This window comes from Anolis carolinensis, chromosome 2 (genome assembly GCF_035594765.1).
Source record: "Anolis carolinensis isolate JA03-04 chromosome 2, rAnoCar3.1.pri, whole genome shotgun sequence".
Classification (NCBI taxonomy): domain Eukaryota; kingdom Metazoa; phylum Chordata; class Lepidosauria; order Squamata; family Dactyloidae; genus Anolis; species Anolis carolinensis.
In genome coordinates, this window is record NC_085842.1 from 23978262 (window position 1) to 24122440 (window position 144179).

General features: G+C 42.0%; 6 protein-coding genes and 1 long non-coding RNA gene across 13 annotated transcripts in view; 4 read left to right on the forward strand and 3 right to left on the reverse strand.

Annotated features, from left to right (window-relative positions):
* The first annotated feature begins 1943 nt into the window (after positions 1-1943).
* On the forward strand, positions 1944-14356 carry LOC100562277 (zinc finger protein RFP). Its single transcript, XM_003218028.4, has 7 exons — positions 1944-3879; positions 4752-4847; positions 8122-8352; positions 9661-9683; positions 10018-10136; positions 12113-12145; positions 12700-14356. Exons 1-7 carry the CDS (start codon positions 3472-3474, stop codon positions 13218-13220), a joined length of 1431 nt encoding a protein of 476 aa, XP_003218076.1. The 5' UTR covers positions 1944-3471; the 3' UTR covers positions 13221-14356.
* Positions 14357-20653: 6297 nt separating this feature from the next.
* On the forward strand, positions 20654-25219 carry LOC103278078 (zinc finger protein 514). Of its 2 annotated transcripts, none has more exons than XM_062973666.1 (2): positions 20654-21194; positions 23742-25219. In XM_062973666.1, exon 2 carries the CDS (start codon positions 23848-23850, stop codon positions 24472-24474), a length of 627 nt encoding a protein of 208 aa, XP_062829736.1. In that variant the 5' UTR covers positions 20654-21194; positions 23742-23847; the 3' UTR covers positions 24475-25219. The 2 variants fall into 2 exon arrangements, with proteins under 2 accessions (XP_062829736.1, XP_008103962.1); XM_008105755.3 differs by having other exon boundaries at positions 23762-25218.
* Positions 25220-35065: 9846 nt separating this feature from the next.
* Positions 35066-54426, reverse strand: LOC134297053 (zinc finger and SCAN domain-containing protein 2-like). The gene is made up of 4 exons (XM_062973595.1): positions 49285-54426; positions 41468-42185; positions 40039-40132; positions 35066-39480 (listed from the first exon to the last, which is right to left on the reverse strand). The coding sequence occupies exons 2-4, from the start codon at positions 42116-42118 to the stop codon at positions 38084-38086; spliced, it is 2142 nt and encodes a 713-aa protein (XP_062829665.1). The 5' UTR covers positions 42119-42185; positions 49285-54426; the 3' UTR covers positions 35066-38083.
* Positions 54427-54562: 136 nt separating this feature from the next.
* LOC100562478 (jerky protein homolog-like) lies at positions 54563-68229 on the reverse strand. 2 transcript variants are annotated; one of them, XM_016991822.2, is made up of 7 exons: positions 68066-68229; positions 63763-63840; positions 63064-63153; positions 61244-61318; positions 60236-60310; positions 55954-57723; positions 54563-54687 (listed from the first exon to the last, which is right to left on the reverse strand). In XM_016991822.2, exons 1-6 carry the CDS (start codon positions 68085-68087, stop codon positions 55991-55993), a joined length of 2073 nt encoding a protein of 690 aa, XP_016847311.2. In that variant the 5' UTR covers positions 68088-68229; the 3' UTR covers positions 54563-54687; positions 55954-55990. The 2 variants fall into 2 exon arrangements, with proteins under 2 accessions (XP_016847311.2, XP_008103963.2); XM_008105756.3 differs by lacking the exon at positions 54563-54687 and having other exon boundaries at positions 54927-57723; positions 63763-63856; positions 68066-68219.
* Positions 68230-73722: 5493 nt separating this feature from the next.
* LOC100562673 (zinc finger protein 721) lies at positions 73723-114510 on the reverse strand. The gene is made up of 10 exons (XM_062973679.1): positions 114355-114510; positions 106761-106870; positions 106382-106483; positions 105049-105141; positions 104131-104241; positions 103448-103540; positions 102423-102478; positions 100238-100361; positions 96540-98869; positions 73723-75224 (listed from the first exon to the last, which is right to left on the reverse strand). Exons 2-10 carry the CDS (start codon positions 106795-106797, stop codon positions 74262-74264), a joined length of 3909 nt encoding a protein of 1302 aa, XP_062829749.1. The 5' UTR covers positions 106798-106870; positions 114355-114510; the 3' UTR covers positions 73723-74261.
* Positions 75212-88892, forward strand: LOC134297071 (uncharacterized). Its single transcript, XR_010003795.1, has 3 exons — positions 75212-75984; positions 87310-87516; positions 87989-88892. It is a non-coding gene; the product is annotated as an uncharacterized LOC134297071 (long non-coding RNA).
* A 25602-nt stretch (positions 114511-140112) lies between the features above and the next one.
* LOC100563312 (zinc finger protein 260) overlaps positions 140113-144179 on the forward strand; it is a 13153-nt gene continuing 9086 nt past the window's right edge. For 2 of the 5 annotated variants that reach the window (XM_062973587.1, XM_062973590.1), the window contains exons 1-2: positions 140138-140249; positions 141157-141204. The gene's annotated coding sequence lies outside the window, so the exon portion shown is untranslated. Of the gene's footprint in view, positions 140250-141156; positions 141205-144179 lie in introns of all 5 variants that reach the window. The other 3 variants (XM_062973589.1, XM_062973591.1, XM_062973588.1) reach the window with 2 other exon arrangements.

A 144179-nucleotide genomic window follows, 5' to 3' on the forward strand; every position in this document is an offset into this window, starting at 1 on the left:
ATTGTTTATTCTTTGGATTTCTCCCGTTTTCAGAGTGTTGTTCTTTATTTATTGTCCTGATTTTAGAGTTTTTTTTAATACCGGGGGCTATCTGGGTTATCTAAGTCCACACTGCCCTATATCCCTATTCAATGTTTGGTGCTAAATTCGCAAATACAGTAGAGTCTCGCTTATCCAACGTAAACGGGCCGGCAGAACGTTGGATAAGCGAATATCTTGGATAATAAGGAGAGATTAAGGAAAAGCCTATTAAACATCAAATTAGGTTATGATTGTACAAATTAAGCACCAAAACATCATGTTATACAACAAATTTGACAGAAAACGTAGTTCAATACTCAGTAAAGCTATGTAGTAATTACTGTATTTACGAATTTAGCACCAAAATATCATGATGTATTGAAAACATTGACTACAAAAATGCGTTGGATAATCCAGAACATTGGATAAGCGAGTGTTGGATAAGTGAGACTCTACTGTAGTAATTCCCACATAACATTGCCATGTATTGAACTGCTTTTTCTGTTGATTTGTTGTAAAACATGATGTTTTGGTGCTTATTTTGTAAAATCTTAATGTAATTTGATGTTTAATAGGCTTTTTCTTAATCCTTCATTATCCAACATTTTCGCTTATCCAATGCTTTTATTTTTCAGTGATTGGTTTTGGGTGGGGGGGGCGCCAAAATTCTGTTCGCCTACACTTGAAAAATACCTAGGGCCGGCCCTCTGAATACCTTGGGGCTTACTTCTGTCCACCACATAATGTGTTTATGAAACCATTGGAACAGATTGTATGAAATGCAGTCTCGCTTATCCAACATAAACGGGCCGGCAGAATGTTGGATAAGCGAATATGTTGGATAATAAGGAGGCATTAAGGAAAAGCCTATTAAACATCAAATTACGTTATGATTTTACAAATTAAGCACCAAAACATCATGTTATACAACAAATTTGACAGAAAAAGTAGTTCAATAGGCAGTAATGTTGTGTTGTAATTACTGTATTTATGAATTTAGCACCAAAATATCACAATATATTGAAAACATTGACTACAAAAATGCGTTGGATAATCCAGAACGTTGGATAAGCGAGACTCTACTGTAATAGTACCACACTATTTTGCTCACTTGCAATACTGTGTCCAGTTGTGTATTCCTGCATGGGAGAATAGAATTGGACTACATGGCTCTTGGGGTCTTTTCCATGATTCTATGGTCTTGTCTCATGTCTTTTTGTCTGAGCATTCACAGAAAGGCCTAAGCCTACATGAGAGAGCATGAAACAAGAGCCTAATCCTACCGATAGCACTGTATGTTGCATGTTTGATGTCTCCAAAAGTGTCCTCCTACTTGAGGAAAACAGAGAGAGGCAATTAAGGGCGAATCAGCAAGAAGAAACAACCTGACAAGGAGGACAGATAACTGCTGCTTGTGAGAGGACTGCTAGTGAAAGGAAAACTGATAACTGAAATTCCTTTCTCAGGGCCCTTCCACACAGCCATATAACCCAGAATATCAAGGCAGAGAATCCCGCAATATCTGCTTTGAACTGGGTTACCTGAGTCCACACTGCCATGTATTACAGTTTCAAAGCAGATAATGTGGGATTTTATTCACTGTGTGGAAGGGACTTCAGGGCCCTCCAACACTGACATATAACCCAGATTACCAAAGCAGATAATCCACATTATCTGCTTTGAACTTGATTATATGAATCTACACTGCCATATAATAAAATTCAAAGCAGATAATCTGGATTGTCTACAGCAGTGTAGACAGGCCCTCAGAGAGAGGTGTTCTCTGCAGGGATTTCTGTTCCCCCAGAATGACTCTATGGCAGTGGTTCTCAACTTGTGGATCCCCAAGTGTTTTGGCCTTCAACTCCTAGAAATCCCAAACAGTTGACCAGCAGTTAGGAGTTTTGGGAATTGAAGGCCAAAACATCTGGGGACCCTCAGGTTGAGAACCACTGCTCTTTAACCAACTTCTTCAAGTGGCTTACAATGGAGTCACACTGGAAGACTTGAAGACTCCTAGAGAGAACATCTTCATCCATGGGACATAACTCTGTGTGGGCTGCACTACGTGTCTTGGGCGCAGGATCTCAGCCCTCTTGCGTTGTTTCCTCCTGGATTTCTGAAAGTGACCGTGTTGTACTTAGTCTCTCTCTTTTCTTTCTCTCTCCAGTCTCCTTGTAATCTGGACTTCAGTCAATAAATAATGCAACATATATAAAAGTTTTGCTTGTCACGAGGCCTCAATTTGTTTCTGACCTATGGTGAGCCTTCCATGGGGTTTTTCTTGGCAAGGTTTGTTCAGAAGAGGTTTGCCGTTGCCTTTATCTGAGGCTGACCTGCCCAACGTCACCCTGAGACATGAGAGAAACCTCCTACAGGATGGCAAACATCAAACATCCAGGCAGCGTCCTGGGCAGCGTCCTTGCAAACAGCCAATTCTCTCACACCAGAAGCGACTTGCAGTTTTTCAATTCGCTCCTGAGACCAAAAAAAAAAAAACCCACTAACTCTCCTGGCTGAGTCAGGATTGAAAGCCTGGTCTCCAGGCTCACAGTCTGACTTTCAAACCACATTTAACCTCCAGAGAGTTGTTTAGGCCTCAACTTGAGGGGCGCAATCACATGTGTCAAGAGTGGCAGGCCTCCTGTATAAACTACAGAAATCAATAGAAATCACTTTTTAAGGATAAGAGGCTAAACCTCTTATCAGAACTCATTTGGGTATGCTGTGTGTTTTCTTAATTTCAAAAGAAGACCAATTTGGTGTTGTGTGCCTTCAAATCATTTCTGACCTATAAGAACCCTACCACAGGATTTTCTTGGCAGGACACATTCATGGGTTTTTGCCACCTCCTCCTTCAAAGGCTGAAAAGTGGGACTTTGTCATTGAAGTCTGCCTTTGTGCCTGACCCATTGGGACCCCAAGGAGGGCCTACAGCTGGGTCTTCGGGGCAGGATTTGTGTAAATGTCAGGAACTGGAGACTTTGGAATAGGAATTCACTCACAGCCTGAAAAGCTGGAAACAAACTCTATTTCTAAGTAAAGCAGATTCACCAGAAAGTCAGTTCTAACTCTGTGGAAAACACCCCAAGTTATGCCCTCAGCAGCCCTGCTATTCTCTTCTTCTCTCTATTGTTTACAAGTTTTCAAGGTCTCTACAACTTACCAGAATAACAATGTTTTGACTAGAATTCTTTCCCAACCTTGATATACCAGGCGGAGGCAATTAACAGGCCCTGGTGAAATATCTTTATGATGGCATGGGGACCTCTTGGCACATTCTTTGAGATTCAAGAGCAGGTTTCCCAAAGGCTGAGGCACTGGAAGAGCTCAGATGTTGCAGAGCCAAAGGTTGGACAGAGGCAGAGTCATCGGCTGCTTTCCAGAAAGATAAAGTCTGAGAACTGAAAGTTAAGGCATTGTCTTCGCAGTGAAGCATCATCAATAGCCATGGCCTCTGGAGGCTCTATGAAGAAGTTCTGTGAGGAACTGTCCTGTCCCGTCTGCTTGGAGTATTTCAAGGAGCCTGTGATGATCATCTCCTGTGGGCACCATTTCTGCCAATCCTGCCTGGATCAATGCTGGGAGGGGAAAGAGGCCTCCTGCCCCCAATGCAGGGAGAAAGTGCAGCAACGGGGCATCAAGCGGAATTGGCAGCTGGCGAACCTGGTGGAAATAGCCAAGGAACTGGGGAGCCAGAAGGCGGAAGAGAAGGGGAGAGTCTGCCAGAGGCACCAGGAGCCCCTCAAGCTCTTCTGCAAGCACCACGAAGCCCCCATCTGTGTGGTGTGCGACAGGTCAAAGGAGCACGAAAACCACAACGTGATCCCTCTGGACGAGGCATCAAAGGAGTACAAGGTAAGAGGGGGTAAAATAGGAACTCCTAACAAGGCGTTGTGGTGTAACTACACCCTACAATATAGGTCTGTGGTTAGCAGTTCAGTGCCAGACTGAGGATACTGGCAATTGTAACCCAAAAGCACTTGTGGCTCTGAGGTTTGGTAAAGGTTAAAAGACATCATATTAACATCAGGCATTATATCCACAATCCTTGTGTCTCAGTTCACACCCCAGTATCCTGACTAAACAGAACAAACTGCAGTCTTCCAGATGTTACTGTACCACAACTCCCATTGGCACTTGTCATGGTGTCTTATGATGAGGAAGACAGGAGTTGTATTCTAGCATCAGGACAGCCACAGAAAAACACATGGAGAGCCAGATATGGCCTGTGGGTCTTGAGTTTAACACATGTGCCTTAAGGAGATGAGTTAAAGAATCCAGTCTCCTTTCTTCCAGCTCCAATGTGGATACAAAGCAGAGCAGAGGGTATGTCCTGGTGCTAAATACATAGACATCTCTGCCTCCTCGAGAGTCTTTGTACATTGAATCATCGAATGACTAAAGGTGTGCCAATTTTATCAAGCCTGACTTGTAATAGGTTTGCTGGAAATTTGCATGCAGCCCTTTCATCTTGTCTGGAGCTGAGTCCAGAAACAATGAAGAAGTTGCACCTTTATCTCCCACCTGGAGATGGGGCACAAAAATGGGATAATCCGGCCCAAGTCTTGATATCTGGCAATTCTGTTTCAGACACTGATTTTCATTCATTTCCACTGAGACTTCTTTATTGGGCACTTCAGATTACTAGGCATTGTATAATGCTCTTTATTAGAAAACTGTGAGCCTTTAACAAAAGAAGCGAGCAAGAACTTTGTCTACCTTTTCAGGATCGGATTGGGAATTTTCTGGAGTCTCTGAAGAAGGAGAGAGAGAAAATACTGGCCTTCAAAGCAGACGCAGCGCGGGAAAGCCAGGATGTGCTTGTAAGTGGCATTCCTACTAGAAAATGAGAAAGTAGGACCTCTTTGACTGTGACTCTGGAGAAGCAGGGAAGGAAATGCTTTGTCAAAAATATCTACCATTTATAAAATCCTAATAACCTACAGACAATAGCCTGATCCAAGCCTATTCCAGTGGCGGGCCCTTGCGAGTCTTCATAAGACGCTTTCTGTATTGGATATTGACATTTTCTATCATATATATATATATATATATATATATATATATATATATATATATATATATATAGCTGTGCCCGGCCACGCGTTGCTGTGGCTTAGTCTGGTGGTGTTGGTCAGTCTACATTAGGTTGTATTTATGCTGTGACTTCCACCCTTCTTTATACTCACATTAGTAGTAGTATTTGAAGTCTGTTACCTTCTTCAATTTTTGTGTTGATTGATAATTGCTTGAGATCCCTGTTGTCTTTGGTTTGTTGTTAATCGTGATGTCTGATTCTGGTGAGTGCGGTTTATATCTTATTGTGGTACAATAGTCTTTTTTTGTTTTGCCTGTGTAGGTGTTTATTATTGTTGTTGTTGTTGTGGTCATGAAGGCTGGATAAGTTAGATGCTACTGTATTGTTTTTTGGAGGCCCAGTGTAGCACTAACTGGCCTCTCAGCCTCAGTGCCTGGCTGCTTCTTGCCTGTGATGGTGTTGATTCTTATTGTTATTGTTGTCATTGTTATTATTGTAATTGTTTTTTTGGAGGCCAAGTGTGAATGTAGGGATTGGGGAGGTGGATGAGCACTGAATGGCCTTGTAGACTCAGTGCATGGCTGATTCTTGCCTGTGTAGGTGTTTATTATTAGTGGGTGAGTGGATGGATAGATGAGTGGATGGATAGAGTGGGTGGTCTCCTTGTTTCCTTTATTCCTATGCTGTTCCCTTTCTCTGCTCCGATCCTGAGCTCTCTGATAAGAACACACTGGTCAGAAAGGAGGGTAAATATAACCGGATCAATGGTCTTTCTCTCCCTTTTGCTCTTGGCCTTCCGGGCAGAGAGAAGGGCTCTTATCCTTGGCGTTCCTTCGCTTCCCTTCCTCCTTCCTTCGTTCTATCCGTTCTATCCGTCCCAGCCTTTCCTGCCTGCAGAGCCATGGAACTGGTCAGTAGGTTGGATGGCGGGGAAAGGGAGAAGGAAGAGGTCTCTAATTGAAATGCATGGACTCCATGCCATGGGGTGCTGGGATTTGTAGTTTGCATCCAGTCCAACCCCTTTCTTTCTTTTTGTCATGGAGGAAGAACCCACCCAAACCTCTCAGACAGATGGCCATCTGGTTTAGTTGTGTTGTTATAGTCACGATGCATTGTTGTGAGTTTTATGGGTCCGGATTGTGGTTTTGTGGTGTGGTTGTGTTGTTACAACCAGGAAGCATTGTGTTGTCAAGTTTTGTATTTCTGGGGCGTTTAGTTGTGTGCCAAGTTTCGTATTTCTGGGGCGTTTAGTTGTGGTGTTATAGTCACGATGCATTGTGAGTTTTGTGGGCCTGGATTGTGTTTTGTGGTGTGATAGTGTTGTTACAACCAGGAGGGAAGGCTTTTGCATTGTGTCGCCAAGTTTCGTATTTCTGGGGCATTTGGTTGTGGTGTTATAGTCACGATGCATTGTTGTGAGTTTTGTGGGTCTGGATTGTGTTTTGTGGTGTGATAGTGTTGTTACAACCGGGAGGGAAGGCTTTTGCATTGTGTCGCCAAGTTTCGTATTTCTGGGGCGTTTGGTTGTGGTGTTATAGTCACGATGCATTGTTGTGAGTTTTGTGGGTCTGGATTGTGTTTTGTGGTGTGATAGTGTTGTTACAACCGGGAGGGAAGGCTTTTGCATTGTGTCGCCAAGTTTCGTATTTCTGGGGCATTTGGTTGTGGTGTTATAGTCACGATGCATTGTTGTGAGTTTTGTGGGTCTGGATTGTGTTTTGTGGTGTGATAGTGTTGTTACAACCGGGAGGGAAGGCTTTTGCATTGTGTCGCCAAGTTTCGTATTTCTGGGGCGTTTGGTTGTGGTGTTATAGTCACGATGCATTGTTGTGAGTTTTGTGGGTCTGGATTGTGTTTTGTGGTGTGATAGTGTTGTTACAACCGGGAGGGAAGGCTTTTGCATTGTGTCGCCAAGTTTCGTATTTCTGGGGCGTTTGGTTGTGTTGTTATAGTCACGATGCGTTGTTGTGAGTTTTGTGGGTCCAGTGTGGTTTTGTGGTGTGATTGTGTTGTTACAACTGGGAGGCAAGGCTTTTGCATTGTGTTGCCAAGTTTTGTATTTCTAGGGCATTCTAGTTGTGTTGTTATAGTCATGAAGTGTTGTTGTGAGTTTTGTGGGTCCGGATTGTGGTTTTGTGGTGTGGTTGTGTTGTTGTAACCGGGAGGCAAGGCTTTTGCATTGTATTGCCAAGTTTCGTATTTCTGGGATGTTTGGTTTTGTTGTTATAGTCACTGCCCCCACAACTTTATCCTTTTATATATATAGATATATATAATCTTTATTAGGATTTTATTACAGTAGCTAAAAGCATATGATTCTAAAATCATGAAAGATTAAAAAGACAAAAGAGGACAAAGATAATTAAATAGGCACAGAAAAGAATAGAAACTAGGACTAGGCGGGTGGGAGAAAGAAAGGGAAGAAGGTGTACAGAGTTAATAAGGATAGAAAGTAGGATAGTTAGATATGTGACATTAAAAGTGGGGAGAATATTTTTATTTTTATTTTATTTGGTGTTGACTTCCTGAGACTTTTCTCTGAGGTGTGTATCCTTTTCCATCTTCCATTGGTGTCTCTTGATTTTTCCTCTCCTGTCATCTTCCGATATCTCTGATTTCTGGGATCTTGTCTTCTTCTTCATCAGCAAAAGCTCTGACTTTGTACTCCTGGCCCTGTATTTGTGGCCTGGCCGAGAAAAAGGTGTAGTCTTTAGCTCCTTCGTTTTTAATTCTCCAGCTGTCCTGCAAATTCAGATCATTCAACATTCTTATCAATGATTTTGGAAGATTTCCCATTTTGTTTATTTTAGTTTTCTCCGTACTGTTTGTTTCTTTTGATCTGTCCATTTCACTATTTACCACCCCATTAAAGTCCCCTAGTGTGATCAGATGGTCATACTCCTGATCACTTATCTGGATATTCAATTTTTCTACGAAGGATGACTTAGCATTTTCTATCTGAAGGGACACAAGTTGCTTTTCAAGGGAATATGAAGAATTCAGCCCAAAGGCAGTTTCTTTCTGCCCCTCACCCCTGTTTCTCCTTTCCTTTACTATAGGAGAGAGCTCAGAGAGAGAAGGATAAGGCTGTGGCTGCATTTAGACTCATGCACCAGTTTCTGGAAGAACAAGAGACAAATTTTCTGGCAAAAATAGAAGAGGTGGAGAGAGAGATTTCAGCCAAAGGAGAAGAACATCTGGCCAGACTCTCCAAAGAACTCTCCTCTCTCTCGAAACTCATCCAAGAGATGGAGGAGAAGCATCATCAGCCGGCAAGTGAACTCCTCCAGGTAGGAAGACAGTAACACCTCAGCTTTCTCATGGTTCAGTGTACACAAAGGTGGGATTGTCCAGGCAAGAAGTCCATAATCCAGGAACAGAGTGAATATGACAGTCCAAGATCCATGAATTAGAAATTAGTCTATGTGGGAGGATTGTGTTGAACGCAGAACTGAAGTCTGCAAAAAGCATCCTCACATAGTTCCCCCGTCACTTCAGATAGGTCAGAGCAGCATGGAGTGTGATGGCTATGGTGTCCTCTGTCAATCTGTTGCCCATCTATATGCAAACTGATGTTTGTCCAATGTGTTTGGAAGGCAAGAAATGATAGGCCTCCCAACCAGATTTTCAAGGCACTTCATGATGATGGAAGTGAGGGGCACTGGTCTGTAGTCCTGAAAATTACCAGTAGGGGACTAGTAATTGAGAAGCTAGAAGCCAACCATCTTCTTTCCATATATATATATATACACACACACACACATACACATACACACACACACAATAGAGTCTCACTTATCCAAGCCTCGCTTATCCAAGCTTCTGGATTATCCAAGCCATTTTTGTAGTCAATGTTTTCAATATATCGTGATATTTTGGTGCTAAATTTGTAAATACAGTAATTACAACATAACATTACTGCGTATTGAACTACTTTTTCTTTCAAATTTGTGGTATAACATGATGTTTTGGTGCTTAATTTGTAAAATCATAACCTAATTTGATGTTTAATAGGCTTTTCCTTAACCCCTCCTTATTATCTAAGATATTCACTTATCCAAGCTTCTGCCGGCCCATTTAGCTTGGATAAGTGAGACTCTACTGTATATATATATATATATATATATATAGAGAGAGAGAGAGAGAGAGTTATATATGCCTTTTTGAAATGCAAGAATTCCTCAATTGCAATAAAATAAAATGAAAAATGCAGGAATAGCCGTGGTGATGAAAGGCAGGTTGTCAAGGGTGGTTTGACGTATGGTCACTGGACCATGAACAGTGCAATTGAAAACATCTGCAGTGTCAACCTGGCATGTATCTGCTATCTGCTATCAATGATAACATGACTGTAGTGGAATATGTGGCCCATGCCATACAGTATTTAGGTGGCTTTACCAAAAGGCTTTTGCAAAATCATGGCACTGAAGTGGATGCCCCATTATGTAAATCCATTTCTCTTTGTGGAGGGAGGGCGGTTTCACCCGACTAGCTTTACTTCAGCCATTTCAATTAGCTGGAAACCCTCCATTTTTGGAATGTGCACCTAGTCTCCATGCAAATGCTTGTCCTGAATTCTTTTTTTCCCTCATTTACAGGACATCAGAAGTTTCTTACAGGGGTAAGTTAATCTCCCATAAACACTTGGATTTACATATGAAGCCCACCCTCTCCTCAGGTAGAAATTGGTGTCTGGGGTTCAGTGGTGGAGTTGGACCTGATGGCCCATGAGACCCCATCCAACTCTGTTATCTTGTGGGTACATCTCTACACCATGGAATTATAGCAGTTTAACTGTAATGGCTCAGAGCTATGGAATCCTAGGAGTTGTAGTTGGGTAAGGCATCAGCACTCATTGGCATTGTTATGGCATTAAGCCATAACAGTGAAAGTGGTGTCAAACAGCATTAATTCTTTAGAAGATGCACCCTGTGATATTTTTCTATTTCCTGCAGTTATAAGAAAAAGGGGAAATTTGGGACCCCTGTGGCTTTTTCTCCTGCCCTAAAATGGAAGATCTGTGACATCTGTGATATAAATCCCTTTCTGGAGGGTGTCATGAAGCAATTAAGAGGTAAGGCTGATTGTCTGCAAGGTTTTTCAGTGAGATGTGACATTGGTCTGAAAGGGGAAATGAAATGCTTCAAGGCATTGGGAAATTTAAGGTCAAGAAACAGCCCTTTTTATTTTAAACTTGAAACAGAACCATATTATCTAATCCAGTGGTTCCCAAACTTATTTGGCCTAACGCCCCCTTTCCAGAAAAAAATATTACTCAGAGCCCCGTGGAAATTATTTTTTTTAATTTTTAATAGCTATTAAACATAAAGATATATGTATTAATGTTTCTACCTTTTCCCTAAAATATAGTAAAAAATGTGTAAATTAGAAACATTGAAGTTTGAAATTATGAAACTATTTTTTGAACTCAGAATAGAAAGGTCATACAAAAAAATGCACCTGTGTCCATCACCGGTGGTAGTGCCCAATTTGGGAATGACTGGTCTAATCTGTTCTATTGTTTTTTTAAAAAAATTATTTCACATGTGAATTTCATCTGTGAATCAAACTTAAATATAAATATAGAATTCCCTAGCCAATCCTAAACCTGTTCATTTACTTCATCAAATAAATATATACACAGATACTTACAACACACACACACACACACACACCAGATATAACATGTGATTTCTGGCTGGTGTACTAATAAAATCAGTATTAATGTATTATTTTATTGTTTTGAGTTGTATTAAACAGATTAAAATACTTTAAATACGTCAACAAGGGGAAAACAGTTTAAGAAATTTAAACCATCTGAAGCCATGTGTTTTAAGAAATTGACACATTTTATTTTGTCCCAAATAAAACCAATGTCAGCATAATAATCGGAGAGGCATACGTATATAGGGAGAGGGGCTCCTTCAAGATCCCAAGCCCTTGAAGGACACCAAGGACCCATCTACACTGAGATACAAAATCCAGATTATCTTGAGTCCAGTGCTTCTCAGGCCCTCTGGTGCAGGGAGCCAGTGGTATTCCTTTTCTAATGTGACCTGAAGAGAAGACTATTGACCAACCAACACCTGAGAGAACCTTATTGTGTGTTAAGATTCATTCCTTTGTGACCACCGGAGCCAGACCATTCAGCCCATTTATCCAGTGTGACTCTGTGGCCCACCTTTATCAGACATTGGCCACAGTGTCACACTGGAGGCCTAGAGATCCCTAGAGAGGTGTTCTCTGTAGGAAATTCTAGGTCCTCTAGTGTGACTTTGCTCTCATCTACACTGACCATTTAGTACAGTTTGAAACGAGCTTCCAACCACAGTGGCTAAACAAGAAATCCCTCTAAAGTGTGCGAAATAAAGCTCTCCATGTGCATTTGAATAATCACCATCCGGGTCTCAAACTGGTTCCAGGATTTCCTGTGTAATCTCCAATTTCCCGACATCAAGTTTGAAACTGACTTACAGCAAGTGGTCAGGATGGATGTCTGCTGTAGGATCACTCTTTTGAGGTAGCTGACCATCGAGTCATACCGGAAAGCTAGATGATTCCTAGAGAGAACATTGTCAACAGTTCATGAATAATGGCATCTATTGGTCTGAGAGTTGACTGGCATTTCTATATAGCAGCCTTCATTATTCATACATTGAGACATATCTAAGGGATGAAGGAGACAGAGGTCTCTTTCCCGCAATCCGTCCTTTGTCTCCTTCCAGTGTGAACTAGAGAAGAGTGGCCCCTTCCGCTCAGTCACCTTTGTCCATGCATGAAATGTTTCTGCTGATCTACTGCTATGGAGACTGCACATTGCAGCACAGGATGCATTGACTGTATTCCATGCCTGGTCATACATTGTGTGACAATGCAGTGATGCACATTGGACAACCAATGCCACCATTCCCAAATGAGGCATAACTGGGTGCAGGTGAAGTTACGCTTCATCTCTTGCGTGAAGGATCTCGGCATTCTTGCGTCGTTTCCTCTTGATTTCTTAGAGTCACCATGTCCTGCTCAGTCTCTCTCTTTCCTTTCTCTCTTTAGACTCTCTGGAATCTGGACTTCAGCAGCAAAAAGGTAAACAAGAAAAGTTTACTTCAGAAGGGGTTTGCCATGGCCTTCTCTCTGAGCCTGAGAGAGCAGGAGTTTTAAACCACATTAATTCAACAGTGTAGATGCATTCTTAGATGAGCTTAATGGCACCCGTGGGTTTTATGGCTGAACTGAGAATCGATCCCAGGTTTCCAGAATCACAATCCAGAGCTCAAATCACCAAACATTCCAATGTTAATCTTAAGAAAGAGGGGGACATAACGTTGAACTTTTTTGATTTCAGGGGATGGGAGGATTTCCCTGTCATTTTATAAGAATGTAAGATGGAAGTTGAACTCTCTAGCAATTTACATCTGTCTGTCCATCTTTTCCCGTCCTTCCTTCCTTCCTTCCTTCCTTCCTTCCTTCCTTCTTTCCTTCCTTTCTCCCTCCCTCCCTCCCTCCCTCCCTCCCACCCTCCCTCCCTCCCTCCCTCCGTCTTTCTTTCTTTCTTTCTTTCTTTCTTTCTTTCTTTCTTTCTTTCTTTCTTTCTTTCTTTCTTTCTTTCTCCATCCCTGATCTGTTTCCACCACCAACAGTACGTGTGACTCTGGATCCAGACACAGCCCATCCTCAGCTCATCCTTTCTGAAGATCGCAGGCGTGTGACATTGGGAGAGAAAAGGCAATATCTTCCTGACAATCCTGAACGATTCAATCGACGCCTTTTTGTGCTGGGCCAGGAGGGATTCAGAGGAGGCAGGCATTTTTGGGAAGTCCTCGTGAAGGATGGGAAAGCATGGTCTGTGGGAGTTGCCAGAAAGTCTGTGCAGAGAAAGGGCTTCATTCCCGACGGCCCTGATGCTGGGATCTGGGAAGTGGAAAAGGGTTTATTGGAATACAGGTTCTACTCCAACAATGGGGTGATCCGACGTCTGATTCTGAGCGAGGAGCCCAAGAGGGTCCGAGTGACACTGAACTGCGAAGGGGGTCGGGTGGCCTTTTACGATGCAGACTCAGCAGCCCTGATCTATGAATTCCCTCCAGCCTCTTTCTCGAGAGAGACCCTCGTCCCATTCTTTTCTGTGTGCTTTGTAGGCCAACTGGAGCTCTCTTCCTAAGGATGGAGAGCAATGTCCAAAACTCACATCATCTGAGACACAGCTCTGCCTCCATAGCCTGTAACTGAAATCTGAAGGATCCACATTGGAAGAAATCGTCTGGCTGCTTCTCTGAGGTAACCAAGTCAAGCTGAAGACACTTTCAGCTTTTGTTGACCATTTCTGCTACCTAGGCAGCCACTTTTCCACAAAAGTCAATGTTGATGCTGAAATACACCATCTGTGCACTGAGTGCATTTTTTTTTTAAATAAAGCAGAAAGGGTTTGAAGATCAGGACATTCATGGGGATACCAAGATGCTTGTGTCTAAATCTATTGCCCTTCCAACTCTATTGTGTGCCTGTGAAAAACATGGACCATCTAGAGATGTCATTCTTGACATCTGGAATAATTCCAGCAGCTTTGCCTTGAAATTTGATTCCATTGACAGAGATGGATAAACACTTTTATATTGAAAGACAAATATGTCCAGAACCTCTAGAGCAATTGGATAGTGAAGGATGGTTTCTAATCTGTATTTACTTATCCTGGAGTGACAATGGGGAGTCAATTAAAAGGATAAGGTGCAATCAAAAGAATGGTAAATCTATGCATTATGTATGTTTATCTAATGGTTAACATTCATATTCAAGAATATGGCTATGTGATGCCTTTTTCTGTGTATCTGCAACAGATTAATCAATTGTAAATAAAATGATTAAATGTTTAAATAATTTTAAAAAACGCCTGCAAATTTCTTGGGAAGAAAACTGGTGGAAGAGCCTCAGTGTTCTGGGAGACACAAAGACCACCAGCACCCAAGCCATGATCCTCCTCCATCCACTTTGCTGGACTGGCCACCTGGTCTGAATGCCTGGTCACTGTCCCCCAAAGGAGTTATTTGACTCTCGGCTCAAGAATGGATAACAGAATGTCAGTAGACAGTGAGGGAGATATAAAGATGGGATTCAAGCTAACTTTCAATAATGTGGAAGAAACATAAAGAACTGGCCTTCCAGCATTGGAACTGGAGTTCAGCTGTTACCAACAGTTCTTTGGATTTTGAAAAGGCGCAAATAGTGGGCGAATGCGGAAAATGTGCCAAGAGGAAGGTGGTTCCTGGGGTGGATTTACAGTGATTTCCTTCCTTTCTAGCACTGGGGAACTTCAGTACATATGAAGAGGGTCTCGGTGTCTTAGCAGATCACAAGGTGAATATGAATCAAGTGTTCTTCAAAAGCTAAAACAAGCCAACTCAATTCTAGGTTGCGTCAATAGCAGCATAGTATCTAAATTGAGGGAAGTAATAGTACCACACTATTTTGCTCACTTGCAATACTGTGTCCAGTTGTATATTCCTACATGGGAGAACGGGGTTGGACTGGGTGGCCGTTGGGGTCTCTTCCATGATGCCATGGTCTTGTCTCATGCCTTTCTGTCTGAGCATTCACAGAAAGGCCCAAGCCTGCATGAGAGCTGATGAAACAAGAACCTAGTCCTACCGATAGCACTGTATGTTGCATGTTTTATTTATTTTATTTTATTTACAGCATTTATATTCCGCCCTTCTCACCCCGAAGGGGACTCAGGGCGGATCACATTGCACACATAAAGGCAAACATTCAATGCCATGACATAGAACAGAGACAGAGACAAGACGCAGGCTGGCCTCGAACTCATGACCTCTTGGTCAGAGTGATTTGTTGATTTGTTGCAGCTGGCTTGCTTTCCAGCCTGTGCCACAGATGTCTCAAAAAGTGTCCTCCTACTTGAGGAAAACAGAGAGAGGCAATTAAGGGCAAATCAGCAAGAAGAAACAACCTGACTATGAGGACAGATAACTGCTGCTTGTGAGAGGACTGCTAGTGAAAGGAAAACGGATAAAGATGAAATTCCTTTCTCAGGGCCCTTCCACACAGACATATAACCCAGAATATCAAGGCAGAGAATCCAAAAATATTTGCTTTGAACTGGGTTATCTGGGTCAACACTGTCATATATTCCAGTTCAAGCAGATAATGTGGGATTTTATTTAGCTGTGTCGAAGGGGCTTCAGGGCCCTCCAACACTGACATATAACCCAGATTACTAAATCAGATAATCCAGATTACCAAAGCAGATAATCCACATTATCTGCTTTGAACTTGATTATATGAATCTACACTGCCATATAATCCAATTCAAAGCAGATAATCTGGATTGTTTATAGCAGTGTAGAAAGGGCCTCAGAGAGAGGTGTTCTCTGCAGGGATTTCTGTTCCCCCAGAATGACTCTATGGTGGTGGTTCTCAACCTGTGGTCCCCAAGTGTTTTGGCCTTCATCTCCCAGAAATCCCAGCCAGTTGACCAGCAGTTAGGAGTTTTGGGAATTGAAGGCCAAAACATCTGGGGACCCTCAGGTTGAGAACCACTGCTCTATAACCAACTTCTTCGAGTGGCTTACAATGGAGTCACACTGGAAGACTTGAAGACACCTAGAGAGAACATCTTAATCCATGGGACATTGTGTGGGCTACACTACGTTTCCTGGGCGCAGGATCTCAGCCCTCTTGTGTTGTTTCCTCCTGGATTTCTGAAAGTGACCGTGTTGTACTTAGTCTCTCTCTTTCCTTTCTCTCTTCAGTCTCCTTGTAATCTGGACTTCAGTCAATAAATAATGCAACATATATAAAAGTTTTGCTTGTCCCGAGGACTCGATTTGTTTCTGACCTATGGTGAGCCTTCCATGGGGTTTTTCTTGGCAAGGTTTGTTCAGAAGAGGTTTGCTGTTGCCTTCCTCTGAGGCTGAGAGAGTGTGACCTGCCCAACGTCACCCTGGGACATGAGAGAAGCCTCCTACAGAATGGCAAACATCAAACATCCAGGCGTCCCCTGGGCAGCATCCTTGCAAACAGCCAATTATCTCACACCAGAAGCGACTTGCAGTTTCTCAATTGGCTCCTGAGACCAAAAAAAAACCCCCACTAACTTTCCTGGCTGAGTCAGGATTGAAAGCCTGGTCTCCAGGGTCACAGTCCAACTTTCAAACCACGTTTAAGCTCCAGAGAATTGTTTAAGCCTCAATTTGAGGGGCACAATCACATGTCAAGAGTGGCAGGCCTCCTGTATAAACTACGGAAATCAGTAGAAATCACTTTTTAAGGATAAGAGGCAAAACCTCTTAGCAGAACTCATTTGTTATTCTGTGGAAAACACCCCAATTTATGCCCTCAGCAGCCCTAGTATTCTCTTCTTCTCTCTATTGTTTACAAGTTCTCAAGGTCTCTACAACTTATCAGAATGACAATGTTTTGACTAGAATCCTTTCCAAGTCTTGATATACCAGGCGGAGGCAATTAACAGGCCCTGGTGAAATATCTTTATGATGGCATGGGGACCTCTTGGCACTTTCTTTGAGATTCAAGAGTGGGCCATGACAGCAAAAGAGGTTTGCCATTGCCTTCTTCTGAGGCTGAGAGAGTATGACTTGAAATGGCCATGTAAAGGAGTGCACACAATTTAAATGATCAGATTGTGGCTATGATGACCGTGGCGCCAGCTTTCAAATTGATTTGAACCCGCAGCTGAGAGTTCCGCAGATCCATCACCAAAGGAACGGAGCGGGACCGCAGCAGACTATTGTTAAAAGATTTTTTTTCTTCACTTTCCCCTTCCCTGAACTATGTAACAAATCCCCCAATAAAAGTAGCATTCATTTTTAACAGTAACACTCTCTACCTGGTTATTTTGTGTCTTTCCCTGACTCCTTCTGTGCACGAAATCTTCTCTCTCTCTCTCTAACCCGTCCGACCTTCAAACCCTGGCGGAGGCTTCCCCGCCATAGGTTAATACGGCGGACGATACAAATTGGCTCATATCTTTATCAAAATTACCCCTAGCACGCTCTTATTTTAGTTCTAAACCTTTCTAAGGCTCCTGACCCAAGGACCACCAGCGGAACCAAAATCTGTCCAGTTCTCGGCACCTCATCAGCTGACTGTCAAACGGAACCGGCTGCTCTTTTCAAGCCAGACCGCTCTCTTCCAGCCTTATCCCGGACTTTCCTCTCCCCGCGACCCGCGGGATGGTTTTTAAGAGATCACTGGTCCCTTTCTACAAACTGTGGATGTGGGATCGCTCTCCCGCTGGGGAGACATAGTTCTCCAAGGACCTTCACCCTCTCTACAGCTGCCAGGAGGGTGCCTGGACGGGCGCCCTCCACGTTTCATTCACACCTTCATAATTTTATGAATGAGAAGGACACTCTTCCCCAGACCTACCCCTGAACTTATGAAATCCTATATTTCCAAAGACTGCAACCCACATGTACCTCTTCCCCATGCTATTTCTATGAATTCCTTCCACCACAGATGAACTCTTTTCCCAATGTATCCGTGAATTTTCATATTCTATGTACCTGGACACCCTCATGAATCACTGTTGTATGAATTTCTAATCGTTGGGCTAACTTCATGAATTGTAAAATCATGCTGCTAAAACTCCACTTTTATGAATTTCCATACTGGGTTCCCCAGATGTTGTGAACTTCGTTCTTATCAGATGTTTTCAATTGTTTATATCATTCATGATTCCCCTTTATGCAATGTAACCCACCTTTATGGATTCTCCCTTATTTCCTTGTAATCTATCTATCTGCCTATATGTATTTGTACTCTTTGGGATCCCCGGAAAATATGTATTTTTCCCAGCAGGGTTTATATTCCAACTTTATTTTATTTATCATTTTATTTCATATAATTGTCAAGTCATGAAATCAAATAGGAAATATTTTGAACTCAACCTGAACCCCAGAACCTATCCCATTTCCTATGACCCAGGCTTCCCTTCCCAAAAACAAAAGGATAATCCGCCACCGCTTAACCCAATCAAATTCAGATTGCATGGACAATATAGGGCTTGAGTCGCCGAATTCGGAGTATTGACCTAAAGGTGATTCGCCCCCAAGGCAAACATTGTCATATCTCCTCCAAAGGGAAATCCAGGACACCTCAGGAAGGCGCCCTGCAGAGCCTGTCAATTGTGGCCCATCACCACCCATCTCTACTTCCACCCCTGACACCCCAAGGCATATCTAAAATCTGTATACGTGACAGAAACTCGGACATCCTTGATTGCTGTCATTAATCCCTTTAGAAATCGGCCGGGCAGGAATTAATCCGATCTTTCCTGCTCAGTCACTTCATTGTTTCAATAACTCCCGCCTTCTCCTTCCTGATTGGCTCGAGTGGGGACAAAAAGCAGCTCCCTATTGGGCCAACAGAGCAAGGCGGGAAACGAAAGCCCGCCTCGTTCAACCTCCTAGCCAACCAGCGATCAGATGGGCGGGGGAGTGGGGCGGGAAATTCAAAGGGCTGTCAGACTGAAACTTTGTATAAATATGGCTTTATTTTGATTATGTGGTACCCTAGTAGACTGAATGATCACTACTAGAGTCCTTTTCAGCTGAATCACTCAATAAAGACTCCTTGGCGGATTTTCCTTCAACTTTGGCGGACCTTCTTCATTTCGGCTTCAGGTTGTATTGCGGCTCATATTTTCCTATTGGCTCCGCCAAGGTCCGTTCTCTCAGGACCGGATCGGGTCTCTCCTTAAGGGCCCGATCCCCTAAAGCGCGGTCGACAACAGCTATAAACCCCCAAAGCTCCATAAACCGGCTCCCATTATACAAGGAAAGATGCAATCTCACAAATGTAGACTAAAACCAAGGCCAGCCAGCTCCCCATATTTGATAGTGATGAGAAAGATACATAATATCTGTTTCTCAAGAGATTTCCTATTCAAATCCTTCTTGCCATTCTCTTGGGAAGTTTTGCCAAAACTCCACATAAACATATACACACCATACAACCACAGCTGTGGAATCAGAAGTGGTAGAAATGTACTGCATCTGACTCTAGTTTCAAAACAGAAAAAGTTATATTATTAAATGCCTAATTCATTGCATGCAACCAGCTTTCCCTTTGCTTGAGTTCGGGGTGCAGGGCCCTTTGAATGTAGGAAAGCTGCAAATAAAAAAAGTTATTTTGCAAGCCGAGAGAATACCTTCCTAGTAATCTCTAGGGCCCCTTCCACACAGCTGAATAAAATCCCATATTTTCTGCTTTGAACTGGAATATATGACAGTGTGGACTCAGATAACCCAGTTCAAAGAAGATATTGTGGGATTTTCTGCCTTGATATTCAAGGTTATATGACTGTGTGGAAGGGCTCTAGGTTTCCTGCAGAACTTTATGGTCAACGTCAGCTGTGGGACTGAAAGATTCTTACAAAGGTCTTATCTCTGGCATTCTTAAGTGCTCCAGTGTGGCTTTTTGTGCAGAACACAGTGGAAATTCACACAGAATTGCACTGGAGGACCTGGGGATTCTGTGTGACTTTCCAAACTAATTTTAGTTTTCATTAAAACAAATGCATTGTGCAGTAAAAGGGTCAAACTGGAGATGCATCCTATGGAGCAGATCTTGTAAATTCAGCCTTAATCTATCCATCCACCTGTAGTGCAGTCTCCCTATTTTAAAACAAATCGACAGGAAAACAGTACAATACACAGTAACATTATGTAGTAACTAGCTTTGCCCGGCCACGCGTTGCTGTGGCTTATGGGAATCCTTTGTTGGCCAGGTGGAATAGCAGCGAATAGCCTTGCATTCTCAAAGCCTGGCTGTTTTCTGGAGTAGCTGGAGCCTTTTGTTGTATGAACGTAGAGGCAGATAATCTGTATTTTATAAGCAGTGTGGAAGAGGCCTAAGTGAGGCCTAACTCTGCCTGTCCCCTGGGCTGAGTGGATTGCTAGGAGACCAAGTGGGCGGAGCTTAGCCTTCTAACTGGCAGCAATTGGAATAAAAACAATTATTCCTCTCCCTCTAATTAGGACTTTATTTTTCTTTTCTTTTTGTTGTATGAACGTAGAGGCATGGATGAGGGGTTGTGCTGCCAAGTTTAGTGTTTCTGGGATGTGTAGTTTTGTTGTTTTGTCCTAGGCCAAAATTTCATTACCCTTTTATATATATAGATAACTGTATTTACATATTTAGCACCAAAACATCTCAATGTATTGAAAACATTTGACTACAAAAACATTGACAACTAAAAGGCGGACTGCGTTGGATAATACAGAACATTGGATAAGTGAAGGTTGGATAAGCGAGACTCTACTGTATACCTGGAGTTTATACGTGAAATAAAGAAAATTATTCCCTTATGTCTCTGCACCAAGATGCATAATTTCATTCCCAAACTTCTGCATTCCTTAATTCATTTCCCGCCCCGCCCCCCTTTCTCTTGCAAGCAGTAAAAGCCAGAGGTTTTGAACTGTGTGTGTGTTTTTAAAAACACATATATGATTTCCAAATCCTTGACTAAGTCATCCATGCTCTCCAGCAAAGGATTAGTAGGGTCTGGAAGTGCCAGCCTTTTGGCTCGGCTTCAGTCACATCACATGATAGGAAGCGGAAAACAAAAGGGGGAAAGCCTCTTTCAAAAGAACACAAGAATAAGACAAAACTGAGCCAGACTGATTGAAATGCTATTGCGCCTCTACTAAAAAAAAAAGGTTTAGGCATTTCATTGTTTGGGTGTGCAATGTGCATGCATGCATGAGTGCACCCAGATCTGTTAACTCGGATTATTGCAGCTTTAAACAACTGCAGAATTAATTGCAGGTTGATATTAGTCTTTAACTCAGTGCTATGGGGATAATGGGAGTTGCAGTTTAATTTTGCTTTGGCAAAATGTAGACCTTGTCAAACTACAACTCTCATGCTTCCAAAGCATTGCAGTTCAAGTAGAATCAGACTGCATTGATTTTGTAATGTAAATGCAACCTGATTTGTTCTCTGCTGCAAGCACTATATCCTCGAGGGAGAAAAAAAACACATCTCTGCACTGAAATGCCTGCTGGAGCCTTGGGAACTCTACTCCACTTGAAAGACTGGAGAAAATATCAGCCTGTGTTGGATGTTGGGATGCACAAAAGATCCTAGGATGGTTAAAGAGGTAAGAAAGGAGATGGAGGGAGCATCTCTACACTGCAGAATGAATGAGGTTTCATCTCACTTTAACTGCCTTGGCTCAATCCATAGATTTACAATGTCCTTTGCATTGGAGAGATTAGGAGTGCATCTACAGTACAAAATTAGTGCAATTCGACAGCACTTTAATTGCCAAGGAGTCCAGCTAATGAGAAACTCCTAACTCTTCTGGGTTGCTGTTCGTTTTCTGGGCTGTATGGCCATGTTCCAGAAGCATTCTCTCCTGACGTTTCGCCCACATCTATGGCAGGCATCCCCAGAGGTTGTGAGGTCTGTTGGAAACTAAGCAAGGGAGGTTTATATATCTGTGGAAGGTCCAGAGTGAGAGAAAGCACTCTTGTCTGTTGGAGGCAAGTGTGAATGTTGTAATTAATCACCTTGATTAGCATTGAATGGCCCTGCAACTCAAGGCCTGCCTAATTCCTGCCTGGGGGGATCCTTTGTTGGGAGGTGTTAGCTGGCCCTGATTGTTTCATGTCTGGAATCCCTCTGTTTTCAGAGTGTTCTTTATTTATTGTCCTGGTTTTAGCATTCTTTTAATACTGGTAGCCAGCTCTAACTCTTCTGATTTGATAGCATTGAGTCATGGCAATGAAAGTGGAATCAAACTGCATTAATTATGCAATGTAGATTCATCCCAGGACGGGGATATCTACAGTTCTGTTGCCATTTTCTAATTTTTCCTTAACTATTGCCTTCTTCTTGTTTATGTTTCCCTGTAGATTTCTAGTCAGCAACTCTTGAGTTTTATTGTACAGAAGGAATGGGGAAATATATCTCTATGTTCATCTTATCACTGCTTTGGTCTCAATCAAGAGATAAAGCCTAAATAATAATAATAATAATAATAATAATAATAATAATAATAATAGTGTTCGACTTGTGATTTTGCAAAACGAAATCCAGCTTATCTATCTTGTTTGCTGTGTCATGCAATAAAATAATAATAGGTAATAATAATAATATAATACAAAAAGGTTATGTAAAAAAAGGTAAAGTAAAGTAAAGGTAAAGGTTTCCTCTGAGGTTAAGTCCAGTCATATCTGACTCTGGGGGTTGTTGCTCATCTCCATTTCTAAGCCGAAGAGCCGGCGTTGTCCGTAGACACCTCCAAGGTCATGTAGCCAGCATGACTGCATGGAGCGCCGTTAGATAATGACAACTTAAATGGACAGTTACTTTTAAATGGAGTATTATATTCCCATCTGTTGGGATATGATTCTTTAATATTATGCCACACAGATAGGGTACCAGTTTCCATGATTCTATGTCAATATAAGCTGAGCATTCTTTATTCAGAACTCTGGAATCTGAAATACCCCAAAATCTGAAATCGTGTACATGAATGTCTGAGATAAGGACATCCTTCCTTTCCGGTTCAATATGCACTTCGTTTTTTGCACAGAATTATTTAAAATAGTGTATAAAATTAACTTTTGACTATTATTATTATTATTTTATTCATTTGTATCTCACTTTTCTCCCATGGGTGGGATTCAAAGCGGCGTACAAAGGTTTAAAACACACAAATACATAAATACATAAAATACATATTCAACGAAAGCATTATAAGCCAATTTAAGGGAAATAACCCAATTTGACTATACAATATACAGCAAATTAATAACTTACAACCAATAACATTAAAAAAAACTCCCTAATCTCATAAGACTATGTATGAAGCATAACTCAATTCTGCATTTATACTTGTGTTATTATAGATTTTGTATTACAAAATCTATAATAATAATCTGAAATCACAAACTCTTCTGGTCCCTAGCATTTTGGGTAAGGGAAACTCAGCCTCTATTTCATATTAATCAATAATAGTGCATTGTGTATAGACCTAAAGTGCCTAGATCAGGAGAAAGGCAGGATAACAATAAAGTTAATAAAGAGAGTAAATTATATACTGTATTTATTAGTATTAGCCACTTTGGATCTCTTTTTATAGAAGTGATAATAATGTAAATAAATAAAAGACAGTTCTTGCAATTGTATCCTTGAATGACAGAGGAAAAAAATTCCAATGCCCCACATTCATAACAATCCCATTCAGAATATTTCAATTATCAAGATTTATTGCATCTGGTGGTTGACCTGCTGTGCTAAAGCCCGGCATTTAGCACCCGGCCTGTGCTAAAGACCTTAGCCGTCTCTGCCAGAGGCTGGTGCCTCACCAAACTACAAATCCCATGATTCCACAACATTAAGTCACTGCGGTTAAGCTGGTGTCAAACTGCATTAGTCCTACAGTGTAGATGCACCATTTGCAGACCATTTTGGGATGCTTTGAATTGGGATACTCGATTTGTATTTTAAAAGTAAAGTGTCTCTTTAAGCGAGGACCACAGGTGTATTGTGTAAAGGAAAGAAGAGGGGAAATTGGAACTGAAACTGTGTTATTGCTTAAAATTAGTTATTGAAAAAGGCTGAAGAAATCCACAACAATTTGCCTGTAGCTTGTTTTTTGCAGTACATCTGCTGTTTTCTTCAAACAATCTGTGTAAAGATTTTAACTATTTGTTCCAGGAGACAATACAAACAGACAGCTTCATGCAGGAGACGATTTCTGTTACCTCTCCATCTACAACAACCTTGACAACAAACTAAGCAGAATGAATTGTGAAAGAACGAACCCGGCCGAGAAACGGTACAAATGCTCCGACTGTGGGAAAAGTTTTAAGAAACGATCAGCGCTTCTCACGCACGACCGAACCCACACGGGCGAAAAGCCGTATAAATGTGCCGACTGCGGGAACAGTTTCAGCAACAAATCCAGCCTCACTCGGCACAAGCGGAAACACACTGGTGAAAAGCCCTTTTGCTGTTTCAACTGTGGGAAAAGGTTCAGCCAGAGCTCCAGCTTGATCCGGCACATGAGAAACCACACGGGTCTACGGCCATATATTTGTTCAGACTGCGGCAAGAGCTTCAAGCAGAGCTCCAGCCTTCTCGTTCACGGCAGGACCCATACCGGAGAGACTCCGTATAGCTGCTCGGTCTGTTCGAAACGCTTCTCTCAGAGCTCAAACCTGGTGAAGCATGAGAGGATCCACACTGGGGAAAAGCCCTACCGGTGCCCGGATTGTGGGAACACCTTCAGTAACAAATCCAGCCTGACCCGACATAGAAGAAACCACACTGGCCAGAAACCCTACAAATGCTCTCACTGCGGCAAAAGGTTCAAGCAGAGTTCTGGCCTCCTAAAACACGAGAGGACACATGCGCGGCAGGACCTCTGAAAATATTCGGATTCTGGCCATTGCTTTGAGCCTGACCACACATGAGTCAACCCATATGGGAGAGTCAGTGTAAATTCCTCAGTAGGAAAAGAAAAGACTGTCTTTCAAACCGGATAGAACAGTGATTCTCAACCTGTGGGTCCCCAGGTGTTTTGACCTACAACTCCCAGAAATCCCAGCCAGTTCACCAGCTGTTAGAATTTCTGGGAGTTAAAGGCCAAAACATCTGGGGACCCACAGATTGAGAACCACTAGGATAGAAGGAATTGGGGTGAAGCTATGTTTGTGAGCGAGGAAGACCTGCACAGCTCACAACTACCGTATATATTTATGTATAAGTCAACCTCATGTATAAGTCGAAGGCAGGTTTGGAGGCAAAATTTAAGGATTTTGATATGATCCATGGATAAATTGAGGGTCATTCCGCAAAGAGGAAAAAGCACCAATGCCATTTCAGGGGGCCACATTGACCAACCAGAGATTAGAAAAGGCCAAAAGTTGTGCCAAAGTCGAGAGTAGAGAGGGGATAGCTACTTATTTTAGGTTTTCCCAAGATGGACTGAACTTCTTCTTTTGCCACTCTTCTCAGAGAAGATGGTTTCTTTTTCAATCAAATTTAGCCCCCTTCTACACTGCCATATAATCCAGATTTTCAAAGCATATAATCCACACAGGGCCGGCCCCACTCATGCGGCAGCTGACGCCGCCGCCTCGGGCGCAGGCCCGGGGGGGCGCCGTCAGGCTGGGCGGGAGGCGGGGCACCGCCCTGACGGTGCCCCGCCTCCCGCCCAGTGCGCCCTGGCCCGTCTGGCCTGCTAGAAAAGGCCAGACGGGCGAGCGGGAGTAGCGTGGGAGGCGGGGCCAGCTCTGACGCCGCTCCCCCCCCCCCCCGCCCAGCGTGCCTTGGCCCTGCCTCCCACGCAGCGTGGGAGGCGGGGCCAAGGCACGCTGGGCGGGGGGGGGGGAGCGGCGTCAGAGCTGGCCCCGCCTCCCACGCTACTCCCGCTCGCCCGTCTGGCCTTTTGTAGCAGGCCAGACTCAGCGGAGGTTTCTCCAGGCCGCGATTGCGGCCTGGAGGAACCTCCGCTGAGTCTGGCCTGCTACACAAGGCCAGACGGGCGAGCGGGAGTAACGTGGGAGGCGGGGCCAGCTCTGACGCCGCCCCCCCGCCCAGCGTGCCCTGGCCCCGCCTCCCACGTTGCGTGGGAGGCAGGGCCAAGGCACGCTGGGCGGGGGGGGGGGGGAGCGGCGTCAGAGCTGGCCCCGCCTCCCACGTTACCCCCGCTCGCCCGTCTGGCCTTTTGTAGCAGGCCAGACTCAGCGGAGGTTCCTCCAGGCCGCAATCGCGGCCTGGAGAAACCTCCGCTGAGTCTGGCCTGCTACAAAAGGCCAGACGGGCGAGCGGGGGTAGCGTGGGAGGCGGGGCCAACTCTGGCCCCGCCCCCCCGCCCAGCGTGCCCTGGCCCCGCCTCCCACGCTGCGTGGGAGGCGGGGCCAGGGCACGGGGGGCGGGGCCAACTCTGGCCCCGCCCCCTCACTATTCGCCCTGGCCCCGCCTCCCACGCAGCGTGGGAGGCGGGGCCAGGGCACGCTGGGCGGGGCCAGGGCGCCGGTGGCGGGGGCGCTTTTCAGCACCCCCGCTTTACATCAAAAAATATCTCCGGCCGGCCCTGAATCCACATTATTTGCTTTGAACTGGATTATATAAATCTACATTTCCATATAATCTAGTTCAAAGCAGATAATCTGGATTTTCTATGGCAGTGTAGAAGGCACCTTAAAGTACAGTACTCATGTTGACCCGTGGATAACTCAGTCCTCATTTTTGGGGTTGATTTTTTTAAACTAAAATTTCTAGACTTATACATGAGTATAAAGGAAGGGCATGTGACTTGCTGTGTTGCAGATGATAACAATGGGAGGTTTTATTGAACAGGTATTTTGCCATGTTTGATGCAGTGGACAATACTTTCTGGTGGAGATGGATTTTTTTTAAAATACTGGAATTGCCCAAGAGCACTACAAATTAAAATTAAGGGACACCAATCCTGTGACAAGGAGGGGTCATAAGATTTTGCAGAAGTACAATTGCAGAACCACAAATTAGCAAATAATGCAATTGTGCAAATCTAGGAGAGATATGATATTGAGGGTGTTCAATGCAGCACTTATCCATTTTCAGTATGCAATTATGCAACAGTAGTGGGATAGCAGGTCCATGCGATAAAATCCTTAATCGGCCAAAGGTTATTTTGCCAGACTTTGTCCTCTCAGAATACTTTACACTGTAGAATTAATGCACTGCAGATGCATCACCGAGGAGCCCCGGTGGCGAAGTGTGTTAAAGCACTGAGCTGCTGAACTTGCAGACTGAAAGGTCCCAGGTTCAAATCCCGGGAGCGGAGTGAGCGCCCGCTGTTAGCTCCAGCTTCTGCCAACCTGGCAGTTCGAAAACATGCCAATGTGAGTAGATCAATAGTGGGAAGGTAACGGCGCTCCATGCAGTCATACCAGCCACATGACCTTGGAGGTGCCTACGGACAATGCCGGCTCTTCGGCTTAGAAATGGAGATGAGCACCAACCCCAGAGTCAGACATGACTGGACTTAACGTCAGGGGAAACCTTTACCTTTACCTTTTAGATGCATCATCAAACTACAATTCCCAGGATTCCATAGCATTGAGCCATGGCAATTAAAGTGGTGTTGCATTGCATTCATTCTACAGTAGAGATGTCCTCCCGAGTGAGCTGAATAAAGGTGAATAATGTTATCCTTCTTTACTAGCCCTCTTCCTTACCTGGTGGAAAACCTGCTCATCTTTAGAGACCAGATAGTATGTCAACTAAAGGCAAGGCTGCAATAGAGAGAACTGATCGGTGCCCTCGTTTTATTATATGCTTAGTTTTGTCTTGATTAGGAATATTAATGATCCTTCACTCTCTTCATACGTTGAACATCTTTGTCAGTGCAATCATTTCCCAGTAATAGCAATGGAAGGGCTTAAATGAATGCATATAGGCATTTTTGAAATATTGGTTTCAAGTGGCAGTTGTATACATGCTTACTTCCTACTGTGTGGATTTACGTGCATTTACACTGTAGAATTAAGTGCAGTTTGACACTATTTTCACTGCTATGCCTCAATGCTATAGAACAGGCATGGGCAAATTACGGCTCTCCAGGTGTTTTGGACTCCAACTCCCACAATTCCTAACAGCCTACCGGCTGTTAGGAATTGTGGGAGTTAGAGTCCAAAACACCTGGAGGGGCAAAGTTTGCCCATGCCTGCTATAAAATCATGGGAGTTGTAGTCTTTCAAGGTCTCTAACTCTCTTTACCAAAGAATGCTGGTGCATCACTAATCTCCAACTCCCATTATTCCATAACATTAAGCCATGGCAGTTAAAGTGGTGTCAAACTGCATTAATTCTACTGTGTAAATGCACTCTTGTTCCTGAGTATGTGAGCATACATAGAACTTGACTGCTCAAGTTAGTTTCTTAATGTATTGTGCCCTATTCTACTTCTAGTTCTAATATAATTTTTGAATTTAAAAGTTGTTTTTTTTCCTGAGTGATTTCATCATTTATTTGTGTGTCAAGTGCTCCAGTGATTTGATTATTTACCTTGGTGTGGGAATTCTGGTTCAGGTATAGTCTTGCTATGTGCAAGCTTTGGTTACACATCTGTAGGATAGAAATACCCCAGCCTACCTTTCAGGGTTGTTATGAGGTTGAATATAAATAAATACTGCACATTTCAATTGTGTATTTTTATTATCATCCATTCGGTTCAATATGTGGTGCTCAGGCTGGTTATTATGTCAGTTTTAGAATTAATAGAAATACAGTAGAGTCTCGCTTATCCAACGTTCTGGATTATCCAAGGCATTTTTGTAGTCAATGTTTTCAATAAATCGTGATATTTTGGTGCTAAACGTAAATACAGTAATTGCTACATAGCATTACTGCATATTGAACTACTTTTTCTGTCAAATATGTTGTATAACACGATGTTTTGGTGCTTAATTTGTAAAACCATAACCTAATTTGATGTTTAATAGGCTTCTCCTTAAGCCCTCCTTATTATCCAACATATTCGCTTATCCAACGTTCTGCTGGCCCGTTTATGTTGGATAAGTGAGACTCTACTGTATACCACTCTGTGCCATCTGCAGGAACGGAGGACCCCATTTCTTGGGATTTGAATTGTTGGAAGTCCTATGGTTCATCTACATTGTAAAACAAATATAGTTTTACACCACTTTTAACTGCCATGGTTCATTGCATTGGAATCCTGGAAATTGTGGTTTGGTAAGGCACCAGTATGGGCAGAGAAAAAACTTGTGCAACTACACCTTCCATGATCCCATATCACTTAGCCCTGGTAGTTTAAAGTGGTGTCAAACTGTATTGATTCTACAGTGTAGACACATTCCCAATTTGACTTTCTTGAGCTTCCACACATCACCATGGGCTTTCCTATGACAAAATAACCAGGAAAGCTGGCAGATATATTTTAATATAAATAATTGAAATGGAAACAAATCTTGCAAAAGTGATTGATGGGGTTATTGTACATATCCCATCCCACAATATCAGATAATACAGTAGAGTCTCACTTATCCAAGCTAAACGGGCCGGCAGAAGCTTGGAAAAGCGAATATCTTGGATAATAAGGAGAGATTCAGGAAAAGCCTATTAAACATCAAATTAGGTTATGATTGTCAAGGACAGAACACCACAAGATAAGATATAACAAAGTTTATTGGAGTTACAGAACCAAAAATGCCCGTAAAAGACAAGGGCTAGGCAAACACTGGCCTTAAAAGTAAAAAGACACAAGAAAAACGCTCAAAAGATAAACCGGATTAAACCGGAGTTTAATCCGGGTTAAACCAAAATAGCTTACTTCAGCCTGGGACTTAAACAAACAAAAGCTGGTGAACAAAAGATTCAAAGGAATGCAAAAAACTGGCAGCAGATGCTTCTCTGCTGCCAAAAGCTATGTCTGAGTAACTAAGAGGTTACTCCTCCACACAGCAAGCAATTTCCCGATACAAACACAGCATTCAAGGGCAGAAGCGGTCAGCGAAGTTCCAATCCGGTCCGAAGGTCGTAAGGCAGGTACAGACGTTTGTAGTTCACCAGGTCCAACGATAATCACAGGAAGGAGAGTCCGAGGCCGTAGTCAGTCAGTCCGTAAGTCCAGAGTAAACAGATGGCGTCCGTCAAGAAGACGACGGAGGTCCAAGGTAGTCAGCAAACGAATCACACCCGTCTTCAGGAATTTCCCACACAGAGCCCAAGCGTTCGTCCAGATTATCTTGCCCAACGCAATTAGCCATTGCTTCCAAACCCCATTTTATGCCAGTTTACAACTCCTCATCACTATCAGCTGTTACCCTAATTCCAGGCGTTTCCTCATCACTTTCCTCATCAGAACTGAAACACCTTTGACTACGCCCCACAGCATCCCCAGCTGTGGATCCCGTCCCATCCCTCCAGCTTGTCCACGGGTCTAATCCTGAAGGTCCCCAATCGCCTTCCATACTATCATTGCCAGTGGCACCCAAATCCTCCCTCACACGAGTCCATTCCATGTCATCCTCCTCTGAGCTAACCATCTCTTCCTCCATTCTCTCAGTAAAACCCTCAAAGGAATCCTCGTCAGATGGTTCTGCAAAGATATCCCGCAGCCGCTTCCTTTCTCGCTCCTCGAGAGTATCTGACTCCCGAGGAGTCTTACGACCACGTCTCCCAGTAGCGGAGCCATAAGGCTCAACCATAACAATGATTTTACAAATTAAGCACCAAAACATCATGTTATACAACAAATTTGACAGAAAAAGTAGTTCAATACGCAATAATGCTATGTAGTAATTACTGTATTTACGAATTTAGCACCAAAATATCACAATATATTGAAAACATTGACTACAAAAATGCGTTGGATAATCCAGAACGTTGGATAAGCGAGTGTTGGATAAGTGAGACTGTCACAGACAGAACGCCACCAAATAGAGTTCAACACAGTTTATTAAAGTTACAGAACTAAAAAATGCCCGTAAGAAACAAAGGACTAGGCAAACACTTGCCTTCAATGTGAAAAGTAACAGAAAAGACTCCGCTAGTCTAAAAAAACGGTTCAAAAGATAAACCGGATTAAACAGAAGTTTAATCCGGGTTAAATCAAAAATGCTTACTTCAGCCTGGCAATTTAAACAAACAAAAGTTGGTAAACAGAGACTCAATATAACACAAATAACTAGCAGCAGATTCCTCTCTGCTACTCAAAAGCTACAATTGAGCAACTCAGGCTGTTACTCCTCCGTGCAACGAGCGAAATCCGGGTCCAGGCACATCAATCAGGGTAACAACGGTCAGCAGGGTCCCAATCCGGTCCGAGGTCGAAAGCCAGGTGCAGACGTCTTAAGTTCCACAAGTTCCACCGATAGCCACAGAAGGGATAGTCCGAGGTCGTAGTCAGTCAGTCACTCCAGCGTCAATCCAGAGTAGGCAATTAATGTCCGTCAAAAAGACGACGGAGGTCCAAGCTATTAAGATTAAGCACAAGTTGCACAGAAAAGGCCCACACAGTTCCTCCCGCCGTCTATGCCCAGTGTCCTTAGTAACTTACGTATTCAGCAACGAATCACACCCGTCTTCAGGAAGTTCCCCAACAAGAGCCCAAGCGTTCATCCAGATTACCTTGCCCAACGCAATTAGCCATTGATTCTAAACCCCATTTTATGCCAGTTTACAACTCCTCATCGCTATCAGCTGTTACCCTAATTCCAGGTGCCTCATCATCATCATCCTCATCAGAGCTAAAACACCTTTGACTACGCCCCACAGCATCCCCAGCTGTGGATCCCGCTCCATCCCTCCAGCCCGTCCATGGGTCCGATCCTGCAACCCGCCAGTCGCCTCCCATGCTATTATTGCCGGTGACACCCAAATCCTCCCTCACACGAGTCCATTCCATGTCATCCTCCTCTGAGCTAACCATCTCTTCCTCCATTCCCTCGGTAAAACCCTCAAAGGAGTCTTCGTCTGTTGGTTCTGCAAATAAGTCCCGGAGCCGTTTCCTTTCGCGCTCCTCAAAAGAGTCTGACTCTCGAGGAGTCTTACGACCTCGTCTCCTAGTATCGGAGCCAGAAGGCTCAACCATAACAGAGACTCTACTGTAAAAATAATTGAAATGGAAACAAATCTTGAAAAGGTGATTGATGGGGTTATTGTAAAAATCCCATCCCACAATACCAGATAATATTAGGCTCTTGATCAGTGCCGCCTCAATTGTTTACTCCAGGTTTTCCCAACTTGGTTCACTCCAAATATCCTGGACTACATCTCTCATTATCCACACCAGCATGCCAGTGAGGATAATAGGATTTACAGTCTAAAACATCAAATCCATTCCAAGTTCAGGGCAAATGGTCTGAACCAGTTGAAGGTGTTTTCTCCAGCACCTTGAGCACTGAGTCTTTTTCAGTTTTTTTGGTTAGCAACATTTCAACTTCAGTGAAAAGGATGTGTGATTTCCAGATATGACTGGACTGAAATGCCTACTATTTATCACCACTTTGCTCGCAAAGACCGATAGGAGTTGCAGTCCATCAATACACAGGTCACAAATAACCACAGCCTTCTGATGGTCGAAAACAACAAAACCAAGTTGCTGGATAAACCAAAAATATTAGACTGATCACTAGGTTGTTAAAGCAGTATTTACATCAGGCATGGACAAACTTTGGCCCTCCAGGTGTTTTGGACTTCAACTTCCACAATTCCTAACAGCCTACCGGCTGTTAGGAATCGTGAAAGTTGAAGTCCAAAACACCTGGAAGGCCGAAGTTTGCCCATGCCTGATCTACACTGTAGAATTCATGCCTTTTGATACCACTTTAGCTGCCATTATTCAATGCCATGGAATCTTAAGAAACTTTAGTTTGATGAGGCAGCAGTAATCTGGCAGAGAAGGCTAAAGGATCTGTAAAATTTAATCTCCCATGAGTGCATAGCATTAAAATGCGATCAAACCGCACTAGTTTTACAAGATAGATGTACTCTAATAAAGGCTTTTGATTGGTGGAAATCAGCCAGTCGAGGCTGTTTTTCATGGCATTGAACTAATAAGGATCATAAGCTCATTGCTGCTCATTGCAGATATTGCAAGAGGCAGAGAGACAAGAATTAATTTGAAAGCTGTCAAACCCAGCTGTAAAGCTATGCATAATGAGATCAAGAGACCAGCTTACCTCCAATGCAAGTCTGGTACAAATAGATAAAACAGATGACTAATCCCATGCTACTCCATTTGATACTTGTTTGTGCAGAAGTCAGCCTTCCACAAACTGACTCTTCCTAAATAGTTGATGAATAATGGAAATTGTAAGGTAAAGGTAAAGATTTTCCCCTGACATTAAATCAGACTCTGGGGGTTGGTGCTCATCTCCATTTCTAACCTGAAGAGCCAGCGTTGTCCATAGACACCTCCAAGGTTATGTGGCCGGCATGACTGCATGGAGCACTGTTATCTTCCTGCCGGAGCGGTACCTATTGATCTATTCACATTTGCTTGTTTTCGACCTCTAGGTTGGCAGAAGCTAGGGCTAACAGTGGGAGCTCACTCCGTTCCCCAGATTCGAACCTGCAACCCTTTGGTCAGCAAGTTCAGCAGCTCAGCAGTTTAATCCACTGCACCACCGGGGGCTCCTTAATGGGAATTATAATCTAACACATATAAGCAGACACCACGTTGAGAAATCCTGGTGTTAAGTATTATTCTGAACAACCACCACTAAAAAGCAGAGCTGAATAACAGATCCAGAAATTAAACAGATACTGATTTTTCTAACATAATGAAATGGGAGGAAGTTACCCAGTTGCATTTATGATCATGAATCTTCTAAATTACCCAGGAACATGTCTGGAAGACTATCCTGATGAATTTTTTCTTAAATTTATAGAACCATAGAATCCTAGAGTTGCAAGAGACCCCCAAGGGCCATTCAGTCCAACCCCATTCTGCCATGCAGGAATACCCAATCAAAGCACCCCTGACTGATGGCCATCCAACCTCTGCTTAAAAACTTCCAGAGAAACTTTATGACTTATGACTGGCATTTTTCCCAATTCTTTCTAGCTAAGGTTCTTAGGCTAAACTGGGTAGAACCAAGAAGAGTTGTAGTAAGTTGTAGTAAGAAGAGTTGTAGAAAGTGAAGACCTGGCTATGCGAGCAAGTGTTCAAAGAATAAGTTTTGTTGGCTTCGACTCGGTCTGGACTAAGGTTTATGTACAAGGTTCTGTGGATGAATGGCTCAAGTATTCTGTATTGTTTTAAATATGTATTTAACTGCTTATGTTTTTATTCTTTTGTATTGCTGTGTATTGGCATCTAATTTTGCCAGTTTTGTAAGCCGCCCTGAGTCCCTTCGGGTGAGAAGGGCAGGATAGAAATGATGGAAATAAATAAATAGTCCAACAACATCTCAACAGCTTCATATTCCTTATCATGTATGTTTTATCATCATCATCATCATTTAATTACTTATTAATCGCCCTCCATCCACGATGCTCTAGGCGATTTACAAGATAAAATTGTAAAGGATAAAAATATATACATACAAATATTGATAAAATTAACATAGATTAAAAGCTCTAGTAAAGAGCCAGGTCTTGAGTACTAGGGTAAAAGGCCCTAACTCATGCATGGCTCTCATCTAGGGCAGCAAGGCATTCCATAAGGCAGGGGCAGAAACAGAAAAAGCTCTGCGTCTGGTCCTTTCCAAGTGCACTTCTCTAGGACCCGGTACATAAAGTAAGTCTCGTTGGGATGGTCGTTGCGACCTCCGATGATGGGAGAAGGAGAGACGGCCCCCAAGGTATGATGGGCCCTGGCCGTAAATAGTTTTAAAGGTCAGAACTAGCATCTTATATAGACCACGGTAATCAGTTGGAAGCCAATGCAGATGCTGCAGCACTGGTGTTATATGGCATTTCATGGGTGTTCTTCTGAGTAGCCTGGCTGCCGCATTCTGAACAATACGGAGCTTTCGGGTCGTGAACATCGGAAGGCCAACATACAGGGCGTTGCAATAGTCCAGCCTAGACGTGACCGTGGCATGGATGACTGTTGCCAGAGCCTCATCAGATAGATAGGGTGCCAGTTGCCTCGCTTGTCGTAGGTGGAAAAAGGCCTGTTTGCTGGCAGCAGCGACCTGAGCTTCCATTGTCAGCTGCAAATCCAAAACGACACCCAGGCTCTTAACGGTAGGCGAAGGAGATAGGGCAGCACCATTGAAGGTGGGTAGCAAATGGGTCAGACCAGTCGAGCGGCCATGCCAGAGAATCTCAGTCTTCGCCGGGTTCACCTTCAGTCTACTAGCACGTAGCCAGTTCGACAGAGCCTCCAGACATAAGGTGAAATTGTCTGGTATTGACATTGCTCCAGGCTCCAAGCGCAGAAGGAATTGGGTGTCGTCCGCATATTGATAGCAGTCTAGGCCGAAACTTATCATGCCTTTAGACCATTGATATTTTTTGGACTATGAAGAAGCACCCCAATAAACAAAATGCTAAAACTCATCAGAAAGAAAGCTTTTAATGAGTTCCCTTTAATTCCATTAACAATATTGCACCAGAGCCAAAATCAGGGGTGGATTGGCACTGTAAAATGAATGCAGTCTGATAACCACTTTAACTGCAACTCCTCAATGCTATGGAATCCTGAGAGTTGTAGTTTTACACAATCTTTAGCCCAGTGGTTCTCAACCTGTGGGTCCCCAGATGTTTTGGCCTTCAGCTCCCAGAAATCATAACAGCTGATAAACTGGTAGGCCAAAACACCTGGGGACCCACAAGTTCAGAACCACTGCTTTTAGCCTTTTATGACAAGGAAATCTGGTGACTCATCAAACTACAAATCCTAAATCTCACAGCATTGATCTATGGCAGTTAAAATGGTATTAAACTGTATTCATTGGACAGGGCAGATAACCCCCTTTTTCCCCATCCCCCTGCGAAATTAAATTGCCTTTAGATCATCACCTACTGATTAAAGATAGCCTCTCATTAATAAACATTGGCTTCGAGTAATAACAAACATATACTGATTGACTGCATTTTTATAAAAGCCAATTAAAGTTGTCTAACTCTTGGTTTCCTGTCACAATTTATTTGATTTCTGCTACTCCAGGGGAAGTACAAAGAGCTACTGGAATGTTGTATGTCTTTCGGGCTGTGTGGCCATGTTCCAGAAGTATTCTCTCCTGACGTTTCAGCCACATCTATGGCAGGCATCCTCAGAGGTTGTGAGGCATGGAGAAACTAGGCAAGGAAGGTAAATATATATCTGTGGAGAGTCCAGGGTGTGATAAGAGTCCTTTGTCAGCTGGAAGCCAGCGTTAATGTTGCAATTAATCACCCTAATTAGCATTGGAAAGGTTTGTCTCTTGCCTGGAGGGCATCCTTTGTTCAGAGTCATTAGCTGTCCTTGGTGCTCCTCTGTCCTTCGACAACACATAGCTACTGGAATTTTACTTCAACATACTGGGAGTCCCATTCCTTTAAATTTCAACCAGTGTAATCTACTTCAAAGAGCATCCACACAGAGTCCTGGAAGATATCCCACACAGATATATGGGTCACACTGTAATTTTGAAGGCATAAACACTAAAGGTTGCAACAAAATTCTCCTACACAAAGTGCTCCTGGTACCAAGATAGTTCCACTCTTTTCATTCCACTTTTTCACCCCCAAAAGCAGTACAGATACCGCCCCAACTGATCATATCTAGTTCTTGCCGTGTTCCTGTTTCCTATACATTTTTTTAAACTTCTGAAAATCTTTCCCCACACTGACAGAGTACCTCCCTCTTCTGCACAAATAATGTCACTTGAACAAACAAAGCAACAGTGTTCTTATCTGAGAATTTGCAACATAATGGGAGACATATCCTATCATTCAATTCTGCCTTCTCCCAATCTGTCATCTGTGCGAGTTCTCTTCCTTATAGAATTTCCCAGGTTGAAGAAAGGTTTGTTGTCGGTGTGTGCCTTCAAACCATTCCCAATTTAAGATGACCATAAAGCTATCATGGGTTTTCTGGGACTGAGAGCATGTGATTCATCCCAGGTTTAGATAGAAAATGTGTGGTTAGCTAGAAATGTATTGGCAGGGATTTGACTGTGGAAAATACAGTTCTGATGGACACGTGGTCACACACCTGTAGAATGATTAAATAGGTAGTGATGTATTATCTAAGGGACATACTGAAAAGCTGTGTCATGACCACGTGACATTCATGACAAACAGTTGCATCATTTATTTATCCCTAGCTGATGATGGGACAACAAATGGGTATAAAAGAAAGCAGGAAATGCTTACTCTATTGCCATGAACTCTTGCCGATATCTCTTGCTTGTGTGTGTTTTTTACTGTGTCTGTTGCCTACGCCGTGAGTATATTGCTGTATATTGCTCACTGACTGCAAATCAGGGGATCCTGATCTGAGTGTGTATATCTGTATATAGCGCAACGTGTCAAAATGAAAAGCCTCCTGAGTTTGGATTAAGACTAAATCAATGAGTTTTTCTAAACAGTGAGCAGAACAAGCTGCAGTTATACTCTGCAGATAAGTACTCTGTTGTATTTGTTTCTACTTGCCTTTGAATACTGCAAGTTGCTTCTGGTGTGAGAGAATCAGCTGTCTACAAAGACGTTGCCCAGGGGACGTCCGGATGTGTTCCTATCCTGCGGGGAGGCTTCTCTAGTGGATTTTTAAATACATTATACCTGTATTCTCAATTTGCTTCTGACACAATAAATAAATGTTTTCCTCTGAGACATTCAGTCCAGTGTCCAGAATTTCCTGGGAAGGCATGATTGGGAAACTATAAATCATGCAGCTATCCCACCTAAACAGGTTACCCAACAGATTTCCATAGCTGAGCGGTGAATTGAAGCCTGGACTCGATTTGTGGTACAAGGCTCAAACCACCCTGCCATGCTGGTTCTCTGAACAAAATTGCAATAATGTTGTCAAAGGCTTTCATGGCCAGAATCACAGGGTTGTTGTGTGTTTTTCCTGGCTGTATGGCCATGTTCCAGAAGTATTCTCTCCTGATGTTTCACCCACATCTATGGCAGGCATCCTCAGAGGATGGAAGGTACATGCCTCACAACCTCTGAGGATGCCTGCCATAGATGTGGGCGAAACGTCAGGAGAGAATACTTCTGTAACATAGGCATACAGCCTGGAAAACACACAACCCCAAAATTACAAGACTCTCAATGGAAGCAAGTTTTAGTCTTGGGTGGATTCTTCTACACGATGGGAAAACATCCTCTGATGACCCTATGAGATATGGGGTGCATCTACACTGGAGAATGAATGCAGTTCAGCACTACTTTAACTGCCATAACTCCTTGTTATGGAAACCTAGGAGTTGTCGTTTAGTGAGACACTAGCATTCTTTGGCAGAGAAGGCTAAAGAGAAAGTAAAACTAAAAACCACAGAATCCCATAGAATTCGGCTATGGTGTTAAAGTGGTATCAAACAGCAATCATTCTCCAATGTAGATACACCTTGGTTTCATTTCTTATGCGTGTTCTACCACATTCAGAGCTGTTTGAACTCTGGCTGAATCCTTTCCCACCGTTGGGCTCTGACCGTGGGTCCTCTCGTGTTTAAAAAGGGACGCCTTATGGCTGAACCGTTTCCCACAATGTAAACACTCGAAGGGTTTCTCTCCCGTGTGGCTTCTCTGATGATTAATAAGGTTCGACCGCTGGCTGAAGCTTTTCCCACACTCTAAACATTCATAAGGCTTCTCCCCCGTATGAGTTCTCTGGTGGCCGATGAGGAATTCTCTCCGGCTGAAGCTTTTACCACAGTCCAGGCATTCGTAGGGCTTCTCGCCAGTGTGAATCCGCTTGTGGATCCGAAGCACCGAATGGCAACTAAAGTTCTTGCCACAGCTGGAGCACTTATAGGGCTTTTCCCCTCTGTGGGTTCTCTCGTGAGACGTGAGACTCGAGCTATTGCTAAAGGATTTGCCGCAATCCACGCAGCTGTAGGGTTTCTCTCCAGTGTGGATTCTCTGGTGATTCAGAAGGTTTGAACTCTGGCTGAAATGCTTCCCGCAATCCAGACATTTATAAGGCTTTTCTCCAGTGTGAAGTCGCTGGTGGCGAACAAGGCTCGACCTAAAGCTGAAGGTTTTGCCACAGTCTGTGCACATATACGGTTTCTCTCCCGTTTGAATATCAGAGGATCCTTTTTCACTCTCAGCATGGGTAGATGGTTTCTCTTTTTTGTGCTCCATTTTTGGACTTCCAAGCACAGAACTAGAAATAAAACTTTTGCCACAGTTGGGACAGATATAAAGGCTGTCTCCAGTAAGATTTCTACTCTGGCTGAAAAGGTGACCACAGTCAGAACATGTATATGGTTTCTCTCCTGTTGGAAATGTAATCGGATTATTTGGTTGAGTTTTTGGATCCAAACTCGTATATGGTTTCTCTCCTGTTGGAAATGTAAGCGGATTATTTAGTTGACTTTTTGGATCCAAACTGGTCCCAAAATCCATATATGGCACCTCTCCTATTGTGATGTTATCCCTGACATCCTTATACTGGTGTGGCTTGTTTTCATTTTCTGTTTTCTGACACTTAAGAAGGTTGTGGGTTTGTATCAAGCTTTTCACACAGTCAGTGCTGTTCCTAATATTATCTCTATGTGATGTGTCTTGGAAGGTGTTTTTGTGTAAAATTGTATCACCATCATTTTCCCAAGAATGTATTTCTCCTTCTCCTTCGTCTGGGACACTCCCTTTGGTCCTCTGCGTCTCTTGCTGACTTTTTGGTATGTTTGCCATTTGAGGAAAAGTGAAAATATCCCAGTTGGTTTCATCAAAAGAAACCTGAGCAAGTTCCATCTGCTTAAAAGCATCTGGCTTGGAAGGCTTGTTTTCATTCTCAATCACTTGGTCACCACCTGAAGGAAAAAGAATTATAACATGAGCTTCGCCCTTTTGTGGAGACAGAAATAAAACACATAGGATCATAGAATGACAGAATCAAGGTTTGGAAGAGATCCCTAGAGCCATCCAATCTATCCTTCAATCTATCCACCTTCTGCCATATAGGAAGACTCAATCAAAGCACTCCTGGCAGATGGCCATACAGTCTTTGTTTAAAAACCTCCAAAGAAGGAAACACTCCCAGGCAGTCTGTTCCACCATTGCAAAGTACCATCAAGAAGCTTTTTCTAATATTTCCCTGTAGTTTGAATTTGTGGCTCCAAGTTTCTGGAGCAATAGAAACAACCTTGACCTTTCCTCAATATGACATCAATTATGTAAATATGTCGATCATGTCCCCTCCTCTTAATCTTCGTTTCTCTATACAGAAGTCACTTTATAATCAGGCATGGGCAAACTTCGGCCCTGCAGTTGGCTGTTAGGAATTGTGGGAGTTCAAGTCCAAAGCACCTGGAGGGCCAAAGTTTGCCCATGCTTGCTATAGAGCCAGTAAGGGCCTAACACAACCTTACCTTGGATATGGATCTTCCCAACACCTTTTGGCTCTGTCTCCAGGAAGGGCTCCGTTTTGGGGGGAAAGTCTTCACTCTGGAACAGCTCTGCCCTCTGAAAAACAATCCATGGCAATTAAGAGTAATTGAAATGATCAAATTATTAATCAGCCTGTAAAACCCACAACATTTTACCTTTTTAAAAGCAGATTATTCTGTGGAAGCATCTGTATGCATGTATACAGTTTATTACTGTATACTGGTGGCACAGTGTGTTAAAGCGCTGAGCTGCTGAACTTGCAGACCGAAAGGTCCCAGGTTCAAATCCCAGGAGCGGAATAAGCGCTCACTGTTAGCCCCAGCTCCTGCCAACCTAGCAGTTTGAAAACATGCAAATGTGAGTAGATCAATAGGTACCACTCCGGCGGGAAGGTAATGGCGCTCCATGCAGTCATGCCGGCCACATGACCTTGGAGATGTCTATGGACAACGCCGGCTCTTCGGCTTAGAAATGGAGATGAGCACCAACCCTCAGAGTCGGTCACGACTGGACTTAACGTCAGGGGAAACCTTTACCTTTACTATATAATTCAGTTAATGGATATGGCTCATTACTTTGTGCTGAGTTTAATACATTCATTATTCAGAGCCTTCCTTTTTCCTCTTTTTAACCTAGAGACTATATATAGTCATGCTATAAAATACTGACAATGACATCCTTATTGAGTACTGTTTGGTAAACCTATGGCAAAATAAACCTGTTGAAGCAGCCTCTGACGAATTTTCCAATGGGTTCTAGACATTTTTCCAATTCAAAACTTTCCAAAATACACTCACCACTAGACAGGAGGCAGACTTCTAATGTAATCCCTCTATATCAAGAGTGGGGTGCATATGTTACCCTATATAGTCATGTATATGTCTAAAAAGTTTAGTCAAAACATAAATACCAAAAACCTGGGTTAACTCTTTGATAAAAAATAAAGGTTTCCCTCTGACATTAAGTCTAGTCGTGTTCGACTCTGAGGGTTGGTGCTCATCTCCATTTCTAAGCCAAAGAGCTGACATTGTCTGTTGACACCTCCAAAATCAGGTGGCCAGCATGACTGCATGGAGCACCGTTACCTTCCTGTTTGAGTGGTACCTATTGATCTACTCACATTTGCATGTTTTGAAATGCTAGGTTGGCAGAAGCTGGGGATAAAAGCAGGAGCTCACACTGCTCCCCAGATTTGAACCTCTGACCTTTAGGTCAGCAAGTTCAGCAGCTCAGAGGTTTAATCCGCTGTGCCATCGGGGACTCCAAACTCTTTGATAACTCTTATTTTAAAGAGGAACCACAACCTTCTTTGAATAGAGTGATGAATAGCAAGTGTTTAGTCCCTCCCGAAAGAACCTAAAAGAAGCATCAGCCCTGTCTACTCTTTCATGCAAGACAACATTCATTCACCTGTTGTTCCCGTATTTCCACCTCCTCTTTCCAAAGCAAGAAGTCTTCTGCTAGGGCCACAGCTTCGGCACAAGTCCTCGGCTCGTCCTCCCTCACCCAGTTCTGCATTCCCACTGGAAGGATCGCCATAAACTGCTCCAGAACCACCAGCTCCAAAACCTCCTCCTTCGTGTGACTCTCCGGCTTCAGCCATTGATGGCAAAGGTCTTGGAGGTGCCCAAATACCCCCCGCGGCCCAATGGCCTCCTCATAGCCAAACGTCCTGAAACGCTGGCTCAGCTTCTCCAAGCCATTTCTGTCTTTATTTTCGACTGCTTCTCTCTCTTTCCTAGAAGAACTCAGCTTTGCAGAGGCCTTCTGGACTTTTCCCAGGAGTATCTGGGACTTTGATGGTCCCCTGGAATCATGTCTGTGGTTGGCATTGGTAGCCACATCCTTCAATAGTGCTGAGAAAAATGTTCTATTATCCTCATTTTCATATCCAGGCAGCTGGGATTTGTTTATATCTGAACCACTTGTGGCCTGAAAATCCTGGCAGTGAGCATCCTGGTGCAGTTCCTCATCTGCCTCCTGTTTTATTTGGGATGGATCAACGCCAGGAAGAAATCTCACAAGTGGCTCCACTTTGCGGTCTCGTCTCTGTTCTTCCATTTTCTCCCCCAGAACTTGCTGGGCTGTGTTCTGTGCCTCTATTTTTATCTTGCCGGAAAATTTTGACCTGGAAGTAGAAAAAAGCACAAAAGAAATGGTTGGTCAAGTTGTGTTGGCCCTTGACTTAGGAGACCTCACTAGCATCTCTTTACAATGAACAGAAAAGGAGTTATACAATTTAAAGCCCTGTCTTTCCATAACACCTTAAACATTTTGGGCTTAGAATGAATAGCTATGGTAGGGGATCAAAGTTAGCTCTTCACATTTTCTGGGATTCCATAAAAGTGGGAAACCATAATGATATACAGTATATACAGTAGAGTCTCACTTATCCAACACTCGCTTATCCAACATTCTGGATTATCCAACGCATTTTTGTAGTCAATGTTTTCAATACATTGTGATATTTTGGTGCTAAATTAGTAAATACACTAATTACTACATAGCATTGCTGCGTATTGAACTACTTTTTCTGTCAAATTTGTTGTATAACATGATGTTTTGGTGCTTAATTTGTAAAATCATAACCTAATCTGCTGTTTAATAGGCTTTTCCTTAACCTCTCCTTATTATCCAACATATTTGCTTATCCAACATTCTGCCGGCCCGTTTATGTTGGATAAGTGAGACTTTACTGTAGTTATAAATATTGGTCTGTCTAATGGGGCCACGGTGGCACAGTGGGCTATCATGCAGTCATGCTGGCCACATGACCTAGGTGGTGTTTATGGACAATGCTGGCTCTTCGGCTTAGAAATGGAGATGACCACCACCCCATAGAGTCGGACTCGACTAGACTTAATGTCAAGGGTAAACCTCTATGTTTACTGTCTCTCTGTCTGTCTGTCTGTTTGTAACACAAAGGCTGTTGCTGTGTAAAGTGGCCCTCTGTGAAGAAAGATGAAAAGTGTATATGGGGGAAAGAAGGAAGACAAGACTCACAAAAAAGCCATGTTGCCATGTGAGACTTTGGAAAGAAGAAAGGAAAAAAAGGAAAGGAAGGGCAGGAAGGAAGAAAGAGAAGGAAGAAATAGTATGAGGGGAGGGGAGCAAAGAAAGAGAAGAGATGCCACAGGGTTCCGTCCAGCGTTTTTATTAATGACTTTGATGAAGGGTTAGAAGGCACGATCATCAAGTTTGCAGACGACACCAAACTGGGAGGGATAGCCAACACTCCAGAAGACAGGAGCAGAATTCAAAACGATCTTAACAGACTAGAGAGATGGGCCGAAACTAACAAAATGAAGTTCAACAAGGACAAATGCAAGATACTCCACTTAGGCAGAAAAAATGAAATACAAAGATACAGAATGGTGGTGGTGGTGGTGGTGGGGGGGGGTCCTGTGAAAAAGCAGTATGTGAGAAAAAGATCTTGGAGTCCTCGTGGGCAACAAGTTAAACATGACCTAACAATGTGATGTGGCAGAAAAAGCCAATGGGATTCTTCCCTGCATAAACAGGAGTCTAGTGTCCAGATCCAGGGAAGTCATTCTACCCCTCTATTCCGTCTTGGAATACCTGGAATCACACTGTGTCCCATTCTGGGCACTGCAATTGAAGGGAGATGTTGACAAGCTGGAATGTGTCCAGGAGGATGACTAAAAAGATCAAGGGTTTGGAGAACAAGCTTAAAGAGCTGGGCATGTTTAGCCTGCAGAAAAGAAGGCTGAGAGGAGACATGATGGTCATGTATAAATAAGTAAAGAAAAGTCAGCAAGTGTGTTTTCTGCTGCCCTGGAGACTAGGACCTGGGACAATGGCTTCAAACTACAGGAAAGGAGATTCCACCTGAACATTAGGAAGAACTTCCTCACTGTGAGGGCTGTTAAGCAGTGGAACTCTCTCCCCCGGACTGTGGTGGAGGCTCCTTCTTTGGAGGCTTTTAAGCAGAGGCTGGAGGGCTATCTCTCTGGGGTGTTCTGAATGCGATTCTCCTGCTTCTTAGCAGAATGGAGTTGGACTGGATGGCCCATGAGGTCTCTTCCAACTATGATTCTATGAAGGAAAACAGGGAAGAAAGAAAAAGAAGTGAGGAAAGGAAAGAAGTGAAAGGAAGGGAAGGGAGGGGGAAAGTGTGTGATGAAAAAGAAAGAAAGGAAGGAAGGAAGATGGTAGGGAGAAGGTATATGAAGGAAATGGAAGAAGAAAAGAAAGATCCACAAACAGAGCCATGGTTGCGAGACTGCTGTCAATGAGACATTCTGACTAAGCCTCTTAGAGCTGGAGAAGAGAGAAATCAGGCAAGCAGCCGCCCCTCTGACATCTAAGCAATGCCAGGTAATCTATATATATAAAAGGGCAATGAAATTTCGGCCTAGGACAAAACAACAAAACCACACATCCCAGAAACACTAAACTTGGCAGCACAACCCCTCATCCATGCCTCTACGTTCATACAACAAAAAGAAAAGAAAAATAAAGTCCTAATTAGAGGGAGAGGAATAATTGTTTTTATCCAATTGCTGCCAGTTAAAAGGCTAAGCTTTGCCCACTTGGTCTCCTAGCAACCCACTCAGCCCAGGGGACAGGCAGAGTTAGGCCTCACTTAGGCCTCTTCCACACTGCCTATAAAATACAGATTATCAGATTTGAACTGGATTATATGGCAGTGTAGACTCAAGGCCCTTCCACACAGCTATATAACCCATTTATAATCTTATATTATCTGCTTTGAACTGGATTATCTTGACTCCACACTGCCATATAATCCACTTCAGTGTGCAGTCAGACACAACTGGACTTAATGTCAGGAGAAAACCTTTACCCTTTACTTTAACTACCACCAATTCCTCAATACTTTATTTCCCATACCACCATACTTCACCACAGCAAGGCGTGGCCGGGCACAGCTAGTATATACTATATTTTCAACTTGAGAAAAAGTGGAATATATGCATATATTTTTCATGGCTTTTGTGTGTGTGTGTGTGTGTGTGTGTATTCTCTCAGCCTAGAACGCACAGAACAATGCTTTAATTTATTATTTTTATTTATTTCTATGCTATCTTTTTCCCAGAGTGGGACCCAAGACTGCTTCCAAAAACAATAAATCCCACTGAACGTAAGACCACTTACTTAGCGTCTCTCTTTCATAGAAACGGCATCTGGACAAGCTAAGAGGAAACAAAGAACATGGTTGTTTTGGGTAAGCTTGGGACATAAGCCAGGCCAAAAGCTTATTTGCCTGATGTGTGCAGCTTTATTTTTTTAACAGAAGGAAACTAACAGAGATGGGGGGAAACCGGTCAAGTCCCTTTCCACTGATGGCAAGTAGCATGAAAGCAAACCAACCAGCCAAGCCAGTTTGTTTCCTTGGTAAACTGGCAACCTTCCTTGCCTTTGCTTGTTTCCTTAAACCAGGAGCTGTATTTTGGTCTTAGTCAAAGAAAAGAGTGAAAGGGGCTTTTAAATGGAATTCTTGCAAAATTTAATTTGCCCCCTTCTTTAAAAATATGTTTGGCGACACACATATGCACAAGCAGTTCCTAACTATCTCTGTTTTTTCTTGTAATAATGATCACATAACACTCACAAAGTTCCTTAATCACAATTGTTGTTGCTGTGTGCCTTCAGGTCACTTCTGATCTATGATAACCCGGCCTAAGGCAATCCTATCACATGGTTTTCTTGGCACAATTTGTACAGAGCGGATTTCCCTTTGTCTTCCTCTGAGGCTGAGAGAGTGTGACTCACGCAATGTCACCCAATAAGTTTCCATGACCAAGTGGGGAATTAAACCCAAGTCCGGGCTGTGGCGCAGGCAGGAGAGCAAGCCAGCTGCAATTAACTGCAATGAATCACTCTGACCAGGAGGTCATGAGTTCGAGGCCGCTCGGAGCCTATGTTTGTTTATCTTTGTTCTATGTTAAAAGGCATTGAATGTTTGCCTATATGTGTAATGTGATCCACCCTGAGTCCCCTTCGGGGTGAGAAGGTCGGAATATAAATGCTGTAAATAAAAAAATAAATAAGTCTCCAGAGTCTTAGTCCAATGCTCAGACCACTACGCCAAACTGGTCAACACTACGAAAGCATGCAATAAATATATTTTGTCCCAGTCTCCGAGAACTTTAGAATAAATTCCCCATTCTCCCTTTAAATGTGCACAACAACCCTGCAAGGCAGGCTTAGCTGCAAAATGTGAATAGCTCTTTAGCTGAATATATAACAACACTGGCAACAACATTGCCACACCTCCACATTTCAAATTCTGACATGTGTGGGGTTGTTTATTCACAGATTTGATAAAATAAAATCTCTCTAGGACTCTTTAGGTTATCCAATACAATTCTATATTCAGTTTCCAGCAGACGTTGACCATAAACTCCTGCTGGAAGATTTAAGAATTCATAGAAAGGTATTCTCCCAGGTAAAAATAATAAAGCACAGCAGACAAAAAACCAGTACAAGAAAACCACACTACAAACTAGAGCTGACAGCTGGCACAACAAAACATTGCATGGAAAGTTCCTTGACAAAATTGAAAGAAAAGCTGACAAGGAGAAGACCTGGCTCTGGCTCACGAATGGGACCCTGAAGAAGGAGACAGAAGGCCTGATCCTTGCAGCCCAGGAGCAAGCCATCAGGACAAATGCAATTAAGGCCAAGATCGAAAAACCAGCTGATGACCCAAAATACAGACTGTGCAAGGAAACTGACGAAACCATTGATCATCTCCTCAGCTGCTATAAGAAAATCGCACAGACAGACTACAAACAGAGGCACAACTATGTGGCCCAAATGATTCATTGGAACTTATGCCTCAAGTACCACCTTCCAGCAGAAAAGAACTGGTGGGATCACAAACCTGCAAAAGTATTGGAAAATGAGCATGCAAAGATACTGTGGGACTTCCGAATCCAGACTGACAAAGTTCTGGAACACAACACACCAGACATCACAGTTGTGGAAAAGAAAAAGGTTTGGATCATTGATGTTGCCATCCCAGGTGACAGTCGCATTGACGAAAAACAACAGGAAAAGCTCAGGACCTCAAGATTGAACTTCAAAGACTCTGGCAGAAACCAGTGCAGGTGGCACATTGGGTGCCGTTCCAAAAGATCTCAGCCGGCATTTGGAAACAATAGACATTGACAAAATCACGATCTGCCAACTGCAAAAGGCCACCCTGCTGGGATCTGCACGCATCATCCGAAAATACATCACACAGTCCTAGACACTTGGGAAGTGTTCGACTTGTGATTTTGTGATACGAAATCCAGCATGTCTATCTTGTTTGCTGTGTCATACAATAAAATAATAATAATAATAAATATACTACATTTTTCTCTGGTGACTTATAGCAGTTAAAACAAAGTTTTAATAAAATCCATAAGGCTGAGAGCTGAAATTAGAATCTGAAAGCATACAATCCGAAACTTTAGCTTATTAAAGACACTGGTTCTAATATGAATTCCAAATTTTGTTCATAGTCCTATACACATCTACTTAGAAATAAGGCCCATTAGGTTCAGTGGGACTTGCTACCAAGCTAAACCTGTATCAAAATGCAGCCTCTCGGTGAATCTACAGTGTTGGATTAATGCAGTTTAACAGCTATAGAATCTAGGAAGTTGGGAGTTTGGCAAGGCACCAAAACTCTCTGGCAGAGATGGCTGAATATCCCTGAAAACTATAACTTTCATAAGTCCATAGGAGTCATGACGGCTCAAGTGCCGCAAAACTGCATTAATTTTACAATGCAGATGCACCTTAAAAAGGTAAAGGTTTTCCTCTGACATTAAGTTTAGTCATGTCCAACTCTGGGGGTTGGTGCTCATTTCCATTTCTAAGCCGAAGAGCCAGCGTTTTCCATAGACATCTCCAAGGTCATGACTGCATAAATGCACCCTACATGTCCTCAATTTCAATGCTGTGGCCATTGGAGGACACCAGCTCTAATAGAACTGCAATATTATTAATAGCCAGATACATAAAAAGGTAAAGGTTTTCCCTGGCATTAAGTCTAGTCATGTCCGACTCTGGTGCTCATCTGCATTTCTAAGCCGAAGAGTCAGTGTTGTCCATAGGCACCTCCTAGGCCAAATGGCCAGCATGACTACATGGAGCGCCGTTATCTTCCCACAGAAGCGGTACCTATTGATCTACTCACATTTGCATGTTTTCAAACTGCTAGGTTGGCAGAAGCTGGGGCTAATAGTGGGAGCTCACTCCTCTCACCGGATTCGAACCGCCAACCTTTCAGTCAGCAAGTTCAGTAACTCAGCGGTTTAATCCGCTTGTCTACCAGGGGCTCCAGCCAGATACATATCAACTTGGAAATAAGGTCCATTAGGATTAGTGGGACTCACTACCAAGCTAAGCCTGTACAGGAACGAAGGATTAAAAATACAGTTCTGTAAGTGTAAATGTACCTGGGAGTAAGCCCAATGGATGAGATCCAGCATGATGTAGTGGTTTCTGCCGAATTCAAATCCCCACTTGGCCATGGAAATGCAGTGGGTGACCTTGGGTGAGCCACACTCTCTCAGCCACAGAAGAAAGCAGTGGTAAGCCTCTCCTGAACAAATCCTGCCAAGAGGGGGTTGTCTTAGGTTGGAAACGACTTGAAGGTACACATCGGCAACGATGTAGGACAGGCATGGTCAAACTTTGGCCCTCCAGGTGTTTTGGACTGTTAGGAATCGTGGGAGTTGGAGTCTAAAACACCTGCAGGGCTAAAGTTGGCCCATGCCTGACGTAGGAGCTTTGTGGTTGTCTTTCTGGGCGCCCAACAAGGCTGCAAGGTAGGCAAGGCTGATCCAAAAGGAAGTCAAAAACAATAAAACCCAATGGAAACTCAAGGAGGATTTCCTTCCAAGTAGCAAGCTAGAAAAAGATACAACTTGAGGATCTTCTGAGCAAAGCAAGCAGGTGGTAAGAAAGGAAGGAAAGAAGGAAGACAGAAAGTGTCATTTGTCTCTCCTCCTGCTGTCACCTCTCCAAGCTCCAGTCCAGCCATAAGGAGACTCCAAAGCAAACCCCATGGATTGCAAAGCCTTACCTTTTAAAAGAGGGAAGGAAAAGGGATATTTTCCTGGACTGAGGGGGGAAATAGGAGGGCTTCCTCCTGGCACCTCCTTCCAGGGATTTCCTGCCACTCTTTGCTCTTCGCCTCCTTCTTAAAGAAGGGCCCACCTCTTTCCTTGCCTCTTGTTTGCACTCACCTGCTTGCAAAACGTCTCCAAGGCTGGGCTACAATTCAAGCAGCTTCCTGGAAGAGTTGCTCCCTTTTTCTCAATCTCCTCCCTTGTTATTTTGGGAGGGGAGGTGGGTGGGATTTGGTGGCCAGCAAGAGCCACTTCCTAGACAATCCAGGTTTGAGGAGAGGAGGGGGTTTCAGAGGAGAGAGTCCTACGGTACCTGTCAATCACCAGGGAGAATAACTTTCCCATCTCCCAAGTTCCAGCAGGGAAATTCTTCTAGCCTTGCAAAGCTTTTCAGGATTTTAATTCCACGAGTTTTTAAAATATTACATGTATACATCAGCTTATTTCCCATTACTTTATATTATGTTGTAAATTTGACCTGGATTTATTGTCTGCATGGCTTCGTAAGCAGTGGTGTAAGTGATTTGAGCCTTGGACTAAGGGTGCATCTACACTGTCGAATTAATCCAGTTTGGAACTACCTTTAACTGTCATGGCTCAGTGCTACAGAATCCTGGGAGATATAGTTTGGTGAGGCACCAGCACTCAAAACAACATAGATGCAACCAATGATCCCATAGCATTGAGCCACTGCAGTTAAAACTGGTATCAAACTGCATTAGGTCTGCCATGTTTAAATATTTTGAAAGGATGTCACATTGAGAAGGTGACAAGCTTATTTTGGAGACTAGCACAAGTTTAAATTGCACGAATAGAAATTCCATCTTGATAGTATGAGCTGGTTGATAGTGGACTACAGTGCCTTGGAGTGTGGCGGAGTCTCCTCTTGAGGGTTTTAAACAGGCTGGATGGCCATCTGTCAGGGCTGCTTTGTGTTTTCCTGCATGGCAGAGGATTGAATTGGACTGCCCTTATGGTCTCTTCCAACGCTGACTCTATATAAGCCCCAGGGCCTGAAAAGCAATTCCAGTCAGCTGGTTTCTACCCAGCAAAATTCAGCCTTAAGACTCAGGAGTTGCCAACTTTCCAATCGGCTCCTGTTCCTCTGCATTTTTATTGTTTTGAATGTGCATCTAGGAGCAAATGGGTTCCTATATCATTCCTGACACTTGAAAAGTAGCCCCTGCTGGTTGATTTCTGCCCATCAAAATCATTCTCAGAACTATGGGATTGCCAACTCGCCAATCAGCTCTTGCTCCTTTGCATTTCACTTTGCTTTGAATGAACAGCGAAGAGCAAATGAGTTCCTGTATAAGTTCCAGAGCCTGACAAGCAGCCCCAGCTAGCTGGTTCCTTCCCATCAGCCAGACTTAAAGATATGGGGCTGCCAACTTTTCAATCAGTTCATGCTCCTCTGCAGTTTGTATTGCTTTGAACGCTCATTAAGACCAAACAATTTCCTGTATAAGTTTTGAGACTTGCAAAGCAGCCCTAGGTGGCTGGTTTCAGCCCAACTAACCTCTGTTAAGGCCTAAGAGTAACCTGAACCTAATCCTATGCAGTTGGTCATCTAGGGCCCCGTCTACACTGCCATATAATTCAGTACAAAGCAGATAGTCCGGATTTTGTATGGCAGTGTAGAAAGGGCTTGGGTGTTTTTCTGCAATAAACCAAGTGCTTATGGACAGACATCTATATCCATGAATAAACAAACACCATGTGTGAGTAACAAAAACGCAAAATCTTAAAGTATAGGTTATGGAGTGACAAGTTCAGTATTACCAAGGAACAAAGATATAAGAAAGGATACTACTTAAACCCAAGATGAATAGATAACCATATGAATAATTTTTGGAATGTTGTATGTTACAGGATAATCACCTTTATCTGGACTTTCAAAATTCTCCAAAACTTAAAATTGTCTCATGGGTGACTGACACACTTTGTCTCATGTACAAAATTACAGCATTAAAAATATTGTGCATACCATGACCTTTAGGCTATGCATACAATGACATGTATATAAAACATAAAAGGGCCCAGCTCCAAAATATCTCTGTATGTAGGTATTAGCAAAGACAAGTGTTCCAAAAACTAGGGAAAAAAACTTCAAAACACTTCTGGTCCCAAACATTTCGGATAAGAGATACTCAACCTTCACTGGGAACTATAGACATGGGCAATAATAATAATAATAATAATAATAATAATAATAATAATAATAATAATAATAATAATAATAATAATATTTTTATATCTCGCCCCATCTCCCCAAAGGGACTCGGGGCGGCTTACATGGGGCCAAGCCCAGGCAATGTTAGTAGTAATATGTTTAGTGTCCGTGTTCAACCCACTATCAGTGGACTTGGATTTAGTGGATATATACCAATATTGACATTTATTTTTCCAATTTCCCTTTAAATTTATTTTGTTCCGAGATGGATAACAGAGCCCAAGAGAGAGAGAAATCTTGGTGTCTTGGTTTTAATGCCTCTTCCTGGGGTTATTTGGGGCACTGATTCAGAAAACTGTATTGGCTAGACCAGCTCTAGTTTCTTAAGTCATGGTTTTCTATGGGCAAGGAGATGGCAACTGGTATTGGAAGTGTTCTCTATTTCAAAAACTAGAGCGGATAGGGGAAGACTGGTGCCATTTTTGGAATCAGCAGGTCAAATATACCCAGAAGCAAGGCTAAGGTTTGAGGCTCCAAAATATATGTTGGCCAGTGTTCTGCAGGGTTGGTGTTTAACCTAAGGAACCACCTTTGGTGGAACTGTGAAATGGGAAGTTGTTATTATTATTATTATTATTATTATTATTATTATTATTATTATTATTATTTACAGTATTTATATTCCGCCCTTCTCACACCGAAGGGGACTCAGGGCAGATCACATTATGTACATATAGGGCAAACATTCAATGCCTATAAACACATCGAACCGAGACAGAGACAACAGACAGACAGACGCAGAGGCAATTTAACTGGCCACAGGGGGGAGCAGCTGCTTCATCATCCACTCTGATGGCATTTCCTCACTTCCTTATTCCAATGTTGTAAATTAATTAAACTTGCCTCCCCACTTTTATAAGTGGTACCTTATTTCCTACTTGATAGATGTAACTATCTTTCGGGTTGCTAGGTCAGCAACGAGCAGGGGCTATATTTTATTTTTAATTGATGGGTGCTCACCCCGCCACGGGCTGGCCTTGAACTCATGACCTCACGGTCAGAGTGATATATTGCAGCAACTGTTTACCAGCCTGCGCCACAGCCCGGCCCCAAACAGATTTCCAATTTAATTTACAAATTTACAAATAGATTGCCATTTTTCAACTATATATTTCTAAAGCAATTTAATTAAAACTTCTAAAACCTTAATGTGACTATTAAAAATAGAATTAGAAGAAAAGGCTAAGCACATGGCTGAATAATAGAAAAGTAGAAGATTCTAATAACAACAACAATCACCCTATTCTGCCCCCACGCTATCTTAATTATTTGGAAGGTGAACTGGCTGTGCAGGGGACAGATTAGAGACTATATAGTTGAATCAAACAAGAATTTATTGACTGACAAGAATTTTAGATTTTCTCTCCTCCTGATTCTCATTGCAAAGTCTTTATGAGGAGAGGTAAAGTCTTTGAGGGATAAACACGGTTATGGCTGAACTAAGGGTCTTGAATCTTCTTTCACCTGCTCTTAACCTAGAGACATTTTGTCAGATAATAGGACAGCAGATATTGCCCAAATCAGCTATGACATAAGTCTATGTGATTCCGAAACTTTGTCTTCCAGATGTTTTGGACTTCAGCTCTCAAAATTCCTAACTGTAGGCAAGCTGGCTGGGGCTTTTGGGAGTTATGTCCAAAACAACTGGTGGACAAAAGTATGGAAACCACTGACTTTGGGTATATACCTACACTGTAGAATTACATTAGCCAACACACAATTTGGTGCCTCAAATATTAGATCTGTTTCTGGGTATACTCGAACTGCTGGTTCCAAAAATGGTCCCTTATCAGCTCTAGTTTTCAAGATGCAGAATATGTACTACTCTTCATTCTGTTCATCTTTAAATTATTATCTTTTAAGCAAGAATGACACATGTTTTCTAGTCATTTTTCTAATATAACTTCCTACTAACATTTATTTACATTTTTTTAAAAGTTGCACTTCTTTTCCTAAAAGGCAGTCTCGGGCAATATATGGGGTTTCAAAAGCATTATACACACAATGTCAATTCACAGTGAGTTTCGACAGTCCCAAACTGGAGTTTCATGCACAAACACGGGTATCATTCATCCAGCTTCTCTCCTCTGTGAGTTCTCTCATGAGCAATGAGGGTTGAGCTCTGATTGAACCTGTTCCGGCAGTGAGAACATCGATAGGGCTTCTCCCCTGTATGGATTCTCTCGTGTCGAATCAAATGTGCTTTATGGCTGAAACTTCTGCCGCAGACCAAGCACGTATGGGGTTTCTCACCTGTGTGGGTTCTTTTGTGTCTGTCCAGGTTTGATTTCCTGCTGAAGTTTTGCCCGCAGGTGCGCAGGTATGCTGTTTAGCCCCTGAATGGCACCTCGTGTGGCCAATGAGGTCTGTCCGGTGCTTGAAACTTTCCCCAAAATCCGAGCACTTGTATGGTTTTATCTCCTGTATGGATTTTCTCATGTTGAAGCAGGTGTGTTTTATGGCAGAAGCCCTTCCCACAAATGGAGCAGAGATGGGGCTTCTCTCCTGTGTGACTTCTTTCATGTCTAGAAAGGTTGGACCTCCCGCTGAAGCTTTTGCCGCAGATGGAACAAGCATAGGTCTTGTCTCCAGTGTGGCTTCTCTCATGCATTATATAATCCGATTTGTGATTAAAGCCCTTCCCACAAACCGGGCACTCGTAGGGTTTCTCGCCTGTGTGGATTCTCTCGTGGGTAGCAAGTCTGGTGCTTTGATTGAAGTTCTTCTCACAGTGGGAGCATTTATAGGGATTCTCTTCAGTATGGATCTTCCAGTGTCTGATCATGTGTGCTTTGTGACTAAAGCTCCGACCGCACACCAAACAGCTGTACGGTTTCTCTCCGGTGTGGCTCCTCGGATGTCTACTGAGGTTGGACTGTCTGCTGAAACTTTCCCCACAAAACAAGCAGGCATGGGTCTTATCGCCCATGTGGGTCCTCCAGTGGGCAAAAAGATTGAACCCTTTCCCACAAAGCGAGCATTTGTGTGGTTTTTCTCCCGTGTGCATCCTCTTGTATGCAAGGAGGTACGATCTCACAGGAAAGTTTCTCCCACAGTGGGAACATGCATATAGTTTCTCTTCTGTGTGAGTCCTCTCCAAACGAAGATTTTGCCATAACTAGAGCTTTTGTATGGCTTCTTGCCAACTCTTTTACCTATGTGGCTTCCATTTTGTCTGGCTCTTTCCAAACACTGGAAAATGCTTCTTTGTGCTACAGCTCTATTGATTTCCATTAGCTTAGTGCCGCCTGGTAGAAAATCTTTTTCATCTTTCACATTAACACTGCCTGTTGGAAGCAACAGAAAAATCAAGGAATTATGCATAATTCTGCACAAAAATAGGCATACCAGTGACGCAAAACAAAAGGAAAGGCAACCATAAAAAACTTGGGTATTAAAGGAAAGGTCTTGGGGTTTTTTTGTTTGTTTAAATCAGCACACAGTCACATGATGTACCACTACACATTTTTCAAGTAGTTTGGAGATATTATTAATATCAGCAAAAGAAAAATGGAAGGAACATCTATTTGATAAAACTTGGACATTATTTATTAGTGTAAAAGCAATGGTGAATTTAAATCACTAAACATTCAAGGAAGATTGTGGTTGTCCAAAGAATAAATACATAATAATAACAATAACAATAACAACAACAACAACAACAACAACAGCTTTATTCATATACCCTGCCACCATCTCCCACATGGGACTTGGGCAGCTTACAAAATGCCCATAGGCACAAATACAAACAATCCATCAAAGCAAAAAACAAGGCTAAAATAAAACATCATTTAAAAAAACCAAAACGGTTAAAAACACAAATTCAATAAAACATACTATAAAATGGCTGGGTAACAATATTCAGTGAAACCAGTTGCCACAGTACAATGGGCTTGATCAGGGTATGCAAGGACTGGGCATGGGGTAGTGCAAGCAGCATAGACAGGACCGAGTATTGGATGAAATGAAGAGAGTAGCATATTCTGTGGAACCTAGGAACTGGGCAGTTGTGACTAGGGACTAGGCGTTGTCAAAAGCAAGCTGAAACAACCAAGTTTTCAGGTCCCTACGAAAGGTGGTCTTGGGGCTTGTCTAATTTCCTGTGGGAGGAAATTGCAAAGCTGGGGGCCACCACTGAGAAGGCCTCCTCTCTTGTCCCCACCAACCGCACTTGTGGCAGTGGCAGGACAAAAGGAGGGCCTCCCCAGCAGATCTTAGAGCCTACGTGGGTTCATAAGTACAATAGAGTCTCACTTATCCAATTTAAACAGGCTGGCAGAATGTTAGATAAGCAAAAATGTTGGAAAATAAGAAGGGATTAAGGAAAAGCCTATTAAACATCAAATTACGTTATGATTAAGCACCAAAACATCATGTTTTACAACAAATCCACAGAGAAAACAGTTCAACACATGATAAAGTTATGTAGTAATTACTGTATTTATGAATCTAGCACTGAACCATCGCAATGTATTGAAAAAATTGGCTACATAAACATTAACTACTAAAAAATTGGCTACAAATAAAGATAGAATTGCATAATATGAACTTACAGTAACAGCACTGTCGGAAGTTAAATCCGTAAAAAGTTCAGTTCTGTGAAGATTTCAAAAATTCTGCGATCCTTGCCTGCTTTTCCGACAATTGCTGTTTCTTCGCTGCCAAGTCTCGCCATCTTTGCAGCATCATTATGTCGATCCCCGTAGCTTCTTCTTGTTGCCCGATGTACATCATTGCGGCTTCTAGAGCCCTAACCCCATCTTCGTGGGAGATTCTGAGAGGCTCAGCAGCTGATGCTTGATCATCAATTTCTTCACCATCGCCATTGTCATTGATAAGAGCAACAATTTCTTCATCAGTAATTTGATACTGATGGTCTTCGTTCATCCAGCTTTCAACTTCTTGCGAAGACACATTCTCACACCCAGGGATGCGGTGCACTAAGGGTAGAATGCCTTCTTCGGTTTCATCTGTGCTTTCTCTTTCCATAATTTCATCTTTATCTTCACCTAACAACTTCATCCAGGACCTGGCAATTGTCGGAGCCCTAACATCAGTCCAGGCCCTTGCAGCCCAATAAGCGACTTCCTTTACATTGATGCGTTTCAATTTTTCAGTTATGTCTTGCCCTTCTTCAATTTCTTCTATCATTGTCGACAGTAGCTTCCTGCAATAGTTCCTTTTTAGCGTATCCAAAATGCCCTGATCCATCGGTTGGCATATGGCAGTTGCATTAGGTGGCAGAAACATAGCCTTAATGTCCCCATCTTGAAGCTCCTCTGCATCAGGGTGCGTCGGGGCGTTGTCTAGCAACAAAACTGCTTTTCTGGGGAGGCCATTTTCTTTCAAATATTTCTCTGTGGAAGGAACGAATTCCTTAAAAAACCAGTCTTTGAAAATTTCACGGGTCATCTGCGCACTTTTTTGATTGTAGTATTTTACAGGAAGAGCGTTTGTTGAAATTGTTTTAAGGGCTCTTGGATTTTTGGACTTCCCAATCATTGCGAGGTCCATTTTGTGGTTTGCTGTAGCATTGCTGCATGCTAAAATTGTCAGCCTTTCTTTATTGCGCTTATAGCCATGGGCTGCTGCTTCAGTTCTGGCTGCAAGACTCATATTGGGTAACATTTTGTAATCGAGGCTGGTTTCATCACAATTAAAAATCTGATCACCTGTGAGGCTTTCAGTTTCAACAAAGTCTTGAAATCTTTTCTTGAATGCCTCCATTTCTTGATAATTTGACGACAGCTTCTCACCACAAGCACTTAATTGACGGATTCCATAACGTTTCTTCCACCTGTCGAGCCAACCAACACTTGCTGTAAAATCTGGGTCCCCTTCATTAAATTCCTTTCTAAAATGCAACGCCTTCTGCTGTAAAATAGGTCCTGAAATAAGCACACCTTTGTCTCTGGACTGCGTAAACCAAACATACAAAGCTTCACTAACTTTTTCATAGTCACACTTTTTCATCGTTTTCCTCTCTTTTAGTGAACCATCGGTAATTCTGGAGGAACACCATTTTTCTATCTCCAATCGATTCCTTTTCCAGTCTCCTACTGTTACCCGTGCGACACCATACTCGTCGGCTACATCCTTCATTTTCTCTCCTTTGTCCAGTCTCTTGATTGCCTCAAGTTTCTGTTCCATTGATACAACAACCTTCTTTCTTTTTGTCGCCATACCCGCATAGAAGAAAGGGCATTCATAGTTTGGTGGTGGGAGGGGTCCGTCACTTGTTTGGGAGTGTGGCTGCACTTGTGTTGTTGTTGGACATGCTGCTGTTTTTCTACATGTAGAAAATATGGATTCCCACCGGGGTCCTGGTGGGAGAGAAATGTGAACAGAACAAGAGCATTATTTAAGAAGAGGCCATAGCTCAGTGGTAGAGACCCTGCTGTAGTTCAATTCCTAGTATCTCTCGTTAACAGATTCAAAAAAAAATATGATGACAATCATTGTGTCTGAAAATCTGGAGAGCTGCCACTGGGTCCGAGTACATGATACAGGCTAGACAGATAAACAGTTTTTCATTCTGTTTCAGATAAACAGTTTTTCATTCTGGGAGGGGCAAGACACAGCTGGTGCAGGCCAGACGCTGTGCTCGACAGGAAAAGTGGGTGTGTGGAGAGACCCACTGTGTGTTGCTGCCTAGAGAAACAGCTTTTTCTCTAGGTAGCAATGCACAGCGGGCCTCTCCGCACTCCAGGAATCTGCCGGGAGGAGCAAGATGCAGCTGGTACAGGCCAGACACTAAGCCCGACGGGGGAAAGTCTGTGCTGGCTGTGTCCCACCACTCCCAGCAGGTGCCCGGCGCATTGAAAGGCCCACTGCATGTTGCTGCCTAGAGAAACAGCTGTGGATCCGGGCAGGAGGCAGACTATGTCAGATAATACAGAACGTCAGATGAGCAAAGGTTGGATAAGCGAGACACTACTGCAAAGGTTGCCAACCTTTTTCTGACCAGGGCCCACTTTAACCAGGGATCACTCTTCGGTTTGGTTATTTGAGGTGCTGGATCAGAAAATTGCATTGGATAGACCACTTCAGCTCTAGTTTCTGATACAGAACATACGTCATCCAGTAGTCACAATCTGCTCGCCCACAGAAAACCATATTTAATCATCTAGAGCTGATGTGGTCTACCCAATGCAATGGTCAGCTCTGCAGAAATGAGCAAATATAAAATTAATAAAATTAAATAAATAAAGAGGAAGGAGGTTTGCAGACTGGATTTTCGTTCTTATGGCCCATTGCTGGGCCGCAGCCCACAGGTTGAGAACCACTGCTCTACTGTAATGGATAAAATTAGATTAATGTAGAAATAACAGAATTGACAGTGCTGTACTTTATAATGTTGTGTAAGTAAAGGGAGGGTCGGGGTATCAATATGGGAACAGAAGATGTGATAAGAGAATTGTATAATATCTTAAATGTTTTGAAATTTTTAAATAAAGTATTTTTACAGAAGTAGTTTGCCCATTTATTCAAAGAGCTGGAAGAAAGCCTAAGAGCTAGTTCAAGTCCATTTTGTCATGCAGAAATCAAAGCACTCCAGAGAGATGGCCATCCAGTCTCTATTTAAGGAAACCTCCACATATATACATGAATCAAGCATAGATGTGAACTCAATTCTGTTCTGTGAGTAGATAACATTAAGTGGTCTCCTTCTGTACAAACCAAAGGCCAAGGGAAGATTTTGAGGAAGTTGTGTTTATCACTTCTAGAAATATTGTGAACAGTGTGAGATGCCAACAACTATGGATGTGGAGCTCCTAAAATTAGTCTTCTTTCATCCAGTAATACAGTTCAAGACTTTTTCACTACTTCTATCAGTTAATATACAAGGATATTGGTGTAAAGCAGTTGTTCTCAACCTGTGAGTCCCCAGGTGTTTTGGCCTACAACTCCCAGAAATCCCAGCCAGTTTACCAGTTGTTAGGATTTCTGGGAGTTGAAGGCCAAAGCATCTCAGGACCCACAAGTTGAGAACCACTGATGCAAAGAAGCTATTGGATGGAATTGGCCAATACAAGTCCCATCCCTTCAAAGATCCAGCTCTCTATTTTGAAGGTATCAAAAGTGAACAAGATCTCACTGTCTACACTGTCTTTAATGTTCCCATAGGCCCTTTTGCCTCAACAGGCAGAGTGTTGATGGTATCTCGAAAAGTAAAATGCCAGACATGACCATTTGTTGCTCCCTCCTATGGAAATTGGCCATCTCCCACCTGACTTTGTTCCTGACTCTTCTTTTGTTTCCATCTTTAGTCTTACACTGGGAAATCCTAAACAGAAGATGGATGGAAGACAAGAAGGCATGGCATTCTTATCCCATTCTATATAGTAGCCATGGTCAATGTCAGTTATCAGTCTGGTTTCTTTAAGTGCTTTAGCTTCCTAGACATCTCTGTTGCCTCACTGGCAGAGATGGCAGAAGACCATGCCGGCCCCATAGATTATGCCCTATATCCACCCTCCTTTCTTATTACCATTCCTTTTTAATTTATACCTCAAGGTTCCTACACAGAGTCCAGGGTCATGTATGTAATCACTGAAAGGGATGTTTCAAACCTTTACAGTACATGAATAGTGTGTGATACAAATAAAACTTCAAATGTTTATTTAATGACACCGTGCTGGATGGATTTTGGCTTGATAGCCCAGAATCGCAAACCACAAGGCAGGTTGACCATATCTGATCCAAAACACCTGGGACCACATGTGTTTCTTATTTTGGATGGATATCATGAAATATTTTGGAGATGGAAACCAAATCTTATAAAATTCATTTATGTTCCATATATGCCTTATTTGCTCATCAGCAAAGTCTTACCTTGCTCACAATTGTGATTAGGCGATGTCCATGATTCTTCTTCTGGCTCCATCTTTATTATTTCTCCGTGAAATTCTGAACAGAAGAAGGATGAAAGACAAGAAGGTGTGATGATCTTACGCCACTCCATATAGCAGCTATGATCAATGTCCAATTTCAATTTGTTTTGTTTTAATGCTTCAGCCTCCTAACCATTTGTTTTGCCTCATTGGCTTCCCAGGCCAGGCCGGCCCCATATGTTTTGAAGCCTCCAAAGGAGAAAAATATAATACCACTAATAATATTAATACAATACTAATAATAATACAATATAATATTAATTATATATTATATATTACATATAATATTACAAATAATATTAGTATAGTGATATAATACAATATACAGTAGAGTCTCACTTATCCAACATAAACGGGCCAGCAGAACGTTGTATAATAAGGAGGGATTAAGGAAAAGCTTATTAAATGTCAAATTATGTTATGGTTTTACAAATTAAGAACCAAAACATCATGTTTTACAAGAAATTGAAAGAAAAAGCAGTTCAATACACGATAACATTATGTAATAATTACTGTATTTACAAATTTAGCACCTAAACTTCGCAATGTTTTCAAAAATTGACTACAAAAACATTGACTACTAAAAGGCACACTGCGTTGGATAACACAGAACATTGGATAAGCGAAGGTTGGATAAGTGAGACTCTACTGTAGTAATTTAATGCTAATATTGTGCTGTGCTAATAATGTAATATATTGTATGTACATGTAATTTGTAAGCCGTTCTGAGTCTCCTTCCGGGTGAGAAGGGCGGGATATAAATGTAGTAAATAAATAAATAAAAATGAGCCCCACTTCCTCTGCCAGTTCTTATTATCTATTCAATTTATCTCCCTTGCATATATAACTTGACTTTACATTAATTTATCTAATAAATGCAACCCTTGTCTCTGCCACAAAAGCCCATGACATTATGTTCTCCTCTTCTTCTCCCCTGGAAAAGTCTTACCTTGCTCACAATCCTGATCATCCATTGTCCAGGATTCTTCTTCCTCTTCTATCTTTAAGGCCACAGTAGGAAAGCCTGATGAAATAAATGATTCAAAGTTAGCCCCGAATGGCAATATACAAAGAGATCTTGTAGCACCTTTGAGTCTAACTGTCAGAAATAGGAAGGTAACACAAGCTTTTGTAAACTAAGGATGCACCTGGGAATCCTGGCATTCATAATTTGGTGAAGCACATGCATTCAGAGATGGCTACAGACCTAGTAAGACTACAACTCACATGATTCCGTGGCATTAAGCTATGTCCCTAAGTAAGTGGTTCTCAATCTGTGGGTACCCAGGTGTTTTGGCCTACAACTCCCAGAAATCTCAGCCAGTTTAACATCTGTTAGAATTTCTGGGAGTTAAAGGCCAACACATCTGGGGACCCACAGGTTGAGAACCACTGTCCTAAATGATTTTCAAAATGTCTGGCATTCTTGTTACTGCCAGCTTTGAATTTGTGTTTTTGGGAAGTCCATTCAGCCTGCTAGAGATTAGAGAAGCAGAAAATTGACCCCACAGCCTGGCAGTGTTAGACATCGGTCCTGCATGGAAACTTTTGTAGGACATCCACTTTGGTGGGAGCTTGGGAAGCAAGACCCCAGCAAAAAACGAACACACTGAAAATAAAAAACAACAACAACATTGTTTTCCACCTTCGACGTTCTTTGGGAACCTCAACATCCTCCAGTCCAATTCTACAGTCAACTCCTACTGGAAGCAGGAGTTCCAGTAGTAAACTTCTGACTACAAAATTGCACTGGAAGACTACAAATGTTCTCCAATGTGACTCTGTGGTCAACATCTAGCAGAAATTAACCGTAGTCTTGCTCTGGAGGATGTATCCATGGATTAATCAAATCCATGAATAATCAAATCCGCAGGAGTTAAACCCCCTAATAAGGAGAGCCGACTGTATACATATGATGCTAAATGGCCATGTATAAATGCTGCCAGCAACACCTTTAAACCAAGGTGACTGTGTGCAATCCCACAATGCAGCCTTCACTTCCAGGAAGGGTGGAAAAACATTTTGCTTTGCCAAATAAATAATAAATAATATAAATAAAACTTTATTTATATACTGCCCCATCTCCTCAAGAGGTCTCAGGGCAGTTTTCACCATAGCAAAACATTTCAATTGCCATACAACAAATTAAGCATAGTAAAAACAATAAACATAAAACAAGAACATACAATTCAAAACCATCACAAAAATTAAAATCCATTTACAATATGCTCCATCAACAGGGCCAAAATACAATGACCAAGGCTTCAGGGTGGGCATGGCCAACTATAAAGTGCTAGGCAAGACTAGTGCAACAGAATATCATAGGGCCAGGAAAGTGGATAAAGTGCAAAGCAGAGTTGTAGCTAACCAAGTGAAAGAGACCATGATGTAGCCTCATTCTAGCAAGAGGAACCTTGGAAATGTTTTTTAAGATCTTCTTAACAAGGAGAGGCACAGCTGTAGTCTCTGGTGAGTTAGGATTTACAACAACAACAACAACAACAACAACAACAACAACAACAACAACAACAGCAACATCAACAGCAACAGCAACAGCAACAAACCTTCTACACCAGGAAGTTGCTAAACCAAATCTTCTGCACATTGGAAACACAACAAACTCACTTCTTTAATTTAGGCAAGCTCACCTATTCCAATCTCCAGTAAAGGATCTTCTACCACAACCCACTTTGCAAATTTATTTTTCCTGCATGGGATAGTGAAATGGATTTGGATCAAATCTCTGAATTATGAGAATTCATCACATACCTGAGATGACTGTGTTTGCTTCAGAGTCTTGGCGGTTTACTATACAAGGTTCCTCCTCTTCTTCTATCTTTATTTTTGTATTAGAATAATCTGAACAAGAGAAACAAGGGAAGAGGAAACTTCAGTCATAGCAGTATTCAGTATGTTTACAGAATACCGGTAATTATATTGGAGACAGGACTGCAAACACTGAGCTATGAAGCTCACTAAGTAACCTTTAACCTAATGCTTTCTTACTTGTTTTGACCTATATCATCGGGATATTGTGAAAACAAAGCGAGGAGCAACAGCACCATGAACCCTATCTTAGACCCTCTGGAGGAAAGAACGAGATGGGACTCTAAAGCACTCCTTCCTAATCTGTAGGTCCTGACCTCAAATGGGGTTCCTTAGCTCAATGCTGGGGTCACAAAAATATGCCAACAGTAAAAGGCTTCAAAACACTACACATTTACACAAAACTGTTAGCAACTACAGGCAGTGTTTACAGAAAATGCTTCAGCTGCACTCCAGCAGTTTGGCTTCCTAAGTCAGTCAAGAAGAGTTGTGTTCATGATGATATAATGAGTGTCTATGGACATCCAAGCAAATGCCATTGAACAATTCTGCATGAACTGCCCAGCTTCACAGTTCATGTGGAAATGATCCCAAAATATCACTTACTAACATTTACAACATTTCAATGAGCCCCCTACTTACCAATGGGAGCCTCAACTTTCTCCAATCCCTTGAGTGTCACAGTTCGCTTCTTTTGTTGTTCCATCATATCAGCATCCTCTGGCAGAAAACAATGCTAAGAAAAATTAGTAAGGACAGATATCTTAATATCCTGGGGCTGCAGGAAAATTACATAACATCACCATCATTATTATCACTAATATGCCACTTTTTCGGTCTTAAAAGATAATCGATTGTCCATGTGCTTTACCTAGGCTTTGGCCATTCCATGCACTTCATTACCTTTAGTTGTTCCCACCCCTAGTCACCGAAGAATATGCATTTTCAGATTTCCATTCCCCTTAAAATGGCCCATGGCCTATGGTGCTTGACCACGGATTGGGATTACAGTAGAGTCTCACTTATTCAACACTCACTTATCCAAAGTTCTGGATTATCCAATACATTTTTGTAGTCAATGTTTTCAATAAATCGTGATATTTTGGTGCTAAATTCGTAAATACAGTAATTATTACATAGCATTACTGCGTATTGAACTACTTTTTCTGTCAAATTTGTTGTATAACATGATGTTTTGGTGCTTAATTTGTAAAATCATAACCTAATTTGATGTTTAAAAGGCTTTTCCTTAATTCCTCCATATTCGCTTATCCAACGTTCTGCCAGCCCGTTTATGTTGGATAAGTGAGACTCTACTGTACTATGTTTTAAGTTATTTTAACTTTTGTAAGATGTGTTATTATACTGTGATTTTATTGTGTTTCTGTTTTATTGATGTAATACTGTTTCGGGCTTGTCCCAGTGTAAGCCGCCTCGAGTCCTTTGGTAGATGGAGCAGGGTATAAATAAAGTTTATTATTATTATTATTATTATTATTATTATTAATACAGTAGAGTCTCACTAATCCAAGCCTCGCTTATCCAAGCCTCTGGATTATCCAAGCCATTTTTGTAGTCAATGTTTTCAATATATTGTGATATTTTGGTGCTAAATTCATAAATACAGTAATTACAACATAACATTACTGTGTATTGAACTACTTTTTCTGTCAAATTTGTTGTATAACATGATGTTTTGGTGCTTAATTTGTAAAATCATAACCTAATTTGATATTTAATAGGCTTTTCCTTAATCCCTCCTTATTATCCAAGATATTCGCTTATCCAAGCTTCGGCCGGCCCATTTAGCTTGGATAAGTGAGACCCTACTGTAATAGGGATTGGAGTGGATGGTCCATGAGGTCTCTTCCAACTCTATGATTCTGATTTTATGATTATGATTATTATTATTATTATTACAAGAGATTCAAAGCAGTGATTAAATATAATCATACCAATGCTGAACCCCCCAAAACAAATAATTATATACAGTACAGTCTCTGTATCCACAGGGGATGTGTTCCTCAGCCTTTGCACAAACATGCAAAAATATGGGTAATAGCAGATCCTATTGAAATGAAGGCCTTGTGGTCCACCTGGAGGGCCCAAGTTTGCCCATGCCTGATTTACACTGCAGAATGAAAACATTTTGATATAACTTTAACTGCCATGACTCAATGCTCATGAAATCCTGAGATCTGTAGTTTGATGAAGCACTGGCACTCTTTATTTATTTATTTATTTATTTCTATCATTTCTGCCCCGCCCTTCTCACCCAAGGGGACTCAGGGCGGCTTACAAAAATGGTAATTAATGCTAATACACCAATATACAATAAAATAACATTAAAACAGTTAAATCATTTAAATAGCATCATAATATACAATAATATACAATAATAACAGTAACAATAACCATAATCTTATATTTATTACCCACCTCTCCTTTTGGCTTTAGTCGGGGTACAACGCATTGAGACATGACACTTAAAGTTAGATCTAACTGAATTAATTCTACAGTATATATGCACACAAAGGCTGCACATGGGATCACTGAATGAGTTTGGAAAAATACAAAAATGCTAGATTGCTGTGAGTTTTCCAGGCTGTACAGCCATGTTTCAGAAGCATTCTCTCCTGACGTTTTGCACACATCTATAAAAGGCATCCTCAGAGGTCGTGAGGTATGTTGGAAACTAGGCAAGTGTGGTTTATATATCTGTGGAATAATCAGGGTGGGAGATCTGCCTGAGGCAAGTGTTAATGTTGCAAATGGCTCCCTAGATTAGCACTGAATAGACTTGGAGTCCCTTTGAATAGACTTGAGAAAAGCGGGGTAGAAATGCTGTAAATAAATAAATAGCCTTGCAACTTCAAAACCTGGCTGTTTACTGCCTGGGGGAATCCTGGCCCTGATTTATTCACACCTGGAATTCCACTGTTTTCTGAGTGTTGTTTTTTATTTATTGTCCTGCTTTTAAAGTTTTTTAAATACTGGTAGCCAGATTTTGTTCATTTTCATGGTTTCCTCCTTTCTGTTGAAATTTTCCACATGCTTGTGGATTTCAATGGATTCTCTCTGTAGTCTGATATGGTGAGTGTCGAGTGGTCCAGCATTTCTGTGTTCTCAAATAATATGCTGTGTCTAGGTTGGTTCATTAAGTGCTCTGCTATGGCTGACTTCTCTGGCTGAGTTAGTCTGCAGTACTGAAAAACTCTAAAATCAGGAATTCCCACAGTAGCCTCCCAAACGGTGTTCCTCTAAACTAGTGGTTCTCAACCTGTGGATCCCCAGGTATTTTGGCTGGTAAACTGGCTAGGATTTCTGGGAGTTGAAGGCCAAAACATCTGGGGACCTACAAGTTGAGAATCACTGCTCTAAACTCTAAAATTGGGACATTAAATAGAGAGGTATAGGTAAAGGTAAAGGTTTTCCCCTTTAGCACCAAAACATTGCAACAGTTACTACAAAAACAATGACTTCTAAAAGGCAGATTGCCTTGGATAATACAGAACCTTGGATAAGTGAAGCTTGGATAAGTGAGACTCTACTGTAAAGGTTTCCCCTGATGTTAAGTACAGTTGTGTCCAGCTCTGGGGGGTTGGTGCTCATCTCCATTTCTAAGCCGAAGAGCCAGCGTTGTCCATAGACACCTCCAAGGTCATGTGGCCAGCATGATTGCATGGAGTGCCAGTGGTACCTATTGATCTACTCACATTTGCATATTTTCAAGCTGCTAGGTTGGCAGAATCTGGGGCTAACAGTGGGAGCTCATTCCGCTCCCTGGATTCGAACCACCAATCTTTCAGTCACCAAGTTCAGCAGTTTAACCCGCTGCGCCACCTGAGTATTGTCCTCTCTATTTACAGAGTACAGTAGAGTCTCACTTATCCAACATTCTGGATTATCCAACGCATTTTTGTAGTCAATGTTTTTAATACATCATGATATTTTGGTGCTAAATTCGTAAATACAGTAATTACTACATAGCATTACTGTGTATTGAACTACTTTTTCTGTCAAATTTGTTGCATAGCATGATGTTTTGGTGCTTAATTTGTAAAATCATAACCTGATTTGATGTTTAATAGGCTTTTCCTTAATGCCTCCTTATTATCCAACATATTCGCTTATCCAACATCCTGTCCCCGCAGGTTTGTTTTTAATTCTCTGATTTTATTGCTTGGATTTTAATGTATTGTCTATTATTTATTTTGTGAATCGTTGGAATGTTTTTGGTCAAATATCTTGTGTTGTTGTTTTCGGGCTTGTCCCTGTTATGAGCCGCCCCGAGTCCCTTCGGGGAGATGGGGAGGGATATAAAATAAAGTTTATTATTATTTATTATTTTGCAGGCCCAATTATGTTGGATAAGTGAGACTCTACTGTATTTGAGTATTGTTCTCTCTATTTACAGAGAACAATTTTGAGTATTGTACTCTGTAAATAGAGAACAATACTCAAGAACAAGGGGAATTCCAGACAGGAAACCATCAGGGCCAGCTAACACCTCCCAACAAAGGATTCCCACAGGCAGGAAGCAGCCAGGCTTTGAAACTGAGAGGCCATTCAAAGCTAGTCAAGGTGGCCAATGGCAAGCAGAGAAGATTATATTCCACAGATATATAAACCCAAAAGACCTCACACCTCTGAGGATGCCTGCCATAGATGTGGGCGAAACGCCAGGAGAGAATGCTTTTGGAACACGGCCAATAACAACCCACTTCGACAACAAAATGCTACATTACATGATCCCGGCAGGATGAGTCCTGTAGGCCAGGCCTGGGCCAACTTGGGCCTTCCAGGGGTTTTGGACTTCAACTCCCACAATTCCTAACAGCCTACCGGCTGTTAGGAATTGTGGGAGTTGAAGTCCAAAACCCCTGGAAGGCCCAAGTTGGCCCAGGCCTGGCCTAGGCCCAAAAATGGATGAATACAGACTTACCTTCAAGAGAAATCTGGATCATAAAAAGGCTAAAATAGGCCAAAGGCTGTATTTCTCTCCCTGCGCCTCTTCCTTCGCCTTTTTGTCCCTCTTCTCTGCAGCCTGCCTTCTCCGCAAATGCTTCCGAGTCTCTCTCACCCAACCAGGGAGAGGATTAATCTTTGTTTTCCGCTTCCCACCATGTGATGCGGGGAGGAAGGCGAGCCCGAAAACACAGTAATCCTCTTTCTCTCAAAGCCGAAGAAGAAAGGATTTCGCCTGAGGACCTGGATGCCTTTGGCTGTTGCTGATTTCAGACTGGTTTGGGGCGTTTAATGTGTTGTCGAAGGCCTTCAAGGCCGGAGTCAGAGTTGTTGTGTGTTTTCCGGGCTGTATGGCCATGTTCCAGAAGCATTCTCTCCTGACGTTTCGCCCACATCTATGGCAGGCATCCTCAGAGGTTGTGAGGCCTGTTGGGGAAAGAAAAAAAAACTAAGCAAGTGGGGTTTATATATACAATATCTGTGGAAGGTCCATGTTACACAACAAATTTGACAGGAAAAGTAGTTCAATACACAGTAATGCTAATTACTGTATTTACGAATTTAGCACCAAAATATCATGATGTATTGAAACATTGGATAAGCAAGTGTTGGATAAGTGAGACTCTACTGTATCTGTGGAAGGTCCAAGGTGGGAGAAATAACTCTTTGTGTGTTGGAGGCCAGTGTGAATGCTGTAATTAATCACCTTGATTAGCATTAAATGGCCTTGCAAGCTTCATGTCCTGGCCTGGGGGGATCCTTTTGTTCAAAGTCATTAGCTGCCCCTGATTGATTCATGTCTGGAATTCCTGTTTTCAGAGTGTGGTTCTTTATTTACTGTTCTGATTTTGGATTTTTTTATACTGGTAGAGTGTGTTTTTTTATATTTATATTTTTTATTTTTTATTCACACAAACAGACGTGCGCGCTCATATATGTTTGGTCTTTCCAGATTTTTTTTAAAATGTGGTTCTTTTTTTTCTTTTTTTTTTTTACAGTAGAGTCTCACTTATCCAAGATAAATGGGCTGGCAGAACCTTGGATACGCGAAAATCTTGGATAATAAGGAGGGATTGAGAAAAAAGCCTATTAAACATAAAATTATATTATGATTTTACAAATTAAGCACCAAAACATCATGTTTTACAAGAAATTGACAGAAAAAGCAGTTCAATACACAGTAATGCTATGTAGCAATTACTGTATTTACGAATTTAGCACCAAAATATCACGATGTATTGAAAACATTGACTACAAAAAATGCGTTGGATAATCCAGAACGTTGGATAAGTGAGACTCTACTGTATATAAAAGGGTAATGAAATTTCAGCCTAGGACAAAACAACAAAACTACACATCCCAGAAACACTAAACTTGGCAGCACAACCCCTCATCCATGCCTCTACGTTCCGACAGCAAAAAGAAAAGAAAAATAAAGTCCTAATTAGAGGGAGAAGGAATAATTGTTTTTATCCAATTGCTGCCAGTTGAAGACTAAGCTCCGCCCACTTGGTCTCCTAGCAACCCACGCAGCCCAGGGGCCAGGCAGAGTTAGGCCTCACTTAGGCCTCTTCCACACTGCCTATAAAATACAGATTATTTGATTTGAACTGGATTATATGGCAGTGTAGACTCAAGGCCCTTCCACACAGCTATATAACCCATTTATAATCTTCCCATACCCATACTTCGTCACAGCAATGCGCGGCTGGGCACAGCTAGTATATTATATTATTAGCATAGCACAATAGTAGTATTATATATTACTACTAGTTGTGCCCGGCCACACGTTGCTGTGGCTAGGACTTAATCTTTCTTTTCTTTTTGTTGTATGAACGTAGAAGCGTGGATGAGAGGTTGTGCTGTCAATTTTCAAGGTTGTGGGGCGTTTACTTTAGTTGTTTTGTCCGGTGCCATGATTCCATTACCCTTTTATATATATTGATATTGTACTATACCATTATACCATAATATTATTAGTAACATTACATTTAATATATAATTAATATTATTATATTATACAATATTATTATATTGTATTATTATTAGCCGCCCTGAGTCCCCTATTGGGTGAGAAGGGTGGGGTAGAAATACTGTAATAAATAAATAAATATTATATTGTATTACATTATAATTTTATTATCAATATTATATGTATACGCAATATATTATATTATTACCATATCATTCATTTACAATATTTCATTTACAATATTAATAAATGAAAGAACAATACAATATTTAAAAATAAAAATAATTTTAACCAACATACTGTAAACTTATCAGGATTTCAGTGGGAAGTGTGAGCCTGCTTCTGACCAATGAGATAATCAAGTAGGATTGTTGTTGTTGTGTCTTCAAGTCATTTCAGACTTTGGGCGAGCCTAAGTCTAAAACTGAGGGTGGGGGCCAGGTAAATGGCCTTGGAGGGCCGCATCCAGCCCCCGGGCCTTAGTTTGGGGACCCCTGCAGTAGAGTCTCGCCTATCCAACGTAAACGGGCCGGCAGAACGTTGGATAAGCGAATATGTTGGATAAGAAGGAGAGATTAAGGAAAAGCCTATTAAACATCAAATTAGCTTATGATTTTACAAATTAAGCACCAAAACATGTTATACAACAAATTTGACAGAAAAAGTACAGTAGAACCTCACTTATCCGACATAAATGGGCCGGCAGAATGTTGGATAAGCGAATATGTTGGATAAGAAGGAGAGATTAAGGAAAAACCTATTAAACATCAAATTAGCTCATGATTTTACAAATTAAGCACCAAAACATCATGTTATACAACAAATTTGACAGAAAAAGTAGTTCTATACATAGTAAGGCTATGTAGTAATTACTGTATTTACGAATTTAGCACCAAAATATCACGATGTATTGAAAACATTGACTACAAAAATGCATTGGATAATCCAGAATGTTGGATAAGTGACACTCTACTGTATCTGTGGAAGGTCCAAGGTGGGAGAAATAACTCTTTGTGTGTTGGAGGCCAGTGTGAATGCTGTAATTAATCACCTTGATTAGCATTAAATGGCCTTGCAAACTTCATGTCCTGGCCTGGGGGAATCCTTTGTTCAAAGTCGTTAGCTGCCCCTGATTGATTCATGTCTGGAATTCCTGTTTTCAGAGTGTGGTTCTTTATTTACTGTTCTTATTTAAGATTATTTTTATACTGGTAGAGTGTGTTCTTTTATATTTATATTTTTTATTTTTTATTCACACAAACAGACGTGCACGCTCATATATGTTTGGTCTTTCCAGATTTTTTTTAAAATGTGGTTCTTTTTTTTTCTTTTACAGTAGAGTCTCACTTATCCAAGATAAATGGGCCGGCAGAACCTTGGATAAGCGAAAATCTTGGATAATAAGGAGGGATTAAGAAAAAAGCCTATTAAACATAAAATTACATTATGAATTTACAAATTAAGCACCAAATCATGATGTTTTACAAGAAATTGACAGAAAAAGCAGTTCACTACACAGTAATGTTATGTAGTAATTACTGTATTTATGAATTTAGCACCAAAACATTGCAACATTTACTACAAAACCAATGACTACTAAAAGGCAGACTGCCTTGGATAATACTGAACCTTGGATAAGTGAAGCTTGGATAAGTGAGACTCTACTGTATTTATATTTATCGTGTCAGAAACGAACCCAGGGTACAAGTTGTAACGTATTTGAAAATGCCATGGAATCCTGGCAATTGTAGTTTTACAAGCCTTCTCTGCCCAAGAGTCCTGCGGCCTCACCAAATTATCACTCCCATTTTTTTTCGTGTCGGGAGCAACTTGAGAAACTGCAAGTCCCTTCTGGTGTGAAAGAATTGGCCATCTGCAAAGACATTGCCCAGGGTACACCCAGATGTTTTACCATCCTGTGGGAGGCTTCTCTCATGCCCTGACATGGGAAGCTGGAGCTGACGGATGAGAGCTCACCCCCTCCCTGGATTCAAACCACTGACCTTTCAGTCACCTGTCCTGCTGGCACAAGGGTTTAACCCTTTGTGCCACTAGGGCTCCATGATGTCATAGCATCGAGCCACGGCAATTAAAGTGGCACCAAACTGCATCAATTCTACAGTGAAGATGCAGCCAAAGTTGTGAGCTGGTCCTCAAGCCATCTGGTAGGGCTGCCAGGTGAAATATGGGATAAGGTTCCGATCCCTTTGACAATTTGATTGAAGAGGGAGTTTCATCAGGTGTGGCTTGTCATGAAAAAAACACCTGTGGAAGTCCCCCGACTCTATGGCTATGAAAAGCACAGGAGCCCTGCCATATATTTCATTTGGCAATCTCAGGTTCAGAACTATGGTTCAGGAAGAAGAAAAATTAGATGTAACTAACTGGCATATGTATGGTGCCAGTCGCTAGTACATTTGAGGGTGAAAACAGGATTCCAAAATCCAGCTTAAAATTAGAAGCTGGTAGTATTTTTGCAGGTCCGTCGAAACACCTTGACGGCATCAGATGCTTTCTGACATTGGGTTATAATCACCGGTAACTGCACTGAAGTGGATTATGCGAGTCCACGCTGTCATATAATCCATTTCAATGCAGTTCATCTGCCTTGAATAACTGCAGCATGTACAACTGTAGAGAGTAGATAACATGTTTGCCATGTATGTGTACATTGTGATCTACCCTGAGTCCCCTTCGGGGTGAGAAGGGCGGAATATAAATACTGTAAATTAATAAATAGTATTATTTTCCCAACAACATCCATGTACCTTTGAGAGGCTTCGGAGAAACGAAAAACTGGATTTGTCATGCAGCTATGAAGTTAATGTGATTGGAACAGCTTTTGGTCTATGATTTTGGGACTATGTGCTATTTTTAACTGCTTATTTAAATGTATTTATATCTTACCGTTTACGATTTTAATGCATAATGTATTTTGTATGTTTTTATGTCTTCAGCATTGGCTTATTGGCAATTTGAAAGCAGCTCTGAGTCCTCTTTGGGGCTGAGATAGAGTGGGATAAAAATATAGTAAATAAAACAATAAATTAATTCTGAAACTGCATTATATGACAATGTAGATCCACCCCAAGACTCTTGGAAGTATCTCATATATAGGATCATCATAAATTGAAGCCAGTTCGAAGGCAAATACTACCACCCCTTTCTGGCATATTAGGGAAAAAATATTGTCCTGCTAGATGGCTATCCAGCCTCGGCTTAAGACTCACTGGAAAAGACAATAATGCTATGCTGTAGAATTAATGCAGTTTGAAACCACTTTGACTGCCCTGACTCAATGTTTTGGAATCAAAGGAGTTGTAGTTTGGTAAGGCACCGGCCCTCTTGGATAGAGAAGGCTAAAAACCTTATAAAACTACAACACACACGATTCCATAGGTGTGAACTAAAGTGCTGTCAAACCACAATTTGTTCATAAAACATAGGATTGACACTGCCAAGGACAGCTGAAAGCAATTTTCTGAAGGTGCTTTATATAATAAACTATATACATATTCATAGCAATATGCAACTAAAGTAGAAACAAGTGTTCTTTTTGCTGCATTCAGAGTTCTATTATATAACATCACACACACACACACATTTAATATTTTCTAAAGTGTACATAAGAAAATACAAAATCAGAAGATAACTCGTCAGAATTTGGACAGTTAAAATATTTAATTTCAAATTTTTAATCATGTCACTTCTTAAACCTTTTTTCTCTAGGTTAAACATACAAGGTGCTCCTTGTAGAGCAGATATGTGCAAACTTTGGCCCTCCAGGTGTTTTGGACTTCAACTCCCACAATTCCTAACAGACTCCGGCAGAAACCAGTACAGGTGGCCCTGGTGGTGATCGGCGCCTTGGGTGCTGCGCCAAAAGATCTCAGCCGGCATTTGGAAACAATAGACATTGACAAAATTACGATCTGCCAACTGCAAAAGGCCACCCTACTGGGATCTGTGCGCATCATCCAAAAATACATCACACAGTTCTAGATACTTGGGGAAGGGTTCAACTTGTGATTTTGTGATACGAAATCCAGCATATCTATCTTGTTTGCTGTGTCATACAATGTTGTTGTGTCAATAATAATAATAATAATAATAATAATAATAATAATAATAATAATAATAATTGGTGATGGAGTGTTTAGCAGGCTCCCAAAATCTAATAACCCAATGCAGGCTCTCTAATTTACTGCAAGCAGTGAACGAGAAACAATTCACCACAGTTCACACTTTTGTGAGGAGACCCACCAATGTGGACTCTCTCGTGTTTCACCAAACTTGACTTGCAAGAAAAAGATTTCCCACACTCTTCACATTTGAATGGTTTCTCTCCTGTGTGAATTCTTTGATGTGCCACAAGAAGTGCCTTGCGGGAAAAGCCCTTTCCACATTCCTCGCATTTGTACGGTTTCTCTCCTGTGTGGACCCTTTGGTGGATCACAAAATCTGTCCTGTAAGCAAAACATTTTGCACACTCCTGGCATCGGTATGGCTTCTCGCCTGTGTGGACCCGCTGGTGGGTTACAAGGTGTGTCTTGCGAGCAAAACATTTTCCACAGTCCTGGCATTGGTGTGGTTTCTCCCCTGTGTGGATCCCCTGATGATGTGTGAGATCTGTCTTGTGAGCAAAACACTTCTGGCATTCCTCACATTTGTATGGTTTCTCTCCTGTGTGGACTCTCTGGTGTCTCACAAAATCCGACTTAAAAGCAAAGCGTTTCCCACACTCTTCACACTTGTATGGTTCCTCTCCTGTGTGAATTCTCCGATGTGCCACAAGAAGTGCCTTACGGGAATAGCCCTTTCCACATTCCTCGCATATATATGGTTTCTCTCCTGTGTGGACCCGTTGGTGGAGCACAAAATCTGTCCTGTAAGCAAAACATTTCGCACACTCCTGGCATCGGTATGGCTTCTCTCCTGTGTGGACCCGCTGGTGGGTTACAAGCTGGGTGTTGCGAGCAAAACATTTTCCACAGTCCTGGCACTGGTATGGTTTCTCTCCTGTGTGGATCCCCTGGTGTCGCACGAGATCGGTTTTGTGAGCAAAACACTTGCGGCATTCCTCGCATTTGTATGGTTTCTCACCCGTATGGACTCTCTGATGTCTCACAACATCTGACTTAGAAGCAAAGCATTTTCCACACTCCTGACATGTGAATGTCTCCTCTCTTGTATGTAGCTTCTGATGCCTCATAAGGTGCGACTTCTGAGCAAAACATTTCCCACACTCCTGGCATTTGTATGGTTTGTCTCCTGTGTGGAATCTCTGGTAGCAGGCAAGCTGTGATTTCTCTCCTATATCAAATTGCTCTTGGCTCATATTTGTGAATGGGACAGAAAAATATTTTCCTGACACTTCATATCCCAAGTTTTTGTTTGTAGCATGAAGTGTAACCAACATCTTTTGAGGAAAACATTCACATTCACATTCCATTTCTTCCTGGGTTCCACTGTGTCTGGAAGGACTTGGTGTGTATATAAAACATCTCCCACACTTCATGCAAACCTTTAGTTTTTTCCAGTTATCTTCAGGGGAGAAAAGCACAAAAGCAGAAAGAATGAAACACAAACATTGGAGAGCAAAAAGTAATAATAGTAGTAGTGATAATAATTTATATCCTGCTTTATTTCTTCCAAAGAAGAATCAAAGCAGCTTAAATACATTTTGAAGAGTCACCAGCATAAGCAGAGGAAACACTACCGTATGTGCCTTCTTTATAAATACCAGTAAAAGATGTACATTATAGTCTTTTAGGCTGCAAGTGCAGTGATGCTATTCAATTTCTGTTTTTAAATAGTGTTGGAATAGCCTTGAAGATGGGAGCCTGCGGTGGCGCACTGGGTTAAACCACTAAGCTGATGAACTTGCTGACCAAAAGGTCGGCAGTTTGAATCCAGGGAGCAGGGTAAGTTTCTGCTGTTAATAATAATAACTTAATAACTTAAAATTTATAAAAAGATATTTTCAAAGAACTACATAACCAGATAAGAAAGATAATAGTGTCTAGCTATGACATCTAACTAAACAACTCAGAACAGACATCTTGTCTCCCTCCATGTTCACAGCAGAAGAACAAAAAGTAGAGAAAAATTGAGAACTTGGGTGCTTGTCATGTGGTTTGAAAAAGTCGTGGAGGCAGCGAGGACAACTAGTCCTTTCCCTTATCCATAGTAAAGGTAAAGGTTTATCCTGACGTTAAGTCCAGTCATGTCTGACTCAGGGGGTTGGTGCTCATCTCCATTTCTAAGCCGAAGAGCCAGTGTTGTCCGTAGACACCTCCAAGATCATGTGGCCAGCATGACTGCATGGAGCGCCATTACCTTTCCGCAGGAGCAGTACCTATTGATCTACTCACAATGGCATGTTTTCGAACTGCTAGGTTGGCAGAAGCTGGAGCTAACAGCGGGCGCTCACTCCGCTCCCGGGATTTGAACCTGCAACCTTTCGGTCTGCAAGTTCAGTGCTTTAACACACTTCGCCAGAATTTTGGACCCAAAATGTGTCCTCCACTAATACATGAAGTCAACTTATATACTCCAATATATATGGTATGTTATGACATAGGACTTCAATATGTGTATCAAGAGTCTATAAGACCCAGGGGAGCCCAGCTGAAAGACAATGGATTCAGATGAAGCCTTACCAGGAATGGACACATTCTCATAGTTTTCCAGCATGACGTCCCTATGCAAAACTCTTTGCTTTGGATCCAGCAGGTCCCACTCTTCTTTGGTGAAATGCACAGCCACATCCTCAAAGGTCACCGGTTCCTGCATTCAGAAAAAAAGGCGTGCTTAGAATGATATGGAAAGGAAGAAACATGGTCTGGCGTTAAGAGAGCTGGGGCAGATCCAAAGGCAATGGTGAAAACACATCTTTGAGTGCTGTCCTTGTCCCACCGTGTTAGTGCTCTGCCTGTAATTACCATGTAGCAACATTTTTTCCCTCAAAGGAATTATGGATTAAAGCTCTTCAGTGTTAACTAATCTTTTATCCAAGTCAAGCAATACAACCTTGTTTTGAGTTTGTCTGGAATACATTTTTTAAAAAGCTATTACACTTCTATTAGGTGTGTTGTCGAAGGCTTTCATGGCCGGAATCACTGGGTTGCTGTGAGTTTTCTGGGCTGTATGGCCATGTTCCAGAAGCATTCTCTCCTGGCGTTTCGCCCACATCTGTGGCAGGCATCCTCAGAGGTTGTGAGGTTTGTTGGAAACTAGGCAAGTGGGGTTTATACTCTTACATCTGTGGAATAATGTCCAGGATGGGAGAAAGAAATCTTGTCTGCTTGAGGGAAGTGTGAATGTTGCAACTGACCAGCTTAATTAGCACTGAATAGCCTTGCAGCTTCAAAGCCTGATTACTTCCTGCCTAGGAGAATCCTTTGTTGGGAGGTGTTTGATGGTCCTGATTGTTTCCTGTCTGGAATTCCCCTGTTTTTGAGTGTTGTTCTTTATTTACTGTCCTGATTTTAAGAGTTTTTTTAAATACTGGTAGCCAGATTTTGTTCATTTTCATGGTTCTGTTTCTGTTGAAATTGTCCACATGCTTTTGGATTTCAAGTCTGACATAGTGGTTGTTAGAGTGGACCACCATTTCTGTGTTCTCAAATAATATGCTGTGTGCATGACATTATTTCCCACCCTGGACCTTCCACAGATATATAAACCCCACTTGCCTAGTTTCCAACAGACCTCACAACCTCTGAGGATGCCTGCCATAGATATGGGCAAAACGGCAGGAGAGAATGCTTCTGGAACATGGCCATACATCCCGGAAAACTCACAACAATCTTCTATTAGGTATTTTCGATGACCATAAAAAACAAACATCGCTGGCTCCTGATAACCTCTTACCTGAGCTGCTTGAGCCATTGCTCTTTTCTTCCTTTTTCACTTGTTCATTCTGAATCGAGACCCTGAAAAGGGAAACAACATGAAAAGTGACACATATCAGAAATATGAAGTGTGATTTAGCATAAAAGGCGAAACCAATCAAAAGAGTTACTTTTATACCTGCACTAATTGAAATTTACATTTCTATAAAAATAATGGTTCATGTTGGTTTTTAACTGGGATTTGTAGTTTTAAAAGGTCTTTAGCCTTCTTGGACAAAGTGTGGTGGTGCTTCAACAAATAGCAGGTCCCAGGAGTCCATAACATTGAGCCATAGCAGTTAAAAGTGGTGTCAGACTGCATTAATTCTGTAGTGTAGATGCACCCTGTTCTACTGGACCTCTCTACTATATTCATTGTCATTGGTCATGGACCTAAATCCTTGATCCTACTAATAATAATAATAATAATAATAATAACAACAACAACAACAACAGGAAAAACTCAGTCGCTATCAGGACCTCAAGATTGAACTTCAAAGACTCTGGCAGAAACCAGTGCAGGTGGTCCTGGTGGTGATGGGCACATTGGGTGCCGTGCCAAAAGATCTCAGCCGGCATTTGGAAACAATAGACATTGACAAAATTACGATCTGCCAATTGCAAAAGGCCACCCTGCTGGGTTCTGCGCGCATCATCCGAAAATACATCACACAGTCCTAGACACTTGGCAAGTGTTCGACTTGTGATTTTGTGATATGAAATCCAGCATATCTATCTTGTTTGCTGTGTCATAATAAAACAATAATAATAATAATAATAATAATAATAAGTTGAAAGATTATTATTATTATTATGACACAGCAAACAAGATAGATAAGAAATCCAGCATATCTATCTTGTTTGCTGTGTCATAATAAAATAATAATCTTTATTGGTATCCCACCCCATCTCCTGAGGGACTCGGGGTGGTTCACAATATGAATAAATAACATGATCTTACTCTGAAATGCATCTTCACTGTGAAATTAATGCAGTTTTATCCCCCACTTTAATTGCCAAGGCTCAATGTTATGAAATGAAGGGAGTTGTAGTTTGGTAGGGCACCAGCACTCTTTGACAGAGAAGGCTAAAGACCTTGCAAAACTACATGACACTGAGACATGGCAGTTAAAGTGGCATAAAACTGCATTAATTCTATAATGTAGATACACCCTGAGTCATTGGGTGCATCTACAGTGTTGAATGAATGCAGTTTTGGCACCACTTTAACTACACTGTCTCAGTGCTATGGGTTCGTGGGAATTGTAGTTTTGCAAGGTCTTTTACCTTGCAAAACAAACTACAACGCCTATGATTCCATAGCATTGAGTCATGGCAATTAAAGTGGGATAACACTGCATTTATTCTACAGTGTAGATGCACCCTTAGTTAGAGAATCTGGCAAAAATCAAACTCTTAGTTCCTCTGTCCTTTCTCATTTGTCATTGCTACTCTCCTATACACATCGTTTGCCCAAATTGTGTCCCATTCATCCTTGAAATGCTGGGGATATGCAAAATCCCATGCAAACCATTCAACATGCAGGAAAACACAATCAAAGCCCTCCCAACAGATGGCCATCCAGCCTCTGCTTAAAAACCTCCCAGAGAAGGAGGCTCAAACTCGTCTCCCAGATAGCATATTTCACTGCCAAACAGTTCTTACCTTCAAGAAGTTCCTCCTACCCAGGATCCTTGCTTTTTACCCTCCTTTATTCTGGGCTGGGAGAACCCTTTTCAAGGCTGCACCGCTTTCCTTCTATCTACTTGTTTTGCCTGGAACCCGTCACGTGACTGAAGCCAGCCCGGGCCAGTGACGTCACACAGACAGCTCTTTTCTGCAGCAGAGTGACAGAATTCTATTGATAATATCCCAAAGGATGCAACTCTCTACACAGTTTGATAGCATTTTTAATTGCCATGGCACAATGCTATGGAATCTTGAGAGCTGTAGTCTGGGGAAGCTCCATAGCAGAAAAGGCTAAAAACCTTGTAAAACTATAACTCCCATTGCCTCATAGCATTGAGCCATGGAATCAAACTACATTAATCCTACAGTGTAATGCATCCAGAGGCTGAGAAGGGGAATGATGTTAAACCAGAACGGCTTATTTATAGCAATATAATAATCAAAACCAATACAATAATATGGTTGTTATTATTATGGGATATATTATATGGGACTTATTAAAAATGCATAATCAAAACCAATGCAATAATATGGTTATTATTATAGGACTTATTATATGGGACTTATTAAAAATGCATAATCAAAACCAATACAATAATATGGTTATTATTATAGGACTTATTATATGGGATTTATTAGAAATGCATAATCAAAACCAATGCAATAATATGGTTATTATTATAGGACTTATTATATGGGACTTATTAAAATGCATAATTAAAACCAATACAATAATATGGTTGTTATTATAGGACTTATTATATGGGACTTATTAGAAATGCATAATCAAAACCAATACAATAATATGGTTATTATTATAGGACTTATTATATGGGACTTATTAAAATGCATAATTAAAACCAATACAATAACATGGTTATTATTATTATGGGATATATTATATGGGACTTATTAAAATGCATAATCAAAACCAATACAATAACATGGTTATTATTATTATGGGATATATTATATGGGACTTATTAAAATGCATAATCAAAACCAATACAATAATATGGTTGTTATAATTATGGGATATATTATATGGGACTTATTAAAATGCATAATCAAAACCAATACAATAATATGATTATTATTATAGGACTTATTATATGGGACTTATTAAAAATGTATAATCAAAACAATACAATAATATGGTTGTTGTTATTATTATGGGATATATTATATGGGACTTATTAAAATGCATACTCAAAACCAATACAATAATATGGTTATTATTATAGGACTTATTATATGGGACTTATTAAAAATGAGAAGAAACCTGTGAGGTCATCCCTTTTCGCATTGCTTTGTAGAGAGAAAAAGCAGAGTATAAATAAACAATAATAATAATTCCTTTTCCCAGATCAAAATATGCTAATATTACAAGTTACCGCTTCTTAGAAATGCTAAGGAAAGTAAGTGGTTTGGATTTTGACTTGAATTGTGCTTTTTTACATCGATGTCTTTAATTAATGTTTTAATTTGTTTTGATCATAATTGTTTTAAATATTATGTTTCTTGGCAACGAATAGTTGCCGATCATGAAGCTGTCCTGAGTTGTGAGTCGGGTGAGACGGATAAATATAAATGTCTGAAATAAATAAATAAAATTTTGGAATCATTGAATACATATTCATATATACATAACCTGATGATAATTTTATGTGGATTTGATTTAAACAGTGTAGATGCATCCATAGATTGGGGAAGGGAATGGTTTAAAACCAGAACTGCATATTTATAGCAATAATAGAAATAGGAATAACAACAACAAATAGGAATAGGAATAGGAATAATAACAATAATAATAATAATAATAATAATAATAATAACCTACCTCTCCTTGTATGGTTCTCCTTTGTATCCTGGTTTCTCCCTTTCAAGGAGGGCCAAAGCCACTAACAAAACTGTACAATATATAAGTTTGAACCTGAGGTATAGAAACATTGAAATAGAAAAAAATGGGACTCATTAAAAATAGATAATTAAAACCAGTACAATAATAAAACAATTTAAAACCTGTTGAATGACATAAAACACCGCTTTGGAGAGAAGAAACCTGCAAAGTCATCCCTTTGCGCATTGTTCTCTGGGTCCTCCTGTGTGATCCTATGGTCAACTTTAATTATATTGGAGAATCTAGCAAGAACAGCTCTCCAGGAATCTCTAAATCTTCCAAAGTGGTTTTGGTTCAGCACAATGTACTTTCAAATAATTTTATTTTTATAATACTAACCAAAAGAAAGAGGAAAATAATTATTATTAATAATATTTATTTCCATCATTTCTATCCCGCCCTTCTCACCTGAAGGGACTCAGGGCGGCTCACAATCTGGCAAAATTCAATGCCAATACACAATACAAAAAGATAAAACATAAGCAATTAAAACAGTTAGCTAATTTAACGAAGTACAATAAATAGATTTAAAACAATCTATATATATAAAAGAGTGATGGCATCACGGCAACCCACAAAACAACAAAACTACAGGCCCCCCAACCTCGAAATTTGACAACACAACCCATCATCCATGCCTCTAGGTTGATACAACAAAAAGAAAAGAAAAATAAAGTCCTAATTAGAGGGAGAGGAATAATTGCTTTTATCCAATTGCTGCCAGTTAGAAGGCTAAGCTCCTCCAACTTGGTCTCCTAGAAACCCAATGAAAAATAATAAAAAACACTAAAAATAATTAAAAACACTAAAAAATTAATACAATAAAATACTATAATAACAGAAAATAACTAAAAAATAAAACAAGAAAATAATAAAATATAATAAATAAAAAGATAACTTACAATAAAATTAATTAAAAAATACAAATAACGTCAAATAAAAATTACACAACAATTTTTAACCAATACCACACCACTTTGCCACAGCAACGCGTGGCCGGGCACAGCTAGTACAATATAAAATACTTGAACCATTCGTCCTTGTACATGAACCTTGTACATGAAAATAAGCCCACGTCTGCCCCAGATTAAAAAATTCAGAATGACTGACAACTACAACTGCTTTGTGTTAAGAATCTACTATATTCAAATCACCAAATACATCCAGGCAAAAGTCTAGCCATTCAAATATTAGCCATTCAAATGTTTAGCAAGCAGTAAGATCTTTATTTAGACATGAATGATGGGCACTTACCTTTCCCACAATAAAAGCATATATGATCCACTTCTACATTCCCACCTCTTAGTTCCCCCAGGACTAAAGAGAAGAGGGGTTGAATTGCATAGTAAATTGCAAATTAAATTGTCAAAGAAATGGGATTGTGAATGGGAACATAACATTTTTCAAATTTTGTTACATACTGTAATGGGTGTAGGAGTTCATAATAATAATAATAATAATAATCGAACTGCAAAGACTCTGGCATAAACCAATGCAGGTGGTCCCGGTGGTAATTGGCACACTGGCTGCCATTCCAAAAGATCTCAGCCGGCATTTGGAAACAATAAACACTGACAAAATTACGATCTGCCAACTTCAAAAGGCCACCCTACTGGGATCTGCACGCATCATCCGGAAATACATCACACAGTCCTAGACACTTGGGAAGTGTTCGACTTGTGATTTTGTGATACGAAATCCAGCATATCTATCTTGTTTGCTGTGTTGTTGTGTCAATAATAATAATATTAACAACAACAACAACAACAACATATTTATTTATACCCTGCTTTAACTCTCCCAAAATGGGCTCAAAGCTGCTTAATATAAAGCCATTTAAAATATACAAACATACAAACATTAAAACAGAATTAAATATAAACAGTATTAAATGGCAGTGGACAATGCCTGGGAGCGTGGTGGAATCTCTTTTTTTGGAAGTTTTAAAAAAGAGGCTGGACAGCCATCTGTCGGGAGTGCTTTGATAGTGTTTCCCTGCATGGCAGAAGGGGGTAGGAATGAATGGCCTTTGGGGTCTCTTCCAACTCTAGGGTTCTCCAATTCCTCTCCAGTCCTGATCATTGCTCCACTGCTTCCCCCTCCAGCAGTTTTTCCATCCCAGTTCTTACCCCTGGAGCTTTCTTTGCCAACTCCTTCCCATCAAGGCATTAATGCCATACCAAGTTTTTGGCCCCATCCCATCTTTGCCTGAATAAATGGGCGATTGGCAGAGTGCTGCAGAGAGGGGAGCTGTTTAAAATAACGATCTCCCTCCCTGTGAGCCAAATCCTCATACCTTCCAACTGTCCTGATTTGGCAATGACAGTCCCAATTAATCCCCCGTTGTCCCACTTTTCCAACAGCTTCTAAAATGATCCTCTTATTTTTTCCTCTTCCCATTCCCTCCCTGCTTTGTACTAACTTTTATTTCAGTTGCAGCAAACTGAGAAGTAGCTTCTCACTTAGGGTGCATCGACACTGAAGAATTAATGCAGTTTGGCACCAGTTTAGCCACTATAATTCCGTAGAGAAGGTTAAAGTCCTTGTAGAACTACAACTTCCAGGATTCCACAGTATTGAGCCATGGAAATTAAAGTGGTACCAAGCTGCATTAATCCTATTATTGTTATTGTTGTTATTATTATTAGTAGTAGTAGCAATAGTGGTAGTAGTAGTACAGTAGTCTCACTTATCCAACATTCACTTATCCAATGTTCTGGATTATCCAACACATTTTTGTAGTCAATGTTTTCAATACATCATGATATTTTAGTGCTAAATTCGTAAATACAGTAATTACTACATAGCATTACTGCGTATTGAACTACTTTTTCTGTCAAATTTGTTGTATAACATGATGTTTTTGATGCTTAATTTGTAAAATCATAACCAAATTTGATGTTTAATAGGCTTTTCCTTAATCCCTCCTTATTATCCAACATATTCGCTTATCCAACATTCTGCCAGCCCGTTTATGTTGGATAAGTGAGACTCTACTGTAGTAGTATTAATACCCCTGCAGGAGACTCAAAGCTGAATATAAAAGCATCAGCATACCATTTTAAATTTTAAAATATGCAAATATTAAAACAGGATTAAATATAAAAGGTAACATTTCTCCATTGATATTAAGTCTAGTCGTGTCCAACTCTGGGGGTTGGTGCTCATCTCCATTTTTAAGCTGAAGAGCCGGCGTTGTCCATAGACGCCTCCAAGGTCATGTAGCTGGTGTGACTGCATGGAGCACCGTTACCTTCCAGCCGGAGTGTACCTATTGATCTACTCACATTTGCATGTTTTCGAACCACTAGATTGGCAAAAGCTGAGGTTAACAGTGAAAGCTCACCTGGCACCCCGGAATCGAACCTCCAAACTTTCAGTCAGCAAGTTCAGCAGCTCAATGGTTTAATCTACTGCACCACTGGGGGATCCCAGGATTAAATATTAACAGTATTAAAAAAAATCCCAGTTAAAAACTATTAAACCATGTCAAAGTTAAAAGCCACAGCACCCCCTAATCTTGAACACCTTCATTCTACAGTTCAGATGCATGACAACTGCCATAGTAAGTGCTTGAATGCTTTATCTTTTGGTATCGCCTCTTGTTGCATAATGGATTGTAGGGTTTTTATGGTAAAATACAAACCAAAAGTGTTCTACTATTGTCTCCTCCTCCTTCAGAGTTTGCCAAAGTTTTGATGCCGATGTCTCAAAGATCCTCTGCCGGGTTTACACATGGAATCACATAGATAATAATAATAATAATAATAATAATAATAATAATAATAATAATAATAATAATAATAATTTTATTTTCGTACCCCGCCTCCATCTCCCCAGAGGGACTCGGGGCGGCTTACAGATATAAAACCAGCATACAATATATATGGTTTTACAAAACACACAAGTAAATTTAAAAGGCATTAAAAATCACGATCATTATAAAACACATGAAAAACACAGCAATAAAAACATAAAATGAGCTGGGCAAAGTGCACTGAGTGGAACTTGTAACATGTAACTTGTAGCTGGAGGAGACCCCAAAGACCATCCAGTCCAACCCCATTCTGTCAGGAAGGAATATCCAATCAAAGTATTCTTTTTTCCTATTTTTTTTTTAGTTTCCACAATTTATAAATTGGAATGTGTTGTTAGCTGTAATGATGGCCACTAATCTTATAAAAATATAATTACAGGATTAGAAGAGACCACATGAGCCAATCTGCCATGCAGGAAAAGCACAAAAAAGTACCCCTGACAGATGGCCATCCAGCCTCTGTTTCAAAGTCTCCAAAGACGGAGCTTCCACCACACAACACATAACAAGATAACCACCATAATTTGGTCTTGCTATGTGTTCAGCCATTTATGCTCTGTATCCGTCCCCCTTTCTCTCCATTATTTCTGGGAGACTAATTTAGAAAAAGTGTTCTGGCAAAGCTTCGGTGACCTACTTTCCCGTTCCACATTTAGCGCTGAATCGGCTATGTCAGGGAGCGATGAAGAACAGCATGGGGCCTGAAAAAGCCAATTCTGAAATCCCCACTCCCCTCCATGCAAAAGCTCAAGGCAGCTGCTGCTGAGCTCCTGAAATAAAAGAACGAAGATTCCTGTTCGCTTAATCCTGAACTACATCCCTGCGGCGTGTGAGGACCAAACTGCCCTCAATTTAGAGCCCTGGCAGTTTAATTTGGAAGTGTTTTTACTGGGTATCTCTAACCAATGTTGGAAGTTTGAGCACAATGTTGGGACATTTTGTATTATATGTGTAAAAGCCCAGAAATGTTGGACTCAAATATGTTTGATGCTGGAAAATATTGAGATTAAATTTATGATGAGACCTAAGTTTTGCTTCTTGGAAATGCTGAATGATCATTTAGACAATGTGATATAAGATAATTGCAGCAAAAACATGATATGCTTAGAGATGGAAGAAATGTAAGAATGGCTGGTGAAGATCTGTGAAATAGCTGAGATGGACAAATGGACTAAGCAGATTAAGGGCAAATCTTTGACTCAACTATGCAAAAGGTTGGCATGTGTTATTACTTTTTCACAACAACAATGGGAGCATTTACCCATTGTGAGATTCACGAATAAGTAGACGGTTTCCAAATCTCAGCTTGTATGCACAAAAGTAAGCCGAAGGCAAAGCAGGAAAGTGAGGATGAGACATTTTACAAACAGCTGAAAACGTGGAAGGACAAAAGATGAATAAAAGATGAATTGGGACTGTCACTGCCAAATTGGGATGGTTTGAAGGTATAAGCCTCTTGTGGTTTGAATGAGGTCCTGCACTTTGAGGACTATTTTGTAATATATTCAAAAAAAATTAACAGTGTTCCTACAAATTGATTCTGTACATCTCATGCAATACAGAGACGTTTCCATGAGCGCAATAGTTGAGACTCTTTTAAACCATGTTTAAATATTGAACTTTGTGTATATCTTCTGCTGTTTTGTATTTCAAGCTCTGATTGCCCTAAATATACAGGTTGAGTATACCTTATCTGAAATGCTTTGAAACAGAAGTGTTTTGATTGTTGAATATTTGTAATTCCATGCATGTACCTAATGAGATATTGCACCACCTGACATTTGCTGGGAAGTAGCAGCCAATAATGAAAGGACCAAGGCAATGATATCTCCAGCACGTCCCCTTTTCGGATATCAGCCAGCACGGCAATGGCTTAAATCAAGAAACAGTTTTCTAAGATCTACAGAGATACTTGCAGGAACATCTCAGCAAGTTTTTCTAATTTCAGGTGTTCCTGAGAGAAGCTTCCGAAGTTCTCCAGAAAAGAGACCCGATGATTGGGAAGGATTTGAGCCCGCCAACTAGCTGGAGAAAAATTGCAAGGCAAAGCCTCCGGAAACCCCAAGATGCCCTTTCCTTACAAAGTGCTGAAAGCATTGGACCCTGAGATCTATCGCAACATCAAGTCTGATGTTTGGTTGGATTAATAGGAAAGGTATCTCAATCTGTATGGAAGAATACTTTTGCACATTAAAGATATATAAACACCCATCTTGCATTCTGTACAAGGAGAAAGCTGGGATATGCATTGAGTGAATGCTTAAGTAATGACATAATACGTTTATTTTATTTATTTATTTTATTTACAGCATTTATATTCTGCCCTTCTCACCCCGAAGGGGACTCAGGGCGGATCACATTACACATATTAGGCAAACATTCAATGCCTTTTTAACACAGGACAAAGACAAACAACATAGCTCCGAGCGGGCCTCGAACTTATGACCTCCTGGTCAGTGATTCATTGCAGTTAATTGCACTGGCTTGCTCTCCCGTCTGCACCACAGCCCCGGGCTACTTAGTTTATTTCCTTGGTGTTAACATATCTACTATTCTTTTACTAGTGCAAAATATTGTCAGAAAAGGGCTGGTATGGAAAATGCTTCCTTTGTTTTCTTCTGTTGTAGAACTTCAAAAAATGGACTACTTGATGTTTGCTGGGAGACAGTACTATCTAGGGGACAAGTGTCAGGTTAGTCCTGTTAAGTTTGTTTAGTTAATACTTTTGGATGAACCGATTTTTAACCATATGTTTTATATTTTTATATTGTTTTAATTGTTATAATTGGATTTTCATTGCTATGTTTTAATTATGTGTAGGCATCAAATTGTTGTCAATTGTGTACGCTGCCCTGAGTCCCTTTGGGTGAGAAGGGCGGGATATAAATGTGGGAAATAAATAAATGAGAGTCCTAAAGAGGCAGGCTAAAACCCGGAATCTCAGCCCATGGCTGAGACCAGATGAGAGACTCCCTCCTGCGCACACAGAAGACTGGACGACTTGGAAGGCGTTGAACAGGCTGAGCTCTGGCACCAAGAGATGCAAAGCCAACCTTAAGAAATAGATCACCTATCACAATGCACCCTGATCCCTGCCACATGCACAATGGAGGACCTTCTCACAGCCACACCAGAGGCACTCCAGGTGGCCAGATTCTGGTCAAAGGACATTTAGTATAATGCCAAGTTTTTTACTTTGTATTTCTAAATACATAACAACTGGACCCTCGGTTTCCCTTCTGATATGATTAAAAAAAACCTGATGAGATCACTTGGAGATGAGACTTCTTCTGAAGCTGAGAGAGTGTGACTTCTCATGGCTTTATTTGAACCCTGAACTCTAGAGCCTTAGTCCATTAAACTACGCTGGCTCTTTTTAAAAGGCAGAATTGATTTCTACACAGCAGAGTCAAAATGAAAGGGATTCGGCATAAGAAAAAAAAAGTTTCTTTTTCTCAGGTTCAAATTAATTGTTCTTGTTCATTCCAAGATTCTGATGTTTCCAACTGTTTAATAAAACAGTTAAATATGTATACTATCTCGCAAGAGGATCAGTTCTCCTGGTTATATCTTCTTTTCTCTTCTCTTTCATGCTGAGCTAAATCTCTCCACTTAGTTTGTGCCAACCGAAGGACGCAGAGAGAGAAACTGGGACATTTTAAAAGCAGCAGGAAAAGTAGGGCAAGAGATTAATTGGGGTTGTTATTGCCAGACTAGGACATTTGGAGGGCATGCTGTTAAAACGAAGGGTGAGTTTAATATTCCTTTTAAACTCACAGAAACGTTTTTGAACAAAGAGTACTTAAGAAATCCCCAGAAGAAAAAAAGCACGGGCCATTTGCAGGCAGGCATAACATTATTTTCCTGATGATTAGAGCTGAGTAAATTGCAGCAACTCACATGCCCACAACACAGTTTTTCTGATTTCAGGTGTTCCTTCTCAAGCAAGCCTTGCTGTCATTGTTGTGTCCATTCAAATCATTCCCAACTCGTGGCACTTTCTGTTGCTGAGTGTGTGACTCGCCCAAAGTCAAACGGGGTTTCCATGGCCAAACTGGGATTTAAATCTTGGCCTCTAAAGTCCAATACTCAAACCAATAGGGGGGTGGGGAAATATGAAAATTACAGGTTGTGGCCATCCTGAGACTCCTCTGCAGTGTTGCTTTTGGGGGTCTAATTGAAGGTGTCAGTGGGGAGCCCAAGGTTTGGAAGAGGCAGGTGTTCAGACTGAAAAGACCATTCATTGTGCCTAAAATCATTGAGTTGGATAAAACACCAAGAGCTGACCAGTACAACTACATTCTGCCATTCAGGAATGCCCAGTTAAAGCATTCCCGACAGATTGTGATCCAGTCTCTTTTGAAACCACTAGAGACTCCACCATTCTCCTGGGCATCATATTCCACTGCTGAACAGCTCTTACCACCAGAAATTCTTCATAATATTCTGGTGTAATCTCTTTTTCTGAGGTTTGTACCCACTGCTCCCAAGTCTTAATCTCTAGAGCATCAGAAAATAAATTTATTCCAACAATATGACTTTTCGTATTATAGGCTGTTGAGATGCCACCTAACAAATAAAAACCTCTTTGGCATTAATTGAACTGTGAAATGCTGATATTCTGATAGTTTCACAGAACAAGCTTTTGGGGATAGATCTGATAACCTGACAGATCTGAGACAATATCCTTTTTTCTACTCCTCAGGGCAAAAGCTGTGCTTGAGTATTGTTGCCGCGTGTTTTCAAGACATTTCTGACTTACGACAAACCTATCACAGGGTTTTTCCTGGCATCTTCTTCAGAAGATGATTGCCTTTTGTCTTCCTGAGGCTGAGAGAATGAAACTTCCCAAGCTCACAGTGGGTTTCCATGGCTGAGTGGGAATTTGAACCCTTGAGTCATAATTCAATGCTCAAAACACTACACTCTGTTGCTCATAATTCCTGCAATATTTTCGCCCCTCAATATTAAAATTGGCATGTGTAACTAGCTGAAAAATAACCATTAATCTCACTTTAAAATAAATAGATTTGTCTAATTATAAGGTCACCTCTTGCTCTCCATGGTTTTTTCTGTCCTCCTTTCTCCAGTTATTTCTGAAAGACTACGAGAAAGTGATCTGAATATATAGTGACCTACTTTCTTGTTCCACAACCTTATTTGAGCTCTCTCGTTAATTTCCATCAAGTTGGCTTTGACTGACTTGCATGGTGACCCCATGAATGCGAGACCTCCAAATCTCTTCAACAGCCCTGCTCAGGACTTATAGACTTGGACTGTGCCTTTCTAGGTTGAGTCTATCCATCTGGAATACAATCTTCCTCTTTTCCTTCTGCCCTTCACTTTATCAAGCATTCTTGTCTTTTCTAACGAGTCCTTTCTTCTCATGATATGGTCAAAGCACTACAGTCTCAGTTAAGTCATCTTGGTTTCAAAGGAGAGTTCAAGTTTGATTTGCTCTAGGACAGTGGTTCTCAACCTGGGTCCCCAGGTGTTTTTGGCATTCAGCTCCCAGATATCCTAACAGCTGGTAAACTGGCTGGGATTTCTGGGAGTTGTAGGCCAAAAACATCTGGGGACCGCAGGTTGAGAACCACTGCTCTAGGACCTATTTATTGGTCTTTTTAGCAATTCATGGTATCTGTAGAACTCTCTTTCAGCCATTTCAAGATGATTGTCTTCCAAATAAGATTTTTTCTCTGTCCAACTTTCACATCAGAAATAGCAATGGGAAAGACGAGGTCCTGGACCAGCCTAACTTTACTATTTAGGTTTTTTTCCCCCGTCAGGACCGACTTGAGAAACTGCAAGTCGCTTCTGGTGTGAGAGATTTGGTCATCTGCAAGGATATTGCCCAGGGATTGCCTGAATGTTTGATGTTTTTACTATCCTGTGGGAGGCTTCTCTCATGTCTCTGCATCAGAAGCTGGAGCTGACAGATGGGAGCTCACCCTGCTCCTCAGATTTGAACCACTGACCTTCCGGTCAGCAGTCCTCTTGGCAAAGGGTTTAATCCATTGTGCCACTGGGGGCTACTATTCAGTGATAAACCAATGACAGACACTTCAGGATCTCACCAAGCCGGCATAAAACCTATGAATGCAAGGCTTTTAAGACCCTATTAAAAATGGAATAGAGCAGCCGCAAAGGGGGTTGATGGCAAGCCCTAGTTGTCAGGTGTGCATTATTTGGGCCTCTTTGCCTCTTCAGAACCCATTAGCTGCCCAATTCTGTCTTGATGGCAGAAATGGGTATCTGATGGGTTACCCAAAGGAGAACCCGAAGGAGGTATGCTTTGCAGCACATTTGGGAACCAAGTCTCACCAATGCCTCTGCCCTTCTGCCATTTTTAATAGAGATATGAGCAATATCTTTTTGATCCAGGAAGAAGCCTTGAATCAACCCCATCAAACCAAAAACCCGCTGTACCTGAAAACAGCCATTCAATGACTCCCCATTAGACCACTCAAAAACCTTTAGTCAGGCATTTCCTCAAGTGAGCACATTTGCCTCTTATATGTGTTTTATTACCTTAACAATACAAAATAAATGGAGGGTGATAAGGACATTTATAAAATGAGGGATGGGACGGGGGAACACACATAATAACAAGCACTTCACTGTTAACAGTTGAAAGGAAAGGAAGGGCCACATGCTAAGAGTCTGTGCTAACACAAGCATTATATACAGCCCCCATAAAGCCAGACAACACTGGCGACAATTCATTCACATGGCCCAGGCACCTGAAAGCACAGCAAAATAGCCCACCCATACTTTTCTAGGGGATCTGAGGGACAATCTAGTGTGTTTTATTTTAATTACATGAGGGTTACGTTGCCATATATGGCCTACATTTCCGCCCAGCCCTGATATCAAGGGTACATGAGCACAAACTAGTGACAAAGACTGGTCCTAAACAAAGCCAGTACAACTAATTTATGCCTAGGAATTTTAGGCATTTTTTGAGACAGAAAATAACTTCCATCCAGTTTTTGTTGTTAAAAAGACTTTGCACCGAAAATGGTCCAAGAAGGCCAAAAACATGACAGGAATACAACTGTCTCTGTGTTTGTGGTTTTGACTTTGTGGGATTTGATTATTCACACTTCTATGGTCAACTTCCTCCAGTCACTTCTCTAGGAATCTCGAAGTCAGATCTTTCCAAACTATGTGCCATGACACCTTAGCGTGTCAACTGTAATATGTAGATTTTAAATATTCTTGCACATATTTACATATTGTTTCTTTTAAATGACAAAAATCTTGGAAATGCATTGCCTTACCAATCATATATTTTAAAAAATTATAAATGAAAGGTTTTCATGAGATATGTGTCCCCATACATTTCATTATTGCTATGTATGTATATGTCCCTATCTCTTATAAGGAATTTAGTTTGCTAGTAAAACTGAATTACTGTGTTGTGAAATAATGCAGGTCTAAAAAGAGTCCTTGGAAAGCTCTGCTCTAGGTTTTCCAATGGAAGTCTCTGGTTAGTGTGCAATGAGAGTTGCATTGGAAGACCTAGTTATTTTCCAAGGAATGTGCTCTCTCAGTTTAAAAAAACATAGAAATTTCTTTATTTGTACTTCTTCACTTTTCAGGAGACCTATGCCCCTAACATCAGCAAATGTGGAGAGCTGGCTGTACATCCGAGATAACATCGGGGGATTTCTTTTCTTTTTGCTGGAATTTATACTGGGGGATTCTGGCCTCCCTAATTCCCCTTTGAGTCACAATGGGACCCTCTAGCCTTTCAAAGTTGCCTACCTGTGCTCCAGTCATTATTGCCAGTTTTGACTGACACCAGTGCAGCAATATCAGGCACAATTTGTGAATAGCCTTCCCTAGCAAGCCCTTGTTCTCCCAAGGTAGTTTCTTTCCCAAGCATCAACAAAGCCAAGTGGATCTTTCACATTCAGTGATGTAGTGTGTCAGAGTTGGTAGGATGTTATTTTTTTACATTACACCACCAATAATTAGCTGAACTAGCCAGTTTCTCCACCCTAAAAAGACAAACTGGTATCCAATACAATATTGATTTCTAAAGGGATGTTTCACCAATTCCATGATACAAAACATTTTAATTCCATATTCCACTGAACTCTTTGTTGCATTAACTTTTATAAACTAGAACTGAAGAATGAACTTGGGACACTGCTGAATCCCAACCTGCAGGACCTTGGAAGAAAAAACAAGTAAAGGCTGCTCCTTCCCCACCCTGTTTGCATCTGGCTGGCTCATGTTGGAAATACAATGCTGAAATATCTGGACTTTAGGCACATCCATCAGTGGTGTGGCAAAAGGTTGGGCAGGACAACATTATTTATGACACTGAAGGCGAAATACTTCCTCTCCATTAATCTTAATCCTCCAACACCTAAACATTCCATGGTTTCTTTCATAGTTGTGGAGTTTCTAGTAATTCAGAGAAGAAATGGGGCGAGATAAATTCCTTCCTTCATTCCTAAGGGATTTGCTCTAAGCCTTTCCAGGTTTCTTTCCACAGGCCTTAGTGGTTTGGTTATTTGGTGCCCTGCCAGCCTGTGCATGAGACTTCTGCTAAGAGAAGGTGCAACCAAGGCAGAAGTTTCACCAACTCAGCTTTCTTTTCTTTTACTCCAGGTGGCATATTGAGGGGAGAAGCTTGTTTGCTGCTACTCTAGAGACTAGCACACAGAGGAATAGATTCAAATTACAGGAAAAGAGATTCCACTGAAATATTAGGAAGAATTTCCTCACAGTAAGTGCTGTTCAAAAGTGGAATATGCTGCTATTTCAACTTTTTTTTAAAAAAATAGTGTTTCAATTGGGTTTTTAAAGTCACTATAATTTAAAGCGCACCTTTTCCTGAAACCCGGGACTTGAGGCTTGTGCTTTCCATCCACACAGTACTGAGATCCCACAAGATAGAATGGGTCATAAACAGTTTAATAACATTTAATTTTAATTACACTTTTAAAATGGTAGTCTGTTAAGGATGTTGTAAACCAGTGGTTCTCAACCTGTGGGTCCCCAGATGTTTTGGCATTCAACTCCCAGAAATCCTAACAGCTGGTAAACTGGGTTGCTGTGAGTTTTCTGGGCTGTATGGCCATGTTCCAGAAGCATTCTTTCCTGACGCTTCACGCACATCTATGGCAGGCATCCACAGAAGTTGTGGGGTCTGTTGGAAACTAGACAAGTGGGGTTTATATATCTGTGGAATGTCCAGGGTGGGAGAAAGAACTCTTGTCTGCTTGAGGCAAGTGTGAATGTTGCAATGGGCCACCTTGATTAGCATTTAATGGCCTTGCAGTTTCAAAACCTGGCTGCTTCCTGCCTGGGGGGAATGCCTGGTAAACTGACTTGAATTTCTGGCAGTTTTATTTTTTTTATTATTTATTACATCACTTCTACCCCACCCTTCTCACCCATCAGGGGACTCAGGGCGGCTTACAATATAAACATATACATCAAAAAACAGTTTACATCAGATTTAAAAATCCATCAAGATTAAAAATTACAATAAAATTAAGAGTATACATGAAAAACATACATAATTGAGTTGTAGGCCAAAACACCTGGGGACCCACAGGTTGAGAACCATTGTTCTAAACCATGGTTTCCTTGCAGTGGCAGGAGGATGGGATTATATAAAATGTGCAGATCCCATCCAAATGTGCAAATCTATAAAAATGGAATGGACCTCCCATCTAGATCAACCACTTGCTACTGCAAGAATCTGCAGCGAAAGCATCTTTAATATGTGACCACATGTGCTCTAATCAAACACCTTCAAACACTATCTTCCACTGACCATTACCTCTTAGACACCCCACAGCTTCCAGATGTTTAATCAGTCTCCTTTCTTGTAATTTGAATTCAGTGGTTTGGGTACAGCCCTCTACAAATGGCAACAGACTCTTCAGATATTTAAAGCTCTCATTTCATCTCATTGCCTTTTCTTACATAAAGAAGCTATGCACTTGTTGATGTCTTTGAAACGGTGATGTAGAGAACTAGAAATAATATTTTCAGTGATGGTGAGCCAAAGCAATATGGAGTGGTAGTCATTTCCCTTGATCCAAACACTGTATTACTTTTGATGCAGGATATAATTTACACTGATTTCTTTCTGTTTAGTTTATTTCATACTATTCATTCATATTTGTTTTGTGGTACTATGACTCCAGAAGCTTGAAACTGGTATCAAGCCAGGTGCTAAACAAATTATATTTGTGCACCTGACTTCTTGTGCCAAACTCTGATATGCCACAGTACTTATTTGTGTTGATTATTATTTCTGCAGTTTTGGTCCAGTTCTGTATTCTGTCACAATTATTTTGAATTCTGATTGTTTTATGAGGGATGAGGTCCATCTATCCATCCATCCCCTTGCCTCCTTCCCAAACCTGATATTGTTTGAAACACTGTTAATCTTACTCTCTATTCCATCATCTAAGTCATTTCTAAAAATACTGAACACCACAGGGCCCGGAGCAGAATTTTGCAGAACCCGCCTTGTTGATTCTTCTGCCACAGTGATGTCAGAAGCAGAAATAGACAATTCAACCCATGCATGGAGGGATAGAAACCTGTCTGAGTAGCTCCTACATGAGTCCCTCTGTAACGTTCACATTTTCTGCAGTCAAGATTTCTCTTTTGGGTGAGTCTCTGGAAGATAACTAAGTTCTCTTGTCTAATAAAGAATTTATTTCCTACATTTCTGGCAACTGTGGGGATATTTTGATAGTCCAAAGTCTTCTCATATTATGATTACATGAGTGGTTACTCTCCTACGTAGATCTCTGGTGAAACAAAAGATGCAAACTTTTAGAAAAACATTTCCTATACCCACAGCATTTATACAGTTTCTGTCCTGGGTGGGCTCTTTTTTGGGATCACAAGTTGTGAAACGGAAGGTAAACTTTCACCACCACCTTCCGGCCACTGTAATAATTTCTCTCGTGCATGGACTCTACGGTGGTTCACAAAGGCTGAACTCTGGGCGAACGATTTCCCACACACATGGCACTGGAATGGCTTCTCTCCCGTGTGGAGTCTATAGTGCGTCACGAGAATTGACCTTAGAGCAAAGCATTTCCCACATGCCGTGCACTGGAAGGGTTTCTCACCCGTGTGGATTCTGTGATGGTTCACAAGGTCTGAATGGTTACTGAAACATTTGCTACACACCTGGCATTTGTACGGTTTCTCTTTGGTGTGGACTCTGTTGTGCATCACCAGGACAGACTTAACAGCAAAACATTTCCCACATTCTTGGCATTTGTATGGCTTCTGTCCCGTATGGACTCTGTGGTGGTTCAGAAGGTCTGAACTGTAAGCGTAGCTCTTCCCACACTTCAGGCACTTGTATGGTCTTTCTCCTGTGTGGACCCTACGGTGTTTCACAAGGCTTGAACTTTCCGCGAAAGATTTACCGCACTCTTTACACTTGTACGGTCTCTCTCCGGTGTGGAGTCTCTGGTGAGTCACAAGGTTAGACTTCCAACTAAAGCACTTCCCACATACCTGGCACTCGTGCGGCTTCTCTCCAGTGTGCGTCCTCTGATGTAACAGAAGGATTGTGGACTTGGAAAAGGCTTTCCCACACTCTTGGCACTGGAAGGGTTTCTCACCTGTGTGAACCCGCTGATGCTTCACAAGGTCTGCAGTGGTATTAAAAGATTTGTCACACTCCTGGCATTTGAATTTCTCTCTTGTATGGACTCTCTGATGCATCTGAAGGACAGACTTCAGAGCAAAACACTTCCCACATTCCTGGCATTTGAACGGTTTCTCTCCTGTGTGGATTTTTTGGTGGGTTGTGAGGCCACCGTTCTGAGCAAAACATTTGCCGCACTCCTGGCACTGATAAGGTTTTTGTCCAGTGTGGACTCTCTGGTGGATTACAAGAGCTGAGCTCCGACCAAAGCATTTCCCACACACCAGGCACTGATACGGCTTCTCTCCAGTGTGGACTCGACGGTGTTTGACAAGGCTTGAACTCTCTGCAAACGACTTTCCGCACTCTTGGCACCTGAATGGCTTCTCTCCAGTGTGGAGTCTCTGATGTGCCACAAGGTGCGATGTCCGAGCAAAGCATTTCAGACACACTGGGCACTGGTATGGTTTTTCTCCTGTGTGGGTTCTTTGATGTAACAGAAGGGTTGACGTCTTATAAAACACTCTCCCACACTCATCGCATTTGTACTCTTTCTCTCCTACATGCACTTCTGGAGGCTTCACAGGTTCTGAATTATTATTTTTATTAGTATGTACTTCAGGCTCCTGGCCTTTGTATGCGTTCTCTCCTGTGTGGATTCTATGATGCTTCACAAAGTCGGAATTGTTGCTGTAAGATTTCCCACATTCTTTGCATTTGTACGGTTTCTCCCCTGTATGAACTCTGTAGTGCTTTACAAGGTCTGAATTGCTGCTGAAACATTTTCCACACACCTCACACTTGTATGGTTTTTCCCCTGTGTGAATTCGCTGATGTTTCACAAGGTCTGAATTGTTGCTAAAACATTTTTCACACACTTGGCATTTGTACGGTTTCTCTCCTGTGTGGACTCTGTGGTGGATCACGAGCTGTGACTTCGAAGCAAAGCTTTTCCCACACTCTTGGCATTTATATGGTTTCTCCCCTGTGTGGAGTCTCTCATGCCTAACCAGGGTAGAGGTCTGAGCAAAATATTTCCCACACACTTGACACTGGAATGGTCTCTCCCCCGTATGGAGCCGCTGGTGTGTCACAAGTTGTGATTTGTGAGCAAAACAAGCCCCACACTCTGTGCATCTGAACGGTTTCTCTCCTGTGTGGACTCTCTGATGGTACAGAAGGTTTGAGGTCTTCGCAAAACACTTTCCACATTCCTGGCATTTGAAGGGCTTCTCTCCTGTGTGGATGCTGCGATGCCTCACGAGGGCTGAACTCAAAGTGAAAGATTTCCCACAGTCCTGGCACTTGAATGGTTTTTGTGCAACACGGTGTCTCTGGTGTGGCACAAGTTCCCCACCCTCCTGGTATTCATAAGATTTTGGTGCTGTGTGGACTCTTTGGTGCCTGACAAGGTCCGACTTGTAAGCAAAGCATTTCCGACACTGCTGGCATTCGTACGCTTTTTCTCCTGTGTGGACTCTTTGGTGCCTCACAAGGTAGGAATTCCAAGGAAAACACTTCCCACACTCCAAGCATTTGTATGACTTCTCTGCTGTGTGGACCCTTTGGTGCCTCACGAGATAGGAATTCTGGGAAAAGCATTTCCCACAATCCGAGCATTTGAAGGGGTTTTCCCCCACGGGGACTTTCTGGTCGTACAAAAGGATGGTTATCTCAGGGAAACGTGTTCCACACTCCTGATATTCATTAGGCTTCTCTCCTGTGAGGAGCCCATGTGTAGAGTCGCTGCTTCCCAATTCCTGTTCTGCCTGGAGTGGCTCTGCTCCAGGTGGATCTAGCTTCTGGGTAAAACCCGCCTCATAGGTCCCATCCACACGTATGCTCATTCTCTTCCAGTTATCTGCCAGGAAGAAGGACACAAAAAAGACTGAATCACACATCTGAGAAGAGGAATGTAAGGGAACAGAAAAAGAACCACATTCATGAAGAAAATAACCTGGTGATGGCTCATTACTGGGTTGTTCTAGGTCAACTGTGAGAGAAATGAGGATGAACACTATGAAAGCCATCCTCTGCATGGCTACCAGCCTCCCCCCAGTAGATTCAAATCAAGAAAAAGGTTCATGAGAGCCACCACTCCTCTTAATGTTCCCCAGCAACAGCATGAGTATCCCTCTGATCAGCTAAACCAAGCAATTCCAAATGGATGGCCCCCCACAAGGGTCTTCCTCCAGGGGCAAATCAAGAATGGGCAACTTAGAAGTCCCTGAACAGACTTAGAAGTGGAATGGGCAGATCAAAAGACAACCTGGAAAAATGGCACTACCTAAAAGAATCCTCCACCTTGTGTGACTGTGGAGCAGAACAGACAACTCCGCATCTGTATGCTTGCCTGCAAGGACCTGCCTCATGCACAGAGGAAGAATTGTTTGAGGCTACAGACAATGCAGTCACTGTTGCCCGTTAGGATAGCTTGAAAATATATTTGCAAAGTATGCATAGGGATCTTGTAGGACCTTTGAGACTAATAGAGAGAAATAAATTGGTAGCATAAGCTTTTATACGGGTTCAATTTTAACCATGATATTGGGGGACAAAGACAGGAGGAAAGAAAATGCCTAAATTCAAGGTAAACAGATAATCATATGAATGCTGGAGGAAGCTATTGGTATACAAATGTGGTGTTAGTTAGAAATCAGAAAGATGTGATAAACTGGCGAACTGTTCGTTTGGATATCAGTTTGAATTTATGCAGCATCTTCCCCACTGCCTTTGCTCCTCAATGATTACTATTAAACTTGTCACTTCATCATCATATACACAAGTTTTACTTTTCAATGTTGATTCACATACACAGTCTGCCTATAAAGATCGGTTCCCAGGCACTTCACTTCAGAAAATTCAGGAATTAGACTAAGTCTGCAAAAACTCATGCTACCAATTTATTTCTCCATCAGTTTCCACCGTACTTTGAGAATTTTTTGCATATTGATTTAGAATAACACAGCTATGTCTTCAATTATCCACAAAAGTTACTAGATCTCAGCATTTTTCATTGGCTTGCTGGCAGACAAAGAACTATAATCTCAGCCTGTCTGGGGACTCAGCGGGAGGCCTAACCCATTTCTAGCAAAAAGATGAGGCTGCATGAGAGACTGAAGAAAAAAGCGGTTTTCTGACTGCAGCAAGACAGCAATTCGTAAGAAATAATTCTATCACTGATGGCAACAAGAAGTACTACGGAGTTAAATGGAAGTGAATTCCTTACCCAATGAGGACAGTGTCTCATAGTTTTCCATCATAACGTCAATGTACAGAGATCTCTGATTTGGATCAAGGAGGTCCCACTCTTCCTTGCTGATATTTACAGCCACGTCTTCAAAGGTGACTTCCTGCAACACAAAGGAGAATGCAAATGGGTATGGGTTTTATATATATTCAAAAATACATTCCAATGCACCACAGGTTTGTATAGCTGCAAAGCATATTGGCAGTCATCTAGACTCCCTAAGGCAGGAATTTACAGTGAAAGCATCTGAGAGATGGCCAAATAACTCCTGCTTATAAGTGGGGTAGTCCATGCCCATATCCTTCTCAAAGTGTGGAGTTGACAGCAAGAACATGATACTGTATTGGAGTGTGAAAGAACAGCAGAACAGGAAAATGGATACTCCCTTATAATAGTATTAAGGGCCTTGCTTAAAACCTTTCTGAAATCAAGATGAAGTATCAACGTCCTCTCCTCTGCAATCCATCTCTGCCTCTCTTCCTTATGACCTAAAATAGATAAAATGCTGTGACCTGTTTTTGAGAAACCCAGGCTGATATTTAGCAACACAGTGTTCTTTTTGAAGTATTCACAGACCAATTGTTTAATGGTCTGTTCTAGAACCTTTCCTTTTATTGATATCAAGACAACAGATCAAGCAGTTCCCCAAGCCCTCTTTTTCATCTTCTTTAGAAGGTGGACACAACATCTGCCTGTCTCCAATATGATTGGTCTTGTTGTCCATTAATGTGCACTTTAAGAAATCAAATTCACCCTGAAGGGTGCATAAGCCTTGGAAAGAACACATAGAAAAGGATTTCCCAGAAATAATTAAGACAGAATGAACCTCAGGCATATAAACACAGTAATATAAAGAACAATTGAGTTCTCCTTGAGGTACAAAATGCCAAGTTATTGTTGTATGCCTCAAAGTTATTTCCAACTTACAACAATATTAAATGAACACTCTCCTACTGGCTTTTGGCAAATTTCCAAATATAGGTCTTTCATCACCTTTCTCTGGGGTTGAGAGAGATTGACTTGCCACAAGGTCATCCAACAATTTTTCCCAGGGCTGAACAGGGATTTGAATACTGGTTTCCCTAGTCCAAAATAATACTCAAACCAATAAACACCAACTCAAACCAATCAACATTTAGCGCTTCAGCCTAAGTACACATTTACATTCTGCTATGTTTTCGATCATTTGAGTTGTAAACCACTGCAGAGTTACCATAATGCTCTGGGAGAGCTAGCATGGCCCAGTGGTTTGAGCATAACAATAATAATAACAATAATAATAACACACTTTTATTTATATTCCGCTCTAGCTCCCTGAGGGGACTCAGTGTGGATTCCAACATACACAGATAGGCAAACATTCAGTGTTTTTAACATGGTGGACTAACAATGGCATACAATACACAGAACAAAGGTAAAAGCTTCCCCTTTCATTTCCAGCTTTCTGGAGGCGATGCACAACTCTGGCTATGGGGATGTGCTCGTGTTCCATTACCAAGTCAAGAAGCCTGTTGTTCACAGACACCTCCTAGTCGTGCTGTTGGCATGGCTGCCTTATTACCTACCTGCCAAAGCAGTACCTATTGATCTACTCACATCTGCATGTTTTTGAATTGTTAGGTTGGCAGGAGCTTGGGCTAACAGTGGGAGCTCACCCCAATTTGCGGCTTCAAACTGCCAACTTTTAGGTCAGCAGAATTGACAGTTCAATAGTTTAACCCATTGCACCACCACGGCATTGAACTAAGATTCAGGGTGACCAGAATTCAAATTCTATCTTGGCCACAGAAACTTATTGAAACTGTTCCTCAGCCGCAGAGGAAAGTGAAGGCAACTCCCTCCCTGAACAAATAATACTAAGAAAGCCCTGTAATGGGTTCTTCTTGGGATTTACAGTAAGCTGGAAATGACTAGAAAGCATGCATCAATATGGCACATGTATTTGAGAAAAAACTGTCATATCGGTTTTGGAGGGCTCATGAAGACTGCCACACCCATTAGGGACAATGTTGATAGAAACCCCCCTTTGCTCCCCAGGTCTGGAGACCATATAAGTCTCTTCTGGATCTTGGAATGGTGACTGCAGGAATTCTAACAGGTTTCCATATTTGCTGCTTTTTGCCTTCATCATAAACCCACCAAGCAGCAAAAATGTTCCTCTTACCTGACCTGCTTCAACTGCGGTCTTTTCATGTTGAGGCAGAAATCCCACTTCCAACTCTGTGAAGGAGAGAAGAACAAGAGTTATGGGAAAGCAGTTTAGAAAGGCACCTCTTCTTTGTCACAGAGAGCATTTGACATTGAGAAAAACATTTCAAAACAGAAAGGAAAACCTGTGGGGAGATGAGAAGAAAGCCTTCTGCTGACACATTTACAGTGGGCCTCATATAGGGAAAAATTCCTAATATAATGGATCCTTCGTATCTGCTGGGATTTGGTTCCAGGACTCACTGTAGATTAAAAAAATGCTGAAAACGTGTTGAAATACTCTTCCTTTCTGACCCCATTCTTTCTGTATTAATTCTGCTTTTGATATCAATTTTTCAGTTAAATAAGTAGGATTGCATGTACTTCATTCACCAAGAAATACCTGTATTATTAGCAGTGAAGTTAAAAGGGTAGCAGAGTTTTGATAACAACATGACAACCAACATATATAGGGAAGGTTTACATTATAGCATCAATGCACTTTGACACTACAGTATCTGCTATGGAATTCTGGGATTTATAGTTTGGTGAGACACCAGCACTCTTTGGCAGAAAGGGCTAAAGAGCTTGTAGAACTACAACTCCCATGATTCCACAGCATTGAGCCATGGCAGTTAAAGTGGTATCAATCTGCATGTCAATGGAATTGGTCATTCAGAAAGCCAGCAATCTCCCAGCAGTTAGTGCTGGACTCTGTTTTAGGTTTTTGTCTCCATGTTGATGTTTCTATACTGCACTGAAACAAAGAGTTGGTCTCTTCCAACTCTTTGTAATTTCTGTCACTGATAACACACTGGTGACCATAACAAAGCTATAGAAAGTGTATCCTCAACAGAATAATATTGAAGGGCTTAGTACTGAGAAAATGAGCCACCTTGACAAAAATCATCTGGCTGTCATTCAAGATTTAATATCAGTGGTCTATTTAGGATGGAGAAATGCAGAGGCAGGGAAAGGTCTGTAGCAGCCCATAGACCTCACCTGAGCTAGTCCCTGGGATGACCTCAGAGTCCTGGAGATTTGGACTACATGGTTTCTCTTCTTGTTCCACTTTGACTGGTCCACCAGGAAATGCTAATAAAAAGGGTAAGATAAAAGGATTTAAATGGTTACGATTGTACTTATTTACACCCCAGGAGGAGAGAGAGTAGACTACAAAAGAGAAGAATTGACTTTTAAACAAAACTCAATGGCTGGAATGGAAAGCACTTGAAATGCTATTGATTGCAAGCCCATCATCCTTCTCTAATGGTTCTGCTGTGTCAGCATGCAGGGGGATTTCAGTCCAATACAAAATTCGACATGGATGAGCCACCGTTCATTCTTTCTCACATATGGCAATTTTAAGGCAACCCTGTCACAGAACTTCAGAGTGAGTTTATCATATACTGCCATAAAATGCAGTACCATAATGCAGTTTAACTGCATACGAGTCTACACTGCCATATAAGACAGTTCGATGCAGTTAAACTGCATCAGTACACTGCATTATATGCCAGTGTAGATGAAGCCTAAGAAGGACTTGCCCAAGGTAACCTAGTGGGTTTCCATGGTTGAGCAGTGATTCAAACCCTGGACTCTCGAGTCCTAGTTCAGCACTCAAACCACCACATCACACTGGCTCTGCCTAAACTAGAGTTCAAACATGTTGTGCTTCTGCTTACCTGTGTTGCACTGAGAAGCAACCTCCACCTTCTCTAAGATGAGGGCGTTTGGCAACCATGGGCTCTGTTCCAGCCAGGAGATCAGATCAGTCTTGACGCGTGAAAACTCCACTGCAGAATTAACAAAAGAGGGAAAGAAAGGGAGAGGGGAAGACCTTTAGGGGTATACAACAGTTGAAGCTGTGTGCTGATCTAAATAGGCAAACCACAAGCAGGTAAAGTCCTTTCTCTGCCAGCAGGCATTTGGGGAAGGATGAGGGCACACTATTGGGGAGATTCTGGTGAGGATTCTGATGGGGACTGTGAGTTTCAAATGCAATTTTAATTGTATTTATTATATTTTAACTAAATGCACACAGTACTATATAACTGGGGTTTTTTATTTTTGTATTTGCTTTGTTTAAAACTGATCAGATTGTGTGATTGTTAGTCCCCATTGGGAGAAAGGGAGGGTATAAGTAATTAAATAAGTAAGTTAACTTAGATGCTCACACAAAACACAATGACCTAATGATCACAAAGAACTACTGTCTCAGATAAGCAAATAAAATTAGCAGCATGGTCTGCAGGAAAGGAAGTTCAATACTTCAGACAGTGATAATGACACTGAAACTTACAACAAAACTTAAAACTACTGACAGTAGCAATCTCCAGAACTATACTGAGGATCATCGGCAAGATTCAGAATTAAGTACAGGTAAAGGTTTCCCCTGACATTAAGTCTAGTCGAGTCTGACTCTAGAGGTTGGTGCTCATCTTCCTTTTTAAGCCGAAGAGCCAGCACCTCCAAGGTCATGTGGCTGAATGGAGCACCATTAGCAGAATTAAGCACATGATGCAAAAAGGTTTGCCTCAACTAAACTACATGGTAAGATATCACTGAGAAAATTGATCTTCTCACACTGCTGTACAAGTTACCTGAACTTATCCCTGGAAAGGTCTCGTCTTCTGTCTGCTGTTCGCTGGATGAGTCCTCTTCTGGTTCAAGCTTGATTATCACATCAGGAAAATCTGAGCAACAGAAAGGGATTTAGACTGTTTTCCTGGCCTCAAAAACAAACGAACATTCAAGAACTGCTTGATTTTATACCTATTTTATATACTAATAATATATACCTAGGGTTATGTAAAAAAAAATTGAAGCCAAAAGGGGGTCCCAAGTGGAAACAGTTTAAGAAGCCCTCCTCTAAAGTAGGATTGGGAAATATTTGGCCTTCATAAGTCGAACTCCCATCAGCCCTCAACACTAACTATGCTAACTAAAAGTGTTGGAGAATACAGTCCAATAACAGCCATAGATTTTATATTCTTAGTGGATACAAGGTCAGCCCACACATTTGCAGTTTTGAAATTTTGCTGATTTGATTGTTCATGGATTTCATGAAAATATCTTCTCTAGGAACCTCTAAACCCCTCAGAATGACCCTATGGTCAATTTACATAAGAAGTCAACTTTCAGGTTAAAAAAATACTTTCATTTGCGCTTTTTTGAGTTCAAGCACTTCTAACCCCAGTGATTCTGAAGGAATCACTAGACCTAATATTTGCTTTCAGCTCTGGTAAGTATGGGTCTGGCTCAAGCCAGGATATCAAACTGGGATTAATGAACCAAACTTTTGCTCTGGATTTACCAACAGAAAAAAAAAAGCCAACAGAGGTAAGATCATATTTAGATGGAATAGTAACACAGGATATGGGGATAGCGTGTGCAAATATCAAACTGAATATTGCAATTACAGATGTTTCCTCCAAATACAGGCTCTGTCTCTTTTAATGTAGAGAAAAAAGTAAAATTTGCACTAAAGTCAAAGTGAAAAATTCAATAGCACAGACTGCAATAAAACTTCATATCCATTCTTGCATCCTTCCGCACTCTACATATCTATTCAAAATTAAAATTATATTTTAAAAAACCCAGACTGCAATGACAGTAGAACATGTATATATCTTGTGTGTGCGTGTGTGTATAAATATATGCACATACACATACATACACACATACAGAGAGAGAGGGGAGGGAGAGAGAGATTTCTAATAGTCATATTGATAATAATTGTTAAGAAGCTGACAGCACATAAATCATCTTTGACAATATAGCATGGCCCCCGTATTTGGAGGTGATATGTTTCTGGACTTTGTGAAGATACATGAAACCGCAGATAATAGCAAACTGGATGCCAAACAAAAATAACCAGCAGTTGTACAATTACAGTGTGAACTTGCAGTGATGGCAGTAGACCCTATATCTCACCTGAATTGATCTCCGAAAATGACTCTGATTCCTCCTGCTGCAGATTCTCTTCCTCTTCTTCCTCTTCTCCTTCTTCCAATTTGACTGTCACATCAGGAAGCACTGAGCAAGAAGAAGGAGTTAGAAAATGAGGTTTAGGCTGGGAACAAATTGATCCCCTGCTCTAAATAAGAGGAAACTGGTTTCCATGCCAAATTCTATGACAAGAATAGGAAATGCTGTGCTTTCAAGAAACTGTTGGGCTATATCTTCATTGTCCCTCATACGTGGCTCTGGGTTTGTAGTCCAACAAATTCCAGAGGGCCACATCTTCCCACAAGGCTTCTGTAGATATAAATAGGAACATATTACCTATAAGCTGTGCTTTTTGCTCCCTCACCTGTTCTGTGATGAGTGGCAACCTTCATTTTCTCCATAACAACTTGATCTGGCAGCCACAGTTCTTGCTCAAGTCAGGAGATCAAACCATTGACAAGGAAAAAAGCTGTTCTGTAATTCAAAAGGGAGAAGGAGAGATGACAATCAAGTGGGTATTAGGACTTGAGGCATATAGCACACATCAAACTGAATAAATTTAGATAGATTTTTTCTAACACTGAACCTATCCAATAGACGTTTGATCACAAGAGGCTTTCAGTTCAATACAAACAATCTTCTTGCCATCTGTGAATTTGCAGGGGGCTAAAATATACTGTGAATTAACAAAGTCCCTTCTTGGGAGACAGTGGGAGATTCCCTTCTCAATCTCATAGTTCCACAAATACTTACAGATTTCCAAGCATGTCTGTGAGGTTAGATATGAATCATAATTTACTTGATGGCATGCAGTGATTCCAGCAACATAGAAGTAAAGGTGGTATTTTTTCCTAAGAAAGGTGAGCATATCAACTCCTATAACATCTGCTGAAAAGAAAAGGGACTGACACCCAGCACATACCAAACTAAACCAAGCTGCCCTTTTATTGGACTCACCATACTTCTAGGTCCACTCTTCCTTGTTATTGCTTATTTCACTTTATTCTTGTTTTAATTTACGGTAAACCAGCAGTGTCTTTCCACTGAAATGAGAACCTTGTATCTAAATACGCTTGAACACATTTATAGGACACAAACTGTGAGAAAAACCCTGAAGCACAGAATAGGATCTAAAAATGACTGACCCACATACTTCCTTTATAGCACTTTCTCTGCTGTTTTAATCTGGCAGGTAACAGGGAAGGCACTCATAAAAAGGAAGTCAATGATTAATTATGCAATTTATAATATTTGCCTGTTTTACTGGAGGATCATCTCCCTCAAAATGCCAAAAGGACAGGGCTGCTCAAGAGCAATGACCACCTCAATTTCTACAAAGACCAACAATTGTGAAAATATGAATTCATGATTATAACATATTTCAGAATGATAATTTCTCTCTCAAACCGTCCACACAAAATATGTCTTGGAAAAGTAGATCAGGTATTATCTATCCCAAATATCATCTTAAAAGGCAGATTTGTCAATACTAAGCAGAGAACAAAGCCTCTATCAGAAGATGCTCTACAGTTCATGTTACACAGCTATTTTTAAAAAGGTTTTCATGTTTCATTCAGGACCCACAGACACAATGCCCACAGACCCAGATTTTAAGTGGCTCCATGAAAGCATGGGGAAGTTCATCTGTGAAAAGGCTGTCTTGGGTATATCTATTACTGGAGGAGGAGTTTTACAAGGTCTTCAGCTTCTCTGCCAAAGAGTGCTGGTGCTTCTCCAAACTATAAATCCAAAAACATTTAAAGTGATTTCTGACCTTTCTACTGGAAGACATTGAGATGCTAAATTATCATTCCCCCACTATTATAGCCCCTCGATGGATTGTCACTTTGTTGTGGTGAAGGGACTCCTGTGTTCTAGTGAACCTGAAGGTGAAGGCAACGGAGCTGAGGCACTTTAACATCAATATAGCAGCACTAGAGACCTGGAGAGCAGGAGAGGGACAACTGAAGGAAGAAAAAGGAGGCTACACCTTCTTCTGGAAGGGACTACCTGAACAAGAACAAAGAATATACGAAGTTGGCTTTGCTATCAGAAACTACCTGGTGAAGCATCTGTCTGAAGCAACCATCAGCATTAACAATTATTCTCAACCCTCAGAATTAATCTGGCCAAAAACCAGCAGGCAACCATCTTAAGTGCCTCTGTACCAACACAAAATGCTGATGAAGACCTCAAGGAATTTCTTTTACTATCAGCTGGACACCATCCTACCAGAGATATCTAAGGAGGACCAAATCATCTCCTGGGTGATTTAAATGCAAGAGTTGGACAAGATTTCAAACTGGGATTATAGGAAAAGACAGGGTTGGAAATAGCAACTCGAATAGTATCTTACTTCTCACCAAACGTGCGGAACTCAACCTTGTCATCACCAACACACTCTTCCACCAGAAAAATAAGTTTAAGACATCATGGAAGCACTCCCGGTCAAAGATTTGGCACCCCTTAGTCTATGTATATGTGCAAAAGATTGCTGCAATGTGCTTCTCACAAGAACCATGGCAGGTGCTGATGACTGCTGGGCAGACCACAGGTTAACTCGATCCATTATGGCCATCAAGATCGCCCCCAAATGCAGACTCCAAGGAAGAAAGATAAGGCATAAAATGAACATTCAAGCCCTTCAAGAGCCTTCTAAATGAACCCTTCTCCAAACAACATTTGAAGATCATCTATCTATGGAACACCCTGAAAGTACTGAGGAACACTGGAATAAATTAAAGATCTCTAACATTACAGCATTTAAAAAATGGATACAAAACTAAGAAGCATCAAAATGAAAATGATAACGGGATCCAACAGTTAACCAACATAGCTTCCAAATATGGCAAAGAGACACCAACTGTGCTGCTAAGATCTGCACTAGTACAAAAGCTGAGGTCCAAAGAAGGACCAGAGAATTCAAAAACATCTGGTAGACAAAAAGGCTCAAGAAATCCAACACTTTGCATGGGGATTCTTTAAAGTCACAAAGGTAATCTATAGCCTAACAAATCATGACATACACTCTCTACGTTCATCAAATGGAACTAAACTTCTAAAGGATAAAAAACAAATTGCACTACGTTGAAAAGAGCACTATCATAATCTTCTTAACCGCAGCCCCAATGTGGCTGAAGAGGTTCTCTTACAAATCCCAGAACAACAAACCAGGGATGAGTTTGCAGCATTGTGTAGTTTGGAGGAAGTCAGCAAAGCCATCAGCCAATTAAAAAATAAGAAAGCCTGCGGACCTGATGGGATCCTTGTTGAAATCTTTGGAGAGTGGACCTGAGCTGACACAACTCCTTCACCAGTGCATTGGAATAGTGTGTGTGTGACCGAGAAAAGACTGTAGAATCAATAGTTTGACACCTCTTTAATTGCTATAGCAATATAGGAGTTGTAGTTTTACAAGGTATATTATACCTTGGAGGAACAGCATTCTTACTGAAATGTGAAAGTTAATTCATAAATGTGCCTTAGCATATTTAGTCCGTATCGATCTAAAATATTTCTTGGGTGTCTAATTAGGGGATCTAACATATTTTAATAATAAACTGGTTTTCAAATTAATATTACTATTTCGAGGCGGGTTCAACATATTTACGTAACACTGTAAAATTAACTGCAGTTTGATACTACTTTAACTGCCATGATTCAATGCTATGAACTCCTAGCTGTAGTTTAGTGAGGCACCAGCACTCCATGGCAGAGAAGGATAAAGACCTTATACAACTACAACTCCCAGGAGTCTTTAACACTGAGCCATAGCAGTTAGAGTGCTATCATACTACAGTCAATTTTACAGTCAACTGCATTAATTCTACTGCATAGATGTAACCTGGAACAAGCCCTTCTGAAATCCTCACACCTGGCTCGATGATGATGATGATGAAGATGAAAGATGTGACCCAGATGTTGGTGACAATTCCCCTCATCCCATTTGATTGCCCTGACTGAAGATGGAATCCTAAAATACTTGGAAGGCAAGTTAAATGCACACATATATTGCCTACAGACATGTAACACAAATGCTTCATGTTGTTTCTGGTAAAGGGTAAAAAAATATGCAAAACAAGAAAGCAGAAAAGCAACCCATTCCTTTCCGGGGCCCTTTCCAATTCCAATTAGAAGAGCTGAGAATCAGAGGGAGTTGGGAAGAACAAACCAGGTCACTCCTGCTGTGCTCACCCATCCCATCATCGCAGCACAACTAATCTTACAAACTTTGACATTCAAAGACCTGCAGAAACTATAACGGCAGATGGTCAATTGTGGGATGAAAAGAAATACAGCATTGTACCTCAACATTTAAGGGCCTAAATAACCTAAATCTTCTCTGATCTAGGATGCTAAGCAGGGCCAGCCCTGGTTAGTACTTGATTAGGAGACACGGGTGAATACTAGAAGGCTGCATTTCAGAGCAAAGAACTGGCCTTGAGTATTCCTTGCCTAAGAAAACCCTATGAAATTAATGGGTGACAGCAAGCATCTTTGAAATACATAATAGCTCATCAATAAAAGCTGAGCTAAGAACATCAAATTTAATATCTCTTAGTCTGGTATTAAGCAAAGTAAGTCTCGCCCAAAGCGGAGACTTATTTTGCTTAAAGGTTGTATCAAGACTGTACCATCAATACAGTTTGACACCTCTTTAATTGCTATGGCTTCATGGGAGTTGTAGTTTTAATCTGGATTTTATATGACAGTGTAGAAGGGGTCTTAATTCTCTCTCAAAATCTGATTTTTTTCCTCTCCCCCCCCCCCAAATTATTCAAGTTCTCTCTCACATTTTACTCTACCTTTCTGTCAAAATCTGATGCATCTCTCTTTCAAGATTATTCACACACTCTCAAAAGTGTGCCTCTTAAAATTTTGTTTCATAGAGTTGAAAGAGACTACACGGGCCACCTAGTCCAACCCCCTGCCATGCAGAAAAAGCACAATCAAAGCAACCCAGACAGATGGCCATCCAACCTCTGTTTGAAAGCTTCCAATGAAGGAGCTTCCACCACACTCTGTAGCTTCTCTCAAAACCTGACTCATCTCTCTCTCTGGCCCCTTCTACACACTATCCACAGTAACTGATTTGAACTGGATTATATGTGTCTACACTGCCATATAATCCAATTCAAAACAGTTAATCTGGATTATATATTGCAGTGTATAGTCAGCTTGAAAACCTAATTTACCTCTCTCTCAAAACCTGACCCATCCCTCTCTTTCAACATCCGATCCATCTTCTCTCAAAATCTAATTCAGCTCTTTCAAAATCTCTCTCTCAAAGCCTGACCCATCTTCTCTCAAAACTATTCACTTTTTCTCAAAATCTGATCTTAAATTCTTTTTCAAAACTGGATCCATCTCTCTGTCAAAATTTGACTCAGCTCTCTCTCAAAGGGCCTCATTCAGCTGTCTCTGAGTTGCTGTGAGGTTTTTGGGTGGTATGGCCATGTTCCAGTAGCATTTTCTCCTGACATTTCACCTGCATCTATGGCTGAACGTAGCATTTGTTAAATTTTCTTGGTGGGTCTGTTGAAGAAAATCCAACAAATGCTACATTCAACAAAGGATAAGAAAGATCCTGTAGCCACTGCAGGAGTCTACCATATGCTGTGCAGCTGTGGACAAGTCTACATAGGGACCACCAAATGCAGCATTGCTCAGACACAAATCAAAGAACACAAAAGGCACTGCAGACTAATTCAAGCAGAGAAGCCAGCCATAGCATAACATGTGATATAATAAATAGACTTTATTTTTTAACCCACCCTCTCTCCCCAAGAGGAATCAGGGCAGCTTCCAAAAACAAAAGACAAACTTTCAATGCCATGTGCTGTGACAAGATAAAATGAAACAAACAAGCAATTAAAATAAACAATTACAAAAACACGAATAAGGCAACTTTCGTTAAAACAAGTAATCAAGCAGGTCTCATAAAAACACATTAAGCAGTTAAAATCTGTATACAAATATAAAAATGTGGCTCTCCAATAAATTAAGGCAATCACTGTCAGCATCGTCAGGCAAGGTGATGACCTAATGATGAACCAATCATCTTCATCTCCATAAGCTAATGTGCAAAAATAGGTTTTAGCTGTTTCTTAAAGGAGAGGAGTGAAGAGGCTGTTCTAATTTCGGGGAGAGTTGGACCAACCTGGACGCTGAATATTATCCTCTCATCTCTGCAGGAGTCTACCGTATTCCATGTAGCTGAGGACATAGGAACCAGCAAACCCAGCATTGCTCAGAACAAATCAAGGAACATGAAAGGCACTGCAGGCTAATTCAACCAGGGAAATCAGCTATAGCAGGGCACCTGATGAACCAATATGGACACAGCATATTGTTTGAGAACACAGAAATGCTGGACCACTTTAACAACTGACATGTCAGACTTCACAGAGAAGCCATTGAAATCCACAATTTCAACAGAAAGGAGGAAACCATGGAAATGAACAAAATCTGGTTACCAATATTTAAAAAAAACACCAGAATCAACAAAGTAAATGAAGAACACCACTCAGAAACAGGAGAAGTCCAGATAGCAAACAACCATGGGCCAGTTAATACCTCCCAGATCAAGTGCAATCTAAGATCCACAGAGATACTCGCAGGAACACCTCAGCAAGCGAGAGTCCAAAAGTGGCAGGCTAAAACCTGGAACCTCAAGCCATGGCTGATACCGAATGAGACACTCCCTCCTGGGCACACAGAAGACTGGGCAACTTGGAAGGCACTGAACAGACTGGGCTCTGGCACCACGAGATGCTGAGAAATGGGGTCACACAGTGGAGTCCATGACATGCGAGTGTGGAAAAGAGCAAACCACAGACCACCTACTACAATGCAGTCCAAACCCTGCCACATGCACAATGGAGGAACTTTTTATAGCAACTCCAGAGGCTCTGCAAGTGGCCAGCTACTGGTCAAAAGACGTTTAGTATAATGCCAAGTTTTTTGGGGATCCTGGTGGCACAGTGTATTAAAGCGCTGAGCTGCTGAACTTGCGGACCAAAAGGTGCCAGGTTCAAATCCTGGGAGCGGAATGAACGCCCGCTGTTAGCCCCAGCTCCTGCCAACCTAGCAGTTCGAAAACATGCCAATGTGAGTAGATCAATAGATACCGCTCCGGCAGGAAGGTAACGGCACTCCATGTAGTCATGCCGGCCACATGACCTTGGAGGTGTCTATGGACAAGGCCGGTTCTTCGGCTTAGAAATGGAGATGAGCACCACCCCCCAGGGTCGGACACAACTAGACTTAATGTCAGGGGTAAACCTTTACCTTTACAAGTTTTTAAACTTTGGTTTGTGTTTTTAAATACATTACAATTGTACCCTAGGTTTGATTTCTGACACAATAAATAAATAAATACCTCCCAAACAGAGGATACCTTGAGGCAACAAAGCCCAGCTACCTCTATGCAGATATCCTCACTGACTGACTTTGTATCTTCATGGCTACTCAATACTGATTCAAGCTTGTTAATTGGAACATTCACACTTGCTTTAAACAGGCATGGGCTCTTTCTCCCACACTGGACAATATTTCACAGGTACACACACACACACACACACATATATAATATATATATATATATATATATATATATTATATACACTCCACTTATCTCGCCTCCAACAGAACCTCTGAGAATGCAGGCTACAGGTGCTGGTGAAACGTCAGAAGAGAGTGCTGCTGGAACATGGCCATACAGCCTGAAAGACTCACAGCAACCCAGTGATTCCAGCCATGAAGACAACATTTGCCAGCTAGCTCTTAAAAACCTTATTATGGCCTTTCTTTCATAATGAATGCAACCCTCTCGCAAATTTGACCAAAGGAGAGGCCCTGGCCCCCATTTGTGGCCTTGTCTCCCTCCCTCGACCCCCTCCAGCCTCCTCCCACCTTCTGATCCCCCTTTCGCCAATTAATCCCTGCTCTTCTCTTACCTTCTCCCCGCTTTCCTGGCTGGGGAGACGCCCACCTGCAGCCCCGGCCCCTTCCTCTGAAATCTTTTCAGGAGCCTGGCTGATGGTGCCTCTCCTCCTCTTTCTCTGCGACCCCCGTCTGAGCCTTTCTAGGTCAGCCAGCACACGCGGCTTCCGCTTCCGGTCACGTGGGGGTGAAGCTGTTCCAAGCTCCTGGCAAGACAACAGAGACAGAAAGAGAAAGGCCTGCCTTTGGGATTAGGCCCCTTCCTGCTGCTTGGCACCACTTTCACTGCTATGGTTCAAGGCTATGGGATGCTGGGAACTGTAGCTTTAAAAGCTTCCTCTGACAAATAGATAGTTTGGTGCCTCACTAAACTACATCTCCCACTATTCCTTGAGCCATGGAGCACTGCCAAACTGCATTCGTTCATCAGTGTAGAACAGGCCTGGGCAAACTTGGGCCCTCCAGGTGTTTTGGACTTTAACTCCCACAATCCCTAATAATAATAATAAAAAAAAACTTTATTTATATACCGCCTTATCTCCCAGATGGGACTCAGGGCGGTTTACAGTCATAAAAGCAACACAAACATTGCATAACAACATAATAACACATTATTAAACAAAATAAAAAATACAATCTATATATATAAAAGAGTGATAGAATCCTGGCACCGAGCAACCTAACAGCCTACCTACTGTTCCAGTTAAAGAGTGTGCTATGGTTTATGAGTCAAAACAACTTTGTAAAAAGGACTGGACCTTTTTTTTGGTGGTGTGGGGTTGAATTGAGGAGTGAGGTTGAATGGGCCTTAAGAAGCACTGCTAACAACAAGGCAGCAGGAGACGATGGGATCCCAGCTGAACCGTTAAAAATTTTGAAAGATGGTGCTGTCAAGGTGATGCATGCCATATGCCAGCAAATAGGGAAAACACAAGAATGGCCATCAGATTGGAAAAAATCGATTTACCAAAAAAGGGAAATGCTGAAGAATGTTCAAACTTCCGTACAGTGGCACTTATTTCCCATTTATTTATTTATTTATTTATTTCGTGTCAAAAGCATTGCATAATAAATAAATTTAAAAGTGATAAAATAAAGGAATCACAAACAGCTAAATAGTTTTGGACCAAAAGCGGGCAACAGCAATCGCATTGTCCGTAGCTTTAAACAACTCCTCCTCCGTGCATGAGGCAGGGCATTGTGGGCAAGCGTACATATGCGGAGTTGTTTGTTCAGCTCCACAGTCACACAAGGTGGAAGATTCCTCCAGGTAGTGCCATCTTGCCAGGTTGTCTTTTGATCTGCCCACTCTGCTTCTCAGTCTATTTAGGGACTTCCAAGTTGCCCATTCTTGGTTTGCCCCTGGAGGAAGACCCTCTTGGGGGGCCATCCAGTTAGAATTGCCAGGTTTAGCTGCCCAGAGGGACACCCTTGCTATTGCTGGGGGGACATCAAGAGGAGTGGTGGTTCTCATGAAGCCCTTCCTTGATTTGAGTCTGGTGGGAGGAGGGTGATAGTCATGCAGTGGATGGCTTTCGCGATGTTCAACCTTTTTTTTTTTTAACTTATTTCCCATGCCAGTAAGGTAATGCTCAAGATCCTGCAAGGCAGACTCCAGCAATACATGGAGCGAGAGCTGCCAGATGTCCAAGCTGGGTTTAGAAAAGGCAGAGGAACAAGAGACCAAATTGCCAATATCCGCTGGATAATGGAGGAAGCCAGGGAGTTTCAGAAAAACATCTACTTCTGCTTTATTGACTACTCTAAAGCCTTTGACTGTGTGGACCATAACAAACTGTGGCATGTTCTTGGTGGTATGGGGATACCAAGTCACCTTGTCTGTCTTCTGAGAAATCTGTATAAAGACCAAGTAGCCACAGTAAGAACAGACCACGGAACAACAGACTGGTTCAAGATTGGGAAAGGAGTGCGGCAGGGCTGTATACTATCGCCCTCCCTATTCAACTTGTACGCAGAACGCATCATGCGACGTGCGGGTCTTGATGAATCCAAGGCTGGAGTTAAAATTTCTGGAAGAAACATTAACAACCTTAGGTATGCAGATGATACCACTCTGATGGCCGAAAGCAAGGAGGAGCTGAGGAGCCTTATCACCAAGGTGAAAGAAGAAAGTGCAAAAGCTGGGTTGCAGTTAAACATCAAGAAAACCAAGATCATAGCAACCAGACCAATTGACAACTGGCGAATAGAGGGAGAAAACGTGGAGGCAGTGACAGACTTTATATTTCTAGGCGCAAAGATCACTGCAGATGCAGACTGCAGCCAGGAAATCAGAAGACGTCTACTTCTTGGGAGTAGAGCAATGGCCAACCTTGACAAAATAGTGAATAGCAGAGACATCACACTGGCAACGAAGATCCGCATAGTGAAAGCAATGGTATTCCCCATAGTAACCTATGGATGCGAGAGTTGGACCATAAGGAAGGCTGAGCGAAAGAAGATACTTTTGAACTTTGGTGCTGGAGGAAAATCCTGAGAGTGCCTTGGACCACAAGAAGATCCAACCAGTCCATCCTCCAGGAAATAATGCCCAGCTGCTCACTGGAGGGAAGGATATTAGAGGCAAAGATGAAGTACTTTGGCCACATCATGAGGAGACAGGAAAGCTTGGAGAAGATCACGATGCTGGGGAAAATGGAAGGAAAAAGGAAGAGAGGCCAACAAAGGGCAAGATGGATGGACGGTATCCTTGAAGTGACTGGCTCGACCTTGAAGGAACTGGGGCAGTGATGGCCGACTGGGAGCTCTGGCGTGGACTGGTCCATGAGGTCACGAAGAGTCAAAAATGACTGAACAAGTGAGATGACGATGGTGGTTTATGAGTCAAAACAACTTTGTAAAAAGGGCTGGACCTTTTTTTTGGTGGGGTGGGGTTGATTACACAGTGGCTCAATGTTTGAGGCTACAATTGTTAGATCAACCTTACAAGTGGCTTCTACCCCTCTAGAGCAGTGGTTCCCAAACTTATTTGGCCTGCCACCCCCTTTCCAGAAAAAATATTACTCAGTGCCCCCTGGAAAGGGGGGCGTGGCTTAGAGGGGTGGGCGTGGCTCCTACTCAAGAGGACGGGGCTGAGCTTCTCCCCTAGTCCAAAATGCAGGGCTGGGAGAGGGAGGGGGGCAGGGCAACAAATGGAGTTACAAGCTCTGAGGCAGGGCTGAGCTTCTATCCCTGTCCTGGACACAGGGGGCGGGGCTAGAGGAGGGGGCGGGGCCTCTTCCAAGTGCCTGACGGGGCTGCAACTACCTCGCCCCCGTGTTCTAACAAGCACCTCAGGGAAGGTATACAGCGTCTCAGCCCTGTCTCTCCTCTTGGGAAGAGGCCCTGCCCCTAGCCCCGCCCTTTAGTCCTAAAAAGCCTCTCAAGAGAGGTATAGAGGCTCAGCTCTGTCTCAGGCTCTTGGAAGGAGGCCCCGCCCCCTGTGTCTCAACAAGCACCTCAGGAGAGATATAGATTCTCAGTCCGGGCTCAGGCTCTTCGGAAGAAGCCACGCCCCTCCCCTGGCCCCGCCCCCGTGTCCTAATAGGTGCCATCACTGCCCCCTGGATCACTGCAGCACCCACCAGGGGGCGGTGGAGTCCACTTTGGGAATCACTGCTCTAGAAGAACAGTGGATATTATCTTCATTGCATGACAGTTCCAAGAAAAATGCAGGGAACTAAATCAGCCTCAGTGCACGGTATTTGCTGATATTGCAAAGGCATTTAAGGCACACATATCCGACAAGCCCCAACTCTTCTGGGTTTCAGAAAGGCTGTGAAAACATGGCTGTGTGCACAAGCTTTTAATGAGTAATACGATAACGTCAACATGGTCCAATTGAAGGCTGAAGCATGAGGTTTTTAGACAAATGGATCTAATTTACAAATGTTTTAATTGTAATGTATTTTAATGATGTATTTTTTTTTGTAAGTCGCCTAGAGCATCTTGGATGGAGGGCAATTAATAAGTAATTAAATGATGATGATGATGATAGTTTTAATTGATTATATGTACTGTTTTTGTTTTATTATTATGTTCTTGGCAGTAAATGTTGCCAACTGTTGTAAGCCGCCCTGAGTCCCCCCAAGTGAGAAGGGTGGGGTATAAATGCTGGAAATAAATAAATAAATAAATTCGACACAGTGAATCACAGCATTCTCTGGACCATCCTCCAAAAAAATCAAATGCCCTAACAAATTTGTGAGCATCCTGGCTCCTCCATGATGACAACAGTCTTGGACAGCAATGGTTCCCAAAGTGACCCATTTAAGGTGGAATCAGGTAACAAGCAGAGATGTGTTGTTGCCCCAACATTATTTTCCATCTTCATCGCTATGATACTGCACCTTGTTGATGGGAAGCTTCCCACCAGCATGGAAATAGCCTATCAGACAGGTGGAAAGCTATTTATCCTCAGCAGACTAAAAGCCAGAACCAAGGTCACAACAACATCTGTTGTAGAACTCCAATATGCTGATGATAATGTAGTCTATGCTCATTCAGAAGAAGACTCACAAGCCACTCTAAAGCTTGGCCTTGCATTGAACATTGAGAAAACCAAAGTGTTCTTTCAGCAGGCACCAACCAATCCCTCTGAAATGCCAGAAATGCAGCCTAATGGTGTAACATTAAAAAATGTTGACAGTTACATTACCCAGGCAACCTTTTCTCCACAAAAGTCGACATTGACACAGAAATACAGCACTGTCTGAGATCTGCATATGCAGAATTTTTCCGAATGAAGCAGAGAGTGTTTGATAATCAGGACATTCGTTGGGAGACCAAAATGCTTGTTTATAAAGCAATTGTCCTCCCAACCCTGTTATATTCCTGTGAAATGCGGACCATCTGCAGATGTCACACTGACTCCTGTAACGATTCCATCACCATTGCCTCCAAAAAAATCCTAAAAATCTCTTGGGAAGACAGGTGGACAAATGTCAGCATGCTGGAAGAAGCAAAGAGGACAAGACCCAAAAGACAAAGGTAGAAATTCCAGACAATCAAGGGCTTGGCTGCCCATTCAGAGAGTTAATGAATTCACGTTTGTTGAGCTCCTACTTCTAGAGGAGTGGCACACTCTCAGCCTCAAGTTAAATGGACAAACATCCTGAGCTCATCTTAGTGACAAAGATGATCATCTGTCTGCATTCATACATAATTGTGCTATTTATCTGGCTTGTGGAATAACAGCAAGGATCCTGGCCGTGATCTCCTTTCCTAAGGGATTATGCAAACTGTCGGAATGGAGGATACATTTTGATACATTCATTTGACATAGTGTATACATTTTATATTTTTAGGAATTGACACAGTACATAAAAGATACAAGTCACACAAAAATAATCAAGTTGATACATTTATTGAAAGGTTAGATTTGATAGAGATCTTAGGGTAGTATTCTGGAGCTTCTAGCGATTTAGACACTTCACAACTTTGGAGCAGCAGAAAATGCTTAAAAAATAAATAAATAATCACATATATTTCTTGGAGTCTCTTTATAGCTTATAAATCTTTGGGGAGGGGGTGCTGTGGCTCAACAACAGTAGAAACGTCAGTGGGCCCAGAAAGTATTGACTCAGAAGTATCACTTGGCCTACTTCATATCTATGAAATAAAAGTTTCTTCCAAAAATATATGTACTGTTGGCTCTCCACATCCACAGTTTCTGCACCTTGGATTCAACTATTCACAGTTTTAAAATATCACACTCTCTCACACACAGACATTTAAAAAAAATCTCAAAAGCAAATGTTGGCCCTGCCATTTTATATAAGGGATTCCACTGTACATATTTTTTTATAATGAGACTTGATCATCTACAGTTGTGTCTACTTGCGATTTTAGAACCAAATCTCAAGTCCACACTGAAATGCACACACCATTTAACAGCTAATACTAGCCGTGGTGATTATTTGAAGGCTTAGTAAATGCCTTTGTAGTGATGAACACATGTAATAATGACTGAATAATCTTAATAGTTTTACGTTCTGTGTTCAAATTGTCATCCTGTGCAACAATGCTCTGCTCACATTGCTAAAGAACAAGAGTTGGAAACCACACTTTAAGCTTTATCTTGTCATTCCACTACACTTCTCCACTTTTGGAAGGTATATAGAGGGCGTACGTAGAACTGCAAACAAAAATAAACAGATTCATAATTATAAGCTGTTAATTGTTTAGACATTGGGGGCGAGAAGGGGATCTTGCAGGTTTGGCTGTACAAATCTCTACCAAACTGGAAACAAAGGGTTCTGGCTGCATCTTTGAGACTGGGAGCCTTCAACACAGCCATATAACCCAGAATATCAATGCACAGAATCCCATAATATCTGCTTTGAACTGGGTTATCTGAGTCCACACTGCCATATATTCCAGTTCAAAGCAGAAAATGTGGGATTTTATTCAGCAGTGTGGAAGGTGCCTTAGGCTGGATCTACACTGATATAATGAGGGTCAATGGAGTTAAACTACATTATATGGATCCATACTCATATGACGTAAAAGTGGTGTCAAACTGCATTCATTCCACAGTGTAGATGCGCCCAGGGCCGGTTGATTATACGAGGCCGCTGATGCGGCTGCCTCGGGCGCTGGCCGCTAGGGGCGCTGTCGAGGCGTCGACAGCGGCCCGTAGCGCCACCGACGCCTCCGGTGTTGGCGCGGCCGCGCGGGGCTTCAATCCCCGCGCCCGCGCCAAACCGCTAAAAACAGATATGCCATTTTGCCCTTAGTCGACAAACTAAGGGCAAAATGGCCTATCTGGCTGTGCGCATGCGTACTGCCAGATAGGCCATTTGGCCCTTACTTCCTGGTCGCGGCCGCCGATCGCAACTACATCTCCCACTATTCCTTGAGCCATGGAGCACTGCCAAACTGCATTCGTTCATCAGTGTAGAACAGGCCTGGGCAAACTTGGGCCCTCCAGGTGTTTTGGACTTTAACTCCCACAATCCCTAATAATAATAATAATAATAATAATAAACTTTATTTATATACCGCCTTATCTCCCAGATGGGACTCAGGGCGGTTTACAGTCATAAAAGCAACACAAACATTGCATAACAACATAATAACACATTATTAAACAAAATAAAAAATACAATCTATACATATAAAAGAGTGATGGAATCCTGGCACCGAGCAACCTAACAGCCTACCTACTGTTCCAGTTAAAGAGTGTGCTATGGTTTATGAGTCAAAACAACTTTGTAAAAAGGGCTGGACCTTTTTTTTGGTGGTGTGGGGTTGAATTGAGGAGTGAGGTTGAATGGGCCTTAAGAAGCACTGCTAACAACAAGGCAGCAGGAGACGATGGGATCCCAGCTGAACCGTTAAAAATCTTGAAAGATGGTGCTGTCAAGGTGATGCATGCCATATGCCAGCAAATAGGGAAAACACAAGAATGGCCATCAGATTGGAAAAAATCGATTTACCAAAAAAGGGAAATGCTGAAGAATGTTCAAACTTCCGTACAGTGGCACTTATTTCCCATTTATTTATTTATTTATTTATTTCGTGTCAAAAGCATTGCATAATAAATAAATTTAAAAGTGATAAAATAAAGGAATCACAAACAGCTAAATAGTTTTGGACCAAAAGCGGGCAACAGCAATCGCATTGTCCGTAGCTTTAAACAACTCCTCCTCCGTGCATGAGGCAGGGCATTGTGGGCAAGCGTACATATGCGGAGTTGTTTGTTCAGCTCCACAGTCACACAAGGTGGAAGATTCCTCCAGGTAGTGCCATCTTGCCAGGTTGTCTTTTGATCTGCCCACTCTGCTTCTCAGTCTATTTAGGGACTTCCAAGTTGCCCATTCTTGGTTTGCCCCTGGAGGAAGACCCTCTTGGGGGGCCATCCAGTTAGAATTGCCAGGTTTAGCTGCCCAGAGGGACACCCTTGCTATTGCTGGGGGGACATCAAGAGGAGTGGTGGTTCTCATGAAGCCCTTCCTTGATTTGAGTCTGGTGGGAGGAGGGTGATAGTCATGCAGTGGATGGCTTTCGCGATGTTCAACCTTTTTTTTTTTTTTAACTTATTTCCCATGCCAGTAAGGTAATGCTCAAGATCCTGCAAGGCAGACTCCAGCAATACATGGAGCGAGAGCTGCCAGATGTCCAAGCTGGGTTTAGAAAAGGCAGAGGAACGAGAGACCAAATTGCCAATATCCGCTGGATAATGGAGGAAGCCAGGGAGTTTCAGAAAAACATCTACTTCTGCTTTATTGACTACTCTAAAGCCTTTGACTGTGTGGACCATAACAAACTGTGGCATGTTCTTGGTGGTATGGGGATACCAAGTCACCTTGTCTGTCTTCTGAGAAATCTGTATAAAGACCAAGTAGCCACAGTAAGAACAGACCACGGAACAACAGACTGGTTCAAGATTGGGAAAGGAGTGCGGCAGGGCTGTATACTATCGCCCTCCCTATTCAACTTGTACGCAGAACGCATCATGCGACGTGCGGGTCTTGATGAATCCAAGGCTGGAGTTAAAATTTCTGGAAGAAACATTAACAACCTTAGGTATGCAGATGATACCACTCTGATGGCCGAAAGCAAGGAGGAGCTGAGGAGCCTTATCACCAAGGTGAAAGAAGAAAGTGCAAACGCTGGGTTGCAGTTAAACATCAAGAAAACCAAGATCATAGCAACCAGACCAATTGACAACTGGCGAATAGAGGGAGAAAACGTGGAGGCAGTGACAGACTTTATATTTCTAGGCGCGAAGATCACTGCAGATGCAGACTGCAGCCAGGAAATCAGAAGACGTCTACTTCTTGGGAGGAGAGCAATGGCCAACCTTGACAAAATAGTGAATAGCAGAGACATCACACTGGCAACGAAGATCCGCATAGTGAAAGCAATGGTATTCCCCATAGTAACCTATGGATGCGAGAGTTGGACCATAAGGAAGGCTGAGTGAAAGAAGATACTTTTGAACTTTGGTGCTGGAGGAAAATCCTGAGAGTGCCTTGGACCACAAGAAGATCCAACCAGTCCATCCTCCAGGAAATAATGCCCAGCTGCTCACTGGAGGGAAGGATATTAGAGGCAAAGATGAAGTACTTTGGCCACATCATGAGGAGACAGGAAAGCTTGGAGAAGATCACGATGCTGGGGAAAATGGAAGGAAAAAGGAAGAGAGGCCGACAAAGGGCAAGATGGATGGATGGGATCCTTGAAGTGACTTGCTCGACCTTGAAGGAACTGGGGCAGTGATGGCCGACAGGGAGCTCTGGAGTGGACTGGTCCATGAGGTCACGAAGAGTCAAAAATGACTGAACAAGTGAGATGACGATGGTGGTTTATGAGTCAAAACAACTTTGTAAAAAGGGCTGGACCTTTTTTTTGGTGGGATGGGGTTGATTACACAGTGGCTCAATGTCTGAGGCTACAATTGTTAGATCAACCTTACAAGTGGCTTCTACCCCTCTAGAGCAGTGGTTCCCAAACTTATTTGGCCTGCCACCCCCTTTCCAGAAAAAATATTACTCAGTGCCCCCTGGAAAGGGGGGCGTGGCTTAGAGGGGTGGGCGTGGCTCCTACTCAAGAGGACGGGGCTGAGCTTCTCCCCTAGTCCAAAATGCAGGGCTGGGAGAGGGAGGGGGGCAGGGCAACAAATGGAGTTACAAGCTCTGAGGCAGGGCTGAGCTTCTATCCCTGTCCTGGACACAGGGGGCGGGGCTAGAGGAGGGGGCGGGGCCTCTTCCAAGTGCCTGACGGGGCTGCAACTACCTCGCCCCCGTGTTCTAACAAGCACCTCAGGGAAGGTATACAGCGTCTCAGCCCTGTCTCTCCTCTTGGGAAGAGGCCCTGTCCCTAGCCCCGCCCTTTAGTCCTAAAAAGCCTCTCAAGAGAGGTATAGAGGCTCAGCTCTGTCTCAGGCTCTTGGAAGGAGGCCCCGCCCCCTGTGTCTCAACAAGCACCTCAGGAGAGATATAGATTCTCAGTCCGGGCTCAGGCTCTTCGGAAGAAGCCACGCCCCTCCCCTGGCCCCGCCCCCGTGTCCTAATAGGTGCCATCACTGCCCCCTGGATCACTGCAGCACCCACCAGGGGGCGGTGGAGTCCACTTTGGGAATCACTGCTCTAGAAGAACAGTGGATATTATCTTCATTGCATGACAGTTCCAAGAAAAATGCAGGGAACTAAATCAGCCTCAGTGCACGGTATTTGCTGATATTGCAAAGGCATTTAAGGCACACATATCCGACAAGCCCCAACTCTTCTGGGTTTCAGAAAGGCTGTGAAAACATGGCTGTGTGCACAAGCTTTTAATGAGTAATACGATAACGTCAACATGGTCCAATTGAAGGCTGAAGCATGAGGTTTTTAGACAAATGGATCTAATTTACAAATGTTTTAATTGTAATGTATTTTAATGATGTATTTTTTTTTGTAAGTCGCCTAGAGCATCTTGGATGGAGGGCAATTAATAAGTAATTAAATGATGATGATGATGATAGTTTTAATTGATTATATGTACTGTTTTTGTTTTATTATTATGTTCTTGGCAGTAAATGTTGCCAACTGTTGTAAGCCGCCCTGAGTCCCCCCAAGTGAGAAGGGTGGGGTATAAATGCTGGAAATAAATAAATAAATAAATTCGACACAGTGAATCACAGCATTCTCTGGACCATCCTCCAAAAAATCAAATGCCCTAACAAATTTGTGAGCATCCTGGCTCCTCCATGATGACAACAGTCTTGGACAGCAATGGTTCCCAAAGTGACCCATTTAAGGTGGAATCAGGTAACAAGCAGAGATGTGTTGTTGCCCCAACATTATTTTCCATCTTCATCGCTATGATACTGCACCTTGTTGATGGGAAGCTTCCCACCAGCATGGAAATAGCCTATCAGACAGGTGGAAAGCTATTTATCCTCAGCAGACTAAAAGCCAGAACCAAGGTCACAACAACATCTGTTGTAGAACTCCAATATGCTGATGATAATGTAGTCTATGCTCATTCAGAAGAAGACTCACAAGCCACTCTAAAGCTTGGCCTTGCATTGAACATTGAGAAAACCAAAGTGTTCTTTCAGCAGGCACCAACCAATCCCTCTGAAATGCCAGAAATGCAGCCTAATGGTGTAACATTAAAAAATGTTGACAGTTACATTACCCAGGCAACCTTTTCTCCACAAAAGTCGACATTGACACAGAAATACAGCACTGTCTGAGATCTGCATATGCAGAATTTTTCCGAATGAAGCAGAGAGTGTTTGATAATCAGGACATTCGTTGGGAGACCAAAATGCTTGTTTATAAAGCAATTGTCCTCCCAACCCTGTTATATTCCTGTGAAATGCGGACCATCTGCAGATGTCACACTGACTCCTGTAACGATTCCATCACCATTGCCTCCAAAAAAATCCTAAAAATCTCTTGGGAAGACAGGTGGACAAATGTCAGCATGCTGGAAGAAGCAAAGAGGACAAGACCCAAAAGACAAAGGTAGAAATTCCAGACAATCAAGGGCTTGGCTGCCCATTCAGAGAGTTAATGAATTCACGTTTGTTGAGCTCCTACTTCTAGAGGAGTGGCACACTCTCAGCCTCAAGTTAAATGGACAAACATCCTGAGCTCATCTTAGTGACAAAGATGATCATCTGTCTGCATTCATACATAATTGTGCTATTTATCTGGCTTGTGGAATAACAGCAAGGATCCTGGCCGTGATCTCCTTTCCTAAGGGATTATGCAAACTGTCGGAATGGAGGATACATTTTGATACATTCATTTGACATAGTGTATACATTTTATATTTTTAGGAATTGACACAGTACATAAAAGATACAAGTCACACAAAAATAATCAAGTTGATACATTTATTGAAAGGTTAGATTTGATAGAGATCTTAGGGTAGTATTCTGGAGCTTCTAGCGATTTAGACACTTCACAACTTTGGAGCAGCAGAAAATGCTTAAAAAATAAATAAATAATCACATATATTTCTTGGAGTCTCTTTATAGCTTATAAATCTTTGGGGAGGGGGTGCTGTGGCTCAACAACAGTAGAAACGTCAGTGGGCCCAGAAAGTATTGACTCAGAAGTATCACTTGGCCTACTTCATATCTATGAAATAAAAGTTTCTTCCAAAAATATATGTACTGTTGGCTCTCCACATCCACAGTTTCTGCACCTTGGATTCAACTATTCACAGTTTTAAAATATCACACTCTCTCACACACAGACATTTAAAAAAAATCTCAAAAGCAAATGTTGGCCCTGCCATTTTATATAAGGGATTCCACTGTACATATTTTTTTATAATGAGACTTGATCATCTACAGTTGTGTCTACTTGCGATTTTAGAACCAAATCTCAAGTCCACACTGAAATGCACACACCATTTAACAGCTAATACTAGCCGTGGTGATTATTTGAAGGCTTAGTAAATGCCTTTGTAGTGATGAACACATGTAATAATGACTGAATAATCTTAATAGTTTTACGTTCTGTGTTCAAATTGTCATCCTGTGCAACAATGCTCTGCTCACATTGCTAAAGAACAAGAGTTGGAAACCACACTTTAAGCTTTATCTTGTCATTCCACTACACTTCTCCACTTTTGGAAGGTATATAGAGGGCGTACGTAGAACTGCAAACAAAAATAAACAGATTCATAATTATAAGCTGTTAATTGTTTAGACATTGGGGGCGAGAAGGGGATCTTGCAGGTTTGGCTGTACAAATCTCTACCAAACTGGAAACAAAGGGTTCTGGCTGCATCTTTGAGACTGGGAGCCTTCAACACAGCCATATAACCCAGAATATCAATGCACAGAATCCCATAATATCTGCTTTGAACTGGGTTATCTGAGTCCACACTGCCATATATTCCAGTTCAAAGCAGAAAATGTGGGATTTTATTCAGCAGTGTGGAAGGTGCCTTAGGCTGGATCTACACTGATATAATGAGGGTCAATGGAGTTAAACTACATTATATGGATCCATACTCATATGACGTAAAAGTGGTGTCAAACTGCATTCATTCCACAGTGTAGATGCGCCCAGGGCCGGTTGATTATACGAGGCCGCTGATGCGGCTGCCTCGGGCGCTGGCCGCTAGGGGCGCTGTCGAGGCGTCGACAGCGGCCCGTAGCGCCACCGACGCCTCCGGTGTTGGCGCGGCCGCGCGGGGCTTCAATCCCCGCGCCCGCGCCAAACCGCTAAAAACAGATATGCCATTTTGCCCTTAGTCGACAAACTAAGGGCAAAATGGCCTATCTGGCTGTGCGCATGCGTACTGCCAGATAGGCCATTTGGCCCTTACTTCCTGGTCGCGGCCGCCGATCGCAACTACATCTCCCACTATTCCTTGAGCCATGGAGCACTGCCAAACTGCATTCGTTCATCAGTGTAGAACAGGCCTGGGCAAACTTGGGCCCTCCAGGTGTTTTGGACTTTAACTCCCACAATCCCTAATAATAATAATAATAATAATAAACTTTATTTATATACCGCCTTATCTCCCAGATGGGACTCAGGGCGGTTTACAGTCATAAAAGCAACACAAACATTGCATAACAACATAATAACACATTATTAAACAAAATAAAAAATACAATCTATACATATAAAAGAGTGATGGAATCCTGGCACCGAGCAACCTAACAGCCTACCTACTGTTCCAGTTAAAGAGTGTGCTATGGTTTATGAGTCAAAACAACTTTGTAAAAAGGGCTGGACCTTTTTTTTTGGTGGTGTGGGGTTGAATTGAGGAGTGAGGTTGAATGGGCCTTAAGAAGCACTGCTAACAACAAGGCAGCAGGAGACGATGGGATCCCAGCTGAACCGTTAAAAATCTTGAAAGATGGTGCTGTCAAGGTGATGCATGCCATATGCCAGCAAATAGGGAAAACACAAGAATGGCCATCAGATTGGAAAAAATCGATTTACCAAAAAAGGGAAATGCTGAAGAATGTTCAAACTTCCGTACAGTGGCACTTATTTCCCATTTATTTATTTATTTATTTATTTCGTGTCAAAAGCATTGCATAATAAATAAATTTAAAAGTGATAAAATAAAGGAATCACAAACAGCTAAATAGTTTTGGACCAAAAGCGGGCAACAGCAATCGCATTGTCCGTAGCTTTAAACAACTCCTCCTCCGTGCATGAGGCAGGGCATTGTGGGCAAGCGTACATATGCGGAGTTGTTTGTTCAGCTCCACAGTCACACAAGGTGGAAGATTCCTCCAGGTAGTGCCATCTTGCCAGGTTGTCTTTTGATCTGCCCACTCTGCTTCTCAGTCTATTTAGGGACTTCCAAGTTGCCCATTCTTGGTTTGCCCCTGGAGGAAGACCCTCTTGGGGGGCCATCCAGTTAGAATTGCCAGGTTTAGCTGCCCAGAGGGACACCCTTGCTATTGCTGGGGGGACATCAAGAGGAGTGGTGGTTCTCATGAAGCCCTTCCTTGATTTGAGTCTGGTGGGAGGAGGGTGATAGTCATGCAGTGGATGGCTTTCGCGATGTTCAACCTTTTTTTTTTTTAACTTATTTCCCATGCCAGTAAGGTAATGCTCAAGATCCTGCAAGGCAGACTCCAGCAATACATGGAGCGAGAGCTGCCAGATGTCCAAGCTGGGTTTAGAAAAGGCAGAGGAACGAGAGACCAAATTGCCAATATCCGCTGGATAATGGAGGAAGCCAGGGAGTTTCAGAAAAACATCTACTTCTGCTTTATTGACTACTCTAAAGCCTTTGACTGTGTGGACCATAACAAACTGTGGCATGTTCTTGGTGGTATGGGGATACCAAGTCACCTTGTCTGTCTTCTGAGAAATCTGTATAAAGACCAAGTAGCCACAGTAAGAACAGACCACGGAACAACAGACTGGTTCAAGATTGGGAAAGGAGTGCGGCAGGGCTGTATACTATCGCCCTCCCTATTCAACTTGTACGCAGAACGCATCATGCGACGTGCGGGTCTTGATGAATCCAAGGCTGGAGTTAAAATTTCTGGAAGAAACATTAACAACCTTAGGTATGCAGATGATACCACTCTGATGGCCGAAAGCAAGGAGGAGCTGAGGAGCCTTATCACCAAGGTGAAAGAAGAAAGTGCAAACGCTGGGTTGCAGTTAAACATCAAGAAAACCAAGATCATAGCAACCAGACCAATTGACAACTGGCGAATAGAGGGAGAAAACGTGGAGGCAGTGACAGACTTTATATTTCTAGGCGCGAAGATCACTGCAGATGCAGACTGCAGCCAGGAAATCAGAAGACGTCTACTTCTTGGGAGGAGAGCAATGGCCAACCTTGACAAAATAGTGAATAGCAGAGACATCACACTGGCAACGAAGATCCGCATAGTGAAAGCAATGGTATTCCCCATAGTAACCTATGGATGCGAGAGTTGGACCATAAGGAAGGCTGAGTGAAAGAAGATACTTTTGAACTTTGGTGCTGGAGGAAAATCCTGAGAGTGCCTTGGACCACAAGAAGATCCAACCAGTCCATCCTCCAGGAAATAATGCCCAGCTGCTCACTGGAGGGAAGGATATTAGAGGCAAAGATGAAGTACTTTGGCCACATCATGAGGAGACAGGAAAGCTTGGAGAAGATCACGATGCTGGGGAAAATGGAAGGAAAAAGGAAGAGAGGCCGACAAAGGGCAAGATGGATGGATGGGATCCTTGAAGTGACTTGCTCGACCTTGAAGGAACTGGGGCAGTGATGGCCGACAGGGAGCTCTGGAGTGGACTGGTCCATGAGGTCACGAAGAGTCAAAAATGACTGAACAAGTGAGATGACGATGGTGGTTTATGAGTCAAAACAACTTTGTAAAAAGGGCTGGACCTTTTTTTTGGTGGGATGGGGTTGATTACACAGTGGCTCAATGTCTGAGGCTACAATTGTTAGATCAACCTTACAAGTGGCTTCTACCCCTCTAGAGCAGTGGTTCCCAAACTTATTTGGCCTGCCACCCCCTTTCCAGAAAAAATATTACTCAGTGCCCCCTGGAAAGGGGGGCGTGGCTTAGAGGGGTGGGCGTGGCTCCTACTCAAGAGGACGGGGCTGAGCTTCTCCCCTAGTCCAAAATGCAGGGCTGGGAGAGGGAGGGGGGCAGGGCAACAAATGGAGTTACAAGCTCTGAGGCAGGGCTGAGCTTCTATCCCTGTCCTGGACACAGGGGGCGGGGCTAGAGGAGGGGGCGGGGCCTCTTCCAAGTGCCTGACGGGGCTGCAACTACCTCGCCCCCGTGTTCTAACAAGCACCTCAGGGAAGGTATACAGCGTCTCAGCCCTGTCTCTCCTCTTGGGAAGAGGCCCTGCCCCTAGCCCCGCCCTTTAGTCCTAAAAAGCCTCTCAAGAGAGGTATAGAGGCTCAGCTCTGTCTCAGGCTCTTGGAAGGAGGCCCCGCCCCCTGTGTCTCAACAAGCACCTCAGGAGAGATATAGATTCTCAGTCCGGGCTCAGGCTCTTCGGAAGAAGCCACGCCCCTCCCCTGGCCCCGCCCCCGTGTCCTAATAGGTGCCATCACTGCCCCCTGGATCACTGCAGCACCCACCAGGGGGCGGTGGAGTCCACTTTGGGAATCACTGCTCTAGAAGAACAGTGGATATTATCTTCATTGCATGACAGTTCCAAGAAAAATGCAGGGAACTAAATCAGCCTCAGTGCACGGCATTTGCTGATATTGCAAAGGCATTTAAGGCACACATATCCGACAAGCCCCAACTCTTCTGGGTTTCAGAAAGGCTGTGAAAACATGGCTGTGTGCACAAGCTTTTAATGAGTAATACGATAACGTCAACATGGTCCAATTGAAGGCTGAAGCATGAGGTTTTTAGACAAATGGATCTAATTTACAAATGTTTTAATTGTAATGTATTTTAATGATGTATTTTTTTTTTGTAAGTCGCCTAGAGCATCTTGGATGGAGGGCAATTAATAAGTAATTAAATGATGATGATGATGATAGTTTTAATTGATTATATGTACTGTTTTTGTTTTATTATTATGTTCTTGGCAGTAAATGTTGCCAACTGTTGTAAGCCGCCCTGAGTCCCCCCAAGTGAGAAGGGTGGGGTATAAATGCTGGAAATAAATAAATAAATAAATTCGACACAGTGAATCACAGCATTCTCTGGACCATCCTCCAAAAAATCAAATGCCCTAACAAATTTGTGAGCATCCTGGCTCCTCCATGATGACAACAGTCTTGGACAGCAATGGTTCCCAAAGTGACCCATTTAAGGTGGAATCAGGTAACAAGCAGAGATGTGTTGTTGCCCCAACATTATTTTCCATCTTCATCGCTATGATACTGCACCTTGTTGATGGGAAGCTTCCCACCAGCATGGAAATAGCCTATCAGACAGGTGGAAAGCTATTTATCCTCAGCAGACTAAAAGCCAGAACCAAGGTCACAACAACATCTGTTGTAGAACTCCAATATGCTGATGATAATGTAGTCTATGCTCATTCAGAAGAAGACTCACAAGCCACTCTAAAGCTTGGCCTTGCATTGAACATTGAGAAAACCAAAGTGTTCTTTCAGCAGGCACCAACCAATCCCTCTGAAATGCCAGAAATGCAGCCTAATGGTGTAACATTAAAAAATGTTGACAGTTACATTACCCAGGCAACCTTTTCTCCACAAAAGTCGACATTGACACAGAAATACAGCACTGTCTGAGATCTGCATATGCAGAATTTTTCCGAATGAAGCAGAGAGTGTTTGATAATCAGGACATTCGTTGGGAGACCAAAATGCTTGTTTATAAAGCAATTGTCCTCCCAACCCTGTTATATTCCTGTGAAATGCGGACCATCTGCAGATGTCACACTGACTCCTGTAACGATTCCATCACCATTGCCTCCAAAAAAATCCTAAAAATCTCTTGGGAAGACAGGTGGACAAATGTCAGCATGCTGGAAGAAGCAAAGAGGACAAGACCCAAAAGACAAAGGTAGAAATTCCAGACAATCAAGGGCTTGGCTGCCCATTCAGAGAGTTAATGAATTCACGTTTGTTGAGCTCCTACTTCTAGAGGAGTGGCACACTCTCAGCCTCAAGTTAAATGGACAAACATCCTGAGCTCATCTTAGTGACAAAGATGATCATCTGTCTGCATTCATACATAATTGTGCTATTTATCTGGCTTGTGGAATAACAGCAAGGATCCTGGCCGTGATCTCCTTTCCTAAGGGATTATGCAAACTGTCGGAATGGAGGATACATTTTGATACATTCATTTGACATAGTGTATACATTTTATATTTTTAGGAATTGACACAGTACATAAAAGATACAAGTCACACAAAAATAATCAAGTTGATACATTTATTGAAAGGTTAGATTTGATAGAGATCTTAGGGTAGTATTCTGGAGCTTCTAGCGATTTAGACACTTCACAACTTTGGAGCAGCAGAAAATGCTTAAAAAATAAATAAATAATCACATATATTTCTTGGAGTCTCTTTATAGCTTATAAATCTTTGGGGAGGGGGTGCTGTGGCTCAACAACAGTAGAAACGTCAGTGGGCCCAGAAAGTATTGACTCAGAAGTATCACTTGGCCTACTTCATATCTATGAAATAAAAGTTTCTTCCAAAAATATATGTACTGTTGGCTCTCCACATCCACAGTTTCTGCACCTTGGATTCAACTATTCACAGTTTTAAAATATCACACTCTCTCACACACAGACATTTAAAAAAAATCTCAAAAGCAAATGTTGGCCCTGCCATTTTATATAAGGGATTCCACTGTACATATTTTTTTATAATGAGACTTGATCATCTACAGTTGTGTCTACTTGCGATTTTAGAACCAAATCTCAAGTCCACACTGAAATGCACACACCATTTAACAGCTAATACTAGCCGTGGTGATTATTTGAAGGCTTAGTAAATGCCTTTGTAGTGATGAACACATGTAATAATGACTGAATAATCTTAATAGTTTTACGTTCTGTGTTCAAATTGTCATCCTGTGCAACAATGCTCTGCTCACATTGCTAAAGAACAAGAGTTGGAAACCACACTTTAAGCTTTATCTTGTCATTCCACTACACTTCTCCACTTTTGGAAGGTATATAGAGGGCGTACGTAGAACTGCAAACAAAAATAAACAGATTCATAATTATAAGCTGTTAATTGTTTAGACATTGGGGGCGAGAAGGGGATCTTGCAGGTTTGGCTGTACAAATCTCTACCAAACTGGAAACAAAGGGATCTGGCTGCATCTTTGAGACTGGGAGCCTTCAACACAGCCATATAACCCAGAATATCAATGCACAGAATCCCATAATATCTGCTTTGAACTGGGTTATCTGAGTCCACACTGCCATATATTCCAGTTCAAAGCAGAAAATGTGGGATTTTATTCAGCAGTGTGGAAGGTGCCTTAGGCTGGATCTACACTGATATAATGAGGGTCAATGGAGTTAAACTACATTATATGGATCCATACTCATATGACGTAAAAGTGGTGTCAAACTGCATTCATTCCACAGTGTAGATGCGCCCAGGGCCGGTTGATTATACGAGGCCGCTGATGCGGCTGCCTCGGGCGCTGGCCGCTAGGGGCGCTGTCGAGGCGTCGACAGCGGCCCGTAGCGCCACCGACGCCTCCGGTGTTGGCGCGGCCGCGCGGGGCTTCAATCCCCGCGCCCGCGCCAAACCGCTAAAAACAGATATGCCATTTTGCCCTTAGTCGACAAACTAAGGGCAAAATGGCCTATCTGGCTGTGCGCATGCGTACTGCCAGATAGGCCATTTGGCCCTTACTTCCTGGTCGCGGCCGCCGATCGCAACTACATCTCCCACTATTCCTTGAGCCATGGAGCACTGCCAAACTGCATTCGTTCATCAGTGTAGAACAGGCCTGGGCAAACTTGGGCCCTCCAGGTGTTTTGGACTTTAACTCCCACAATCCCTAATAATAATAATAATAAAAAACTTTATTTATATACCGCCTTATCTCCCAGATGGGACTCAGGGCGGTTTACAGTCATAAAAGCAACACAAACATTGCATAACAACATAATAACACATTATTAAACAAAATAAAAAATACAATCTATACATATAAAAGAGTGATGGAATCCTGGCACCGAGCAACCTAACAGCCTACCTACTGTTCCAGTTAAAGAGTGTGCTATGGTTTATGAGTCAAAACAACTTTGTAAAAAGGGCTGGACCTTTTTTTTGGTGGTGTGGGGTTGAATTGAGGAGTGAGGTTGAATGGGCCTTAAGAAGCACTGCTAACAACAAGGCAGCAGGAGACGATGGGATCCCAGCTGAACCGTTAAAAATCTTGAAAGATGGTGCTGTCAAGGTGATGCATGCCATATGCCAGCAAATAGGGAAAACACAAGAATGGCCATCAGATTGGAAAAAATCGATTTACCAAAAAAGGGAAATGCTGAAGAATGTTCAAACTTCCGTACAGTGGCATTTATTTCCCATTTATTTATTTATTTATTTATTTCGTATCAAAAGCATTGCATAATAAATAAATTTAAAAGTGATAAAATAAAGGAATCACAAACAGCTAAATAGTTTTGGACCAAAAGCGGGCAACAGCAATCGCATTGTCCGTAGCTTTAAACAACTCCTCCTCCGTGCATGAGGCAGGGCATTGTGGGCAAGCGTACATATGCGGAGTTGTTTGTTCAGCTCCACAGTCACACAAGGTGGAAGATTCCTCCAGGTAGTGCCATCTTGCCAGGTTGTCTTTTGATCTGCCCACTCTGCTTCTCAGTCTATTTAGGGACTTCCAAGTTGCCCATTCTTGGTTTGCCCCTGGAGGAAGACCCTCTTGGGGGGCCATCCAGTTAGATTTGCCAGGTTTAGCTGCCCAGAGGGACACCCTTGCTATTGCTGGGGGGACATCAAGAGGAGTGATGGTTCTCATGAAGCCCTTCCTTGATTTGAGTCTGGTGGGAGGAGGGTGATAGTCATGCAGTGGATGGCTTTCGCGATGTTCAACCTTTTTTTTTTTTTAACTTATTTCCCATGCCAGTAAGGTAATGCTCAAGATCCTGCAAGGCAGACTCCAGCAATACATGGAGCGAGAGCTGCCAGATGTCCAAGCTGGGTTTAGAAAAGGCAGAGGAACGAGAGACCAAATTGCCAATATCCGCTGGATAATGGAGGAAGCCAGGGAGTTTCAGAAAAACATCTACTTCTGCTTTATTGACTACTCTAAAGCCTTTGACTGTGTGGACCATAACAAACTGTGGCATGTTCTTGGTGGTATGGGGATACCAAGTCACCTTGTCTGTCTTCTGAGAAATCTGTATAAAGACCAAGTAGCCACAGTAAGAACAGACCACGGAACAACAGACTGGTTCAAGATTGGGAAAGGAGTGCGGCAGGGCTGTATACTATCGCCCTCCCTATTCAACTTGTACGCAGAACGCATCATGCGACGTGCGGGTCTTGATGAATCCAAGGCTGGAGTTAAAATTTCTGGAAGAAACATTAACAACCTTAGGTATGCAGATGATACCACTCTGATGGCCGAAAGCAAGGAGGAGCTGAGGAGCCTTATCACCAAGGTGAAAGAAGAAAGTGCAAACGCTGGGTTGCAGTTAAACATCAAGAAAACCAAGATCATAGCAACCAGACCAATTGACAACTGGCGAATAGAGGGAGAAAACGTGGAGGCAGTGACAGACTTTATATTTCTAGGCGCAAAGATCACTGCAGATGCAGACTGCAGCCAGGAAATCAGAAGACGTCTACTTCTTGGGAGTAGAGCAATGGCCAACCTTGACAAAATAGTGAATAGCAGAGACATCACACTGGCAACGAAGATCCGCATAGTGAAAGCAATGGTATTCCCCATAGTAACCTATGGATGCGAGAGTTGGACCATAAGGAAGGCTGAGCGAAAGAAGATACTTTTGAACTTTGGTGCTGGAGGAAAATCCTGAGAGTGCCTTGGACCACAAGAAGATTCAACCAGTCCATCCTCCAGGAAATAATGCCCAGCTGCTCACTGGAGGGAAGGATATTAGAGGCAAAGATGAAGTACTTTGGCCACATCATGAGGAGACAGGAAAGCTTGGAGAAGATCACGATGCTGGGGAAAATGGAAGGAAAAAGGAAGAGAGGCCAACAAAGGGCAAGATGGATGGACGGTATCCTTGAAGTGACTGGCTCGACCTTGAAGGAACTGGGGCAGTGATGGCCGACTGGGAGCTCTGGAGTGGACTGGTCCATGAGGTCACGAAGAGTCAAAAATGACTGAACAAGTGAGATTGTTGTCGACCGCACTTTAGGGGATCGGGCCCTTAAAGAGAGACCCGACCCGGTCCTGAGGGAACGGACCTTGGCGAAGCCAAAAGGAGAATATAAGCCGCAATACAACCTGAAGCCTGAAATGAAGAAGGTCCGCCAAGGGTGAAGGAAAATCCGCCAAGGAGTCTTTATTGAGCAATTCAGCTGAAAAGGACGCTAATAGCGATCATTCAATCTACTAGCGTAACATATGTTTCAAATAAAGCCATATTTATACAATGTTTCGGTCTGACAGCCCTTTGAATTTCCCGCCCTGCTCCCCCGCCCATCTGATCGCGGATAGGCTGGGAGGTTGAACGAGGCGGGCTTTCGTTTCCCGCCTTGCTCTGCTGGCCCAATGGGGAGCCGCTTTTTGTCCCCGCTCGGGCCAATCAGAGAGGAGGAGGCGGGAGCTATTGAAACAATGAGGTGACAGGACAGGAAATATCAGATTAATCCTGGCCCAGCCGATTTCTAAAGGAATTAATGGCACCCATCAAGGATGTCCGGGGTCCTGTCACGTTCGCAGATTTTAGATATGTCTTTGGGGTGTCAGACGGGAAGTAAAGAAGGGTGGTGATGAGCCGTCATTGACGGGCTCCACAGGGGTGCCTTCCTGAGGCGTCCTGGCCTGGGATATGACAATGTTTGCCTTGGGGGCGAGTCACCTTTAGGAATTTGGTGACTCAAGCCCTATATTGTCCATGCGATCGGAATGAGATTGGATTAAACTGTGGCAGATTATCCTTTTGTTTTTGGGAAGGGAGGTCTGGGTCATAGGGCTAGAGTTCACGTTGGGGTCACAATATTTCCCATTTGATTTCATGATTTGACAATTATATGGGATAGAATGAAAATTAAAATAAAGTTGGAACATAAACCCTGCTGGGAAGAATACATATTTTCCGGGGATCCCAAAGAGTACAAATACATATAGGCAGATAGATAGATTTCAAGGAAATAAAGGAGAATCCATAAAGGTGGGTGACATTGCATAAAGGGGAATCATGGATGATATAAGCAATTGAAAACATTTGATAAGAACGAGGTTTACAACATCTGGGGAACCCAATATGGAAAGTCATAGAAGTGGAGTTTTAGCAGCATGATTTTACAATTCATGAAGTTGTTATCTCTTGCCTCAGAATGCAGGGATAATCCACAGTAAACTCCAGTAAAAAGTCTCAATCACCTTCTACTATAAATATATGGAATATAGAACATAAAGTCTTGATTTTTGAACTATCTTTTACAAAGTCCTGGAGGGGAGGTCACCTCGATCACAAGATGACGATGGTGGTTTATGAGTCAAAACAACTTTGTAAAAAGGGCTGGACCTTTTTTTTGGTGGGGTGGGGTTGATTACACAGTGGCTCAATGTCTGAGGCTACAATTGTTAGATCAACCTTACAAGTGGCTTCTACCCCTCTAGAGCAGTGGTTCCCAAACTTATTTGGCCTGCCACCCCCTTTCCAGAAAAAATATTACTCAGTGCCCCCTGGAAAGGGGGGCGTGGCTTAGAGGGGTGGGCGTGGCTCCTACTCAAGAGGACGGGGCTGAGCTTCTCCCCTAGTCCAAAATGCAGGGCTGGGAGAGGGAGGGGGGCAGGGCAACAAATGGAGTTACAAGCTCTGAGGCAGGGCTGAGCTTCTATCCCTGTCCTGGACACAGGAGGCGGGGCTAGAGGAGGGGGCGGGGCCTCTTCCAAGTGCCTGACGGGGCTGCAACTACCTCGCCCCCGTTTTCTAACAAGCACCTCAGGGAAGGTATACAGCGTCTCAGCCCTGTCTCTCCTCTTGGGAAGAGGCCCTGCCCCTAGCCCCGCCCTTTAGTCCTAAAAAGCCTCTCAAGAGAGGTATAGAGGCTCAGCTCTGTCTCAGGCTCTTGGAAGGAGGCCCCGCCCCCTGTGTCTCAACAAGCGCCTCAGGAGAGGTATAGATTCTCAGCCCGGGCTCAGGCTCTTCGGAAGAAGCCACGCCCCTCCCCTGGCCCCGCCCCCGTGTCCTAATAGGTGCCATCACCGCCCCCTGGTGTTGGCGCGGCCGCGCGGGGCTTCAATCCCCGCGACCGCGCCAAACCGCTAAAAACAGATATGCCATTTTGCCCTTAGTCGACAAACTAAGGGCAAAATGGCCTATCTGGCTGTGCGCATGCGCACTGCCAGATAGGCCATTTGGCCCTTACTTCCTGGTCGCGGCCGCCGATCGCCCGGGCGATCGGCAGCCGCGACCAGGAAGTAAGGGCCAAATGGCCTATCTGTGCTGTGCCCGTGCGCACTGCCAGATAGGCCATTTTGCCCTTAGTTTATCCCCCAAAACAATCACCTGCACACTCTTTTATTACTATTTTGAGTAGGATTTTTTTCCAGATGGAGTCAGATCCTCTGTATTAATGGATTCTGTATTTACAAATTCAACCATCCATTGCTTTAATTTTTTAATTAAAAATTCGATAATGCATGTAAATATACGTATTATTGGTTAAGCAGGATTGTGCTTAGTGACATACTGATACCGTGTTTCCCCGAAAATAAGACAGTGTCTTCTATTAATTTTTGCTCCCAAAGATGTGCTAGGTCTTATTTTCAGGGGATGTCTTATTTTTTCATGAAGAAGAATTCACATGTATTGTTGAACAAAAAAGAACATTTATTATATACTGTACAGTAGTTGTCATCACAAACCAACATAACCAGACAAACTCTGAATTCTATCAAGAATTTCTTGTTACTACCATTATTTCCATGTACAACTGGTATGTACATTTACCAATCCTGCATGCTCTGGTGTTCTGTTTGGCAGGCGCTGGGCCTGCTTCCAAACAAAAACGTTGCTAGGTCTTACTTTCGGGGAGGCCTTATATTTAGCAATTCAGCAAAACTTCTACTAGGTCTTATTTTTCAGGGATGTCTTATTTTCAGGGAAACAGGGTATGCAAGTATTCATGCATGCACACATACCTTTAAAAAAATTAAATTACACCTGGGAAAATTGCAAAATACATAGCTTTTTCTATTTGTTTGGTGGGGGAGGCAGATTGTGCAGCAGCTATGTATTATGTGCACTGACATACAGTAGAGTCTCATCCAACATAAACGGGCCAGCATAACGTTGGATAAGCAAATGTGTTGGATAATAAGGAGAGATTAAGATAAAGCCTATTAAACATCAAAATAGGCTATGATTTTACAAATTAAGCACAAAAATATCACGTTATACAACAAATTTGACAGAAAAAGTAGTTCATTACACATTAATGCTATGTAGTAATTACTGTATTTACGAATTTAGCACCAAAATATCATGATATATTGAAAACATTGACTACAAAAATGCGTTGGATAATCCAGAACGTTGGATAAGTGAGACTCTACTGTATATACATTTTTTTTTCATCATCCAAAATGCAAGTTGCATTCAGTTTTCAGTGATTCAGTGTCTTCTCCTAGTCAGGCTGCTTCAAAGGGAAGCAGCACGGAAGGATTTGAGGTGCTGCACTGCCAGGCCACTGGGTCAGCTTCAATCACGTGACAGAAAGCAAGCCGTGGACCGAAGAAGAATAGCGGTGTAACACAAAAAGGCCCACCCCTGGAAACATCAACCTGTTATCCTTGAGAGTTCAAGACCTTCTTTTCTTTCTCCTGAAAGGCAGACCAGGTGAGAACTCCAGATTTTGGATTGGGAAGAAAAATATAAAGAGGCTGCAATCAAGAAGGAGGTGGAGGGATTAGATAAAGAAGCCTTTAAACAGAACTATCAGTTGATGGGAATAGGGAAAGGGTGGTGAATGTTTTCCAGTGGATCAGCAAGGCTTTTAGATTCTCAGGGTGCATCTATACTGGAGAATTGAGTCGATTTGATACTACTTCAGCTGCCATGGCTCAATGCTATGGGATCCTGGGAGTGGTAGATTTACAGGATCTTCAGCCTCCTCTGCTAGAGAGTACTGGTGCCTCCCAAGAATCTATATTATTGAGCCATGGCAGATAAATTGGTATCAAACTGCATTAATTCTGCAGTGTAGATGCACCCCCATTTGCAGATTGAGCATTATGGATTTTGGATTCTGGGAAGATTTTTAAAATATTTGCATATGGATCACGAGAGGACATTCATTGCTGTTTCCTATACACCTTATACACATAGTCTGCTGCTGCTGATTTTATACACAATATACTGTATATATTTTTACTAATTTCATGTGTGAATCAAAGTTTGTGTACGTCGAATCATCAGAAAAGAAAGATATCCCCCTCTCAGGCCCCATCTACACTGAATCCAGATTATCTGCTTTGAACTGGATTATTTGGCAGTATAGACCCATATAATCCAGTTTGAAGCAGATAATCTGTGGTCAAATAGTGGATTATATGGTGGTGTAGATCTATCCTCAGCCACACATATGGACGATTTTGGATTTGGGAGCATTTTGAGAAAGGGAGGCTCGATCTGTATGTATTTAACAGTCAGAGCAACATTATCTCCTGTAACTCTATAAATAATGATGAGATGAAGAAAGCTTGCTTGTAACCAAGAATGGATTTTTGTTTTGTTTTGTTTGTAGTGAGACTGTGAGCACAACTCAGTTTGGATAATCCATTTCAAATTAGAGGTTTGTAGCTTTTTTCCTCTCGTATATCTGGCTTTATGTTATATATCTTTAAGTCAATAGAAACACTCTGAAGCAGTGGTTGTCAACCTGTGGGTCTCTCCCCAGATGTTTTGGCCTTCAACTCCCAGAAATCCTAACAGCTGTTAAACTGACTGGGATTTCTGGGAGTTGTAGGCCAAAACACCTGGAGACCCACAGGTTGAGAAACACTGCTCTAAAGGCATCAAATCCTATCTGGTCTTGGAAGCTAAGCAGGGACAGCCCTGGTTAGTATTTGGATGGGGGGCCACCAACAAAACCAGGTGCTATAGGCTATATTTTAGCAAAAGGAACAGGAAAAACAACCTCTAAGTCTCCTTCTACACTGTCCTGTAACATCTGGATGATCTGCTTTGATCATCTGGATTATATAAATCTACACTGTTATATAATTCAGTTCAAAGCAGATAGTCTGGATTTTATATAGCAGTAAAGAAGGGGGTCAAGAAAACCCTATGAAAGTCATGAGGTCACCATAAATCAACAGGTGACCTGAAGACACAAATATCCAAATAGAGAACTCTTAATAAATCATGTATTTCTGGAAGCAACGCCTGATATATCTGAACCAAAGGCTTTGCATTTATTTTTTCCCCTTTGGGCTACAGTCAGATGATTGTTTGATGTGGCTTAGAAGTTTGAAAGAGGGAGTGTCGCTATTTGCATTGTGATTTACTACGCTTGGGCCTCTGGCAAACATTAAGAGATCATCCCCAAACCAAATAGAATCATAACACCAAGCTGATAAGAAAACAAAAGAGAGAGTTGTATATGAAGTGAAAGAAACAGCTGTCCTTTTCCAGCCAGCGGCATCTTAAAGACTAACATTTTAATTATAGCAGAAGCATTTTGGACGTTCTTAGTTTACAATGCCTCGGGTTAACATTTCATGCATCTGATGAAATTTGCCGTAGTCCACAAAAATGTATGTCAAAATCAATGTGCATGCTTTTGAAGTTTCAAATCCATACTGTTATTACCATATTACTATGCTGGTTCCAGGGTGAGTCTCCACTGTAGAATTAATGCAGTTTGGCACCACTTTAACTACTATGGCTCAGTGCTATGGAATCATGGCAGTGGTAGTTTGATGAGGCAACAGGACTTTATGGCAGAGAAGACCTTGTAAAACTACTGAAAGCAAAGAAGTCACATCTCAGCCACCCATATGCACAATTTTGGATTTTGGAGTGTTTTAGATTATGAATTGTTCTCATGGACAACAAGTTAAACATGGGACAACAATGTGATGTGGCAGCTAAAAAAACCAATGGGATTTTGGCCTGCATAAATAGGGAGCCTCCGGTGGCTCAGTGTGTTAAAGTGCTGAGCTGCTGAACTTGCAGACCAAAAGGTCCCAGGTTCAAACCTGGGGAGCGGAGTGCGCGTCCGCTGTGAGCTCCAGCTTCTGCCAACCTAGCAGTTCAAAAACATGCAAATGTGAGTAGATCAATAGGTACCGCTCCGGAGGGAAGGTAACAGCCACATGACCTTGGAGGTGTCTACGGACAACGCCGGCTCTTCGGCTTAGAAATGGAGATGAGCACCAACCCCCATAGTCGGTCACGACTGGACTTAACGTCAGGGGAAACCTTTACCTTTTACCTTTAAATAGGGGTACAGTGTCTCGATCCAGGGGTGTCATGCTACCCCTCTATTCTGTCTTGGTCAGACCACACCTGGAATCACACTGTGTCTAATTCTGGGCACCACAATTGAAGGGAGATGTTGACAAGCTGGAATGTGTCCAGAGGAGGGTGATTCAAATGATCAAGGGTCTGGAGAACAAGCCCTATGAGGAGCAGCTTAAAGAACTGGGCATGTTTAGCCTGCAGAAGAGAAGGCTGAGAGGAGACATGATAGCCATGTACAAATATGTGATGGGAACTCATAGGGAGGAGGGAGCAAGCTTGTTTTCTGCTGCCCTGGAGACTAGGGCGCGGAACAATGGCTTCAAACTACAGGAAAGGAGGTTTCACCAGAACATTAGGGAGAACTTCCTCACTGTGAGAGCTGTTCAGCAGGGGAACCCTCTGCCCCGGTATGTGGTGGAAACTCCTTCTTTGGAGACTTTTAAGATGGATGGCCATTTGTCAGGGGTGCTTTGAATATGATTTCCTGCTTCTTGGGGGTTGGACTGGATGGCCCATGGGGTCTCTTTCAACTCTATGATTCTATGAATTTTGGATAAGATGTGCTCAACCTGTATCATTAATACTCAACCTACACAGGAAAATTCTTTCAGATAGAAATATTTTGCATTGCTTTGAAGAAATAAATCACATCTCAGTGACCAAATTGGGAATGATTTTACATTTACATTTCACATCATCTTGAAGTGCTTACTTCAGAATGAAAGGGGAAAAGGCATTTTGCACATGCATAGAGGCACACACAAAACAATGTGTAACAACGTTTGGAAAAAAATCTATTCTTGGTTTGAAAGTGTTATTCCTGTTTAATTGTGTGGTACTTACTTTGAAAGTAGTTGTTATACTCCAGAAACTTTGTTGTTGTGGCTGCCACAAACTGTGGAATTGGTTGAGACTCTACGAGATATTCATTGTAAAAAATATGGCAAAAAGGCCATGCCTCCTTTGTTCATGATAGCACAGTGACTTGATTTCCCAGGTCCTTTCCCCCATCCTGAACATTTGAAATGCTTCCCAAAACCTTGTTGTTGGAAGTAAGAACTTTAACATGTTGATATTTTGGCTTCACCTCTTTTGTTTTTGTCTGGCTCACCCCTGAAACATGGCTGAAAGAGGTTCTCCATCCTTATAGAATCATAGAATCATAGAATCATAGAATCATAGAATAGTAGAGTTGGAAGAGACCTCAAGGGCCATCTAGTCCAACCCCCCGCTAAGAAGCAGGAAATCCTTGACTTTAAAGAACTTGGGAAGGTGAGGAACTTAATGTAGGACAAGGGATAC

Coding starts and splice junctions, on each gene's coding strand:
- LOC134297053 (XM_062973595.1), bottom strand. CDS start 42,118: ATGGAAGAACAGAGACGAGACCGCAAAGTGGAGCCACTTGTGAGATTT. Junction 40,133..41,467: donor TGGAAATACGGGAACAACAG/GTGAATGAATGT, acceptor ATTGTTTTTCAG/AGGGCAGAGCTGTTCCAGAG. Junction 39,481..40,038: donor TGGGAAGATCCATATCCAAG/GTAAGGTTGTGT, acceptor TTTTTCCTTCAG/GTGGTGACCAAGTGATTGAG.
- LOC103278078 (XM_062973666.1), top strand. CDS start 23,848: ATGAATTGTGAAAGAACGAACCCGGCCGAGAAACGGTACAAATGCTCC.
- LOC100562673 (XM_062973679.1), bottom strand. CDS start 106,797: ATGGAGAAAATGAAGGTTGCCACTCATCACAGAACAG. Junction 104,242..105,048: donor CTTTCCAGGGATAAGTTCAG/GTAACTTGTACA, acceptor TTAATTCTGCAG/TGGAGTTTTCACGCGTCAAG. Junction 98,870..100,237: donor TGAGACACTGTCCTCATTGG/GTAAGGAATTCA, acceptor TCTTCCTGGCAG/ATAACTGGAAGAGAATGAGC.
- LOC100562478 (XM_016991822.2), bottom strand. CDS start 68,087: ATGATCCAGATTTCTCTTGAAG. Junction 61,319..63,063: donor AGCAAACACAGTCATCTCAG/GTATGTGATGAA, acceptor TTATTTCATCAG/GCTTTCCTACTGTGGCCTTA. Junction 57,724..60,235: donor TAATCACAATTGTGAGCAAG/GTAAGACTTTGC, acceptor CTCTCCCACCAG/GACCCCGGTGGGAATCCATA.
- LOC100562277 (XM_003218028.4), top strand. CDS start 3,472: ATGGCCTCTGGAGGCTCTATGAAGAAGTTCTGTGAGGAACTGTCCTGT. Junction 4,848..8,121: donor GGGAAAGCCAGGATGTGCTT/GTAAGTGGCATT, acceptor CCTTTACTATAG/GAGAGAGCTCAGAGAGAGAA. Junction 10,137..12,112: donor TGTCATGAAGCAATTAAGAG/GTAAGGCTGATT, acceptor TTCTCTCTTTAG/ACTCTCTGGAATCTGGACTT.